General features: G+C 38.9%; 4 protein-coding genes across 10 annotated transcripts; 3 read left to right on the top strand and 1 right to left on the bottom strand.

Moving 5' to 3' along the window:
• Positions 1-5,142: 5,142 nt before the first annotated feature.
• Positions 5,143-17,015, bottom strand: golm1 (golgi membrane protein 1). 2 transcript variants are annotated; one of them, XM_061729269.1, is made up of 11 exons: positions 16,777-17,015; positions 15,702-15,843; positions 13,639-13,818; positions 13,373-13,427; positions 13,143-13,245; positions 12,836-12,959; positions 11,480-11,642; positions 11,076-11,315; positions 7,684-7,839; positions 7,350-7,448; positions 5,143-6,541 (listed from the first exon to the last, which is right to left on the bottom strand). In XM_061729269.1, the coding sequence occupies exons 2-10, from the start codon at positions 15,828-15,830 to the stop codon at positions 7,351-7,353; spliced, it is 1,248 nt and encodes a 415-aa protein (XP_061585253.1). In that variant the 5' UTR covers positions 15,831-15,843; positions 16,777-17,015; the 3' UTR covers positions 5,143-6,541; position 7,350. The 2 variants fall into 2 exon arrangements, with proteins under 2 accessions (XP_061585253.1, XP_061585252.1); XM_061729268.1 differs by having other exon boundaries at positions 16,781-17,015.
• A 13,833-nt stretch (positions 17,016-30,848) lies between these two features.
• Positions 30,849-43,193, top strand: LOC133450555 (excitatory amino acid transporter 1-like). 2 transcript variants are annotated; one of them, XM_061729267.1, is made up of 10 exons: positions 30,849-30,988; positions 31,442-31,772; positions 32,734-32,871; positions 37,683-37,887; positions 38,128-38,170; positions 39,473-39,741; positions 39,837-40,070; positions 40,600-40,794; positions 41,110-41,244; positions 41,427-43,193. In XM_061729267.1, the coding sequence occupies exons 2-10, from the start codon at positions 31,589-31,591 to the stop codon at positions 41,632-41,634; spliced, it is 1,611 nt and encodes a 536-aa protein (XP_061585251.1). In that variant the 5' UTR covers positions 30,849-30,988; positions 31,442-31,588; the 3' UTR covers positions 41,635-43,193. The 2 variants fall into 2 exon arrangements, with proteins under 2 accessions (XP_061585251.1, XP_061585250.1); XM_061729266.1 differs by having other exon boundaries at positions 31,439-31,772.
• A 4,911-nt stretch (positions 43,194-48,104) lies between these two features.
• nipbla (NIPBL cohesin loading factor a) lies at positions 48,105-91,829 on the top strand. Of its 4 annotated transcripts, none has more exons than XM_061729264.1 (49): positions 48,105-48,461; positions 50,118-50,188; positions 56,102-56,250; positions 56,509-56,674; positions 60,397-60,509; positions 60,626-60,755; positions 60,944-61,104; positions 67,492-67,640; positions 67,834-67,924; positions 68,150-68,371; positions 68,546-68,788; positions 68,969-69,714; positions 71,123-71,336; positions 71,479-71,655; positions 72,301-72,474; positions 72,629-72,790; positions 72,901-73,004; positions 73,091-73,177; positions 73,329-73,560; positions 74,176-74,327; positions 74,430-74,510; positions 74,706-74,806; positions 75,016-75,145; positions 75,265-75,347; positions 75,749-75,881; positions 76,086-76,229; positions 77,906-77,992; positions 78,361-78,581; positions 78,711-78,813; positions 79,006-79,104; positions 79,378-79,524; positions 80,927-81,061; positions 81,188-81,286; positions 81,435-81,488; positions 81,570-81,678; positions 81,915-82,045; positions 82,599-82,739; positions 82,824-82,917; positions 83,137-83,291; positions 86,106-86,196; positions 86,482-86,655; positions 86,868-87,058; positions 87,159-87,266; positions 87,651-87,851; positions 88,230-88,376; positions 88,941-89,326; positions 89,822-89,996; positions 90,083-90,280; positions 90,387-91,829. In XM_061729264.1, the coding sequence occupies exons 3-49, from the start codon at positions 56,187-56,189 to the stop codon at positions 90,747-90,749; spliced, it is 7,668 nt and encodes a 2,555-aa protein (XP_061585248.1). In that variant the 5' UTR covers positions 48,105-48,461; positions 50,118-50,188; positions 56,102-56,186; the 3' UTR covers positions 90,750-91,829. The 4 variants fall into 4 exon arrangements, with proteins under 4 accessions (XP_061585248.1, XP_061585249.1, XP_061585246.1 ...); XM_061729265.1 differs by having other exon boundaries at positions 60,941-61,104; positions 68,969-69,144; XM_061729262.1 differs by having other exon boundaries at positions 60,941-61,104.
• A 1,102-nt stretch (positions 91,830-92,931) lies between these two features.
• ndc80 (NDC80 kinetochore complex component) lies at positions 92,932-101,361 on the top strand. Of its 2 annotated transcripts, none has more exons than XM_061730020.1 (17): positions 92,932-93,018; positions 93,543-93,641; positions 94,783-94,863; positions 95,285-95,411; positions 95,694-95,866; positions 96,191-96,293; positions 96,388-96,477; positions 97,131-97,224; positions 97,413-97,513; positions 97,764-97,908; positions 98,053-98,258; positions 98,448-98,597; positions 98,825-98,914; positions 99,017-99,109; positions 99,190-99,320; positions 100,474-100,576; positions 100,745-101,361. In XM_061730020.1, exons 1-17 carry the CDS (start codon positions 93,011-93,013, stop codon positions 100,865-100,867), a joined length of 1,917 nt encoding a protein of 638 aa, XP_061586004.1. In that variant the 5' UTR covers positions 92,932-93,010; the 3' UTR covers positions 100,868-101,361. The 2 variants fall into 2 exon arrangements, with proteins under 2 accessions (XP_061586004.1, XP_061586003.1); XM_061730019.1 differs by having other exon boundaries at positions 95,282-95,411.
• Positions 101,362-105,562: the final 4,201 nt, after the last annotated feature.

The following is a 105,562-nucleotide window of genomic DNA, read 5'->3' as shown; positions in this document are numbered from 1 at the left end:
CCTTATTTTTTTTAAACTTCTCAACATTTTACTCTCTTCGTAGAGATATTAGAACTTTTCTCCATAAATGGTATAACTTGACTTATAGGGCTTCTCTTTTTCTCCATCCATATATTTCATCCAATCAGTCCAATCACCTCCTGACCCTCTCTCTCCACCAGCAGCAGGCAGGTTGATCATGCCATTGACCATGCCACAGAACAAGAAGTGAAGAATAGCATTAGAATTAATGGTGGTACTGATATTATGCTATACAAATCTTTGGCAACATCCAATGCAACATCCAATATTGTCTTACCTTATAATGCGCTATTTGTAAAACGAAAACACCCGAATTATGACTTACTAGATGCACCGGGCATATGTCTACAAAAGGACACTGTCACTTGAACTAGTTTGACCATAAGGGAGTGTATTTGTAAAAAAAATACACAAGTATGGCTTACTGTGGCATATGTCTATAAAAGGTTCCTCAGTCACTTGCACTAGTTTTACCACACAGGGGCATATGATCATATATGGGATCACCTTTATTCATGCTAACTATTTCACTGATTTCACTAATTCTGCACAAACAACACTTATCTCATCAGTTAGCACCATCATATAAACACATACTGTGTGAGTGTCATCAACTAAGCATGGTTAGTTTCAGCTTTCTGAACTTTTGTGTGGAAGAAGGTAGGAGCAAAAATGTGAATTTTCCACTTCTTGAAAATCAATGAAGTTCCTGCTCCTCCAGGGCACTGCTGATTGGTCAGATGCCATGATGACACTGTCTGTGACAAAGCATGATCTGTGCTGATTGGCAGGATTAAGGGCCAATCCCAATTCTCCTTCACTCGCCCTTCTTTTCTCCACTCGCACTTCTTTTCTTCCCTAACCCCTAAAAAAGAAGGGGGAGATTTTAGGGCACTTGAGATCTAGGGCACTTGGCCCAGGTGCCTGTCCCATTTCTCCTACTCCCCCTCGTTTTCATCCCTAACCTGATCAGGAAGCTGAGAGCCAAAAGCTGTTTTAATTTCAGCTGTAGCGCTGTTAATATGGCACTTTATTAAGTTTTAATATTTTTTCAGGCATAAAGGTAACCTTAAGATCCGCAACCTGGGCTCAGTTTATCCAAATAACGCCTGTTAAGAAATTTGACCCGATGTTTTTGGAGATGAGAAGAGCCGCCGCCCCCGGGGAGCAGCCTCAGCTCACAGCCCGAGAAGAGACGTGTCCGCCGGGTCAAGCTGCTCCGTCGCCCCGGGAGAGAAACTCTCTTCCGGGACGCAGCTCTGTTGAGAATTACGCCGGCTGAAATAAATCATTTAGGAAGATGTTGGTTTAATAGATGAAATCTAACAGTTGTAGCTACGCCTGTTAAGAAATTTGCTCCGAAATTTAGAGATTTCTGTTTGCCGGCTCCGGAGTTTGGGTCCGCGTTAAATCGACGCAGACCTTACGGCGTAGGTTACGTAACCTACGCCGTAGGCTCTGCGTTGGTGTAACGCGGAACCATAAATCCCTTTATTCTGCCGTGATCTTCTACAACTTTATCTGAAAGTGTGTAAATTACCCAGATAACAGCTGGATTACTTTGTGGTTTCTGAAGACTATTATATCAGAAACATCCAAAACAAATCTGACGAGTCACAGGATTATTTCTCTCTATTTCTCTGAGACCAGTCTGCCTGTTTGCCTTCGGTGGGCGAGTCAAATCGACGCAGAGCCTACGGCAAAAGCATTCTGGGAAATTTTCATACCCCCTCGCTCGCCAAGTCAGCATCTGAAATCCCTCGATTTGAAGGGGCTATTCTCAGCCCCTAACCCTCGTTATGCCACCTCCCCCTAGGTGAAAAGAGGAATTGGGACACCACCACGGTAACGCTTTTGACTGAGAAAAGTGATGTGCATCGTCGCAGGATGTATAACACACCTGGGTGCACGTTACGGTTCGGGCCGCATTAACGGCCGAAGAAATGGCATAAATTGCGCCAAAATTACATGATTAATTCAAAATGGCCGACTTCCTGTTCGGTTTCGGCCATGGCGCCAAGAGACTTTTCGAAGTTGCAACATGATACAGGTGTGTACCGATTTTCGTGCATGTACGTCAAACCGTATTTTGGGGCTTGAGGCACGAAGTTTTCAAGGGGGCGCTGTTGAGCCATTAGGCCACGCCCATTAATGCAAACCATTAAATATCACATTTTTCGCCAGACCTGGCTTGCGTGCAAAATTTGGTGACTTTTGGGGTACGTTTAGGGGGGCACAAAGGCCCTCATTTCGTCCGAAAAATTTAAATAAAAAAAAAAACAAGGAAAAAAAAATTCCTACAGATACAATAGGGCCTTCACACTGTAAGTGCTCGGGCCCTAATAACACAATCCTCATGTACAGGAAGGTGCAGACCAGGCTGTACTTCCTCAGGAGACTGGCTTCATTTAAAGTCTGCAAAAAAAAAATGCTAGAGAAGTTTTACCAGTTGCTGGTGGCTAGTGGACTTTTCTACGGTGTGGTGTAATGAAGGGGTAGTGCCAAACAAAGGGACACACAGAGACTGCACAAACTGATAAAGAAGGCCTACTATGTCATTGGCACAGAGCAGGACTCTGTGGTGTCTGTGGCAGACAAGAAAGCGCTGCATAAACTGCACTCCATCATGGACACAAGCAGCCACCCATTGCATGAGCTGGTGATGGGGCAGAGGAGCTGCTGCAGTGAACTGCTCCACTGACAGACTACAGTACAGTGGGGAAAAAAAGAAAAAAGTATTTAGTCAGACACCAGTTGTGCAAGTTCTCCCACTTAAAAAGATTTTCTATGGGGTTGAGATCTGGAGACTGGCTAGGCCACTCCAGGACCATGAAATGTTTCTTACGAAGCCACTCCTTCGTTGCCCGGGCGGTGTGTTTGGGATCATTGTCATGCTGAAAGACCCAGCCACGTTTCATCTTCAATGCCCTTGCTGATGGAAGGTTTTCACTCAAAATCTCACGATACATGGCCCCATTCATTCTTTCCCTTACACGGATCAGTCGTCCTGGTTCCTTTACAGAAAAACCTCCCCAAAGCATGATGTTTCCACCCCCATGCTTCACAGTAGGGTTGGTGTTATTTGGATGTAACTCAGCTTTCTTTCTCCTCCAAACACGACACGTTGCGTTTCTACCAAAAAGTTCTATTTTGGTTTCATCTGACCATATAACATTCTTCCAATCCTCTTCTGCATCATCCAAATGCTCTCTAGCAAACTTTAGACGGGCCTGGACATGTACTGGCTTCAGCAGGAGGACACGCCTGGCACTAGAGGATCTGAGTCCCTGGCGGCGTAGTGTGTTACTGATGGTTCCTTTGTTACTTTGGTCCCAGCTCTCTGCAGGTCGTTCACTAGGTCCCTGTGTGGTTCTGGGATTTTTACTCACCGTTCTTGTGATCATTTTTACCCACGGGGTGAGATCTTGCGTGGAGCCCCAGATCGAGGGAGGTTATCAGTGTCTTGTGTGTCTTCCATTTTCTAATAATTGCTCCCACAGTTGATTTCTTCACACCAAGCTGCTTACCTATTGCAGATTCAGTCTTCCCAGCCTGGTGCAGGTCTACAATTTTGTTTCTCACGTCCTTTGACATCTCTTTGGTCTTGGCCATAGTGGAGTTTGGAGTGTGACTGTTTGAGGTTGTGGACAGGTGTCTTTTATACTGATAATGAGTTAAAACAGGTGCCATTAATACAGGTAACGAGTGGAGGACAGAGGAGCCTCTTAAAGAAGTTACAGGTCTGTGAAAGACAGAAATCTTGCTAGTTTGTAGGTGACCAAATACGTATTTTACAGAGGAATTTACCAATTAATACAGTAAAAATTCTACAATGGGATTTCCTGGATTCTTTCCCCTCATTCTGTCTCTCATAGTTGAAGTGTACCTATGATGAAAATTACAGGCCTCTCTCATCTTATTAAGTGGGAGAACTTGCACAATTGGTGTCTGACTAAATACTTTTTTGCCCCACTGTGTATATGTATGTATATATATATATATATATATATATATATATATATATATATATATATATATATATATATATATATATAGTATAGTACTTTATCTCACTGCACTTTCTCACTTCCCTCTGGGAATAATAAAATATCTATCTATCCATCTCTCACATCCAGCACATGTCCTTTTGAAGGTTCATTCAAGATTTTTTTTAAATACATTAATTAATCCCTCTGGTTTCAACTAGAATCTGTCTGGGATCTTTTCAGACGCATCTTTAAGCTCTAAGTCAAATAACACGCACCTGCATTGATATTTTGTCATTTGTGTGGATGTACCATGTTGTGTTAATTGTTCAAGTTTGAACAAACCAATAAACACAAAACTAGACATCATATTATTATAAAACATTTTATCTTTTTTTTTTTAAATAATCAACAAAGGCTTTGATTATTTAAATTATCCAGTCCAGAAATAATAAAATTCACCATCTAACAATTCAATATTTAAAAAAAGAAATCACATTGATAAAAATCATAGAAACAATTAATTTACACTATCTGGCAGACAAAGCATTGTAACACTACACAGAAGTCGCCAGGGCATCGCAGTTACGAACAATGACTATTAAAAAATTCTCAATAAATCCGTCAACAAAAAATAAAATAGATGGGAGAAGCAGGCAAAACATGTTTTGGTTAATATGCATTATGTTTAAGTGCTGCTGTAGGACTAATGTGGATTTTCCGCTTTTTTAGCTCATGTTCAGATGAAAATAATATGTCGTCTATCCAGTTACGGTTTCCCTCGCCTCTGTTTTGGTAGTTACAGTCCTGGTAAGTGTTGGCAGCTGAATGTTAATCCTGTTCAGTATCTCAGCACTTTTGAACTCAAGAGCACAGGCCAACGTTTACAGTGAAACTGTAAATATGAAAATAAATTAATTTGTTAATGAAAACATCAAAACATCCATCCAGTTTTTCTCAGAGTCTCTACAATTCGGTTGAACAAACAAACAAACAAAAAAAACAAATCTAAAAATCTCTTAGCAAACAAACTTCTGTAGATATTGTTACATGCACACTTCTCTGATTAAGCGATTTAAGATCATTTGAACTTACACAGCCCTTTAAAAAAATACAAAATAATATATTTCAAAACAAAACAGCTTCTGGTGGACTAAAAAAATGTAGGGTTTGCAGAACAGCAACTATACAATACACAAGAATCTTTTTTTTTGTTGAGTTTGAAACAGTGAGACTACAGCTCTGTGACAATAAATGAAAACGAGAGTAGGAGTTTTAGCCACCTGTCTTTGAACCAGACAGCAGGATATCAGATGAAGCTAAAATAATGTGAGTCCCAACGGATAATCAAATAAGAGCCTCGTAGTAAACCAACTTCCCCATCCCGTTAGGCCATAAAAAATGATGGCCTATGGCTGATAATCAAAATATATGGGAATGAAATGCTAAGTACCTGGATGTCTCCACTTTCATCATGGAACATGAAACATTACCTGGAAAGTAAGGGACATGATCTATGCAAATTAGTGCAGTTAATGTTTGACTAAATGAATACTAGCAGTACACCTAAACGGCTGATATTACCTGACTGGAAAGAGTCATCGAGGTCAAGGCGTTCTTCATGCTTTGTGCAAATATCCTTCATTATGTTACAGCAACTGTCAGAAATCGACATTCTCAGCTACATGTAGTCCATTTCATTCAGCAGATCAGCGACAGAATCCACAAAGTAAAATCATTTACATTTAATTTTTAGCTGCAGTAGCTAATTACAGAACAAATAATTAAAACAGCACTGATAAGGCAAACAGCAACATGTCACCCAGAATTAAGTGTTTCTACCTGTTCCTTTGTTTTGATTTAGAAATATTTGCAAACATTCAACCTTAGGACGTTACACCCCGCTCAGAATAAGAGTCTTAAATTATCACAGAAAGGCAACAACAATTCAAAAATGACTGTATTTCATTTATAAAAAGGAGGGTATTAACTGCAAACGTCTGCTACTTTGTGCAGAAAGCCTCAGATGACTGATATTTAAGAGACCCCATAACATGCACTTAAACCACAAAAACATTTCTACAAGACTGTAGGAAACATGAAGGATTGTTCAAGGAACTCTTATATCCCAGAGAGGCAGGGCTTGTGTTGCTGTGCCCTCTGCTGGCGGACTTGTACCACTGGAATTACTCAGATCTTTCAAACTCTTCACAGCATTTCACACCCTGTAACCCTACAGGGGTCTCCGCATAACTTAAGTCCCAGCTGTTATGGGGTGAACATAACACATGTCAACACATCGTCAAAATCCCCAGATTTTCAAAAATGTTGAGGGGTACTATTTTTAAGTCTTAGTTTATCAGTCAAATTTGCTATACTCCCAGACAACTGAACCATTGGTGAGAAAATAGGAAAATCACCCAGAAGACTTTTGTGAAGAAAATGTTGGTGCATGGTGCCAGCATGATGCTGTTGGATTGTGTTGAACAGGTGCTGTTCTCTGATGTGATGTGCAGGATCCTTTACCTCCTGCTCTGCAAAAAGATAGAAACCTTTCAATTATTCAACCTAAATGACAATTAGTTACAGCGGAGTTATTGGACGTGTCAACAATTTCTCGGCTGATCTTTTATGGTAGCATATTTTGTACAAGTGCAAGTTAAACAATGTCCAAATGTTTAGAGCTTCTAACTGCAGACTAAGCAACAACTGATCGATCAAAGACAGCCTAAGATTTTGTTCCACTGCTGACTGAACTAAAACGTTCCAGAGAAAAACTCCAAAACATACCCACACTGAATGAATGACAGACGTTATCATAACTACTTGTATTATGTCCCACCCGGACAGCTATGTGTTACTGATTGATAACTCTTCCCTTTCTAGTGTTGCTATCCCTTGGAAGAAAGAAAAAAGGGAAAAGAGGAAAAAATAAAACCACCACACAAACCAGCAATGGTGTACTTTCAGCTGTAGTGATGTGTAAAATTTTGACTGTAAAAACAACCTAAATAATATCCAAACGTGTGACAGCACGTCCGGTTATTTGAACTCGATCATAAATGTTAATGCTCATCCACTGGGTGTCCCTGAGGAGCTTCATCTGGCACTGCCATCTCTTTCCATAAGGCCGCACCAATCTAAACTGGTTTTATTCATTGATCCATGATGTTGGAACAACATGCGCCATCATGAGTTGGAAAAGAGATTTCCCATTCAGATATTTAGATAACACATTCTCTCCAAACATCCTAACACATTTTTATTTGTAGCCCAATTGAGATATAAATCACACAAAGTGATAACCAGTTGGAAAGCATTAGTGTGTATTTCAGTGTATACCTCAGATTTGAGCAAGTGCAGCTTGTTTGTCTGCTTCAAATTCTCCTTCATTCTCATCATCCCCGTTGTAGTCAGCCAGTTCCTCCTCCAGCTCCTTGTCTATCAAACAGTATAAGGAGGTAATAAACATGACATACATGTATACTTCTGCTGGATAGCATTTCCTTATTTTTTACAAGTAAATGATGCTCGTTTACACAAACACTACTGCTAACCTTCAAATGGTTAACTGCATTCAGTACAAATAAACATAAATGTATAGAAAAGAATGTCTCAACTTATTCAGGCTCCTTCACCATATGCTTTAGCATTTACCAAATATCAACACACATACCAACATTTTCTTCAGCCTGTTTATTCTCCTGTTGAGGGATTCCACCTAGTACTGGCTCATCTACATCATATTCCTCTGGCTCGTCAACTTTCTGACCAGGAGTGTCATCCATCTTCCCTTGACCAATGAGTAGACCCTCCATCCCGGGGTCAACATCTGAAAGAATAAAGCAATGTTTACTTTAATGAAAATCAGGGCTCTGCCTGCAAACAAATGCCTGCATTTTATTTTGTTTTACTTGCATGTGTCTGCATGAAGGAACATTACCTTCAACTTAGCTTGTGAACTAAACCCCTGCTTATCCTTGTCCATCATTTGATCGATATAAATAAATATATAGTCGTCACCTCTATTACTGTTCCTACCAAGGTTGCAAAAAACTTCATGTCAGACTGATGACCAGTTATCTTTCTCTGACCATACTGCCTCTGTCTCCCAGTCGTGCAGTTTTGCACTTTATAACATAGGCAAAAATCTTAACTGCAGTTATCCTAATATATTATGTTTACTGATTTCTGTTGTATCTTTTAATGTTGTGTTTTTGTTGGTATAAATGTCATATGTTGTCTACTTTGTCTGCTGATGTCTGATTCTGTGTCTGGCATTAATTTGCCGCGGGGACGAATGGTGGAAATTAGCCTCTGGCTACAACCATACATATTTACAGATTTTACAGATTAGCTCTGGTGTCACAATAACCTGTTTAACAGAATCGTAATGTTTATTCATCATTTTGTGGTGTTCAAAATTATTATGTATAGCTTGTTCTGTGTCGTTCCTGCATCAAGACGCTTGATGTTTGTTCTGACCCGATTGCAGGCAACTGATTACCTAAATCTACTCAAGTCTTTATTCATGATAATCTAATACACTCAGTTTCAGTCCAGATAGTCACCAAGTGGTTTAAAACATATTATACAGAACCAATCTGTGAGAGGGAAGATAAAAGACCTTGAATTACACTCAGCCCCAAACAAGAGGCAGAAAATGAAGTGCCTTACCCTGAGAGCACCGGGGGGACAGCACTGCAAAGTGTTCTGAGAACATTTGGCATCAAAGGCTGTTGGAAATCACAAAACTGAACACAACAGGTTTTTTTATCTGTTGCATTTCACCATAAAAGGTGGTATCATTTAATCTGATGCAATTTACATCACCTAATGCTTTTTTAACTTTAGGTTACCTATCTGACATTTTCCAATGCGACTTGACTGTGAACCGTCAGGTCACATGTCATCCTTCTTTGACCTCACCGTTATGCAAGTGATGTCCCAATTCTGCGATTTCTTTTGGATGAAAATCTGTTTCAGTGAAGCCGGTCATGTGACAGTCACTCCACTGCTGGCTCTGATCCCCCATTCACACACATCTCTGTACAGATGTTGGAGCCATGGCGAATGGTCAAAATCATGCTCTCCTTTTCCTCAGGCTTCTTCTTGTTATATTCAGTTTATGAATTTGTCATCTTAAAAATGAATTAAATAAATAAATAATCCTACACGCTCACTGTAGTTGCATCTATATCTACTCCAGTACAGTTGATGTACTGTGTTTGACATCATTTCACTGCGTGGTCACTTCAAAGCAGAATCTGTTCACAATGGACAGTTATATAAGACTAACCACTAATGTGAACAAGTATTGCAATAAAAAGAAAATCCGAACCGAGCATCATCAGTGTGAATGCAGCCTTGAGGTGCTCTGCATGTTTAAAAATAATAATACTCTCCATTATCTTAAAAACCTTCAAAGCCTTGTTCTCCTGAAATACAAAGCAAATATATCCTTGGCCACACATTTTCAATTTAGTATCAAGCATGTATTTTTAGGAATGTGAAATAAAGACACAGCTCTGAAACACCTACGAATGTGCACTTGGCTACAGAAATCTATTTTCTATGTATCAACAAAGAATGATTTGCTTACTTGGACTCTACATTTTTACGCTTTGGTCTATTCACATTAGGGCTGGGCGATATATCGAGATTTTAATATATATCGATATATTTTCAAACGCTATATGGTACAAGACAATATCGTTTATATCGATTATAAAAAAAAAAAAAATGTTTTTATGATTTTGATATAGCTTATTTTGTGACAAATTGACTTGAATGTTTTATTTGAGATTTGCACAAAAGTTTTGTTATTTGCACAACTGTCAACCTCAGTGGAAAAGTCTGCCTGTTACTGTGTACATTGTATTAATTGCACAGGGTATTTTAATTTAATTGTTATGCAGGAAAGGGATATTTGTTTTATTTTATTCAAGAAGCATTTTTATTCTATATATGCAGGAAGTTTATTTTTACTTCATTTGTTTTATACATTTTGATATTGTGCAGACCTCTGTTAATAAAGGTACCTGTGTGACATTTGGCACGAGGCTTTGTATTAAAACTGACTGTTTTTTTAAGGGTTTGCCTCAGAAAAAAATGAAGCTAACAGAGATGCTATGCTATAATGCTTTGGGGGAAACCCCAATTATGGCACAGAAAAAATATCGATATATATCGAGTATCGTCATTCAGCTAGAAAATATCGAGATATGACTTTTGGTCCATATCGCCCAGCCTTAATTCACATTAACTGTTCTGTTCACCAGCCATGGAGGGATTTTGCAGTAAATCAATTATTTTGTTAACGTGGACATAGAAATAACCCGTGAAAGAGTGAGCGGGTTATTTTGAACGCAGTGTTGCTCAAAATAATAAAGTGTGAGATGATAAAGAGAGAGAAATATTACAACAAATGTACAAATAAAAAAGCTGCCAGAGTGATGAGGAAAAAGAGCAATAATTAAATAAATGTACTGTTTCAGTGGAACGTTCACAAGTGGTGACCACATCTGTATTGAACTGGTTTTGTTGTGGTCACAAGAGACAAATGACTGGTGTCACCTGAGATGGTATGTTAGCACATTAAAATCAATGCTAAACTTGCTAAGCGAACACACAGTACATGGGGCAGCCATGGCGCATTTGCATACATATTATAAAGTGTAAGATAAATGTTTTCACAGCCACCAACAACTTAAAATGTGGTATTTTTACATTATAAATATCATGTCATATTTTCAGCGGGACCAAGGATCATATTAACTTTGTGCAGATGACTACAGTTGCATGTTTTGTCTTTTACAGTTAAAATGGAAAAGAAAATTGACATTGATTTAAATTGATGAAATACGATCCAACCGTATTGTCAGTCTGATGATTTTATTTTGAGTTTAGTATTTCCATGCAGTTCTTATCGCCTTATTCTAATTATTTCTTTCCTCTTTAATTCTACTTCATGGCCAAGAGAAAAGACCTGTACAGAACCTGTTCAGTGACAAAGCGCAAATCCTGGTGTTTACTCTTGTGTTTAAAGCTCTGACTTTTATTGCTTACCTTCCGTCTGAGCATCTTCTTCATGAGTATCCATCACCTCCATTTCTTTATCCTCAGTCAGATTATCCATCAAGTGTTTACTGGTCTCGGTTTCAGTCTCATCTGTTTTGACATCATCTGTTTTTACATCTCCCTCTTTCGGCTGCAAAGCATCCTCCTTGACAACAGCTGAAGGCGCAGACTGGAGCTCCAGCGTGGACAGGTCCTTGTTGGGAGGCTGTCCCACTGAGACATCAGAACCTGGATAAATAAGGTACAAACCAAATGCTACATGAAGTTGCACATGATTAATTATGAGCAGTAAGTGCATATATGAGCACAACACAGTCAATGTTATTTATGTTTTACATTTCAGTCAAGCAGCCAGAACAAGATTATATTTATGCATTTTTTTCTTTTTTAACCTCTGCTCATGATGATATCGTTGGTCAGCATTTCAGGGGGTTCCTTTTCTTTGGGCTGAGAAGGGCTTGGTGTGTGGCTTAAAACAGTGGCTGTTTGAATTCCGTCAAGCACAGCCTTGACCGTTGTATCTTCTTCCAGTATTCCATTCTCGTTGTTTTTGTGCTGTGGGGGTAAAGATCACCATCATGTTCAATAAAGTCACAGCAGAAGCAACAAAGAAGCAAGCAGAATCAAACTCCCTCACATCAAAAACAACAAGACTTCCCATTTAATGTGGCTTCTATATTTAGTGTTATAAATTGCAACTCAGTTTCAATATTGGAATAATGTACCAAGGATAAGTGACCAAGAAAAGGGGGTCCAAGTAATGCTGATCAGTTTGGTCTTGGTTTATTTTGGTCAACAATAAAATCACCCATCCATCCTCTGTGTTTGTTTAATCCTGTTCAGGGCCACGGGGTCTGCTGGAGTCTGTCCCAGCTCTCTCTGCAAAGGCAGGGGTTCACCCTGGACAGGTCGCCTGTCCATTGCAGGACAAAGAAATTATTCTGATTTTGAAACAATTATTCACTGACTTTGGAAGCATATTGCATTTATCAAAGTTGACATAAATTGTTGATAATTGAATTCAATTTTAATTTGCAGACTGACGCGAATTTTGCATATAGCTGATCCAATACTATTTTTTTTTCTTTCAACAATTAAAAATGAGAACAACAATAATAATAATAATTAAAATGAATTTAGGTTTTGACATCTGGACCCATCGGGAGCCTATATGTCTGTTGTAAAGCCTATTGCCTGAACTTTTTTAAGCCGACATGAAATATGATCAGTCAGTCTCATATTGTTTGGAGGGAGAACTTTCAGAGATATCCATCAGACTTGAAAAAAACACAACGTGGTTAGAAACACCAGCTTGACCTTGATGCTACTTGCAGACGCTACTGCCTGAAGTATGTGCGTCATTCATATTACAAGCCAGAATATGTGGCAAAAAATAAAAAATAATAATAAATCGTCCTAAATTACATTATTTTGTGATATGTGAGAGTTGATATTTTAAAATTTTATTAATTCTGCCCAATGCCAGTGAAGTTTTACAACATGTTGTAAAACAGTTACTGATTCCAACTGAGCATACTGACAGATCTATAGGCTGCAGTGCATCAATATGCGGCGATTAGTCTGGATTTAGCATATACAGACAACCTTTGCCTTTTCTTAAATGGCTTGACTGATTGTGCCCTCTGTCCTGATCTCAGTGCAAAAGAAAGACTCATGTCACATCCCATGAAGAGGGATAGTTTAAATCTTGCACTTATTTTTGCTATCAAAGACGAAATCCATCTTACCTGTGATAGGACACTCGGAGGTGGGATAAGCTTCTCCATTTTTTTCTGAACCTCAAGTTTAGCTGCGACCACTCTTTCATCACACAACTCCTTCTGGGACAGGACTTGGGAGTGACAGTGTGTCCTGCACAGGTGCACAAACCAAAGCATTCATGTTAACCTGGACAGACAAAACTGTCACACCGTTCGCCTGAAATAGCAATGCCTAACAGCGAGTTAAGAATCATTTATAGTTTGTGCCAATTATACATAATAAATAAAGCTGTAGGTAATCATATTAAAGCAGAAACAGAAATCTTTCCCTTACATGTCATAAGTGAGTTTGTCGTTGAGGGTATTGATGTTGTCCTGACAACTCCACAGCTTCTTCTGAAGCTTTCCCAAATCCTCATTGAGCTGATTCAGCTGACCTGCAGTACACAGAAATAAAGGTGCCATGGCACACATACAAACAGAAGCATTTTGTTTTCAGTTCTGTGGTTTGATACGGCAATTCAGTTTTTGAAAAGTAGAAATTTAATTTTGACATAAGTGTACCTTTAAGTTCTTGTATGGTTGCAGAACTGGAGGAAATGTTCTGCTGCAGTACAACCTGGAAGCAAATATACAACGTGTATCAATATTTTTGTTGCTAAACAGTTTGTATCAAAACTTCCCTTAAAGACGTTTGTTTGTGAATCACACTGAAGAATCTCCAAATTCCTTTGTGGTTCCACTTCGGATACAACAGGTAAATGAGCACTTTTAACCAACTGGCACCTTGTTCTGTAAAAATGTCAACTGTGAGTGGTGTTGGTGTTCACCTTCTCCTCGCTCCAGGTGCTCTGGGCTTCCTCCAGCTGTGTCTTGTAAAACCTTTCTATTTGACTAATCTGCTCCTTCTGTCTCTGGATCTCCCCCTGGAACTCATTCTTCTTACTTTCTGCAGCACCTCGCTCCGCTACTCCACGTCGCACCTGGCCTTCCAACTCGTACACCTTGGTCTGTGTGACACATGTAATTTAGTTGAATACATTTTAATGATCATCTCTTGCCCTTAAAGACATTTTAACATGGCATAATTGTACCATATTGTCTGTGTGTGTCGTTGCCATTCACTAACTGCGCTGTCTCAGCTGCATATGGTAAATTCCTGTATAGCTGCACCTTTTTAGAAATCTTATCAGTACATGTGCCCGTCCAACGATCCGGCTTCATAACAGTTTCATGTGTGATGTTGGTGATTAACTTGTTGGACAAGTTTTCCCCGAAATTCCCTGGGAATACCATTGCTGTTGGAAAGACTTTTTCTTTTACAACTAGAGTTCACTCACTGTGTTTGATGTGTATAATTTTCTAGAAAAAAATTACACAACACTGAATACAGTGCAGCAGAGTTCCTTATATGGGCTTAAAAAAACACAACACACTGAACAATGCTGATGACGCTTGTCTAACTCATGTACCGGTGTTGCAATACTACACCAACGAAGCAATAAGTGCATCTTTTGTAATGACTGCATTGAATATGATTTGGTATCGTAAAGACACTGGGTTTGGGTTGATGCTGGAACCCTTCATGTTCATCTTCTTCTTCAACTTCCCTTCAGGGATCGCCACAGCAAATCATCTAACTCTATCCTCTGCATCCTCTTCTCACACACCAATGCCATGCTCTCTTTCAATACATAAATATATCTCTTCTTTGATCTTCTCCTAGGTCTCTTTCTTGGCAATTCCAGCCTCATCAGCCTTCTACGAATGCAGTCACTATCCCTCCTCTGCACATGTCCAAGCCATCTCAGTCTGGCCCACTCTCTGACTTTCTCACCAAAACATCTAACACACCCTGTCCCTCTGATGTACTCATTCCTGATCGTATCCATCCTTGTCACTCCCAAAAAGAACCCCACATCTTAACGTCTGCTACTTCCAAGCACTGCCTCCTGTCTTTTTTTTCCAGTGCCGGCCTCTAAACTTGGGGTTGGAAATATTGGTCCTCAAGAGTCAACGTTTCAGATGTTTCCCTGGTTCCACATACCCTGATGCAAATGACATTAACAGTGTTTAACAGAGTTGTGGAGACCTTGATGACAGGCTGATGATGACCATTAATTGTTTTTTTTCCTTGTCTGCATACATATTAATGATTGATAACAAGTTTGGTAAAAACCTAAAGGATATACAGTATATGCAGGAGCAGGGAAAACTTCTAAAACATGCTGGATGGGGTCTCTCGAGGACCAGGGTTGCCCACCCCTGGCATAAACCATACAGTATCGTGGGTCTCACCATAGTCTTGTACACCTTTCCTTTGATTCTTGCTGATAGTCTTATCACACATCCCACCTGACACTTTTAACCACCTGTTCCAACCTGCTTGTACTCACTTCTTCACCTCTCTTCCACACTCTTCTTGCTCTGGACTATTGAGCAGATGTTTTTACAATTCTCCACCTTTTGTGTTTAATCACTGCACCCTGTAGTCCCACCATTCAGTACTCTTTCCATCGCCCCATCACACTTCTGGCACCTGTCAATACATTTCCATCTCTTACCCATCTCCCTGATCACATTAGCAGTAGTTGTCCAGTCATCTGGACGCACCACCTGACCACCCAGAGCCTGTCTCAACTCTTCTCTGGAAACCACACAACACTCTTCCTTTTTCAGTTTCCACCACTTTGTCCACTGATGGTGAAGAAGATGAGGAGGACACAGTCTGGGCAAAATCATCCCAAACACCAGAATCATATCCTCAAGAGTCTCAAAAGTCTGCTCAAATTTATTAATTGACTCACAAGGAATGAAACTAAAATGCACAAGAAACATGTGTATTTAACAGATAACTAACCTTCAGTTTTAAAACGTATGTAGACTAACCTACCTGTAGCTCCAGGTTGCGGGAACTAGACACCCAGTAGTTGAAGCCCAAAACCAAAATGCAGGCAATCAGGGCAGCAATTATTAGAGGGGGGGATCTTCCTCCGCGACGCCCGTTCCCCAGCCCACCCATAATTTTCTAGAAACTAAATACATACACAGACACATACAAAAAAAAAAAACATCACTGGTTAGAAGACTTCTTTCCCATTCAGTCTCAAACTAAATGTTTAAATAAGGCATGTCTGTATGGATAACAGCATACAGAAACTGTGTTTACATTATAAGATACATATTGTTGTAGTTTCATCTTGATAACGTTGTTGAGAAAAGGTTTTGTTAAAATATTACAAAAGATGCTTGAAAATACTACTCACATTTTCACTAATACTTCCTTAAAGTGCTACTGAGCCAATAAACATGCTGTATGAAAAAAGTACAAGCTTGAAAAACATTTTTAGTCTTGCAAAGATGATATACTGCAACATCCAAACCGAGATCCACCTTCTGCTTTTTAATTTCGTTGTACATAGTTGTAATAACAATAAAGATCTATCTATCTAACTGCAGATGACATACATAAAACACTATAATTTTCCTGTCCAAATTTAACCTGGACTAAAATACAAACCATACGCAATAGTCTGCTCATAAAACTGAATAATGTTTTTACTTATTTAAAGCACAGCATGTCATAGCTACTATTAACATAAATTTTACTTGGATGCAAAGCAGCAAACTATTGTAATCGGCAAAGGGATGCTTTCCTGTCCCTCAGCAACAGTACCTGCATGGCAAAAGCTGGTCAGCCTACACAGACAATAATAACAGAATAGTCAAAACCGTGCTAAGCATTGCCTAAATCATTAGAGAAATCTGAATAAATGACCCAAGTGTCAACACAGGGCTAGCGACGCAGCCACTGTTGTCATCAGCGTTAAGCCTGATTTATGGTTCCGCGTTACACCAACGCAGAGCCTACGGTGCGCGTTGCCGCGTAAGGTACGGCGTACTCTGCGTCGATTTAACGCAGAACCATAATTCAGGCTTTAGCCAGCGTGAGCAGCTAAAGCACATACCTACCAGACCTATCCGGGTCAAAAAAACGGGGAAAAAAATCCGGAACAAATTCTTGGTCCGGTGGACCGACGTGTATTTGACAATCCGCTCGAGTTCCTCTCACAAATAATGATGAAATAAACCTTGCTGCCCTGCGTATGGCATTTGCTGCCAGCCCAAACCCTGGAAGGAAAGAGAATGTGAGGCTAAACGAGCTAAAGCAGCTAAACTACCCCATCTGAGTGCGCGCTCCCGCGACTACGCTTCCTGGCAGGGCCGCGGGCACGAGCACCGCAAGATCAACGGCTCCCTTGTACAGTCAGGGAACGACGCTAAAGGTGATGAAATGATTTATGGTCCCGCGTTACACCAACGCAGAGCCTACGCCGTAGGGTACGCGGCGACACGCACCGTACGTCGCGTCGCCGCGTACCCTACGCCGTAAACTGCGTCGATTTAACGCAGAACAATAATTCAGGCTTGAAGCACTATTTCATTCACAACCAGGCGAATAAATAAATAATGAAATTAATTAATGTTCAGTAAAATAAATAAATATGACACTGTAAGTACAAAATTAATAAATAAAATGTATATGTTTCAAATCATAACACTTTTATTTCATAATGGTACGTTTATCATGATGCCTTTATTTCATAATACTACCTTTTTCATATTTCATGACACCTTTCATAATGGTATTTTTTTATTAGTGGGACTTTTATTTTGTAATGCCATATCAGAATCAGAATCAGAAAGAAGTTTATTGTCAAGTAGTTTAACACACACAAGAAATTTGTTGTGGTGATTGGTGCAACTATATTCACCTATTTCAGGATACATTATTTGCAATACCACTTTTATGTCAGGGCCTCTTTTGGATTTGTATTTGGCAAATGAACTGCATTGAATCTGCACAAGGAACAGGAAAGCCAGGGGAATACAGAAAACTGCTTTAAAAACAGAGGCGGAACAAAATGCAGACATTTTTTGGGGGGGACTCTGGCTTTCCTGGATGTTACAGATTTGCCTGCTGTAAAATGTCTAAGACTAAAATGATCTCTGACTTACTGAAAGAGGCTGACAACAACTTGGTGGATGGCAGCGTGACACCGACCTGCACTAATGCTGAATTAGACATTAAACATTAGACATTAAACAGTGCTGTGAAAATACCTTTTCACAGGATTGTTTGTGTGAGCCATGACTGCTCCAACTCATCTGAACCACAACAACATGGAGAAAATATGTTTACAACTTATCTGCTGATGTCAAACCTGTATGCTATTTTTTTATTTTGTTTTTAGTTTTCAGTAACACTGTAACAGAAGTACTCTTAATTCTTAGCTTAAAGCTTAACAACTTGTGGTCAGAATTTCCTAACAATCAACATTTAATAACCAGCATTTCATAGACCCTTTGTATCTTGCTCCCTGTCTGTCCAGGGTGTCCCCCTACGTATGGCCTGGAGGGAGCTGGAATAGGCTCCAGCAGAACCCATGACCCTGAACTGGAAAAAAACAGGTATAGATAATGGATGCATGGGTTTTTATTCTTTTTCCACTTTTAAAAAATCTGAAAAAGTGAATTTAATATTTCAAACAAAAATTCTGATTTGACTATTTCTTTTTTAGCATTTTCACAGGCTGAATAAAGGTATTATAGCACATTGAGTCCATTCTTGTGTGAAATGTGCTTTATAAATAAATTTGTCTTGCCTATACCGAATGTCAAGAGATCTCAGACATTCGTGTTAACCTCACAAATATACTTAATTAAATACTGTGCACAACATTCTGTTAAATTTAAAACTTTAAATTTAAATGCCTCCCCCAATGTGATAATTGTGTACATGCCATTGAACTGCAAGCTGTTAGTATCAGTATGGTGATCTGGCACCAGATGATAGTAGTTGAAAACTGGGACCTGAACACCGTGGAGTACACGCACCCACACATAAAGAGAATACTGACAAAGCACGACATCTAGTGGAGATAAACAAACGGGCAGGTGGAGAAAGGACAAAGGTGAGATTTCATGCGGGTTTATTCTAAAAAGAACCAGAATAGCGCTCACATATATATATATATATATATATATATATATATATATATATATATATATATATATATATATAATATACATACCGGTATATATATATGACAATGTTCAACAATAGATGCAAAAGAAAACATGATGCAAAACATGAGTCAAATAAATATCTAAACAGAATAATTGCAAATTGCAAAAAAACATTTGTCAAGAATGTTAGCAACTCTGAAATTAAAAATTAAGTCTTTCACAGTCTTGATCTGGGAATATCCAGGAGCAACTGGATTGTAGAACTCAGTGCTGTAGTTCAGTGATTTTCAACCAGGGTGCTGTGGCACACTAAAGTGCCATGGGGCATCATCAGGTGTAACATTATGCAATGTCACTTAAATAGTTCAAAATATGCCATTGTTGAGTCTGAGCCTGAAGAGTTGTGGCTAACAGAATAATTAAATAATCTTCAATGTCAGTGGTGGTAGTAAGTAGTATTTTAGTGGCTTTATTAAGGCAATAAAGATGTGGTGGTGACAAAATGTGCAGGATTGCAACATCCAGATTATAAGAAATACTTTTGGATTTAGAAGTAAATTTGGCTAATCTCTATAGAGTTTATGAAAATGCATTCTCTTTCAAATTCTTCACCTCCATAACATCTGGAAGATTCTCCTCTGCTGCTGCCTTCTCAGTAACCGCTTTGCTGCCTTAAGTCTTGGCCAGCAAGTAATTATGGGACGATGAGAGTCAATAAGAACGTGGGATCTCAATCAGCCCATCGCCTAGCAACAGCACCAAAAGGAAGAGGCCCCATGTAGTAGCAGCTGAAATACTGATGGTCTGGAGATATATCCTGCATGAATTTTTAACATTGTGCAACATAGGAAACAGGTGATAGCTTTACTCGTCTTATTTCTAAAGGAAATATGGTACTCTTGCCATACCATGTTAAGATCCACGTAAATCAGCAAGGAGATGAAGATAAGGAGGTACGTTCCATAATAAATTACATTTTCAGTGATAGTAGTTTTAATCTTTTCAACCACAGAGAAAGCTCCCGAGCTTTTGTAAGACTTCCTACAGGGTAACAGGAGCCTGTCCTCTCACACATGAAGTAGAGGGAGACTCAGTGGGAAAAACATATTCATCTTTTGAACCAAAAGCTGGAAAATGAGTGAAAGAGGGATATGATCTCACCATGTAAGAAACTTGGAAATACAGTACACAACTCTCCAAAACACTGGCAGGACACCATCTTGGACATAACTCCCAGGCTTTTCACACACCTTTGTTACACTGCAGGATACACACAGACACATACACTCGTCAAGCAAAGAGTTGTTTTACATGTTTAACATTGCATATTTGCATTACTTCACATTAGTAGATGTGGTTTGTTCTTCAATTACACGACTTACTGCATCACACGTTTCAAAACAGCTTCAATGCAATAAAACACAAGGTTATAGCAATGTCCACTGCAAGGTAGTACTGAAACCACATTTTGGCATAATGAAATGAAATCTCACTTGAAGAACTCATTTTATACCTGTGTGGAAGTTTGGCATGTAAGGAAAAGGTTTTGCATTCATGTGGCTTACAAAGTTCTTCCATCTCAACAAGTTGGAGAATGCACAAGTGCTTTCCCCTTATCTCCAGCAGAGTTCATGGATATACTGACCATATAAAGGAGTATGCTGGGACACATAGATTTGTTTGCAGACCGTATGTGTGGAATACCTCATTCTGAATTATCATTTTCCTGCAGATGAAATTCGGTTTTCCATCCAGAATTTATGTCAGTAGCTGCTGTGCAAGAAAACCTTTCATTTCTGTAATAAAGTATAGTCTGAAAATGTCCATATTCATTCACATTCACACTCTAGTCCATCCTCTGGTGATGATATTCTGCCAGACTCATGCTCATTAACATGCAGTGTGACATCCGAGTAACTTGAATAAATTATACAATTTATTTAACAAATATTTGAATGTAGTATGTTCTAAATATAGACTTTCACAAGCAAATAATCTACTGTTAAAGCTGTGACCTCACTATTAGGCTATTATACTACTGAACAATTGAGGTCAATCAGGGAAATCTTTTGTATGCAGCCATCGAAAAAGGGAAAATTAAAGGTCAACTTGATAGTAAATAATACATACAGATAAGACAACAGACCTTTGGTTCTTCATGTGTCCTCAGTGAATCAATGAAAATCTAATCACTCTTGAAACCTCCAAAACAACAGAAGAAAACTTAGTTAAAAGATAACAAGATAAAAATTAGTGCATCATTTGGATTACAGTCTGGATGAACTCAGGGGTCAACAAGTAAACTGTGTGATCATATATCTGATAAAAACATTTTTAATTTACCTTAGAAGTGGGGATGACACTGAGATGGCCTTGGTCTGATCAGAGTGTGTTGCCTAAGCTGAGGGAGCGGGGTTTAAATGGTCATGAACACTCTGGTTGTAAATAGTCTAAGAGATAAGTAACGTCGAAGTCAAACACATGTACACAACCTTTGAAACATTTATACACTATATTTGGGAATAGATCTAGAGCTAGATAGTCTCGATTTATAAACTTTGCTATGTTACAGGCAAAGCATCTGACAACTAGGATTTGGAGACCATTCGATTCAATTTCGGGGGGGGGGGGGGTCAGGGGATAAAAGAAAAAAACAATGGCAGGAAAAAACTCCCCTAGTGGTGAAAAACCTGAAGCCAAACAACTGCACGGAAAAAACTCCCCTTTAGGACGAAGAAACCTCGAGGCGGGCCAGGCTCATAAGAAGGGACCCTCCTGCCGGAGGCCAGCTGGGCAGAACAGGGAAAGAGAAAACAGACAGAGAGAATGATAGAGAGAATGAGGAGTTGGTAAGCTGACTTAAGAGCCCGAGAAGGTCTATCGACATTTCAAAGACCTAAGATATAAGAAGGTGCAAAACCATGTAAAGATTTAAAAACAAATACAAGAATTTTAGAATTGATCGGACAGAAATGCGTGGACAGGCATGGTGATACAACCAACACAAACATTTCAGTTTATTAAAGTGAAATGTAACACAACACAATAGTGCTTTTCTGGTTAAATCAAATGGGATTCACAAGCACATTTTAAGATACAGAAACATGAATAAATTGAAGTCCCTGGTTCATGTTACACATAGTTTTTTTGGGGGAACAAAATACAAGTTGCTCATTATTTATCACATACACTTTTTCTATGAAATGCATGATACACATTCACGTTGACAATATTCAGACCATTGCCTGCATATGCAAAAAAGAAATTGCAGCACAAATTTGAACATTAGCAAACTATTGTTTATTACAATTGACTTAAAAAAAAATCAACCCATAAATGCAATATGCAAATCCATACAAGAGTTCTACAAGATTTCCATCGGCATCCTCGAATGGATTTGTTTCCTTTTATTTTGAAAAAAAAGAAGGTGCAAAGGTTAACATGCCACTGTTAACCTCAGGGTTAACATTGTTTCTTGGCAGCAAAGTCCAAAAAAGAGAAATCTTAAAAAAAAAGAAAGACAAGAAAATAAATTGAACTCCAAATCATTTCAGTTTTGAAGGAGAAGCCACACATATGGATCCTCAGCATACAGCGGGCCGAGTATGTTGAAGCACACTGCTCGGTGCTCCAGCAAGAAATCCATGTGACCCAGCAGATCCACACACAGACGTTCCACAAGATTCAGACAAATTGTCCAGTCTTCCAATACTCCGTGAACACCCAGTGCATCCATCCAAACTGACCCAAATATGTCCAGAGTCTGTGGCCAGTCCTCCAGAAGATTGTCCAGTAGTTCCATCTGGTCGATAAAGCTGTGTCACACCTAAGCCTTAATAGGCTGCTGTATTTACTCACACAAGGACTAATCCATAGCTTCTGTGTTTAGTTTTTCCATTTGGCTTTGATTTCTAAGGCATGTGTCTCATCTTTGTTCGTCTCCCGAGTCACCTTTCTTCATGCTCTGCTCTTTCCTGCTCTTTCAGGAATCCGTATCTGATTGGCCTGATTTGAACAGTTACGGTATAGATAAAACCCATTGACAGGTGCTTAGTGAGGCCATCTGTCAGCCTACAATCTTACTTTATCCACTCCTGTGGCTTGGATTAAGGAAAGTAGGTGTATGGCCATGCAAGCATGTATTGTGTGTCTGCGTAGTATGTTCTTTGTGTTGTCATTGATAACCGTGTGTGCTTTTTAAATCTTTTTATGTAAAGGACTTTTAATTGTCTTGTACAGGAAATGTTCGATACAAATAAATGTGCCTTGCCTGAAAGAAGATTTCTTCACTTATTTCGTGTTCTATACAAATTTACCTTTATTTTTTTTTACCTTGTCTGCACACATATTTATGGTTAATACCATGCTGGTAAGTAAGAACCTAAAGCATATATATGTGAAATGTTGATATAAAATATATATGATATATTTTTTAATATATATATATATATATATATATATATATATATATATATACATATCCCTTTTTCTTTTTCAAATTGATCATTTTCTGATTACAGAATTTCACTCGGCAATGAGGGATTTCTCTAACAATCATTGTCACAGTCATTTTCTGCCTTGTGAAAAATGCAGGTGCTTTAACAAAACACACTCTTAAAATGATAAACTAAGGCTGAATTATCACTGACCTTTCTTGCAGATAGATACATTTGTCTATACGTTAAATCAAAGACATGGAAGAACAAAGTTTCTATCATAATTATCAACCGCTCTGTTTTAAATGATTGTCAAAATACTGTTTATTTGCAGTTGCCACCAGGTGGAGTTAGTGATTCTGTTCTTAAACTTGTTTTGCACCTGATGTCTTGAAAAGTAAAAGTATTGCAGTTTTTCCCCCCCAACAAGAAATATGCAGTTGAAAAGGATATGGTGATCATTTAAGACAATTTTAAAATTTATATTGCTCATAAGTCATAATATGATATCAGTTTGCTAATGGAGAACGTGACTAAGGTGAATAGTATGTGGATTCTGTCCTGATTAAGTTATTTTAACAAACTCAAATTAAGGTGAACTTATTAAGGTGAAAGGGAGTTCAGAACTACTGAAATTAAGGTATAATAATGTGAAATGCTAGTCATGTCTTTATGCTCCGGCCAGCTCCAGTTCATACTATTGTCACTTTTATCTTTTGTGGAACAGGGCTGTATTGGTTGTTTATAACAGAAGATGATATTTAAATCTTTGAGAACCTCAAACCTCAGTCTTTAATAAAACCAGATTGGGTTTCTGGTTCCTCCTCTTGGCACAGGAAGTCAACTACTGTTTCATTTGGGAAACTTAAACCTCAACAGTGAATCACTTTTATGTGAAACAGATTTATTATTCTTGTTTATAAGCAGTGATGTTTTTTAATTTGTGGTTCTTTTTTAATCAGAGAGAATCATCATCATAACTGCAGCATTTGCAAAATTATACTTTTCTCTTTACAAGACATGATCAGTTCTGTTTTTTGTCTTTTTATGAAGCTGAATTGCTCATGCTGTGATTCAGCATGTAAACTGAGTTAAATCAGGACTTCAGGATGTAATTGGGTTAGTGTGACAGCTTTCTCACTAGTGTTTTGTAAAAGAGTAACTTAAAGAGATTTTTTTTTTTCATTTTCTTGTGTTTTCTTCTTAATCTCATAACATAATTAGTGTATTTTCTTATGTGTGTATGAGCTTTGTGAAATTTTTGCTGCACTCCCAAGAAAATCTTAACACCAAATTGGAGTGGACTGAAGAAGAATGATGCGTGAATGACCTGAAAGAGATGGAAGTGTGTAACTATACTTGAAAGATATTGTCATAGGGCTTGACATTATCAGCTCTGCTCTTATTACACTTTCTGTATTTTTAATCTTAACTTAAATGATGTCACAGATGATAACAAACAGAAAGTGACTCAAAGATACATCAGAAGTTCAGAGTTCAGAAGTTATGACTTTCATCTCCTCGGTAGATGACTGATAAACACACACAAATGTTCAAATTATTCTTAAAGTTATCATGGGTCCCAATCAGGTGAAGTTTGTATCCTGATTTCCAGGATGTTTAATCAATAGAAAAATAAATGATGAGCTCATCATTGCATGTCGTTATTTTATCATATGATCACAGAAAATTAAAATGGGACGACTTCTTTCTGAGAAATACAAATTTCACAGCTTTTAAAATGATGTATTCTTTCTTCCCTGCTCACCATCTTCCCTAAGCTCCCTCTCCAGACGTTGAGCCACTGGGACCTTGTCCAGCAGGGTCTCATTCGGTTCAGAGAAGCTGTGTGTGAACCGCCTTGTCTCCCATCGCGCCCATTGAACAGCTATGAGTGCACCGAGACCCCTGGGTTTGGAGCCTGTAACATTTGATCCATGGGAAACCCTTTTGCACAATGATGCTGGGGAACAATGTGGCTCCAGTTCTGTAACCCTCCAGAGGGCCACTGTACACTGCAGATCTTATGACCTGCCCTGGATACATCGCTCCGCTGGGACCGGACCACTCCCATCTGAAACTACTGGCTGGGTACAGCCACCAGAGTTCAGGTAGAGTTACATGCACTAACTGATACTGAGATGGAGGGCTTAACTTGTGTATATTTGTTTACAAAATGTGCTTGAGACCAAAAAACAGACTAAAAGACAGAGAGAGAGATTATGTGCACAGGGTGTTTTATAACAAACCTCTAATTGGCGGATGATACACTAATTGTTCCTTTAATCTTTCAAACCAAGGACTTTCTAAAACCTCATTCTGCAGTGATTATGCAATATGTTAAAGTACAATTACTGTTTCCTCTTTTTAGGCTAAAAATAAACATTAAAAAAAAAGTATTTACCATCACTGTATGACGCTTTCTTATTCCAGTAGAGCATGTGACATTATCAAAAAGATACATTTCAACAGTCAACAATAAATCAGCAAATTGTTACATTTACCCAGCATAAAACCTTGTTTTTTCTACATCCCACCTTAATCAATTTAACTGATTATATTTCTCAAAGCCATACAGTCCTCTTTTGAATACTTTCAGATAGAAAAAAAACACACAATTTGGTTATATAGAATGGTTACTCTTATGAGGATTCAGGCCAGATGTTTCCAGCTGTTTTTTCATTTGATGTGCTAAGCTTTCATAAGATTGACAAGCTAGGATAAAATAAGATAAGATGCAATAAATAAATCAATGTTTTTCATCTACTGTGAAAAAAAAGCAAAGAGTAGAAGGTTTTTATCTGGTGTTCTTATGAGATATACCCAACAAAATACTACCTTGGCTCTGGAGTTTTTGAAAAACCATTTAAGAAGGCAAGACAATAGGTAAAAAGGTTTACTTTACAGGATATAGGTTAGTTTCTGAGCATAACACTTCCGTAACACTCAGTGAGCGTCTCATCACAACCCTCTCCCTCTCTGTCTCTAACACTATAAAAATAGCTTTTTTGAATCACAGTGGACCTATAAAATGACAGGGATGTTCTGTCAATTCATTCAAATGTAAACGATTATGCCTCCCCATCAAGCGTATTTAGGAAAATTTTGTGAATATGATATCTTGTCTGAACGCAAGCTCTGAGTCCCTTTCCTTTTTCAATTAAATTAAATTCATTTCAAAAGTCTTTATTTCAGACATGATATTGTAAGTGACAGACGAGCTTGAACATACTTAAACAATGAATGCAAGAGGGACTTTCTTATGGTAGCAGCAGCAGTCTTGACATGTTCGAAAAGGAATAGGAAGAAGTAAAAAACGTATGAACTCCTACCCTTTGAACTCAATATTATGTTTTCAGATGGACCCTCATTATTAGATATAAGAAATCTTGACGTATTTAGAAATTACATGAATTAATAGTAGAATTTTACACAGTATAAATATATATTGTGGTATACCTGGGTATAAATTAGCAAATAACCGAGTGAGTATTGCCTTGTGCAGTTATATGTCACTGTATATAAACACTATTTACCCTGAGTCGCCGTATTCATCTATTCATAAAAGCATACATTATTTACGATGTGAATTTATATACACCTTTGTACAATCTTATTCATTACAAGCATTCTTGCTCATAGATATTTCATGCATTAAAGCATACATATACACATATACTTATTACCATCCATATATGTAGAGATGCTCACATTTCCTCATACATATATACCGTATACACATATATATATATATACCTACAACCATACAAGAACAGGACCAGGAAGTCCCCCTTCCTGATTGGCCGGCACAAGAGACCGCACCAACACCAGTACCAGTTCATCTAGTTTTCTGTCATTCAGCATGTAAATCCATGTTTTTTTCTTCTATTTGTTCAGGCATCCTACCAGTCGAGGCAAATGGCCCTCTCTGAGTCTGTTTTTACTCTGAAAGTTTTTTTTTAACCTTGTTAATTAGGCTTTTTGCTCTGCTGTTGCCTCATGCTTGCTCAGGATGGGAGAATTGCACCTTAGTGGAGATTTGATGCAATTTGTTAGGTGCCTTTGTTATTATTATTTTATTTTATGAACTGCCATTATATGAACTTTGAAATGGATTTCCTGAAGTACAGTGAATTGGATTGAACTGGCACATAACAGAACTGAACTGAACTGAACTGGATTTCCCTTTACATATTGAGCTTGTTCTCTGTGCCAAGTGGCTTGAGATTACTGCCATTGTGAAGTGGCGCTCTACAAATAAAAGTGAACTGAATTGAATTTAGATGTTCACTTCTTCAGTTGACCCCATCACCCCATCCCTCGCTTTTGCCTTTGAAGGACAAAGGAGTCTGTTGTGTTCTTGCCTGTTGAGATCGCTGTGTGAGAGATACCATGTGGTTTGCTGTGGTGAGGGTGAAGAATGGTGACGACTGATTTAAATCATTCCAGATGTGTTATAGATGAGAAAGCCAGGCTTTTGAGCCTGTCATGTTTTGTGTCGCACACACAATGTTCAGGGGGGATTTTGCAACATTAACTATGAAAATAGCCTGTGCTCATTGTAAATGGAATGGTGTGTTGTAAATAGTGATGAAAGACTCCCTGGTCTGGAAGTTGTGGTGAAACCATAAATTGAGGGCTGCACTACCAACCTTCTTTGGAAGAATGTTCCATAGACCTGAAAATGATCATATTACTTCCACAAATATTTAGTTAACATGCAGTTACATAATATATTAACATTGCATTCATTCTTTTTACATAAATAACTGCTGACCACATGGTCTTCTGTTGACAAGTAAACCATGTTGTAATTCACTGAAAAACACCAGGGAAGTACAGCTCAAATATAGAGTTCAGGGGGGATGGGAATCAACAATGGTTAAAAGAATTTTTATCTATAGATAGACATAACATGCTGAAGTAAAATGAGAAAAAAAATTAAAAGAGGATTGCAAACATATAGTCAGCATATTCTTACATCAGTGCTGCCATTCACTCACAGTTTGCTAAGTTGGGGCTTGAATTCAAAGTGTAGCTGCTCATATGACTATTATTAGTCACAAGGAACTCCCTTTGCAGCATATAGCAGTATTTGTTTGTAGCAACAGATCAAAAGACGTCTTTATTCAACCATTCAGTGAAGAGAAAACCTTGTGGCAGTATAAGTAAAATGGATGTGGAGGAGTATTTACTGTGCTGCATTTCTGTATAGCATCAACATATTTTTAAGAGTTTATAGATCAGAGTAATACTTTTACAGTATAGAAACTCATGGCATAATGTGAGAAAAATGATGATGCAGTACTTTTTGTTCAACTGACCTCATAGTGAATTCTCTTTAGAAACTGACCTGTGCTTTCACTAGTAATATTTCACAAACCTTTCTAGTGGTTAGTATCAAAGTTCTTTTTTTTTTTTTATAAGCACAAAAGAAGGACCACAAAAAAGTATTTCTCATAACCCCTGACACTCGGCTTTCCTGGCTTGTCTCGCTCCCCTCCGCTCTGAATTACATGTGTGGCTCCAGGTTTTTTCTGCAGTCAGGTCCCACCTGCTTGTCTTCTCACAAAAGAGCATGTAAAAACTATTTTGATTTACAGTGTAAATGTTGCAGTTTCACAATACAGCCTCAAAAATTGTACTATACTGTTACTGTTTCCGTGCACAATGCCTACAGAAAAATACAATGTCTTTCTATATGGTGGCATAAAATGTCAGCTTTTTGTTATGTCCATCATTATGTTTTCTTGTAGCTACGTGGTGATTTGTGTGTTAAACATTGTTCATCTGGCCACAAATGGTTATAAAATGGAAGTGGGGGCTGGAGAGATACAGGTCTGCTGACACATTCCACTTAATGTTTTCCACTGTCCTTTCACCTCTGAGCCAAATAGTTACCAGATGAAAATCCATGAATAGGTTTAGAGAAATACACATGGTTGAGACTTACACATTTCACTTCTTATGGGATAGCATTGCAGTGATGTCTTATGCAGACCGGGCTCAGACACCAGACTCATACAGATCCTAGACGCGGCTGCCTAGTTAACATGTTGGAGTTGTTCTCATTTTCCACCTACAAAGAGTTTCTCTCTGTCTTTACCCAACAATCCAGACCCGACCTCTGCCACCTCCCACTTTTGAACCAATGGAGGAAGAAAGCCTGATGCTGACTCTTGACTCTGGCAGAGGGACAAACCCTGTGAAAATTGGACTCTGACGCAAGAACCAAGGATTTTCTGAATTTAGTTCCTGCATCCGTTCCTTGCCCATTATTAAATAATCCTGTTAAATCAGTGCATACATCCCAGTCTGTTTCTGCTTAGCGGTGAGAGTTGTTTCTGAATGTTAAATATATCACTGCTGAATTTGGCAACCTGAATACTCAAACAAAATACTGAAAAAAATGTAATCCTACTCTTTTTTTTGAACATATCCAAATTATTTAGATAAGAATACGAAAGACGACAAATGGTTGCTAATGTGAGTGAACTCTGACTTTCATTTATTCAAGTATGGTTGTTTGTGTTCAAAACTGCCAATGTTGTTCTTGATTCCCAGACACATAAAGAGCAAGAGAGATTATAAAAGACTCACTCAGATCAAATCAAACACAAGACGCAGCGTGAGTGTGTTTGGACTCATGACTGAAACTGCTCATAATATCTCCCTCCCTACAGAAGTCCCCTACTGAGAGTCAGATCTACTTTATCTTTTAGACTTATACAAAAATGTGCACACATTTAATGTAAATTTCACCACGCACGCCAAACTCAGAATTGCTGGCTTTTGCTGCCAAAACAAATTCCAGCTCATTACTTTTTTAACAGCTGCAGCTCCTGTGGTAAAGTCAGAGCAAGTCATTTGTTTAACGACATACTGCAAAGTCACTGTACGACATAAGTCAGATACATTACTAAAAACTGAAAGAACAAACACATGAGGAGAGTTTTGCTTTCGTAAGCAGATGTTGTGCACCCATTGCCCTGCTGGCAGCTGGTAAATATTTACCCTCTAGGTTTAGATTAACAAACTAAATTCCCCCCCAGTTTTTATTTTAAGCAGAAACCAGAGCCAAGTGGATTCTACCTGGTACAAGAATGCTTTGTAATAAAATAGAGCAAAAGACACTCAAACAAGAGTGACTTGAATGTGTCTGTATAGGATATGTGCTAATGCCAAATGTATGGATTAGTCCTTGATAGAAGGGCCACTTGTGTTTCTCAGGAATCTTCCGTCAGGCTGAACTTATCAAGCGTGAAAAATCATTTCAAAGGATGGCCCGAGAGGGACACATGAAAACAACAAGGTCTTTTTTCCTTTCCTGCTTGGAAATCTCATTATTCCTCAAGTTCCCCTCCTTCTGAAAAGCTACCCCCTCCTCTACCTTATTTCAGTTGTTTAGTCCCCGCCTCGCTACACCACAAGCCCACTCTGGATGACTCAAGGACTACTTTCTCATCTATAGCGCCGCCTCTTTTCTCTCACTGGCCCTGTCGCTCACTCGCCCCTGTGCCTGCTCCCTCCTCTCTTTTCTCCTCCCATCCTCTCTTTCACAGCCGTTCCTCTTCATTGCTGGTTGTTCACACCAACCAGCTCAAAGCCAAAGAGCCCCTCTGTCCCTCTCACACGGATCCATCTTTAAACCTGAACCTTCCCCTGAAACAAACTGAGATATTGCTCCAAAGGAAGTTATTGCTCAAGGCTAAAGGTATAGAAAAATAACTTTTTCCTTAATATGTTATCATTAAATATGTTTGCAAATGCATTTAATCATTTGACCAGTGGCTGAGTTTGTACAGTATGAGCGTGGCTTGATCCGGGTGTCTGAGTTTGAAGCAAACTGTACACGTGTGTATTATACTGTAGCACGTAAAGGGAAGTTTGCAGTCTTTCACAGCTGTGAGTGAAACATTTGTATAGAGTGCAGCATTTCTTGACAAAAACGTTCAAAGGATGTTTTGTAGATGATGTCATTATATTTTGTTTTTGTATGTAAGGACAGTTTCTGCCAGATAGGTTGCAACAAAATATTAATAACTCAAATTTTATTTGCTGCGCACAAACTAAAGAAACCCTCTTTTATCTGACATGACATTGTGGTTTTCTACCTGTATTCAATCATCTACAGACCTCTTACAATATGTCCCTTTCACTCAAGCAGGCAATTTCAATCTTGAACCAAGGAACTGCGGAAAAGAAGAGCAACAGCAAACAGAAAAGTCATCAGTACCTTTATGGTGTTACTGCTACGGTCAAGTGAAGTTTCTGGACGCCTGAAGTTGATCTGAAAATCTTTCAAGCTGCAGAAATGACTCAAAGCAACGGGGAGGACTCACACAGAACCCGGAGCGGCCTCCACCAAATCCGTGCTGGCTTCCAGTCCCGATCGATGCTGGCAAAAAAGAGAGTGGAGAACATCTCAAGGGGGGACATGAAGGGATTTTTCATCAGAAATGCTTTTGTGATTCTAACCATTGCTGCTGTCATTATTGGTAAGTTACTTTTAGGTAACAATGCCTCATACACTTGAGGCATTGTTTACACCAAACTCTCTCATGACAGAGATTATTCCTCCTCGTCTTGTGTAATTTACAGCTTCATTGCAGGACAGAAGACGTAAACAACTAGAAATAAACTCACCGGATGAGCAAACAGTGGAAGCTCTGATGATCTTAACAGACTGCTCTTAACTTGACCCTGTAGCTGACCTTCGACCTGTCGCCTTTAAACTCTGAATTCTACACAGGATGAAGTAAAACAGGCCCACCCACTGCCTGCTCATCTGCAGTCTGGCTGGAATGAAACTATTTCATGACATATTTGACCGACAGGCACATTCAGGATACTCCTTGTGATGGGGGGCAGGGTCAGCCACCTGGGCTTGTCAATAGTGTAGTGCTAAAATCAGCAAACGGTTCAGAAATATAAGCAGACCTGACTGACAGTGAAGAAAAGAACTTGCAAACGTTGGATGAAGAACATGTTTTTTAAAATCAATTGAAAAGGGAGTGACACTTCTTTGAAAAGGGCAGAAACTGTTAACATTTACTTCACTCTGCATTTCACATTTCCCTCCTGTTTCTTTTCTAGCAGTGTAGCTGTCTTTCTTCTATGATGCGTATTGTTTTGAAATTAACCAGATTTGGATTGAGATTTATCAATCCCAATGGGCAATTCAGAGACTGTTAGAATAATTCAGTGGGGCAGTAAATAAATAAGATAAGAATAAAACAATGGTGTTATATCATTGATGAGTTCTATGGATCTCTCAGCAACAATAATCTAAAGAGAGTATTGTCTGTGTTAAGCAGCCTAATAGTAGGGAGAATGAAAGAATTGGATTTCGAGTCTTTCTCATCCAAGGCATTAGAGACGAGTCCTTTGATAAATTGTGGTCTGGTTGACTGATCATTTTTTTCATCTGTGTTAAAGCTGTTTTGATTCTCACTGCAGGTATAATCCTGGGATTCGCCCTGCGTCCATATAAGATGTCTTATCGTGAAGTGAAATTCTTCTCTTTCCCGGGAGAACTGTTGATGAGAATGCTCCAAATGCTGGTAATGCCCCTTTTGGTCTCCAGTCTCATCACAGGTATGAATGTTTGTGCAAACAATTTGTCTCTTTTTCTTTTTGCCAGCTTTCCATTTCATTATTATTATTATCAGTAACTGACAAACACACTTAAACATGGCCATGGATTTGCAGTCTGAGTCAATAACTATGTCACACTGTTACTGTCACAACTTTATGCAACAATGCTGTACACACCCAAGGCTGATATTATAATCCCATGTTACTACTACTCCTTACTTACATCTGACCCAAGCCCACCTCTGTAGCCACTAGACTAAAAAAGAAATATCCTTGTGGTGTCCACCAGTGTGTCATCTACAGCATTTATCCGTGACTTCTTTTGAAACTCCAGACATGAGAGATGACAGCGACTATGTTATTTGTTGTCCTGCTGCTCCACCGATCAACATGTACCTCATGATCTGTGGCGGGAGCCTGCTGTTTGCTCTGTTGATACTATTAGTTTCGAAGCTGACGCATTAAACTAAAGCAGTGAAACTTCTACTGAGCATTTGAAGTAATTCAGAATTCCTGGAAAGGCTTATGTTACCACTTTCTTGCATCAGCTGCTGCTTATATGAATATGAGTCAGTATTACTGAAAAACAAAAGCACATGACATGCCTGTGAGCTCATGGATCAGAGTCTTTATCTGTTTTGTAACTCATATTTGAATAGACATATAGTTTGTAAAACCACAAGCCAGCAGTGGCATAACAGTTTGTTTGACTCTGACTGACAAATGTCAGTTGGGAAAAACAAATGTCCAACATGTACAGTGATTGACAGGGACAAAGGCCAGTCTCCTCCGGGGAACGACAGAGACACGTTGTTCAATAATAGTGAGCTTTGTGTTGCAGTGGGGCGTAACATCAACATCCTTTGACATCTGTCATGTGACCATAGTTACGGCATATGGAAATCAGTCTTGTCATCTGTGTACAACCACAAATTAGAAAAAGCCCACCAAGATTCATGTTTTTCTGAATCCAGAGATGTCAGTGTTTGGCCCATCATCCTTTTTTTTTTTTAGTATACATCCAGTCCTGTAATTTGTGCCAGGAGCACATTTCCATAAAATGTAGGACGAAGGATAGTGCCACTTTGTAATTATTCCTTCTCACAACACTTAAAAGATGTTCTGCCTCTGAAAAAAAAAATGCTTTGTCTGACTCCTTCTCATATAAGTCACTGTCTTATTTTTAGTTTCACAATAGTCAACACATTGTCTGCTAGGGGGTGATCAGAACTGCAGACAGGCCAGTCTGTACCCTCTTCTTCCTCAGCCAAGTCTTTGCAATACGTGCAGAATGCATTTTTGCAAATTCACGGATGTCAATGGAAATGATGTGATTTTGAAGGCATCATATGTAGCTCTATAATCTTTGTGTTTTCTCCTGGTTTAATACTGTTATCGTCCAACGGTACTGATATGACTCCATCATAGTCTGGCTATTGCATACGTTGCTGACAACAGTCATTATGGACCTGCTCATCTTTGGTTCATGGGGCCCATATATATACATATATATATATATATATATATATATATATATATATATATATATATATATATATATATATATATATATATATATATATATATATATATATATATATATATATATATATAAACAGTAGCATATATAGTAGCTGTATAGTAGCTGTATAGTTAAATTGTTTTATAGAAGTAAATATTGTGGGACATAGTATTTGTATTTCATTGATACCAAATCATAAAATACAAAAACTAATATAACTGTGGGTTATTATTACTTTTTTATTATTATTTTCTTTAATATACCTTTGTGTAAAAGTACTCTTATGTATATGCATGGATACACACTGTACACTTTTAACAGTGTGTGAGCATGGCAGAGCTCTGAGATCCTCCACCCAACGTTTGTTGGAAGTGTCCAGGTCGAAGCAGAAGCACTGGGGTGACCGAGCCTTTTCAGTAGCCGGTCCCAGGCTCTGGAATAAGCTCCCGTGTAACTTACGTGCGATCTCTGACCAGGGCCTTTTAAAATCTAAACTGAAAACGTATTTATTCAGGGTGGCTTTTAATACCCAGTAGTGTGGCGACAATTTTTTATACTTTGGTCTTGATGGTATGTTTTATTCTTGTTTTATTCTGCAAGCACTTTTTGTCTTGATTGTATGTTTATTCTTTGAATCACTTTGGTTCACCTGTAGGTCGATGTAAGGTACTATATAAATAAAGTACATTTACATTTACATTTACATTTACTACTCTTTACCTGTGTATAGTAGCATACTAAAGCTAGAAGAACAATGACCCAAAGAACTGGTGACTTGTTAGATTCACTGTAGCTTGTGAGAAAATAGCTACTTTTTTTTTTCCTTTTTGAGTTATCCCTCCTGTACAATTGCACTCTTTTCATTGAAAAGCAGTCCTCACATTCTCTTTGATCTGGAAGGGTATTGTGACCACACCATAAGCTGGGATCACTAGTTACAACTAATGTGCTGCAGGTTCACTATCACTGCACTGCAACTGGTCCTTTACATACATAACCAAGAGCAAGACGTGGAAAATAAGATATTTTAAGAAAAAAGCACCACAGCTCCTGCTGACATGTGGCTCCTGCAGAAAATGACTGTCATGCTCCCGAGACAAAATAGCGCTTCCGTGTGAAATGGGTTGCCTCTGAATTGATCTGATCTGAAAAGTAAGGCTAAGTTGAGAACCCGAAAGATTGAGCAGACTTCAGAGGGGCCCTGAAAGGTAAACTGAGTAAATGCAGAGGGGCCCTTAGGGGTAGTTTGAGATGAATGCAGACGCCCCGGAAGGAAAGAAGTGAAGAGAACTAAAGCTAGAGAACAGAGGCCGAGCAGGAGAACTAAAGATCAAGGCTTACGAGAAAATGGGTCGCAGTTCATGATGTACATAACCACATTTCTATTTTTCTCAGTTTTTTTAGCTCACTCGCTCGCCAAATTAGTAATAAAAAACTCCTTAGACTAGAAACTTGATACATGTTTGCAATTCAATTAACATTGTCTCCAGACATTTCACTGTTAGGGTCCATGAAAGTGCATTTATTGACCTGAGAAGGTAGACAGAGACAACAGAGGATGCAATGAACAGAGAAAACTGAGATTACTACAGAAAACAAGCTTGCATTATTTATTATAAAACAAGTATAGGACAGAATAATTTCTTGTTCATTAGACTAAACTTTAAATATTAAAATTTTAGCAAATGACTTACAGATATGTTTTGAAACATAGTCAGTCAGTCGTCACCCAGCATTAGCAAATGCCAAATATCTTTTGGAAAAACCTCTACTTGTCCCTCACTACCTCAAAGTGAGACTACTTTTTTGTCTGATGAACATTCACCCCAAATAACAAAGAAAGTCATTTTACTTGCTCCCCCTTCAATCGTAGTTATTTCGTTCTTTTGAAGAGATTGAATTGTTGAGGCTGTATCCTTTGTTGCCCAGACAACAGGCCGGAGATCATTGTGTATAAGCATGGGGCTGAGTGAGTCAAAGTGTTTTCCCATGGCTCTAGGACAGAGGATGGGTGAAAAGAAAGAGCAGGAAAGGAGGTGGGCAAGAGGGAAATGGTTGATAATTAAAGAGAACTCAAGCAATAAGTTCAGAATGTACGGAAATAAAAGAAAGGGGCAAGATTTCACAAAGATCAGTCGAGGGGTACAAGGGAGACAAGAGATTGTGATGGAGAGGCTGTGTAGAAAGGATGTTGGGGATTCTGGAGAGTTAAATGAAGAGGGAAGGGGAGTAGGGAAAGAAGAATATCAGCAAGAACAGGACAAAAGCCCAAGTCCTGGGCATGTTGAGACAAGAGGAGCAGAGAGGGTCAGCGCTGGGGCAGGAGCTACACCTATACATATTTGTACCTCATGTTATCCATTCTCATCAATATAACCTGTTCCATAGCTCCTTACCCAGACCTACACCTTAAAAAATGAAATGCCTTATACCATCCAATACCGTCCATAACCCTTCCTAGACCCTACTGTGAACTTGATTTGAACCCGAGCTTATGAATCAAGTCAAAACAACACAATTTCTCTTTTGCACAAACATTTGTTAATCTATAACTGACATCTTTAGACACTGTGTTCATAACAAACAGCAACATCAGGGATGTGCAGGACTTTCCAGACACAGAGAGACAGAATGTGCACTGATTTGCAGTCTAACAAACTGTAGGCAACCAAAGTACAAAATTGCAATTCAAAAATCCAATTACCGGTTGTTTATCTCTTCAGCTGTAGGCTATATGAATATACAACATTGAAGAGATTTCACTGGCTTTGCTTTTGTACAGTAGGTGTTGTTTTTCCACCTGGAAAGGTCAGTCAGATTGTGTTTCTTGCCGCTCTTTGTTGTCAGAGATAGGGATTTGGATAATCCAGATGGCTGTATTCCACCCGTAATTACAGCACCTTTTCACAGGGTAACTTTATTCACAATGGGACTTAAATTAGTGACACATCAATGCAAACTCAGATGACATGGGACAACATGACCAAAGATGATAGAGATACTTTCCTAGTCTTTGTGGAAACATCATCAATAGAAACAATTCACTTTATTCTGACAATCCCATTCTTGTTAATCTGTTAAATAACATTGTAGCAGTAAAAGCTAACAGTGTGTCTTTATTAAGAAAATGTATACATGTATATAAATACCCATGAAATTAAATGCACTTGTTGAGTGATTGCTAATTGCATGTATGTGATGCTTTAATAATACAGTGAGGTAGAGAGCAGACACTTTTATTTCACTAATTGAAATAATACTGTTTATTGAAATAGTTTTCTTTTTTCAGGTATGGCATCTCTGGACGGCCGTGCCTCTGGTAAAATGGGTATGAGGGCAGTGATTTACTACACCACCACCACGGTGATCGCTGTGTTCATCGGGATTGTCATGGTGCTCATCATTCACCCTGGGAAAGGAGTAAAGGATGAATTCACCAAGCCTCAGCATATGGAGCAGATCAGCACTGCTGATGCCTTTCTGGACCTTATGAGGTACCTGTGCACGCTTCTGCTTCTTGAACATGGGGGAAAATATTTCCTTCTGATGTAGAGGTGCTGTTTAATCTATTTGATTTAGCTTTAAAATCCCCAAAAAGTAAAATAAATAAACAATGCAAATTAGAAGCATTTAATAGCTTTTACAACAGTTCACTTTTTCTCTTTCTGCTTTTCTTCCTTCATAAGTGTTACATTCAATTTATTTTTTTAAAGGACCTGTATTGTCTTTTCCAGAAACATGTTTCCCCCCAACCTGGTGGAAGCTTGCACCCAGCAGGTACATTTCCCACCACAGCCTCTTTTTCTTGATCTGTAGCTGCATAGTTTTTTCTTACTTGATTGTGTCACTCGGTGAGTCCGTATTTCCATTTTAAATATTAATTTTGTATTAGCGGTTTAGAAAATTTTTATTTTTTTATATCCTTATTGAAATAAAACGTTTAAAAAAAAGTTAATTGTAATTTTGTTCTGACCTTTTAGCTCTATCAATGAGAGCTTAATAGGATGGTAGGATGATTAAATGATCATTGTATCCCAAAGTTTATTTTTTTGGATTAACAGAACTCTAACAAAACCTCCTCTTCATGTATCATGACAACAAATATCTGTCCTACTGTCCTAAAGTTGATAAGTTATAGTAAAACAGAGACAAGTATCAAACCCAAAACAAATTAAAATTTGCAGGGACAATGTTGTTTGTTTCAATGACATCAACGTCCCACGCACGCGGGAATATTTCTGTGTGGAGTCTGCATGTTCCCTCTGGGTACTCTGACTTCCTCCCACAGCCCAAAAACATGCATGCTGGGTTGATTGATCGTTCTTAATTGCCTGTAAGTGTGAGTGCCAGCATGTGTGGTTGTTTGTCTATATATGTGGCCCTGTGATAGACTGGCGACCTGTCCAGGGTGAACTCCTGCCTCTCGCCTGTGATGAGCTGGGATAGGCTCCAGTGACCCTGCAAAGGATAAGACGGTATTGAAAATGGATGGATGGATGGACATCAACATCTTGGGATTTTGAAATATCTAGAATTTTATTTTATGGTGAAAATATTTCTCAGAATTCAGAGCTGATAATATGATACGAATTAATTCATTCTTTTTTCTGTGAATCTATATGAATGCTCTGTGCCGTGTCCTCTCATAGCATCCACTTCAAGAAGGAATTTTTATTTTAACCATTTTGGAATGAGATAAGATTTTTTTGGCCTTACCTTAGACATTTTTTTTATTGCTTCACACCACTTCCATTTCTTTATTCCAATACATTCAGGCACATGGAGGTGCTCTAGTGACACTGTATCATTTTGCTCACCAGATGATTATATTAAATGGACAACACAAAAAATGCATCTTGAAAGGCTTCCTTGTCCATTTTTTATACTGTTCATTCAAACTTGAAGGATAGCATCAATCTTTGTTCCTCCATATTTACAAGCTGCTTGCCATAATTAAATAGTTAGTTATCTTAAATGACAAATGTTTTTCTAAGAAAAATAAATAAAACTCTTTTATGAAATGATATTTAACAAGTAATTAATCACTATTGAACACATTTGTCTCTCTTTAAAATCCAGTATAAGACGCAGTATGCCAAGAGAATAGTCCGTGTGACAATGACGGTGAATGACACAATATTCACACTGAATGGTAGCCAGCAGATTACCCATGAGGAGACGATCCCAGTGCCAGGAACTGTGAAGGGGATCAATGCACTCGGCCTGGTTGTGTTCTCCATGTTCTTCGGTCTAATCATGGGCAAGATGAAGGAGGAGGGAAAGCCACTAAAAGACTTTTTTAACTGCCTCAATGAAATCATCATGAGGCTGGTTGCCATAATAATGTGGTGAGTGGCAGGATTATTATCTTCTCAGATGGATGACTGAATAGAAACAAGTACAATATATTAATCAAAACTGGTCAAAACACATCGATCCTCAGGTACGCCCCCATCGGTATCTTGTTCCTGATTGCTGGTAAGATCGTGGAGATGGAGGACATTACAGCCATGGGTGGCCAGTTGGCAATGTATACAGTGACAGTCATCAGTGGCCTGCTCATCCACGCTGTCTTTGTCCTGCCAACACTTTATTTCGTCATTACCAGGAAGAACCCCTTTGTGTTCATTGCAGGTCTGCTGCAGGCACTCATCACTGCCCTGGGAACATCTTCTAGGTATGTAACTGGACTGAGAATGAAAACATCAGACAGAGAAACAAGAAAAGCCCAACCTACAAAATTTAGACTAACAAATGAGCATTACTTTTGTGTTTGATAGTCGGATTTGTTGCATATGTTTTTATATTGTATGTATTCAGCATTGTTGCAGTGACAGACAGATCAGTGGCTCGCTTGGTAGAGTTGGCTGTCCTGTAATTGGTCCCATTATGTATCAAAGTGTCTTAGGGCAAGGCATGGACCAACATTGCCTCCCAGTGTACAATATGAGCATAGGGATCAAAGTACTGCTGGATATAGTGTAACTATGTAATAAAAGTGTGTGTTTGTATGAATGAGTAAGTGAGAAAACACAATGAAAAGCATTTTGTAGAATCTTGCAAAGATAAAAGAGTTGCTGTTAGAGTACTAAGACATGTATTTAGTAAAAGGTTTATCTTGAATGTCAACAGATGAGGAGTGTTTTTTCTTCGTTTTTTCTCCAGTCTCTTATTGTTCCCCTCCTGCTCTTTACGTCCTCGCTCAGTTCTGCCACATTGCCCATTACTTTTAAATGCTTGGAGGAAAACAACAAAGTGGATAAGCGTGTGACCCGTTTTGTGCTCCCTGTCGGTGCAACAATAAACATGGATGGCACTGCTCTTTACGAAGCCCTGGCAGCCATCTTTATTGCCCAGGTCAATGATTATGACCTTAACTTTGGACAAATTCTCACGATCAGGTATGTGATATATATGTAACCCTCACAGTTCAGCTTTTGCTCTAAAAACATCATTCTATTTGTGGTGCTGATGCAGTTATTGTCACCACAGCACATTCAATTCAACATCTTTTTTTGTGCAGCTGATATGGACTCTCGGGGACACCAGATAGTGAACCTTGTCTGATGGGAGACTTGAATAAGTTTAGGATGCACATAAATATTTCTATTGCAATTGCTTTTCAGTCATCTGAAGCATTCCAGAAATCAGTGCATACCATTTTACCATATTTTACAATAGCTAAAGTGTCAATAATTGCACTGCTTCCCCCTCAGCATTACAGCCACTGCAGCCAGTATTGGAGCAGCTGGAATACCTCAGGCAGGACTGGTCACCATGATGATAGTGTTGACGTCTGTGGGCCTGCCAACGGATGATATTTCACTCATCATTGCTGTTGATTGGTTCCTGTAAGTATCAACGACATGGCTATTTAGAAATCATACTTTTTTATAATAAAGTCCATTCAAGAAACTAACATTTAAAGTGGCATGAATCCTATAACATGTGACCAGAATCTTGTCGGATCACCTTGCTGTATTCTCTCTCCACTCTCTGACCTCACCAAATCTCTGTCTGTCCTCAAAATCAGAGACCGCTTGCGCACCACCACCAATGTCCTCGGAGACTCCATCGGTGCAGGTATTGTTGAACACCTGTCCCGTCATGAACTGCAGAAAAAGGACCCTGAGGTGGGAAACTCAGTGGTGGAGGAGGCTGACAAGAAGGCGTACAAGCTCATCTCACATGAGAATCAATATGAGAATGAGAGGCCCATTGACAGTGAGACCAAGATGTAGGGGCAATATTTTTGTTCATGGCAGAAACACATTATTGCGAAAACCGTTGCACTGTACTGAAACCCATTCTTAGTTAAACCCGTTTGGATTTTCAAATATCCATCTTGCTAGACATTTGAATTAAATTAAATCTATAGTTAGAACATATAGCAGCCAAGTGAGTGGCACTCATGCATGTGGCGTCTCTCAAACACCAGGGTGTATATGGAATGGTTTGTGCATTGTTTTTCTAAGCGGTGGCATTATGATGCATAACTGCTATAAGGTGTTTACCATTAAGAATGACTTACAGAGCTCTGTGGTCCTTGGCTTACATTCCAGATCCAAATTCTCTCTTGATTGTGATGCCAGATATCACCCACTAGAGGCCAGTATTGGCCAGTCTACTGTAGAGTCTAGACTCCCTAGTCTAGACACACAGCACGCTACAGCTCATGGGTGCACAAGTTTGTTTTTTTTTCCTGTTTTTAGACCTGTTCCCTGTGTATTGTTTTGCTAGTGTTGTATGTAAAAGATAAACTGTAGCTGTAGTATAAATCTCTCTGGAGACTTATTGAAATGTTGTGTTTATATCATGCAGATATCATGCACATAATCTGGTGTACCAAAATCTTGGGGGAAAAGGGCTTTTTCAAACCTCTGTACAGATATTTGTGGCTTTGTTTCACATAGTTGGGTGTACATATTACAGTTTAATTAAGAAAAAAATAGAAAGAAAAATATTTTCTGCCTTTAGGCACATGTAGTTTTACCCCTTAACTTTTCAAAGCAATAAGTGCCATTATTAAGGGTAATATTTTCTCAGCCAACTTTGTTTTTGTTACATATGTTCCTCAAACCAATCACTACATTTGTAAAGAATGACACACCAAAATTACTCAGCCATGTTGTTGCATTTCAATTTAATTTGTTCATGAATTTTGAAATATAAGCCGCAAACTTCAACCAAATATGTGAACCGAATTTTCACCCAAGAAGTGATATACTAGTATCCAAATTTATACCTGAATAATTTTGCCAAAGTGTTGCGTGTACATTTTATTAGTTGAAAATCTGACCGTTCAGTCTGAAATTCAACCCACTAAGTTTCAACCAAAAATAAAAACAAGGTTTTCTACAAAATTTGACATACTTGTACTTTAATTTATAGCCTGACCAAACAAATGCTAACAGGCACTTGGCAGTTTCAGTTGGAGAATGATAATATGGTAGGCTTTAAATGTAACTTTGAGCCAGTCCTTCACACTGGCCATGTAAGCATTACATTAAAAAACATTTTGTTTAAAAATAAACATGTTATTACAAACTGTTTGATATAACTCCAGTGTTTTTCAATCCAGCTCCTCGGGACTTGCTGCCCTGTGTTTTTGGATGTTTCTCTGCTCCAACAGACCTAATTCAAATGGATCATAGGATCATTGACAGACTTGTACAGACCTTGATGACAAGGTGGTGAATTTCTTTAAGTGATGTGTGTCTGAGCAGAGCAGCATCTAAAACATCCAACAAAACATATGGGTCCTGAGGATCTAGATCTAGATTGCAGAATGGCACCATTGCAGAAAAATCTGTTCAGATTAAAGGCTTCATTAGAAAACCAAGTCTTAAGACTACTAGATTTTCAAGGAAATCTTGAAACTGTCAATTAAAACATTTTCTTTCTCTGCCTCTAAATAAGCTAAAAGCTAGAAACAATAAAAACTATTTCACAGTTTTGTTTTGATTACAATAAATGCAGCCGACTGCATTTATTGTAAATTATCGACTGTCACGTCATGTTCATCTTAATTAAAGCCACTCTAAGTAGCAATACCACTTCTGACCACACAACGGCAGCAAAGCACAAGAAAGTCCCTGGCTTCATACACAACACAGCTCACCTCCAGTGGAACAAAGTGGCATTACCAGGTGTGCAGATCTACCTCCACTCATCATCGGCATAGAATTGGCAGTGGCTTTTTTTTTTTCAATGCAGCAGATCTATTATCCCCGCGTTGTAGGAAAGGAATTGCAACCTAGAGTGGCTTTAAAACTATTGCATTATGTCTCTTTTCTGAGTTTTGGTTGTGAATGCTGTATAATCGTTTGCTTGGAACTGATGACATGGACCTCATATTGCATCAGGTTTGAAAGACAAAAGCAGGCATATATTGCAACTGGGTTTATAGATTAAATTAGCAAAGTACAAGCCTGAATGTATCATTTACATACTTTTCTAAATTACATTTGGGCACTAGATTCTTTCAAGTCATTTTGCTCTTAAGAAAATGAAACAAGTATTTCTATTGGTTCACACAAAGTAATAGATTTAATTGCAACCTAATTGTTTATATAAGACAGCTTGATGATTTGTATGTTTCTTATTCATTATAAAGCACAGATATTGTGTTTGCATAGCTATTGTTTTGTATAGAAGTCTAATCATAATGTAATGTGTTTGTATAGAGAAATGTAGATAAATGTGTATATTGATTGTAGATTGAAATTGCAATGAAAATAGTTAAACATTGTATGGTAACAGATGATATAATAACACTTTTACTAAACCTAATGATCAAACTAACAGTTTCTGTAGTCCTAACAAAGGCAAAAGCAACCTGGTTAAAAAAGACCAACTAGTTTCCTTCACACTCAGTTCCTTTATTTACAGTTATTGGTGCCTTGATATCAGTACATCTCTCATAGATTCACATCCATATTATTAGACTAAACTTGAATATATATTTTTTTCAATAAAAAGATATCATTACTGGTTGTGTATATATGATTTTACCATAAACATCAAAAATACCTTTTTTTTTTTTTATTCCTGTTTAGGCCTGTAAGATATTTTAATGAGTAAAATTAAATCTTGTAAAGTCTTTGTAACTTTGATATACTGGAGCTTCTTGAGCATTCGGTTTATTGTTCAGATGCTAGTAATGTTTGTGAGTTCAGGAGTCAGTTGACCTCCTGACCTCCAGTTGACCTCCTGAGCTGCAGCTGCCCTAAAGCACATGCTGAGATCCTTTTTTTTAACCAGCTAAGATGCTGATCCGTTCATCCATCCATTGTCTAAAGCCAGATTGTTGAGAGAATGATCTAAGTACTCCTTCCTCTCCCCTGCTGCCTCTCTGCTGGATGGACTGTTCCCCTTCCAAGCTGTGAGACATCATCTCTCCAGCAAGTCCAAGTGGTGCACCAATGCACCCCTTGGCACAGTTTGTACAAAGATTAATGACCGAGGAGAAGGGCAAGTGTTTTCTCACAATGGCATTTGTATTTTAGATGTTGAACAGGTCTGGGTTTCATTTGTCTCATCTCTTAATCCCCAAATTTTTTCAGAGATGAACCAGATAAGCATCACATCAAATGCTCTTCTCATATGTGTGGAGTTTGTAAATGTCCGCTAAATGATGGTTAATGTTGCTCCAAAACCTGTATGTCAGTTACCGTAATTGATGGTTTCACAGATGTCCATGCAGTGAGCTGTAAGCCATCAGTTTACTATCAATAACATTGGCTCTTGAGCTGTGTGTTAATGGCAACCCAAACAGTACCTTTACTCTGAAGACCAAAATATGAGGTATACATAACTTCAAAACATAATTTAAAAACTGAATTTAATAGACCACACTTAAACATCACCTAAACCAATCTGATTAAACATTGTACTCAGAAAAGACAGAACAATATCTGTATCTTTGATGTAATTTTTGTTCTACTTTGCATGTTAGAATTTTATCATGATGATTGTGTTCATGAGTCCATGTGATGAATTCCACTATAGAATAAAGTCTGTTTTAAAAGCAGTACCCGCATATTGCAAATATTTAATTGTGTTTTTCTATCTTGTTTCCAAGTTGAACTTTTAAATAAAATTGTTTCCTGTATTGGATGAAATTCTCAAATACTTTATAACAATCTTTTCTCTCTCCTTGTACTTAAAAGATTATATACATGTATAGATAGATATAGATGTATAGATATTCATTAATTGACCATAGTTGTAAGAATATTTTGTGTGGTGTCTTTGTTTTAAATAATGTGCTGCTTTATTGATTAGAATCCTTTTTTCATGTTTTTTTTTTTATATTACACCATATCTCAACTTTTGGGGAAAATGGGTTGTAAAGTCTTTATAATGCCTATTGTTACATAGTAACAACAAAAGCTTCACTTTTTTAACCCTATAAAGCCGTATGTGAAAAGATACATTGAAAACCGTATTTTTTGTCATTTGAAGTGCTTACATAGAAATGAAAAAACATTAAAAATTTTATATTCAGCAGTTTTTAAACAATTTTGTATGAGAATTTTGTAGGGTGACCACACTTGAAGTGCCCCCCTCCTCACACATTTTACGGTAAAAACGGGAAATTTACTATGGTTATAAAGACCATAGATCTACATGAACATATTGCTGAAGTACATGCTCAACATACTACAAATAAATGTAAGACAAGCAACCAACATAAGAGTAACACCAAAGATAGACATGAGTCTACAAACGCCATACTACACTGATGCTCCAGTCAGAATGAACTCACATGCCAGTGTAACACCACATGTTAACTATCATCATTTCCATCATATATGGCTTGTCTGAGGACTACATGCAAAACTATTACAGCATATGACTAAACAATCAAACAGGCCTACTGAATGAGCTGATGTGAAGGTAGGGAACAGCACATTCACTCAAACGCAATTCTTTTTATTATTATTATTATTTTCATGTATTTTTATTATATCAATGGTTACTGCTGTACCCGTTCGCTCCTCTTCCAGCAAATATATAGAGAAAATAACTATCAATAAATATGACATATATGATCCAGTTAGGTCATTTGATTTGGTGCCCCCCCATTGGCTGGTTCCCCTGGGCGCTGGCCCGGTTCAGTATATGGATAATCCCGCCTAGGGTCTGAGAAATTAAATTAAAAAAAAAAAAATTTTTAACCTCTTTATTGATTTTACAAATAAACAAGGCACATTATACATTCCAGAGGAACATTTGCACCAAAGAACACTGAGCGACCAATGAGTAAAACAAAACAAAGAAGATACCGAGCGAAAAAGAAAGAAAAAGAAAAGGAATAAACAAAAAAAAAAAAAACGCAAGTGATCAGTCAGGAATTAGGGTAGCCTACAAAGATACTTCTGAAGAAACTGGGTTTTTTGAATCATGCAAGATTTTAAATATTTTTTGTACTGAATTATTTTGTTTAGATATGCAATAAAAATTGGATTAATTTTCAAAAAGCGACATTTATGAATAAAAAATTTAGCCAATATAATTCAATTATTGATTCCAAAGTCTATTTTTTTGTCCTCCACTTGTAAACCAAATGTAATACTTTCAAATGTAAGGTTTGATCATTATAGGTTATCCAGTATTGGAAAGCATCCCAAAAGGTCTTAGTTAGGCTACAAGAGAAAAAAAAGGTTTTGACGTCTGCGTTACAAAAAGTACAAATATTCAAATCTAAATTAAACCTTTTATGTAAAAAAATCATTACATGGATAGACCTCTGTAGTGGCCACTCACGAGCGGGACACTGTTTAACTGTTTAACTGTTTAGGTTAGAATTCACCAGAATCTAGCCGTTATTAATGATGACGATGTTTTTTCTTTTAGTGTTCTGTTACCGTTGCCAACGGACCGCGGTTGAATTGGTTTGATATTGGATATTGGATATTGGACATTAACACCCATAAAACTTGTGATACATACCACTGATTTTGGTCATATTGCTTGTGATGTGTTCATGGTCATCTAGACTATATATCACAAGAGAGTAATTATTATAAAATCATATTATGGGCTGATTTAATGAGGTTTAATGAATTCAACACCCATAAAACTTGTGATACATAACACCAATTGTTTTATGGGTATTGAATTCATTAAACCTCATTAAATCAGCCCATATGATTTTTTAATACGATTTTTTTTAATAATTACTGTTTTGTGATAGTCTAGATGACCATGAACACATCACAAGCAATATGACCAAAATCAGTGGTATGTATCACAAGTTTTATGGGTGTTAATGTCGAATATCCAATATCCAATATCAAACCAATTCAACCGCGGTTGCCAACGGTCCGTTGGTAACGGTCCGTTGGTAACGGTCCGTTGGTAACGGTCCGTTGGTAACGGTCAGTTAAAAACGAGAGACTGGATTACAAACAACCCAAGTTTTTTCTTCGTCCACAAAAAGCGTTTCTCTGCTCTTTTGTTCCCAAACTCCTACACCTCATTCATTATTTTTAACTTCTTTAGCCTTAGGTGGAAGTGGAAAGGACTAAGGAGAGGTAACTGGTTCTCATCTTGTGTGAGAAATGAAAGTATCCTTGCATTATGAGTGAATATCAACAGGTCTTGCAGCGCCCCCCAGCGGGCGGCGCGGGTACCGCCGCATGGCGTTTCGCTCGGCGCCGATGGAGGGAGTCACTCCGGAGATCTCCGGTCAGTCCGACGACAGCACTTCCGGTCGGCATTTTGTTCTCCGAGAGGAGCCCCTCTCGATGATCGCAACAATCGTCATATTTCTCATTTACTGTCGAAATTGGCTCAAAACGTCGTCTATGGCGACACGGACCGAGTGAAACCCCGAAGAACGAATGTTCGCCCGCGAATATACGTCGGGAACTGGGCCCCTCGAGTGACGGAAGAAGAGCGAAACAGCCCGACCCGGATTATTGTTGATAGCTACGGGGCTAGCTCGTCGCTAGCTGGCGAGCCAGTCGAGCTCCTTCTGGAGGAGCCGAGAGGGAAGAAAGGGGGAGCTAGAGACGCGGACACGGGCTCCAGCCAGCCCCCAGCGGCCCCGCACCGGAGGGTAAATACACTCCCGCGGCTGCCTGTGTTTGACCCGCCCTTTTGAGCCGCCGTGCTGGCCGCGGCCGCGGCTCCGCTCCGCTAGCCTAGCCTAGCTGGCCGGGTAGCGGCTAGGAGGCTAAGTGTGTGTGTTTTTGCTCCGCCTCGGCTCGGCCTCCGCTGGATGTCACTTGTCGAGCCCGAGGATTGCAGACCGTGTCGCTGCCCGCACATGCACCTACAAACGCACCACTTTTTATTTATTTTTCATAATTTTTTTTACATTCCCCCCAACAGCTAATCGTAAAGGGACTACCGTTCATTTACCCCGACCAGCCAGCGCTTCCTCGTCTCACTAGAACAGGGTTCCCTTTTTATTTAAAACACAAGTCTGCTCCAACTGTCAGCTCCTTTAGATCAGGGTTAAAAACATTACTGTTTACTCCTAAATTAAACTTACCTGCTGGACTCTACTGCCCTTATTTTAACAGCTTGTGCTTTTTATTATTTTACTTCTTTTCTTATCATCTTATTCTTGTTTGTTATTTACTGTCTAATTATGTCTTGCCGCTTTTAATGTCAATGCAAAGCACTTTGAATCACCTTCTGTTGAATTGTGCTATATAAATAAATTTGCCTTGCCTAAGTAATAACTGTTACAGCTAGTTAGCGCCACTAGCCGTCTATTAATGCAGGACTATTGTTGTTGTGGAGCGATTGGCTGCCATCGAGTCATTTTTAGTTTTTTTTTTTTTTTTTTTTTTTTTTCCGACTGGTCCAAGCAGTCGTCAACTTATCGGTGTTTGTAACAGCGATGGTTTTGTTTGTTTGAAGTGAGCTGCAACACGTTGACATGGATGCTAATGTCATCTGTACATCTGTATCTGTTTTCAACATTTTGGATTATTACGTATTTTACGTTGTATTTGGGTTTACTGGAGTGAGTCCCGTGCCCTTGCTTTGGATGCGAGCTCTCATCGGAAACATTTTGACAGCACACATCCTACTTTTCCCTCAGTTTTAGACACTTTGCTGTTCTGGTTTGGTGGATATGTCATTGCTGTGACTTAATAAGTGGGAAGTTTGTTTGTTTAGCAGATTCCGTGTGGTAGGTGTTTGCTTGTGGAGGATGCAGCCCCGGCTACCACTGCCACCATCAGGGTGCATCTGTTCCTTTGTGCTGCCTCCTGCCTGTCAGTCTCACAGCTGTCAGCCAGAAGCCAAGCCCCTGCGTACAGAGCAAAACCACACACAGACCGAGCGTGCAAGCATTATCCCTTTTGCTCAAATACTGTTTACAGCATCTATGTTTATTGTGCAGAATAAGTTTCACTACGGAGTAAATGAGCGTGTGACCTCAGTAGTTGCTTGCTCTGTGGTCTGATTGAGTTGAAACATTGTATTTACAGATTTACACGGAATTGGTAAAATGCAGAAGTTGCTCAGAAAACACTGTCGCTATCATAGAACGGTGAAGCACTTTTCCCCTCAATCCCCTGTTGATAGTGTACCAGAAAGCATGGAGTCATTGCAAATTTGAATTGCACGTGCATTATGTTACCATGTCCTGCATTATTTTGCTGTTATTAGTGTTAGCTTCTTGTGAGCATGAAATTGTCACAGAGAATGAATGATTATGCTACAGAGTTTGATGCAAAGCCATGTTCTCTTTCAGCAGATTGAAGGTGTAGGACTTTAATCTGAAATGTCAGTGAGTCCACCAGAGACTGCACAGAATTCTTCAAAAAGGTATTATTATTATTATGGTTGAGAATGTCATAATGTTACTGGCATGTTCTTGGTTGTTGGAAGAGTTTGAATGTAGTTTTTGTGGTTTTTTTTTTTCATGATTTTGTTGTCTAAAATATAAGCCAATATTTTATGTAATGCATACAGCATGGGGATCTGTGAAATATTTAAGTATTAGTACATTGAAGCAGAGTTTAACTCTACTTTAATTTAGTTTCTTGTGCAACTACCAAGCAAAGGTTTTAAGATACGTTTATCCAAGAGTCCCTCTTTGTCCAGAAATATCATTGTTAAATATCCAGAGGGTCTTATAACTTGAAATTAATGAAGGTTGACAGAGTTTTGGTAGGTGCATATAGATTCATACAGTTGGTCTTTGTGTTACTGTCATAAATCTAATGTAGCTGTGTATGCTACAAAAAAGGAGCTGTGTATGCAACTGCACCATCTTCTGTTACACAGATCCTACAGCTTATATTATATGAAAACAAACAAAAACTATATGAAAACAAACACAAAAAAAAAAAAAAAATCTATACACCCTCAAATTGCACGAAATCAACCCTATGAGCAGAAAGTTGAGTCTTGTTTATTAGAGCATAATATCGCACAGCCTTATTCACTTTGTGTCCTGTTAATTCCACATGAGTATATGCACATTTTAAATGAGCATGATAAGCCAAATCTAAGAAACATTGTACCATGCATTTGTACTTACCTGTTTTGTCATTTATTTGCATTATTGTTATTATACATTTTTATTCATGTATTTTATGATAACCATTAAAATATGTGTACACTGTACACATGCTATCATGGGATAGCTCATGTTATTTATAAAATACCAATAATCAGCTGGGATCAATCTATTTTTTGATTCATTCTGGAAATTTTAGCAAAAATGCCAAATGTATATTAGAATAGAGCTATGGGGCTATTGAGCTTTGCATTTGGATTGTAGTTTGTTCTGCAATCACAAAGCCAATGTCTATTTATTATGATTGTTGTTAATATTATTGTCATTATTATTGTTATAATTAATCTCCTATTTATCATTTAGACATTTTACCAACAGCATATGACTATACACACACATTATATATATATATATATATATATATATATATATATATATATATATATATATATATATATATATATATATATATGTATGTGTGTGTGTGTATTTAGTCAGACACCAGTTGTGCAAGTTCTCCCACTTAAAAAGATAAGAGAGGCCTTTCCTTTTCATCACAGGTATATCTCAACTATGAGAGACAAAATGAGGGGAAAAAAAATCCAGAAAATCACATTGTCTGATTTTTAAAGAATTTATTTGCAAATGATAGTGGAAAATAAGTATTTGGTCAATAACAAAAGTTCATCTCAATACTTTGTTGGCAATGACAGAGGTCAAACGTTTTCTGTAAGTCTTCACAAGGTTTTCACACACCTTTTGCTGGTATTTTGACCCGTTCCTCCATGCAGATCTCCTCTAGAGCAGTGATGTTTTGGGGCTGTCGCTGGGCAACACAGACTTTCAAATCCCTCCAAAGATTTTCTATGGGGTTGAGATCTGGAGACTGGCTAGGCCACTCCAGGACCTTGAAATGTTTCTTACGAAGCCACTCCTTCGTTGGCCGGGCGGTGTGTTTGGGATCATTGTCATGTTGAAAGACCCAGCCACGTTTCATCTTCAATGACCTTGCTGATGGAAGGAGGTTTTCACTCAAAATCTCACGATACATGGCCCCATTCATTCTTTCCCTTACACTGATCAGTCGTCCTGGTCCCTTTGCAGAAAAACATCCCCAAAGCATGATGTTTCCACCCTCATGCTTCACAGTAGGTTTGGTGTTCTTTGGATGCAACTCAGCTTTCTTTCTCCTCCAAACACGACAAGTTGTGTTTCTACCAAAAAGTTCTATTTTGGTTTCATATAACATTATCCCAATCCTCTTATGCATCATCCAAATGCTCTCTAGCAAACTTCAGACGGGCCTGGAGATGTACTGGTTTAAGCAGGGAGACACGTCTGTCCCTTGTGTGGTTCTGGGATCTTTCCTCACCGTTCTTGTGATTATTTCTACCCCACGGGGTGAGATCTTGCGTGGAGCCCCAGATCGAGGGCGATTATCAGTGTCTTGTATGTCTTCCATTTTCTAATAATCGCTCCCACAGTTGATTTCTTCACACCAAGCTGCTTACCTATTGCAGATTCAGTCTTCCCAGCCTGGTGCAAGTTTACAATTTTAGTTCTCACGTCCTTTGTCAGCTCTTTGGTCTTGGGCCATAGTGGAGTTTGGAGTGTGACTGTTTGAGGTTGTGGACAGGGGTCTTTTATACTGCAGGGCTCCAGACTGCGGCCAAATGCTCGCATTTTGCGACCAAAATTTGAGTATGTGCGACTGAATTTCATGTCCACTCGCACGTGCGACCAGTAAATTTGCCAGTGTTTTTTTTTTTTTTTTTTTTTTTTTTACACACGTTAAACGTGGAAGGGGTGTGTCAATTAACCCGCATATTTGCAGGCCAATGAGTGTGAAAGGGAATGAGTCGGGGGATCTATTTATTTATTTATTTTTTTCGTTTAATTTCACCAGCTCAAAGCAGGTATTATGCCCGGACCACATTTAATGCGACACAACGCGCTGCCGCCGCGCCGCGCACATAAAGTTAGAAGAAAGAGATGGCGGGTATGTTTGGTTTTAGTAACATCATGCTCAGGCAATGAGTCTGCAATGGCCCAGACGGGAGACACATGTAGCTCAGTGCTTAACTTTTATTTTTAATCCACTCTATATTCTTCTGGTTGTTCTCCGATATGTTCCCCTAAAGCCTGAATTATGGTTCCGCCTTAAATCGACGCAGAGCCTACGGCGTAGCCTACGGCGTAGGCTCTGCGTTGTTGTAACGCGGAACCATAAATCAGCCTTCACCCGATACAGTTTTAAATAAAAGAAAATGTGCTCCAATACAGCAGGTCTCATAATTTTATTTTGAATACTGCCAAAACTCTAACTTAAAACGTAACTAGAACTTAAAATTAGCTTGACACAAATGAAAGTTAAATTTTAACACGTGGGAAAAACACCTAACCTTTTAAGTGATGTGTGTTATCAGGTGTAATGGCATTTTTAGGTTAGAAATAAGAATATTTCTTGGTAAGATCCTCCGTTATTTGAGTGAAGGCAGTGAATTTGGTCAACTGGTGTAAGTTCAGGGTTTTAGTAAAGACACGAGTAGGGAAATGTTATTGGCCAGTACCCCCAATATTTGTACATTTGTTAAGTACTGTGTTTAACAGTTAAATTCATGGCTGAAAGGTTACTAAGCACTTTGTTACCAAGCACTTTTTTATCATGTGAATGTATGTTTTTTTTATATAATGACAGCAATGGTGCTGTCAGTTTACTTTATGTTGCGGCATCTTTAAAAGTGCACAATAAAATGTAACACTGCATTTGAAACAGCACATTGTGGTAATTCATTAATCTATTATGAAATACGTATTACTAATACACTGAAATGTAGTAGAAATGTAAAAATTTGGTTAGCGTGTCGATAAACGATGTGCGCTCCTAAAATTTCTGATTGTGCCCCTAAAAATTTTCAGTTAGGGGCTACTGTGCTCCTAGTGAAAAAAGTTAGTCTGGAGACCTGTACTGATAACCAGTTAAAACAGGTGCCATTAATACAGGTAACGAGTTCGAGGACAGAGAAGCCTCTTAAAGAAGAAGTTTTAGGTCTGTGAAAGCCAAAAATCTTGCTTGTTTGTAGGTGACCAAATACTTACTTGACCGAGGAATTTACCAAATTGATTCGGTAAAAATCCTACAATGTGATTTCCTGGATTCTTTCCCTCCATTCTGTCTCTCTTAGTTGAAGTGTACCTATGATGAAAATTACAGGCCTCTCATCTTTTTAAGTGGGAGAACTTGCACAATTGGTGTCTGACTAAATACTATATATATATTAGGGCTGTTCGATTAATCGATTTTAAATCGTAATCGCGATTATGTAATTAGAACGATGTTAAAACGTGAAAATCGTAAAATCGATTTTTCACTTTTTTTTAAATTTTATTTTATTTTATTTTATTTTTTTATTTTATTTTATTTTATATTTTTTTTCACACATATTACCGTATTGGCCCGAATATAAGACGGTGTTTTTCGCATTGAAATAAGACTGAAAAAGTGGGGGTCGTCTTACATTCGGGGTCTAGACATTATACCCATTCACAACGCTAGATGGCGCCAGATATCTTTAAAGCGAATGCTGAACTTAATTCCCCAGGCCAAAGCGAACCCCTGTCACGAAGAATAAAAATAAAAATAGCCGTAACACGAAGAAGAAAAATAAAAAATAGCGCTAAGAAAGAAAAGAGAAGAAAATAAGAGAAGAGATAACAGAAAAAGGAGAAACATAGCGACAGTCTGGAGAAAAGTGGGTGGAAGTTCGGCAGGTTAACCGGCAGCTGAGGAGAAGTTATGACGCAAACTTCAAGATGATGACGCAAAATTACATGCTTTTTATCTCGAATATATTTTTATAATCATTTGTTTCAGATGTATTGTAATTATTTTCTGAATAAAAATTGAATTTGGTGTTCAAAAAGTCTTTTTTTTAAACTTGAGTCTTCAAAAAGAGGGTGTCGTCTTATAATCAGGGTCGTCTTATATTCGGATCAATACGGTAATGATTGATACCATAATAATGATTGGTGGAAATACCTCTCAATACCTGCGACAAGTGCCCCATCGGAGAGGCTCTTTAGTGTAGGAGGGGGCGTTGGAACATGCCACTGGGCATCCCTCAAGCCAGATGCCGTAGACCGGCTCGTGTTCCTTGCAAAAAACTTGCAAATGTAGTGACTGACATTACACACCTCTACCTCCTTCATGGGTTGCATTATTATTTAGCATGCAAAGACCCAGTTTAGTTTAATTAGAAAATGTCTTGTTTTATTTAATTGGAAATATAACTTACTGTATGTTTGCAAGTGCTGATTTGCTGATTTTTATTTTTCAGAGATAAAACTTTTTATTTTATTATATTTTTTAAAACTTTTTTTTAACTTATTTTACAGAGTTTTGCACTTAATTCATTCATTTTTGGTTTAATAAGAGCAAAGTTTGCACTTAAAGCCAAATGGGGCAAATGTTCAATAAAAAAACAGCATATTTGAAATAATTTCTTTGCCTTTTGTCAATTCACAAAATAATCGTAATCGAAAATCGGATTTTGAGAGAAAAAAATCGAGATTTTATTTTTGGGCAAAATCGAACAGCCCTAATATATATATATATATATATATATATATATATATATATATATATATATATATATATATGTGTGTGTGTGTGTGTGTATACAGTACAGACCAAAAGTTTGGACACACCTTCTCATTCAAAAAAATGGGAAGTGTGTTGAGGTCACGGTTCGGTTAATTTTCGGTACAGTAAGGGAAAAAAACTCAAAACATAAAAATTGCTTTTTGTTTAATTTTCAACTTTTGCAAACAACAGTTTATACATTTTCTCATAAAAATGAAACAATAAAAAATGAAAATGCATATATAACAAGATTTTTAACTAGCTATTGTTAAACATTTTATTCGGGTCCGTACACATCTGCACCGACAGCCCTATACTGAAACACTTCTGTACGAACGTGTACTGTTACACCACTACTCTTTAACCTAAAAAAAAAAAAAATAATAATTAAAATAAAATCAATAATAGATAAAAAATAGATGATGCCAAAATGATAAATGGAAAAGTATGAATAATGGTCACACAAAAATATGCACAATTAAAACACCTTTCTCTGTCTGTCTTTGTCACCCTGATATCCATAACTCAACATGTATTTGTCTTTCTCTCTTTCATTAACCATCTTCTTTTGAAGGTGCCAGGAGATGTGAGGACGGGTGTCGTCCATCGGCCCCCTAATCTACCTGTGTATCAACACACTCCCCACCCTCACCTTCAGCATGAATGGGGATATGCCTCATGTTCCCATCACCACTCTTGCTGGGATCGCTAGCCTCACAGACTGTAAGTGTCATAGAACTGTGTTCTAATTATATTGTCAGATATTGTTTTTATTCCATCTTCTCTCCCAGTATGGTATGGGAGTAGAAATATTAGTTTTGAACAAATGTACATTTTATATTTTGCTTCAATGGTGTATATTGGATTGTTCTCCACTGCTTTTCTTTCTTGCAACCAAGTCAGTTTTTCTCAATTTTTCTATCTCCCACCATTATTTTTTTTTACTTATCTAAATCCTCTGGAAATTTTTTCTCATCATAGTGTTGAACCAGCTGCCCCTCCCTTCCCCTCTACCTGCTACCACCACTAAGAGCCTCTTATTTAATGGGAGGATTGCAGAGGAAGTCACCTGCTTACTGGGCTGTCGAGATGAGAATCTGGCCTCCCAGCTAGCTCATGGCCTCAACCAGGTGTCCACAGAGCACATGTGAGTATAAAAATAAATGCACCTGTTTTGTGAAGAAATCAATTTGAGGAAGTGTGATGTGATGAACAGAGTGACAAGCCAGGATAACATTGTGGGACTGTCTACAGTGCAGTTTGAAGTTTAACATTAGGTACGGCTTTAGCACAACAAAGTAGTAAGGTGGTTAGCATCATTGACACTCAGGAGATTCTGGTTCAAATCCTTGCAGTGGCCAGTCTGTTTGGAGTTGACATGCTGTTCATGCCTGGGTGGATTTTGTTCGGTTACTTAGGTTTTCCTCCACAATTGGGAAAGAAAAATGCACTTAAGATTGAGCAGTGATTTGTCAATTGACATTTGGTTTTGAAATAAGGATATGTTTGGGACAACGTTACATGTAATCTTAAATCTTCTTGTAATCTTTAAATCTGACAACAATTAAATTGAAACATTTAATATCGTCCTCTTATTTCTCTTTTCTTGTAGCCTATACTTTTTGATTTGACAGAATAAGACTGAATGAATGTTGCAGTTGTTGTTCCATTTACATTCAGAAGGATGGAAATGTACAAAAGAACAATGTCACCATCAGAATAAGTGAGCAGCATATAAGAAACACCCGAAACGTATATGTTTGAAGAAGTATAATTATTAGCTTTACTTTATTGGATTGGATTAGATTGAATTTATATTACTTGTGATTTTCTCCACGCTCCACAGCAACTTAACTCTAGCATGCACTTAAACGCATGTACTGATACCTTTCTGAATAAGTGGTCACAGTATAGTTATCAGATGTGTTTGGTTTGTGGTGTGAAAGCTCTGCAACCTTGATTCGTATCAACTATGTATTTTACCACACAAGTTTTAGCTAAAAAGGTTTCCGTAGATAGCTGGGTTGTGACTTATGGTTTTTGAAAGAGCATATAAACAATTGCGACAAAAGAGAGTAAGGCATGAAGTCATGTACATGACTTCTAGCTTCAGTCTGGTTTCATTTACTAAGGCCGCGTTCAGACTGCAGGCAAATTGATTCATATCTGATTCCTTCTCATATCCGTATATATCCGTATCCATATTTTCATGGCTGACTGTCCACACTGTTTTTAGCAAGTGTCCAAATCGCATCTGGCTCTGTTCAGACTGGGCCACATCATTGACTGATCTGACGGGTTGCCGTAGCAACGGCGTCGGCGGGGGCATCACCCAGCGCGTGTATTAATAATAATAATAATGGATTTAACTTGTAACGCACTTTCCATTCAATGAATCTCAAAGTGCTACACTTAGATCATTATTCATTCATACACATTCTCACTGGTGGTGGTAAGCTACAATTTGTAGCCACAGCTGCCCTGGGGCAGACTAACAGAAGCGTGGCTGCCATTCCGCGCCAAACGGCCCCTCCGACCACCACCAACATTCATACACATTCATACACATTCACACGGGGCAAGCTGTGTATTGTGTGACGTCATGTAATTGTGACAACAAAAACTCTTCTTTCTTCCTCTGTCCAAGGACTGCTGTTTTCGGCATCTTACGACTGCTCCATACCTGTAACGTAGCTCCACAACTCGAAATGGGCGGGTGGTTTGGCGCATGGGTCTGGTCTGGTGTCGCGTAGAGTGACGTCACGGACAGTCAAAACCGATCTGAGTGTTTGGAGATGTTCAGAATGAGACGCATCTGCCCAAATGCGATATGAAACTACCTCCCGGAGGTGGTTTCGATCTGGTTTGCAAAAATCGGATCTCATGCGGTTTGGGACTGTTCAGACTTCAAAAGAGTCATCCAGTTTCAATCTGGATGGGCTAAAAATCGGATATTGGCTGGCAGTCTGAACGCGGCCAAACTGTATAGCTTCCCTAGACCACTAGGAACAAACGATATAGAAAACAAATTGTCCAACTCAAGATCAAAGTGTATATTGGTTGGGTTGTCATCCTTTACAGCTCTTTGCTTCAGGCCAGTTGTCATGGAAACATGATGCTCCACGTAGACTGATATTGACCAATGACAGCACTGACCATTGTCATTTCGCCTGTGGTGTGGTATTTGGGAAATAATTAAAACAACACTTCTAAACATGAACTGAACTGAGAACTTAATGTGACAAAAATGCAATCTGGTATGCACTATGGATGTGTACCAACATAGGTGAAAACAGACCCAGAATGCTTTAAAGTACTGCTTAATTACTTCATTATTAGCTAAATGTTTTTAAACCCCTCATTGCAATTTTGTTGTAGTTCGCACAGATTTGCACATTTGCTTTTAAAGAACTAATACAGGGAGATCTTAAAACTCCCAACTGAGAGTTATGGGTTATGCATCCGGAAAAAACAGTCACATTTTAAGAATCTGAATACAATGTATGTTTGCATTTAGGGCTGGGCGATATATCGAGTATAGGCGATGTGTCTCGGCTTCTACTCTGTGCGATGTACAAAATGACTCTATCGTGAATATTCGAATATACATTTGCTTTTAGCCGCGGGCATTAAATTACAGGCTTTTCTCACTCTCTCATCTCGTCTCTCCTTCTCTGAGACATAAAACAAGCGCACCCTGTTAGATACGTCAGTCACATGCTGTCGTGTGTGCATTATCATTGGCCCCCGACCAGCTGCCGGTGTAGGCGCTGCTGTCCGGGACCGCTGCTCACTTCCACCCCGCTTTAACTTAACTCTAACTTTCCTAAACTCTGCCTGTTTGCGCCGTGAGCTCATCTGCGCGGTTGCTACGCGCGATGGACTCTTTTCAAAGCAAACTGGTTTAGTAAAGACGGGAGGGGATGTTTTCCCCTCGCACGGCTCTCCGGAGAGCCGAGGAGCCGCTCAACGCGACACGCGCAGCCGAGCCTTTAGGCTGGTTTATGGTTCCGCGTTACACCAACGCAGAGCCTACGCCGTACCCTACGCCGTACCCTACGGCGTAGGTGCTGCGTCGATTTAACGCGGAACCATAATTCAGGCTTTTCTCTTCCAGAGCTGAGAAACGTCACCTAGTGTTGCTTAAATGTGGCCTCATGAAATCAATCACTATCATTGAAACAAAGTCAAACAAGACTATATGACATCATATTTCTAAAAGTAAGTGAAAGTGATGCAAATTAAAGGAGGAGAGGATGAAACATTGCAGTCCCACCTACATTAGTCTGAATATAAAGGTGCTCTAAAGGCCCTCCTGCTCAGAGCAGCTCATCCTGGTAAAACCAGGTAAAACCAGCTCATCCTGGTAAAACCAGGACCAGAACATGTTCTTAGCAGATGTTCTTCAGACGGGGAGTCAGAGAGATGCAACGTGCACTTTCTGTTTTGAAATAACACTTTTTATGTTTATGCCACTCGCTGCTTAGTAACTGTTTAATAAATACAGTTTTGGTAAATTTGACATATTTGAAAGTTTAAAATGAGCATATATTAATGCAGTATGAACAAGAATGTTTTAATGTAGACGTATAGAATCATCATACTGGTCTGATTGTATGCATCAAAGTGTTAATTCAAGGCTAAGGCAAGATATCGAGATATATATCGTGTATCGTGACATGGCCTAAAAATATCGAGATATTAATAAAATATCGCCCAGCCCTATTTGCATTTGTCATGAAATATTGTTAAATGCGTATATATCTCTGATTTTAGCTATTCATTTTGACACCCGTCTTTTGTTAAATATTTCATGATGTCGCAATGTTTTTTTTTTCCCCTCTTTTGTTTTTTTTAATGTATTTTAAGAGAGCTGAAGGACAACCTGGGTAGCGATGAGCCAGAGGGAGATGCACCACTGTTGCTGCAGACAATGCTGGCCAGGAACCCTGGCATCTTCAGGGAGAAAAGTATGAATACAGGTACTAATCCAACTTTATAAAGCCTGTTATTGCTATTTTTGATAGTTATAAAAAGTAATATAATCATAAAGACACAATTTATGTTGATTTTTAAATTAAAAAAATGTGTTGAACAGATGTTATGCAGCAGCCAATGGTACCACCATTCAAGATTACCCAAAACTCCATGCATAGCCCTGCCCAGTCTGCAAACTTCCAGCCAGCTGCAATTTCCCAGCCAGCTGCAATTTCCCCCAATCCATCAAGGTGAGTTTTGCTACAAAAGTTGAGTATGAGGCTGTGTATGATGTGACAGATTATGAAGTTGTTTAAACATGGCACAAATATACTATTTAATAAGTTGAAAAATGTTACACATATCACTTTTGTTGCTGACATTTTTCTTCATGTTCTTGATTTGCCTTCCCCGTTTTCTTCTTTTCTTTATCCAGCAGGTTTGTCACCCCGCAAACCGGTTCTATTAGTTGTTATATGGGCCAACAGAACAGTCCAGTACCCAGCCCCTACACTCCTCAGAGCCCTGCGCCAGGTTACATACAGCAGTATCCCCACCAACAACCTCCCAGCTACAACCAACACCAACAGATTCAACAAGGTGAGACTATATGTGTGAGTGCATTGTGAGTTGAATTTTATGCATGAATAGATGAGTCTTGGAATTTGGATCAGTGCATCCTTGGTGTTGTGTGCATACACTGCATTTGTCTGTCATTGAAAGAACAACATTTCATTCTTATGACTCTCTTATGTCACTGGATAAGAAGAGTATGTTTACAAAGGGTTTCTTTTTTCTTAAATGTCTAAATAGTTGAGAATTTTTTGTGCACTCTATGAGGATTCCCCTATCTCTGAAAAGCAAGCCGTTGATATGCTTTCATTGGTTCTAATTTTAAACTTGTGTGGTCTCTGACATAATGACGTCTCTGGTCAGTTGATCAACTAACCAGCAATTGCAATTAAACATTTGATGTTACAACATCACAACATCATTAGGCAGCACGGTGGCTTAGTGGTTAGCACTGTTGCCTCACAGCAAGAAGGTCCCCGGTTCGACTCCCAGGCCCGGCAGGGGCCTTTCTGTGTGGAGTTTGCATGTTCTCCCCGTGCTTGCGTGGGTTTTCTCCGGGTACTCCGGCTTCCTCCCACAGTCCAAAAACATGCAGGTTAGGTTAATTGGTGATTCTAAATTGCCCGTAGGTGTGAGCGTGAGTGTGGTTGTGAGCATGCTGTTGTGAGCATGGTTTGTGTGTTTATATGAGTCCCTGTGAGGGACTGGTGACCTGTCCAGGGTGTAACCCCTGCCTCTCACCTGAAATGAGCTGGGATAGGCTCCAGCAGATAAAGCGGGTATAGATAATGGCGGGTATAGATGATGGATGGATGGATGTTACAACATATTTCAAAAATACATTCTTGGTTATATTCTTAGTATACATTCTTAGTATAACTTTTCTTGCTTCTGCAAGTGATACACTCCTCATTTTGTGGAAACTACAATTAATTTAAAATTGAAACCTTATTCAGTTAGGCTACGTTCACACTGCAGGTCCCAAGTGACCCAAATCCGATTTTTTGCTCATATGTGACTCAGATCAGATTTTTTTATGACAGTGTGAACAGCACAAGTCACATGGAATCTGATCTTTTCAAATCAGATTCAGGTCGCTTCCATATGTGGTTCTAAATCGGATACAGGTCTGATGTTTTGCAATGCGACCTCAGTGTGAACAGGCAGGTCGGAATTAATGCGACTTTGACGTCACACGCAGAGCCCCGAGCCGCGGGGGAGACACGGGAGACGGCGGGGGTCCCTCCGGGCCGCCTCCGCCTCTCCTCCTCCCCTCCCCACCGCTCACCTCTTTTTCGCCTACGACCTCAGAGCAGACGAGAGACAACCTGCTGAATTCAAGCATATTACTAAATAAAGAAGCTAAGGATTCAAATCAGCGAAGCGGTCGTGGTCGCATAACCTGCCCGTTTTACAGCGAGCTGGACCGTGTGTTAGGTGATAAACCCAGCTGAACGCCGGAGAGCAGAGCTGACACTCCGGGGAGCGGAGCTAGAGCCCTGCTATAGCGGGACTGTTTTCTTCATCCCGCTCCCGCTGCATTTCTGACCATTACCGCCCGCACCCGCAACTTGTGTGTTCCACTCCTGCCCGCGCCCGCAGTGTTTACATCCGCTCCCGCCCGCTCCCGCAAAACTCTGAGAATTCATGCCCGCACAATAATAGAGATGCAAGAGAAACGTCCTTGACAAATCTATCTGATTTAATGTTAACATGATAATTGTGGAGCTTGATGGATAATTGGCAGTTCATAGGCACCTGTTGGATGCAAATCCATCATTGTCATCATCCCACGCCTCTGCGCATGCGGGTCAGTTCAGGGCCGCGATGCGTTCACACTCGAGTCGGATATAGGACACATTTTAAAAGATACCGTATTTTCGCGACCATATGGCGCACTGTGTGGAAAGGCGCACCCTCAGTTTTGTGTGTCATTTTTGGTTTTAAAACACACATACGGCGCACCGACCCAAAAGGCGCCGTCTACGGAGACGGAGCTGCACAGACACGCGTTGCAAAACACACGCGCTAAAAATACAGCAGAAGCAAAACTTAGTTTGATATTTTATTTCACTTTTCACATCAATCAAACCCTTCAAAGGTTCATATTCTGTTTCTGCATTAAAGAATTTAAAAAAACCACCGGGTTGCTGCACATAAACCTGTCTCAGCCACTGATCATCTCCTCATCCATCCAGCCCTTTTCATTTCACTCTGGCTGGAAAAGTCTCTTTAGGGAACGCTTTTCTTTTAAAAATCCCGACCGCGGCGGTCCCGGGTCCCGCTCCCCGTTTGCTCCCTCGCGCTGGACCGGGTCCCGGGTCCCGGTCCGCCCCCCCCCCCCGCGCTGGTCCCGCGGCGGACCGGGTCCCGGTCCCGGTCCGCCCCCCCCCCCCCGCGCTGGTCCCGCGGCGGTCCCGGGTCCCGCGTCCCGGGACCCTCGCGCTGGACCCGCTCACACACACGCGCTGTCGGGGAGCCGGTACCGGGGTTTGTATCCGACAGGAGCTCCGTTAATTCATCTGCGCCAGTCCGAATTTCCAGACCTGTCTCAGCTTCTTGATCATCATCATCCCTTCATCCAGCCCCCTCTTTTCATTCACCCTTATAATGACTCCGGCTGGAAACCTCTTATGCAAAGTTTTTCTTTTAAAAATCACCATAAGTTTCTGTCCATCAGCTGCGCCAGTCCAGCACCACATAGGCTACATGAGAATCTGTGTGTCGCGCCGCGAATACACACACGCGCATGTCGGGATCCGGTACCGGGTTTGTAACCGACAGATTTGGCTGCAAATCTCGGAAAGTGAAGCTGATCTGACCTGAGACAGACCCCAGAAATCTCTGCTCTTAAAGCGGCCGGGAACCAGGTCATCGGACCCGCTTGGGGAACCAGGAAGTCGGCTGCAGCAGCGACCATCACCGCGCTGCTGCAGCCGCTGCTTTAACCGGGGAATGTGGACGGTTCCGACCGGCCGGCGCTGCAGAACACTCACACACAAGTGTGCTTATTTAAATAGAGCGGAGCAAAACTTAGTTTGATTGTATTTTATTTCACTTTACACATCAAGCAAATCCTTAAAAGTCTTCATCATCTGTTTCGCATTAAACAGCTCAGTGGATGGTCTCATTCAGCTTCACCCGCCCCCTTCTCTTTTTACAGTTCTCATGGTGGCCGGCCTTACATTACCGTAATTCAGGTATAAGACACGGCGCACCGTTTCTTAAGGCGCCCGGCACATTTAAAAAAAAAAAAAAAAAAAAAAAAGTTGTGCCTTATGGTCGCGAAAATACGGTAATGTGAACAGCCACACAAAAAAATCGGATATGGGAAAAAATCGGAATTGAGCATTAAGGCCTGCAGTGTGAACGTAGTCTTAGTCGGTCGGGGAAATCTTTTGATCATCAACATTTCTCTGCCCTTTGGATCAACTGTTTAAATAGAAATTACTGAAGTGTGTTCTAAAGACACTGGTATTATTAGACTTACAAATTGATAAATACTTAAATGTTGTATAAGAAACAGTTTATTTGATTGAATAGGACAATGTGTGCATCTCAGATTTGTGACCCTGCAAAGGATAAAGCAGCTATAAAAAATGGATGGATTATTTATACGTATAAACATATGTATATATAGAGTAACTTTTTATATAGTAAGATTTTGGCTTGTACCTTTTTAATTTAAGTGCTTGAAATGTTTATGCCAACTTGGGGGTATTAAATTACACAGTGCGTTTACATGCAGTAATTCAATCTGGTTGCAGATCGGGTTAGACATCGTTCAGACTTTTAAACTGCATGTAAACACCTCAACCTGATCTAGTTGGGACCTATGTGGGACTGACTAACCGGATGCATTAACCAGGTTGGAGCACCAAGATAACCCAGTTGCAATCAGGTTGTTAACGCCATGTATACGGGGACATAGATATTGCAGTCTGCGCATGCTCGAGAATTTCCCCCGGGTGGGGTTTTCCCCCGGGGGGGGGGGAGATTCACCTGGAAGTGAAAGGAGACGGCGCGTGCTCAGTAGTAGCACCCTGGGGTGTCGTCTGACTGCTTCAGGGGTGTTGTCAAAAAATGACCTATTCTGACATTTCATATATAAATACCGTATTTTCGCGACCATACGGGCGCCGTGTGGAAAGGCCTCAGTCTTGTGTCATTTCTGTATTTAAAACACACACGGCGCACAGACCGAAAAGGAGCCGTCTACACACACACACACGCGCGCCGCAAAACACACACACAAGCACACAAGTGTGCGTATTTAAAATTAGAGCAGGAGCAAAACTTTGTTTGATTGTAGGCTACTTTATTTCAGTTTTTACATTAATCAAACCCATCAAAGTCCTCATCCTCTGTTTCTGCATTAAAGAGCTCCGCTAAATCAGCTGTGCCAGTCTGAAATTCCTCGCTGTCAGAGTCACTTTCCGTGCCGTGCGGCGCCTCGGAAATGCACGCTTTTGCAAAAGCTCGCAAAATAATCCCAGCAGACACGTTAGCCCACGCATCAACAATCCATCTGCAAACTGTGGCATAACTTGCCCGGCGCTGCCTTCCACTCCTGGAGAAACTCTTCTCCCTCAGTCATCCGTCGCTCACACGCCGCTCGCTGCCTTAAGGCTGATTTATGGTTCCACGTTAACCAACGCAGAGTTACGCCGTAGGTTACGCGGCGACGCGCAGGTACGGTGCGCTTCGCCGTGTACGTTACGGCGTAGGCTCTGCGTCGATTTAACTCGGAGCCATAAATCAGGCTTCACTTTGAACGGCCGGTGTAAAAAGCTGGAAAAGCCGTCTGGAAAAGTCTCTTTAGGCAGTCTTTCTTTTAAAAATCACCATAGTTTCTGTCCATCAGCGTGGCAACCAATCACAACAGTGAACGATGACTTCTACTCTGGTGCAGTTATCGTGTTCAAGTTATTGATACAAAATAAACTGGATTTATGCATTTACAGTCAGAGCGACGCAGTGCGGTTTTTAATTATATTTTACTCTGGGGTGTCGTGAGATTTTATTCACTTTTGAAAGGTGTCATGACTGAAAAAAGGTTGAGAAAGGCTGTTTTAGACAGATTATTAATAGGAAAGCAGTGAGAATGCACTTTTTCTTTTCCTTGTTGTTAAGCGGAGGTCAACCGGAAGTGGCTCTTTGTTGAAATGGTTACCTTGGGTACAGCGCCACCTAGCGTCACGGAGTCAGCCGTGCTCTGGTTACAGTGGGTTATTCAATCTGATTCAGTCTGATCTCTGAACAGCATGTATACTCAGACAAGTGATCCAATCTTCTGCATGTCATTATCTGATCAGATCTGCAACCAGATTGAATTGCTGCATGTAAACGCACTGAGTGTAACTTTCAAAAGTTATCAGTAATAAAAGTAGCAAGTTTATTTGTTGAAACCAAACAATGATTGATGGATGTCTGCAGCATACACCAATTTATGGATAAGAGATTCAATATGTTTGCAGTTTATATAAGAGTGATTGTCATTTGTACTCCTTAAGTTACATGTACTGACATTTGTTGCAAACGATAACTGTTCACTTTAGGCTTTTTTGAGAGCAATAGCCGGTTTGGAAGTAAGCACCCACCAAATGTGAGTTTATTGTGTGTAGTGGCTGGTCAGTTTTGCTCAAACTACCAGCCATTGTAGTGGTTCAATAAAAACAAATAATAGAATAAGATAAGATAATCCTTTATTATTCCCCTAAATGATAACTATGCATTTCTAGACGTCTCACAATGGAGATTGTATCTTGAGTCGTTTGACATGAGACATGAGAGGTCGCCACTAGCCTGCCATGGCAACACAGTGATGCCAGAACTACTTTTGTGCAATTTACCAGATGAAAAAACACTATGAGAAGGAGCTAAACGATGTGTAGAGCTAGACAAAACCCCCTCAAGGAAAATTAAAAAACATTTTATGCATTTTTTTTTATCAAGGAACAATAGAGTGGTGGTGCATCCCACATTTGGTTGGTGTATGATGAGACAAGCTGGACTCTCTTGAATTTGGTGTTTTGATTGCATCCTTTGCAGTCAAATAAAACAAACAGCCTATTGTGGTGACATAAAAAACAGTTTAGAGATGCACTGATTTAAAATTTTCTTGGTTGATTCTGATTACTGATTTAATTTTTTTTTTCTTTTAAGCATGTAGTTGATTAAACAAAGTGTTATTTGGCTAAATAATTGCGCTTGAATGTGAGCGTATGTATTAAATTGGTTTCTGTCAAACCAAAATAACTATTGCAGCAGCAGGAATTTTTTTCCTTTTTTTTTTGTTACTTTTTTTTTTTTTTAGCAGTGAGGATTTGTTTTCTTTTAAAACAATCTTTGCATCACATTACTGAGGAATGATTTAAAAAAAAATAAATGCATTTTTGATCTTTGCTCTTTCAGTGTCTGTGGCAAGCCCATTGGTGCCTGGTGGGATAAGAAATATCCATGAGGGCAAAGTCTCGGGGCAGATGGCTAACGCTCCCAACCACCACTCAGACAGACATGGTACTGAAGACTACCTGAATATTGTGCAACGACTGGGTAATGAGGTATGAATAACAAGCTATATTAAAAATGTTATGCCTTTTCTACCTAAGCAAAGGAAAATGGGTGGTGGGGGCTGTGTTAAGAATAAAGGAAATAATAAATAGAAAATGTAATTCCAAGTAGTTATATTATTACATTGTAATCCCAGATTCAGAGGCCAGTGTGTTGTATGATGTTAATGTCTGTGTTGATCAGGAGGGTGACTCCACCATGAGGAATACTTCTTTTCCTCTGAGGTCTCCGCAGTCAGGCTGCTCTCCAGCTTCAAGTGACGGAACACCCAAACGTAAGGACACCAGAAGAGTCAAAGTTTATTACAGAACATACACATTGTCCTATTTTCCCAAGAGGCTATAAAATATTGATAATAATTTACTGCTTAGTTTGAGATCATTATCCTTTAGTAACAGCATAACGGTACCTGGGTGTTTCCCCTTTTTTTTTGTCTACCTTATGGAATGACTGTTTCTTGTGGGTTTGATCTCATCCACCTGATGTTGCTACCTTTCAGCGGGTTCTCGGCCACCACTGATTCTACAGTCACCTCCTCCTTATACACCTTCACCAAGGGATGGAGGACCTGACCAGAAGCAGCAGTTCCAACAAAGGAAGAAAACCCCGACAGTAAAAGAAGAAAAAGATTCGTATGACATTGTTACATCTCCAAACAAAGACTCTACAAAACTCACCCTTAAGCTGTCCAGGGTCAAGTCAAATGAATCTGATCCTTCAGGTAAGAAACTCAGCTTTTTTAGTCACAGTTTTACAGTTGTTGTTTTTTTTTTTTTGTTTTTTTTTCATATATAATTGTTTTCTGAAAGGAATATTATGTATGGGAGATATCTTTGGAACAAATATTAATTGTCCCCTTTAAATCCAACCTTGTACTGCTGTGTTTATTTGTTAGGCGATGTTGTGCCTGGTATGGATCAGAGCTCGGACAATATTGAAGCAGACTTGGGCTTTCAACACGTTCCTGTTCTCCAGCCAACCCGGCTTCAACAGCAGCAGGTCTCCCAGCTGGCAAGTGGTGCTAGTGGTCTTCAGCATCCCAGTCCCCCTAATGATGATGTTGACCTTGATGCCCTTGCTGAAATTGAAAGGATAGAATCTGCTAGTGAGAAATGTTCCAAGGAAGTGCAAGATAAAGGTATTCCATCTCTTAATATAGATTAAAGAAGCCATATCTTTATGATTATGCTACTATGGAAATATTTAATGAAAGGGCATAAATGTTGGTGAATGTTGATGCAGAAATGTTATAATATGTTTTTCCTTGTCTTTTATTTATTTATTTATTTGTTTGTTTGTTTGTTTGTTTGTTATATAGACAAGCCACTGAAGAAGAGAAAACAGGACTCTTTTCCGCTGGAGCCAGGAGCAGGGGGACCCGGTGGCCCTACAGGTGCTCCAGGCAGTGGATCAACAGGAGGGGGCAATGCTGGAAAATTGACTCCACAAGAGGCCACCGCAGCTGGAAATGGTGCCAGCCGCCCTCCCCTCATGGTGAGCATCGACCTCCAGCAAGCAGGCCGAGCTGATGGCCAGCTCGACCCCTGTTTGGCTGCCCCTGTTCCTGCACTTGAGGCCCAACGCTGGCCTGAAGAACCAGCTGGTGGGCCGGCTGCAGTGGAGGGTTCTGACACAGCTTTGCGGCTGAAACCAGACGGACGACCAGAAGTCATCAAGAACAGGGTTGATAAACATGACAACAGAAGAGAGGGTCGGGAGTCATCAAAGCACCGTCATGATGAGAAGTCCTCAGACAGACGAGGAGAGATGGCCAAGTCATCAAATCGAGGGGAGCATGGACGAGACAGGGACCGCGAATCTGACAGGGATAGAAGGCATCGGAATGAGACTAGCAGTCGAGACAGACCAGACTCTCGCTCCCGAAGTGATCGAGATAGGTCTGGCTTCCAGGCCTCTTCCGCAGGAGAGCCTGGTCGGAGTGGCAGTAGGCAAGATGGTTCCAAACCGGCGTCATCTGCTGCTGGTCCTAAAATTCCAGATTCTTTTCCCGCTCAGCTCCTGGGAGGGCATAGTGGAGCACTGAAGAACTTCCAGATCCCTAAGGTGATCTGGGCTGACTAAACCAAATACCTACCCACCTACCAATCATTCAGCTGTCACTGCCTGCAATCTTACAAAACCAAATCACTCCACTGTTGTATCCTGATTTTGTTTTCCCATTTTATGTATTTTATTTATATATATATATATATATATATATATATATATATATATATATATATATATATATTATATAATATATGGTTTTGGCACATTAACCATCATCTAACCATTTGTTAAAAGTGGTAATGATTACTTTTCTTTTTTTTTTTACCCAAGCAAATGCCTTGAAGATATATTCCACTGTGGACAGATTTATACCGAATGCCACATGAAATGATGCACAGCTGAAGCCTTGTTCATGCTTCTGTTAACTTGATGCAAATGGAATACCGTGCTTTATGAAGTTTGCGTTTCAATGACAGAAAAAAAAACAATAGTGGAGTGGGAGCGGACAAATTAGGAACAGTAAAGGCATGAGCGGAGGTGGTCTGTGTGCCGTGTGAACAAGTCTAGTAGTAGGGACAAAGCAGAAAAGTGAAATGATGCAGTGCAGCGGACCAACCACAGCTATTGCAGTCTGCATTGTGTGGACACAGTCAAAGAAATTTGTAGGTGCATGTTGGGCAATGCAGAGCTCTTTGGGGGTGGGTTTGCATCAACACAGAGGCTCTGCGTAGCAATGCTATCGATATGTCAGCCTTAAGTGCGTTGTGGCCCCATCACTTAGTATTCTGACCTAGTAATTAGACTATTTTGCCCAAATACACTTGCCTCATAGAAAGTACATTTCTTTCAGGCAGTAAGAAATAATTACTTATCATACTATACATCACTTTTCTGGTTAAAACTTCAATATGAAAACCAGTAACAGCACTCAGCATTATTAAAACATCAAATCGATTCAATATTCAATAGAATACTATATTTTTATGCTGCACCGCTGATTAGTCTTGTTATTGTCAAGCTCCCCTCCCTCTTTAATCAATGTTTCATCAAGTGTTAAAGAAAGCCATGTCAGTTGACAGAAGATGGATATTACCTCCATTGCAGTTGAAACTATTATTTCACTGTGCTTTGTATGTGTTGTGTGGAAATTTGGCCCAAATTGCTTGTGGCAGGGTTTTTTTTTTTGCGGCTTTTGTAGTGTTGACAATATATCATGGATTGACTACCGTATTTTAATTTAAGTCATGGAATTACTGGCAAATGGTGGAATATATCTTTCTTTGATTTTGGGTCAGTGGAAACAAAATCACTAATATCATGTCAGTTCCAATCATCTTTTACTTAATCCTACATTGATTATTTTGTTCTGTTAACAAAATCCTATTTTTAAAATTGTGACACATGAATGTCATAGATGTTTGAACCTAACCCCTTTGTCTCCATCTCCTCTTCATTGTTACAGATAAATCGGGATAAGGATGGCAGTGGTTCAGTTGAAGGTCAACTTTGGGGCCAACCTAAGGTTAAACTAGAAAGGCTGGGTTTGGTTAAGGATTTTGAAAAGCGACCCAAACCTGTTGTGGTTTTAAAAAAGCTGTCAGTTGACCAGATTCAGAGAATCATTCGACACAGCAAGTCTGGAAAGAACAGGTTCTCATCAGGAAGATCTGGAAAAAGTAAGAACATAAAGCTGTGGAATTGCAAGCAATATTACTTAACTTTCAAATATCTTTACAGTGTGTTTTTATTAATTTTTTTAATACTTGTCCATGTTTGTCACGCACTACTCAAAAAAGTAATTGTCTGTTTAAATATTAGGTGGTATGGACCCAGCAGTTCTGAAGGAGCTTCCCCCTGAGTTGCTGGCAGAGATCGAATCTACCATGCCCTTGTGTGAAAGAGTAAAGATGAACAAAAGGAAACGAAGCACTGTAAATGAGAAGCCAAAATATGCTGAGGTCAGCTCAGATGACGACTTTGATGCAAACGGAGAATGTAAGTTAATTCATTTTCATGTCATTTCTCTTTACTAATTTTGTTTTGAAAATACTAATTTGTACGAGATGTTCGATAAACTAAAGCCTTGTTTCCCGCATCGGTCCAGGCTTGTCCGGCCGGTTACGCTATTATGTGTGTTTCATTATAAAAGGGTGCTATTGGCGTCACACGATACAATATGTCCATTGGTGGACAGAAAATCCTGACTGCCCACAAAAAAGCAAGTGTGAAACGAACACCAAATTGCTGTTCAGTTGACGCCAGACATTTTCTTGTGTTTTTTCGGCTGCGTTTCTCTTCACCACCCCCAACCTTCTCTCATACAATGCGGCATGTATTGTACATACAAAGATGTAGCCGGGCAGAAAAAAAACGACCTGCTGGATGACTTGTTTGTAGCGCCACGTTTGTTGTCGTCACACTAGTATGGCGCCATGCTAGGCATTTGGTCTAAACCCTGCAGTGGCGGTCCACCTTGCAGTAGGAATGCTCATCTGAACTGACTGGACCATTCTAACCCTTCCAAACCATACTGGCCCAGACCAAACTACTGAGTGGAAACAGGGCTTTATATTCATTTTTAATGTTGTATGTTGCTTTTGCACATTTTTTAGTTTGTATTTCTTGGTGGTTTTTCTACAGCTGCAAGAAAAAGGCATCGCAGAGACAAAGACAGAAGCTGGGAGTTTGATGAAAGGGAGAGACGGGGTTCAGGGGATCACCGGAAAAGTGGGAACCGAGACAGTCGACGAGGTTCAGGAAGCCGCTACCGTGACTCTTCCGAAGAAGATTCACCACCACCTAGCATGAGTGAAAGTATGTATTTAAGCATTTCAAATTATGTTTTATCTGTTGTGACACAGACTTTTATATGCGTCTTGGCCTTTTACCTTAAAATAACAAATCTAGACCTTCAAGACTAATGCACAATAAGAAACTGAGATATTTAAAAGTATATTATTTTATTCAGTTGCAAGAAAACTGAAGATGAAGGAGAAGCAGAAGAAACGGAAAGCTTATGAACCCAAACTGACGCAAGAAGAGCTTATGGACTCATCTACATTCAAGAGGTTCTTGAACAGCATTGACAACATACTAGAAAATCTTGAGGATGTGGATTTCACTACCATGGGTAAATATCAGTGATTTGAAGTACAATAATTGCATTTACATTAACAACTGATTTTACAGTGAATTTGTATAATGTATTTTGTGTGTGTGTGTGTGTGTGTGTGTAAGCAGCAGATGATGATGAAATGCCTCAGGAACTATTGCTTGGCAAACACCAGTTGAATGAGCTGGGTAGTGAATCTGCCAAAATTAAGGCCATGGGCATCTCCAGCAGGGTATAGTATACATTGATATAAAAACATTATTTAAGCTATTAATGTGGACATAAAGAAAAAAACATGTCCTCTGGTCTGTTTTACAGATCCCATCAGACAAGTTGGTAAAGCTCCTGAACATATTGGAAAAGAATATCCAGGATGGTTCCAAGCTCACCACCATGATGAACCATGTGAGATCCTTTTCTCTTTACCCCACCCCATTAATTAATTAATTTTTTATTATTTACACCATATTGTTTCTGTTGACAGCGCTATTAATGATTTGGATGGTGGTTCATTATTGCTGGGGAAAATATTTAGTCCTTTTCTGTCTAACCTCAGGACCATGATGCTGAAGATGAGGAACGACTTTGGAGAGACTTGATAATGGAGCGAGTCACAAAGTCTGCAGACGCCTGTCTGACAGCTCTTAACATAATGACCTCATCGCATATGCCAAAGGCTGTCTACATAGAAGATGTCATCGAGCGAGTTCTACAATACACCAAGTTCCATCTTCAGAACACACTGTATCCACAGTATGATCCAGTCTACAGGGTGGACCCACATGGAGGTGATCACTATTATACTACATTATTATTCCATCATTTTTCTTATAATGAACAAGGCTTTTACATGGTTGGGATTGAAAATAGATTAAGCTAATGAGTTACCATTTTTGATGACTTACAGTGACCATAATAAACACTAGTGCAGATTTCTGTTGAACGTATGATTGTGTCCAATTTGTTGAAATGCATCAAATTGTACGAAAGAAACTTAGAGAGCTCTTGTAATACACCTGATAACCATATTAAAGCCACCTGCTTTTTTGTGCACCAAGTCATTTGGGCCCTGTGGCTTGGGAGCTTTCAGATGTAGTTTGTTCTCAGACTTGAATATAGGGTGTTTATTGGGGTGGTCCATCACTTTGAACTTGTTATTGCTTTACTCCAGTGATCTTTGTTGTGTCATAGGATCAGTTGTCTTGCTGGATGAAGCTTTTACCATTGGATAGTCTCTCGGTCATAAAGTGGTTTTAATATGCTAATCCCTGCAAACCAAATCATTTAAAAGTTGATTGATTTTAAAATAGATGATACACAAAGAAATGTTTTAACTATATATGAGCTGTTGATGATCAAAAGAACTGGAGTATTTTTTTAACAAGGCTGCTTTATTTGTCTAGGTGGCATGTTGAGCTCCAAGGCAAAGCGTGCAAAATGCTCAACACACAAGCAACGTGTCATTGTGATGTTGTACAACAAAGTTTGTGACATTGTCAGCAACATTTCTGAGCTCCTAGAGATCCAATTACTTACAGACACCACCATTCTCCAGGTAAAAAATAACTTTACTTAAAACAAAACTGCATTTGGTTCAACATTTCAGAAATTGCATTGCAAACCAGATGAGGACTTGTGACCTTTTTTTTTTTTTTAGGTTTCTTCCATGGGAATCACTCCATTTTTTGTGGAGAATGTCAGTGAGCTTCAGTTGTGTGCCATTAAACTTGTCACAGCGGTGAGTCTTTGAGTAGAGCAGTTCAATGTTTATCTAAAAATACTTTAAGGGACCATTGTGATTGTTTGGTCGAAATTATTTAAGTCACTTTTTTGTTCTTTAATGTCTCCCCTTCAGCTGTATATACTTGTTGTGTTTTTACTATTTTACAGAAATGAAAAGTGAAAGAACATGTATTATTTCCCTTTTCTCCAGGTATTCTCCCGATATGAGAAGCACCGGCAGCTGATCTTGGAGGAGATCTTTACCTCTTTGGCCAGACTGCCCACCAGCAAACGCTCACTCAGGAATTTCAGGTATCTTGTTGAACATCCATTCACATAGATTTATGGCTATGTAGTGTTGTGAGGCATGAATAAGGTGAGGGTAGTTTAATACTGAAAAATATAAAGTAGAATGACTATATCCCAGTATAACAATGACATAACAAATTCCAAAATCATTGTTTTTCTAAATGTCACCCTTGATAGTAGCCAACCAGTTATTTTAACCCCATATCTCTTAGGCTGAACAGCTCGGACCAGGATGGAGAGCCGATGTACATTCAAATGGTAACTGCTCTGGTGCTTCAGCTGATCCAGTGTGTCGTCCATCTCCCCAGTGATAAAGATTTCTTTGACGAGTATGAATCCAAGGTAACTAGCCAATCTGGCACACAGAGGTTATCACACGAGCAATTATCACCTGTTTGACAATGCAAACACTATATTTAGAATACTTTTAAGCAATAATATTATTATTTTTTTTTTTCTAGGTGGATCAAGATGTGTTGATAACCAACTCTTATGAGACAGCAATGAGAACAGCTCAAAACTTCCTTTCAGTCTTCCTCAAAAAGTAATTACTGTTTCATTTGGCACATGGTAGTGATAACGTTGTATGATTATGAAACTGTATTTGTCTGTTTTAACTATAGAGTTTGTGAAAAGATGATTTGTAAGCTAAAGGAAAGATAGACCCCTTTTTTCCTTTCTTATAATTGAGGGCTTTGGCTTATTCTCACGTTCTCTTCTCCATCAGAAATAGTAACAAAATCAGCATTATCTTGATGGTGCGGTACTGGGCTGCCTGGTACTGCAATAGATACAAACAATACATTAAACCATCTATTTGGCATATTACAATTCCTGCCATTCATTCATTCTCATTATGCCTTCTTTTATGTATTTATTTATTTTTTTTACCACAATGACCCGCTTCCATTTTTTGTTGCTTACTTTCACTTTTCTCGGCCTCAGGTGTGGCAGCAAACAGGGAGAAGAAGATTATCGGCCATTGTTCGAGAACTTTGTGCAGGACTTGCTCTCAACAGTAAACAAACCAGAATGGCCTGCTGCAGAGCTGTTGCTCAGTCTACTTGGTAGACTGCTGGTTAGTGTTTATTTCTTTAATCCAAGAAAACAAACTCTCTATGCAAAGGTTTCCTGAGATTGGATTATTCTAATTGTGTTTTTAAGAAAATAAATATCCTTACATGAATAGGTCTAGAATAACATTTGCTTAGCTTTGTTGTGTAATTTTTGAGTCTGAAGTACTGATAAATGTCTTGTCTTTTTCTGGTTTTGCTCTAATCAGGTACATCAGTTCAGTAATAAACAGACAGAGATGGCTCTGAGAGTGGCATCTCTAGACTACCTGGGGACAGTGGCTGCCCGTTTAAGGAAGGATTCAGTCACAAGTAAAATGGACCAGAGATCAATTGATCGTATCCTTCAACAGGTACAAGTTCTTTTTAGTTACAACCAGCCTCAACATTAGGTGACTGTTAAGACTGAATGCTGTAATTTCTATTTGTGGTGACTTTGACCCATAACCCATAAGGACCCCAACCCATTTCTACTTGAAGAAAAAAATGTGGGGTGTATTACAGACGTAGAAGTAAGGAGGAAATTTCCAGGACATTTAAAGGCAGTGTAACAACTGTCCCATCTGTGATACCTGTGGGTTATAAGTAGGAGTGCAACAGATCCAAAAACATGCACATCAGATCGTTTCTCAGATCAGAGTCACGGAGCAGATAAAAAAAAAAAAAAGTTTTTTCTTTTCGTTTATTAACCCTTTTAAATTATTAAATTGAAATATATAAATCAAGTAAAGTGCACAAGGCATAATATCTTCTTTTCAACATAATGAATGCAACTTAAGAAGGCAAGTCAGCTTCCTTGAAACATGGATAGTGAAATAAAGCTAATGTCCATGTCATCAAAGAAGAATAAAAGAAAGAAAGCAAAGCATACCTGAGCCTATATTTTACAATTCTTTTTCAAAAAGACATGGATGTCTACATTGTCTGGGGAAAGTGTGGACCTCTTTGCAGTTACTATAGGCACATTTCCAGTAGCAGGAGTTCAAATCTGCTAGACACACCGACGTGACGGCCGACCATCGGCAGAAAAGCAGTTGGACTGAAAGTCAGCTCCCGTTTACCTGAGTAGGTTAAAAAAAGATACTTCCGAATACAGAAGTATTGAAGAAAACAAAAACAACCGAAAATGATGGATCACTCTAGTCTAGAGTTCTAAACAGAGCCCGCTGTCATCAGTCAGTGTTATCATTTTTGATATTGATATTTTTGATTTGAAGTCAAGAAGGATCAAATAGCTAATAATGAAAATATAGTGGCATTCACAACACAATAAAACACAATCCAAACCGATGCGATAATAGTGTAGTGTCTGTTATTTTATTTTTTTTAAACATACACTGCGGTCGTAGCAATTGAGACCAGCAGGTAGTCTCTTTCTGCCGAAAAATGTCCCTCTCCTACTACAGGGCCTTTTTCTTTTATTTTCCACGTAAAGGTTCCTGAAGGCCAGGTTACAGGGCTGTTCCAGGTAATGGAAACGCGCAAATGGCCCAGCTCTGAGAAGTCTACCCAGAACTCCCATTAGTTGAAACATGCCTTATGTACTCTGTCTGCACACCAGTAGCATTTGAGATGGCTTTATTCCAGTCGGATTGTGCAACACAGGGCTGCATAAATGCCGCGAATGTTGAGCAGCCTTCGTTTTCACTCCTGTCAGTGAAACACCAGGGTGATGTCGCTTCAAATGCGTGGCCATCCTTGATGTGTTTCCACTTTCATACGGCTTTCTTGAGCCACAGTGCCTACACACTGTCATGCTTTAATCCACCAACCTCTTGCCTTCATCTTTATATTTGACAGGGAAGCCAAAATGCTCCCATACAGGGGATTTAAATGACGCAGGGCGTTCAAGCTCCGCTGTTCCTCCGCTTGCCATGACATAAATCATGGCAATTCATAAATCAATTCGATCTGGACGGATCGCGGATCAATGATGATCTGTTGCACTACTAGTTAAAAGTAAAAATTGTTTTATCCATCAGTTTAGTAAATTTGGATGTGTGTATAATATATATCTCTGATTCTAAAGTCTACAGGCAATGATGACACCCAGCAGCTGCAAAAAGCTTTACTGGACTATCTGGAAGAAAATGCTGAGACGGATGCTTCTCTGGTGGTGGGTTTATGAAAGACTGAATGTGCCAGTGTAGATATCCAAAACTAGTTTGCATGTTCTGTCCTTCTTTTCATTTTATTTTCAAATGTTTTGATAGTTTTATAATTTTGGTATTTGGATGTACCCAAATACTTTTCAAGCATGACCATGAAAATCCTTTGAAAATGGATATTGGATACATTTCTTTCTATACTCTGCTCATTGTGTTTTACTTTTGCATTAAAGTAAAATTGCTAAAAAATACATAAGATTTTCTCCGCATTGAAATAATTTTCAGTTCAGTTATTACATATAATTCATTTTTAAAGTGTTGAGAAATACTGTTTTCATCACCATAATCTGTTACTAATTAATTCTTTGTCTTCTAGTTTGCTAGAAAGTTTTACGTTGCCCAGTGGTTCCGTGATGCTACGACGGAGGCTGAAAAGTCTATGCGGAGCCAGAATCAGAAAGATGAGGACTCATCAGATGGACCACAACATGCAAAGGAGATGGAAACAACTGGTGAAATCATGCAGCGTGCAGAGAAGCGCAAGAAGTTCTTGCGCAACATCATTAAGACAACACCGTCTCATTTCACCACACTGAAGTAAGGATTGTTTCAGCATTGTGCCTTTTTTTTCTTTCCACTGTGCACTTATTTTGTCGGATTTGTACTAATAGACATACCTTAGTCTTACTAACCTGTAACTTTCTGCTTCTTCGTTTTTCCTTAAAGAATGAACTCTGACACTGTGGACTATGATGACTCCTGTCTCATCGTGCGTTATTTGGCCTCCATGAGGCCGTTTTCCCAGAGCTTTGATATTTATTTAACACAGGTAAGATTAATCTATCTATCCAGCTTGCTGTTTAGCTAGCTATCCATCTCATTATCTCATTATCTAATGGAAGCACAGCAGCTGGGAAATTATTTCATATTTCACACATGGTATTAGTAATAACGCTGACTGGTTTGTCTTATCAGGATAGAAAGAAGGCAAATTTCTTTATAAGCTGTTTGTTCTTGATAGATATTACGAGTTCTTGGGGAAAGTGCCATCGCTGTGAGGACAAAAGCCATGAAATGTCTGTCAGAGGTTGTGGCTGTGGATCCCAGCATTCTGGCAAGGGTATGTCTGAATTTATGTTTACAAGAAGGACATATACCTGAATGATCCTGCCTCATATTCTATAAAATATGCATACTGTCCTTACTGAGGTGCTCATATTTGTGTACTGTGGAAAATATGCTTTTACTTCGCTTTCTGCGGGACCGTATGTCTTTTTTTTTTTTTTTTTTTTTTTTTGCCTGTAGCTCTGGTGTGATAGAGCTTGATGAAAAATAATGGAAACATTGTCGCGTTGTTGTTGTTAATGTTATATAATTCCCTCTACGTCCGTAGTCGGACATGCAGCGTGGTGTCCATGGTCGGTTAATGGACAACTCCACCAGTGTGAGAGAGGCAGCTGTAGAACTATTGGGCAAATTTGTGCTCAGCAGACCACAACTCACTGAGCAGTACTATGACATGCTCATAGAAAGGATACTGGTAAGTTTTCCACCCTCTTTTTTTGCAGTGATCTTATTGTGTGTTAAGTTTTAAAAATATTAATAATTAGATATGACATATATTCACATTTGTTCAGTAAACTTATGCGCAAGTCCACCAAGCTACAGTCATTTGCATGCCTTTCTCTTATGAGGAAATATTGCACAAGCCATCTCATGTCTCAGTAGGCGTTTTTAGATTAGACCCAGTTTTTATCCCTGGATGATGAACCCGTTTTTTTAATGTGCATAGGGAAATGTAAACGCAAGGCCTGTTATTGCCTCCTCGGTGCCTGAAGCTGAGTTGAGGGAAGGAAGACTAGTTGGGAGGCGTTATTGACTGGTACTATGGGGCTGATGCAGGAGATGGAGCGGGTGGTGGATCCATGCAGAATAAGAGTGGGATTTGCTTAGCAACTTCCCCCAAATCGTGATGCACAAATCTGACCAGCAGTCTCCCTCTGTCCTTCTGTTGTTAGTTGAATTCAAATAACTTCTGATGCTCATCAAGTTTAGTTACCCGAGTTTCGTGCCTTGCAAAGTCGCAGTCCTCCATTTTAGTAGGCAGTTGCAGATTATGGTTCTGTAATTAACTGATTTAAGACATCCACGGTTCTGAGGATGAGGAGCTTGCAGACATCCTCTATTCGTCATCAAAGAAATCCCACCCACGACCCGCCACCCCACGTCTGTTTTGTTTATATTAATCCTGACCTGCAATTAAGTCTACCCATGGAGGCGAGCTATTTGCGGGGCCAGTTCGACACGCCATAAGTCAATGTAAAAAGGGACAGGCGACGCACTAGATTTACGCGTTAAAAGCGGGGTATTTGCCGATATGAAAAGGGCTAGCGATAAGTTATGTAGTGCCTCCATCAGACTGATTTGATGTAGATATTCTGTTGTTATTCCATTTTGCACTATGACATTGTTTGCTTCAGAATGATGGCATGGTTTAATTGGGGGATGAAAAACTTCTAGAATTGAGAAACAAGGGGTATCAGAAGAAAAGCTTTTAATTATTTCTCTCTATTAGTAGTGGCCCCAAGCATTGGAAATAAGAATGGAGCCAGATTGAAAGCAAGTTCGATGTGAATGGGTTAACACATTCACCTGTTCTGAAATGCAGTCACAAACTGATGGTTCTGTCAACTTAGCATTTGGGAAGTGAATGTATTTACATTGTTGTACTTGTTGTCATGGAAATATTAAGAAGGGTTCATGTGAAGTTCACTTCACAAGTCTTTACTGCCACCTGGTGGCAAACAAATGCTGTTGCATTTCATAAATGAATGTCTTCTGGAAATGAAAATAAGAGTTGTTTTAGTTGTAATGCTTCACAGCGTGATAGATTGTCATGCCCTTTATGATTTAAAAATGTTAATATTGTTTTCCATGTGCAGGACACTGGGATCAGTGTCAGAAAGCGCGTCATTAAGATCCTCAGAGACATCTGTCTGGAGCAACCAACCTTCAGTAAGATCACTGAGATGTGTGTGAAGATGATTCGGAGGGTTAATGACGAAGAAGGTATCAAGGTATGGATACGCTTCAGACTGTACTGCAAAATATGTGTCACATAAGCTAGAATTAGAACGATTTTTTTAAATAGATTTACATTTATTGTATTTGACTTGTTTTTTTTGTTTTCTCTTCTTTTACAGAAACTGGTGAATGAGACATTCCAGAAGTTGTGGTTCACTCCAACTCCAGCGCATGACAAAGAGACCATGACCAGAAAGATTCTCAACATCACAGATGTGGTAAGTAAGATTGATGCATTCGTAATAGTGTTACTCTACTTTCATTATACCATCAGATTCCCAGATGTTGACATCAATGATTAAGCTCTAATTGTTTTTGTGAACTTTGGTGGGTATTGTTCATCTACCTGTGTCGTTACTACTTCAGGTTGCAGCATGTCGAGACACTGGCTATGACTGGTTTGAACAACTTCTTCAAAATGTAAGTATTTCATTTCCCAGTTAAGCTTGGGTAATTAAGACTCAAGGCAATATTGTACTAATAAATTCTTTCCTGATCCAGCTTCTCAAATCTGAAGAGGATGCATCGTATAAGCCAGCCAAAAAGGCCTGTGTTCAGCTAGTGGACAATCTGGTTGAGCACATCCTCAAATACGAAGAGTCCCTTTCAGGTATGCTTGTTTATACGTGTGTGTGTGTGTGTGTGTGTGTGTGTGTGTGTGTGTGTGTGTGTGTGTGTGTGTGTGTGTGTGTGTGTGTGTATATATATACACGTGCACACACACACTGGGATTAGTTGTGTGTTTAAGTTTAATCAAATTAGATTGCAAGTTTGATACCTTAACATGGATCTTCTGTAAAAGTAAGTAATGTTACCTTGTATATTCATTTCCTTTTTTTGTCATAGAAAACAAAGGGGTCAACTCAACACGGCTAGTGGCGTGTATCACCACCTTGTACTTGTTCAGCAAGATCAGAGCCCAGCTGATGGTCAAACATGCCATGACTATGCAACCCTACCTAACTACAAAGTGTAACGTAAGTTGTTGTTACTCTAATCTTCTTCCTTTTTTCCATTTATTTTAAACAAGTACAAGGCACATGAACAAACAAAGCCATGTAATAATGTGTTCCTTTGTTACCCTTTTTTGTTTAACCAGTTGCTGGCACTGGTTAGTCAGTTCAGAACTGGTTCAGCCTCAGAACCTTGTATAATAGGTTTGATTTCCTTCCACAGCCAGGGGGCTACCATAAAGCCACCTCATTATATCAAACATCTCATCTCTATCCCATTCTATTCTACTATATTCTTTCCTGATTTCTTCATATCATTTTTTTCTGCTGCAGTTAATAGACTTATGCAAATTGATGAATAATCTTAAACTACAAATTTGTCTTGTTTATACTGAGAGAGATTGATGGAGTGTTGAAAACGGCAACTAACATTTTACTTTTTGTTTTGGTTGCGCTTGATTTGGACTGAATTACTGATGCTCAGAAACAGCACCCAACAGTTTCCTTAGATCTATATAAACACTTACTTCACTGTGCTACTCCAGTACTGATTGCTGAATTTCTGTTTTCCCTGCAGACTGCCAATGACTTCATGGTTATCTGTAATGTGGCAAAGATCTTGGAGCTTGTGGTGCCGCTAATGGAGCACCCCAGTGAAACCTTCCTCGCCACAATAGAGGAAGACCTCATGAAGCTCATCATCAAATACGGCATGACGGTCAGTGACAGTGGCTTTTTGATATTTTTGGGATATTTACTGAGTAATTAGTTTTCTTAAATTTGCGTTCCCGACTTTTTTCAGGTTGTCCAGCACTGTGTGAGCTGTCTTGGAGCTGTTGTAAACAAAGTCACACACAATTACAAGTTTGTGTGGGCTTGTTTCAACAAATTCTATGGTGAGATATACACTTAACAACTTGATACTGTTTTTGATGCGTCACCCTAATCGAGATGAGGAACATCTTCCTAAGTAGTATATTCCCATATCCCTTTACAAGTGTGGCTGTAGAGTTTGACCTAGACGTAAGTGGTACAAAAAGCAGGATTAAAAGAAACAAGACTTACTTCTTATCAAAGTTATAGTCTTATAGTCTTAAACCTTTATTTTTCCTCAGGTGCACTTAACAAGCTCAAGATTCAGCATCAGGAGGATCCTAACAGCACAACGTTGGTAGCAAACAAACCCTTTCTGCTGCGTTCACTCTTCACCGTGGGTGCCCTAGCCCGCCACTTTGATTTTGATCTGGAAGAGTTTAAGGGCACCAACAAGGTAATTTAAAGCGTGATTTACTCTCCTGCTTCATAACTATGCAGAGTTGCTATGAATAATAACTAAGCAGTACTAATAATTTATCCTTGTGCATTGTTTGTGTCATTCTGTATTTCACCATCAAATGTTAGTTGGCAGTGGAGGCCTTTGTGCAGCACTTTACTTTGCACTGTTGAGCTTTTCGTTTACTTTCTTCATGTACCTCAAGCATAGTGACTGAAAGCAGCAGCTATTGTGTCAGATGGTTCTGATTAATGTTGAACAAGAGTTGCTTAAACTGAAATCATATTTATCTATTCTGTTTGAAAATGGCAGAAAAGCAGTAGCCAGAAATGTGTAGAATGAAATGCACATTGCTACATATTAGGGATTTGGTTTACTTGCGCTATAGCAATGGTATTGATATGACCCAGTAGTATAAACTAGAAAAGGCTGCAGTTCTTTTTGAAAATGCAGGGTTGAATGCTGAGATGCTGAATGAGAGCTGAACTTTGCTGAACAAAAAGCTGAACTGATGAAAATCAAAGATTTTGCTAAAGTCAGGTAAAAAAAGTGAAAAAATGGCAAAACTGAGCTCCAAAATTTGAAAACTCTTGAGATAATAGAAGAAGAGGAGTTGAAAACAGCAAGAGGCACTGAAAAAAAGGAATATTTGCTAAAGAGAAGAAGATGGGTTTAAGACAAGAAGGCAAGCTGATGAGAACACAATGAAACTGACCTGAACTGACCTTAAAAGAGGAATATCAGCTGAAGAGGAGAATGAGAGCTGAAGAAAGAAGAATAACATTAACACAGGAAAATCTATTGAAAACAAGTAGATGAAGAGAGGAGGATGAGTTGAAGAATTTAACCAAAACTCTAGCAGAATGATCAAATTTAGCAGGTGGCTGAAAGCCACAAAGTGAGGCATTGGTAGTTGGAAGTTCAGTGAAATGGTTGGCATGTTTGAAGAAGGTGAGAACCCTTTTCAGTTGTTAAAGAACTTGAGATTCATCAAAATAAAGATTTAGAGGGGGAAGAAAGGAAGGAGAAGATGATTTAAAATGGAGCTAAGTAGAAAGAAGAAGAAGTGATGGTAGTTCTGGTTTTGTCTGAGGTAGTTCTGGTTCTGTTTGGGTCTGGTTTCGGTCCGGTTTTAGTCTGGTTTGAGATGGTTTTGTTTGATTGGTACTGGTTGTGTTCAAGGTGGTTCTGGTTCTGTTTGGGTTGGCTCTGATTGTATTCAGGGTGGTTCTGGTTCAGTCTGAGGTTGTCCTGTTTGTGTGTGGAATGTTTCTGCTTGCCCGAGGTGGTTCTGGTTCCATTTGCAGTGGTGCTGGTTCTGTCTGGGATGGTTCTGGTTATATTTGTGGTGTTGGACAGCAAAAGTTTCTCAAGGATGTCTGAATCCAATATAATTGCTGAATTGTGCATAAGATTTAAAAGTTAATATTTCAAAAACTACAAAACAATTTAAAAATCTGAATTAAATGGAAATAGTTTAACGTCTTATGACTTGTTGACAGCTGGAATGGTGTCTCTAGCTAAAGTATGTTGAAGTAGTAAGGTCTGAAAGAGGTGCAAGTTTTTCAAGGATTTGAAGATTTCCCCATTATAATTCAAAGGGCCTGAAGTTTTGGAAATCCTTTAATATATTTAAAAGGTCAATGATTTGAAGGACCTAAAGTCATTCCCTTCTATTCCTGAATGAGCTAAACATTATAAATAATAATAAAGAAAGATAAACAGGATCACAATAGGTTGAATGCTTTATAGCAGTGGTCCCCAACCCCCGGGCCGCGGCCCGGTACCGGGCCGTGGGTCATTTGGTACCGGGCCGCACAGAGAGAAAAAAAAAAAAAAAAAAATAATAATTTTTTAATTAAAAAATAATTTCTGTAGAATCCCCGACTGATGATGGATGACTCTCAAACTGATGGTTCACAATGTTTTTATTCCTTGGACGTAAATGCACTGCAAACACACCGTAAGGGCTATAAAGGAATAAAATAAAATAAAATAGTTAGTCTTTCTACATTCATATAAGTTTAACTTAAATACAGACCGACGCAGCTGCTCGCTCGGTTGGCAATAAAGCTACCACAATACATGATCGACCAAACTCAAGCTGGACATAAATACGGTATACAATTTGCACAAATCCTCATCAGCAGGTGCTTTTTGTGTCAGTTAGGCTCCACTTAAGCATTCCTGACACTAGTTTAGTCTTTCAGACACACTTTCTACTGCCGTTAAACTTTTACCATTAAAGTCTGAAGCGCCGGATGTTTACGAGGTCTCGGTGAGACGCCTTCAAAATAAAAGCACTAAATATCGGTCTACTGAATATATAACAATAAAATAAAAGCCTGGCTTTAAATAACGTTAATGAGAAAACAAACATAAAAACACATTTATAGAAACACTGATATTATAGGTAATTTACAATTTCCATTATTTCATTTTATTTCTTCAAAAATGATGTTTTTTTTTTATTATTATTATTATTATTATTATTATTATTACTACTACTATAGCGAAAATACCACAGTTTTTAATGCCGGTCATTTTATTTAGTTTTTATCAGCTACACCTTTAGATTGGGCCGTGAAAATATTGTCAGACATTAAACCGGTCCGCGGTACAGAAAAGGTTGGGGACCACTGCTTTATAGCATTCAACCAATTAGGCTTAAGAGTTGAAATATTTAAGTATAATTAGAAGACTTCTTTTGTGGATTTTGAAAGGAGGTAGATTTTTTTTTTTCCTCCGGAGAAGATAAGTTATTACATTTCAATACTTGTGCATCATCTCATATCTCTTTTTTTTGTGCAGGTTGTTATCAAGGAGAAAGTTCTTGAACTGCTGCTATACTTTACTAAACATGAGGATGAGGAGGTCAAAACCAAAGCAATCATTGGCTTAGGTAAGAAGACTACAAACGTGTGACGAGTTCTGCAGCTTTGTTTTTGGGTTGTCCTTAACACAGAGTATGTAAAGGTTAAAACATAGTTGCTGAGTGGGCAGAACAATAAATCTTAACAACATTTGTATGTTGCTGATCTAGAGAGACATGTTGCAAACTATAGACATAAGTCTAGCTAAAGGAAGCTTCTTTTTTTTTAAAGATTTGTATTGTTCCATATTTTATATGAAAGGTGTCTGCGTTGTTTACTTCTGTACATGTAAAAGCCTAATTCTTTTTCCTCAGGTTTCCTTGTGATCATGCATCCCAGCCAGATGTTTGTACCTGATGTGAAGAACTTGTACAATGGCATTCTGGCTGACAGGTCCTCCTCAATCAACCTCAAAATCCAGATCCTCAAAAACCTGCAGACATACCTTCAAGAAGAAGACACACGAATGCAGGAAGCAGACCGAGAATGTAAGTAAAGCGGGTGTTGCTCTTGCAGTAAAACAGCATTTTTGTTCTTAGTACCACGTTGCAAGCACAAATCTGCAGTGATTGATGAAATGCTTATTTGTAATATTTGCCCGCTGAGTTGGTGCACTAAGACTGTTGTGCTGCGTTAGTTGGATATTAAAATATATTGTAACAAAGGGATAGTAATCCTCTTCTATTTTGTCTATTTGCAGGGAAGAAACTGTCCAAGCAGGAGGATCTGAAGGAGATGGGAGACATTTCTTCAGGGATGAGCAGCTCCATTATGCAGCTTTATCTAAAACAGGTGTTGGAGGCGTTCTTCCACTCCCAGTCCAGCGTACGGCACTTCGCTCTCAACGTTATCGCTCTCACACTTAACCAGGGTCTCATCCATCCTGTACAGGTAAGAGGAGGAACTCCCAATGAATTTTAGTCTATGTATAATTATAATATGATATATAATTCAATATATGCACTTTATTTCTTTTATTCCGTCTTTGCAGTGTGTACCCTACCTCATTGCCATGGGAACAGACCCAGAGCCCAGCATGAGGAACAAAGCTGACACGCAGCTGGTGGAGATTGACAAAAAGTACACCGGATTCATTCATGTGAGTGGATTGTCATGGTTGTGAATTTTTTAAATTACAGCTTAATGAACAGAAATGTAGCTTGATAAGTATATTCAGTTCAAATGTTTCCCCCCAACAGCATCCGTGAGGCTCAGATAATGGTGTACCTCATTGTAGGCAATTACTCTACCTCTCGGGGCCATTTGAGCAATAACAGATTAGTGCATTTCAAATGCTTAACAATGATTTTTATATAGTTTTATTTTATTTTTGTTAATATGGAATGTAACTTTTATAGTGCTGGAAAAAAAATATGAAATATGAATTATAATTCTTTTTATTTCTATTTCTGGGCAAATTCCCATGAAGGCCGTTGTCTGAAATGATTAATATGTAAAACTTTTGTATTATCTAATGTCACAGATGAAGGCAGTTGCTGGGATGAAGATGTCATACAGTTTGCAGCAGGCCATCCATTCATCTCGCAAAACCATAATAAGAGGCTTCAGACATGACGAGACGCACTCAGCTCTCTGTGCCCATCTATACTCTATGATCCGGTCAAACAGGCAGCACCGGAGGGCGTTTCTCATCTCTCTGCTGAACCTCTTTGATGACAGTGCTGTGAGTGAACCTGCATTTACCTTTACTCCTCTCAGCTTTGCATGATGTAAATTGATATTTCCTGATACTCCACATGCCAAGTCGAAATTGAACTTCTTAATAATTTTCTGTTTGTGTATCATTATTATATATTAATTAATTATATATAATTTACATCTCAGTGATGATGCTAAATATTGTTATTTATTAATTTTAAGATATAAATGAACACTGTGGGTTTCAAATCATAGCTTCTCTTTCAAATTTAACAAGAGCAATCTATTTTCCCCCACATATCTTAATGTGTAAAGTTTTATTGCATAAGTAATATCAATACAATTTGAGTTTGAACCAGGCACTGACTTTTGTTCATCCTCCTCCCTTATTTTTGACCTGCAGAAAACCGAAGTAAACATGCTGCTATTTATCGCAGACGACTTGGCTTGCTTTCCATACCAGAGCCAAGAAGAGCCTCTGTTCATCATGCACCACATAGACATCACGCTGTCTGTTTCAGGCAGCAACCTTTTGCAAACCTTTAAAGAGGTAGGATAGCGTGTCACTTCTAAGAAACGGCTTCCAACTGTCAGCTTTAAGCTGGTTGTGTGCCTTTCACCTTACTGGGGTTAAAGGAAATCTTAAAGAAACATGTGATTTTTAGTTTTGATGCTTTTTCTATTTTTACTTTCTCAACTCTGTCACTTGTTTGCTTTTCTTTTTTCCCCATTCCTCCTTCTGCCTCGTTTCTTCCCTCATTACTTTCTGCATTCCAGCTCTGTGACCAAACATCGTCGTGTAGCCATCATTAACCATCTTTGTTGATTTGCAACGTAGTGCTGTGAACCGATACACATTTGTTGTGAAAGAGAAATGACATGACTCCAAAATTACTTGTGGTTTTTGCCTTTAGTAGTGACTGGAGACCACAGAAGCTACACAATGTATTTTAAAAATAGTAAGATATTTCTTCAAATGAAATTAAAACTGATATTTCAACTAATTTTAAAATGAACAGCATACAGAACTCAGTATAGGGAAAATATACAGCCATCAATGCAAGTATAAGTTATTGTTGTTTTTTTTTTTTTCAATGTATTCTCTTCCATGCAGCTTCTTCTGAAGGAGCCAAAGCGTAAGGAGAAGAAGTCAAAAAAGGACTGGGGACATGCATCTGATGGGGAGGACAAAGTGGAAAAAATGAACTGCGATTTTCCCAGAAGTGATGAGGGAGAAAACGGCAGCAGCGAAGACGAACAAAACGATGACGGCGGTGTGGTGAGGCGGCCAAAGAAGACCAGAAGACGTGCTGCAAACTCTGAAAGCTCAGAATCTGAATCTGATTTTGAAGATTTGGATGTGGAGGACGTGGACAAAGTCATGTCGCTCCTCCCTGATAATCCCACTGGTCTCATGGACTTCGCCAATGCTGTTCAGGGCATCCTGCTCTTGCTGGTGCTGAAACAGCACCTGAAGAATCTATATGGATTCTCTGACAGGTGAGATCTCCCTAACTCAATGTTATGGACTGATAAATGTGCCAAACAAACTAAATGAAAAAAAGAGAAACTGTATGATAAGATGTGGAAAAATAGACAAAATATTACAAGAGAAGGCATTATTTATTTTTACCTTTTATTTTTTTTATAATCTATTAATATTCAAATTAATAGCTTTACAAATTCCTTTCACATCTGTACTTTTTTTAAACATATTTTCAGTAGAACTATCTTATAAGAAAGGACAAAAAATAATTTATTTGAAATAAAAATGTATTTAACGTGTTGAAAAATTGAACAAATGTAAAAATGATAATTTAACATGTTAGTTTTTTTATTTATTTCTGTTGCTGATTTTTTTTTGTTTTGTGGCAGTCCTATCAATCTATGCTATACGGGTTTTATATACATTTGCATTATATTAATTTGACCAATATAGAGTTGAGCAGTTTATTCTATAACTTTGTAAATATTTTTTTTTTTGTTCTCCAACAGTAAAATTCAGAAGTATTCACCAACCGAGTCAGCCAAGGTGTACGATAAGGCAGTGAACAGAAAAAACAATGTTCACTTCAACCCTCGACAAACTATGGATTTCATCTCCAACAACATTGCTCGTGCCACACTGACAGAGGATGTAAAAAGACGGATAGTTAAACAGTACCTCGATGTAAGTAAGACAAGCTTAGTCAGACAAAACAATTATTGTAAGACAAAACACTCATTTGGAACCTTGCTTTTTTTTAATGCCCCTAGTTCAAGGTTCTGATGGAACATCTGGATCCAGATGAGGAGGATGAGGAAGGAGAAGCATCTGCCAGTGCAAACATCAGAAACAAAGCCATAAACGCTCTACTGGGAAGCTCTGGCACCATTTCAGGACCCAGTCCACGCAACCAGGCGGGGCCAGAGACAGATGATGACGATAGTGAGACTGACGATAGGACCCCAGGGGTAAGATGAATAGTCATACACTATCTATGAAAAGCATTTTTGAAGAATGTGAAGGAAACTAATGCACCTTTTTTTTTTTTTTTTTATAATAATCTCTTCTCCAAAGTCTTCACGAAGGTCAAGGCGAGTGGGTGACCCATCGGATCCCGGCCGTATGAGTGAGACAGTGGACGCAATGGATGTGATCGCCCTCTGGTGCCCCAAATACAAAGACCGACCGCAAATAGCTCGAGTCACCCAGAAGACGTCAAGTGGATTCAGCATCCACTGGATGGCAGGTTCTTACTCTGGACCCTGGGCAGAGGCCAAGAAACGTGATGGCCGCAAAACGGTGCCTTGGGTGGACACTATTAAAGAGTCGGACATCATTTGTAAGAAGATTGCCTTGACCAGCAACCACAAACTGAGCAACAAAGTAGTACAGACTTTACGCTCGCTATATGCAGCACGGGAAGGAGGGGCCAGCTAATGGCTCCTTTTATTTTTATTTTTATGTTTTTTGTTTTGTTTTGTTTTGGAGGGGAGTGGGGGGTGGTCTCCTTATTCCATTTCTACTTTATTGAAATCCTCTTCCTTGCTCCTGCTTCTCCTCCTCAACCTGCCACCTCCAACAGCCAAACTTCACTGGATTCCTACCATGCCCTTCTCCTTCCTCATTTTTGTAAGAGAACATAAAAGGGCAAGAATATTTGACACTACATACTTTTACATGGGTTATTCTTGCAAAAATGACACAAAACACAAGACTTATATTAGAGGGACTTCTCATGTTTTGTTCGTGTACATGTTAAGAGGATTGAATCCTGAAGGCATTAAAGGAATAATTCACCCAAATTATCCCTTAAAAGGCTATCAGTTAAGAAATCTGGAGGAAATGTTTTGTCAACATTGTTGTGGGAGCTCCTTCGCTGTTGTGCAGCAGATTCTAGTCGCTCATTTTTACTCCCACTGTATAATAGTTTAACACAACAAAAAAACTAAAATGTTTATATCTCTGAATACAAAAAAGCTGTAAAAAAAAAAAAAAAAGAATAAAACCTTAAGTGAATGTTGGAAATTAGTCTTTTTGATGTTCTTATTAAAGTGTTTTTGGAGTTTATTATACTACTTGCACCCTGATGGTTTTTCCTTTTAGCTTTTAGATATTTGAAAAAAAGGAAGAAAAATTAAAAAAAAATAATAATAAAAAATAAATTTTTATTTTTGTTCACGTTTATTTGTCCATGCTGTACAATGGCAGAGTCATCTGAATATAATTTATTCTATTTCAAACTACGCATGCAGTATATGTGGCCTATCGGAGGAGGATATTTTGTAAATGTAGATTTTGTTGTATTAGGTCACCCTAGTAATAAGCAGAAAAGGGATTCATACCCTTTTTGGTGGAACAAATACTGCAATAAATTTTCTACTTCTCTTTGTCACTTGTGTGCTCACAGTGTTAATCTGAAGCTCTCATTTTACAAATGCAAAAAGAGCCTTTGATACCACAACAGATGATCATGTGAAAGATATAGCCAACAAATGATAAACATGAGTACAAAAATGAGTGATCATATGCCTATCTAATTCTAACAATGTTTAATTTTTTTAATTTTGAAAAATGTATATAGACTATAAACCTTGTTTAATAATTTAAAGATAGATGTGGTAATCTGATTGAAAATACATTACTTTGCCAAAACTGGTATTCAATTTATATATTTTCTGGATGTTCACATTTTTTTTTTTTATGCCTATAGCTTTTTAGATCATTCCCTTACACATGGAAGGGAACAGACGTACACAATTACTATAACTTTACCCCAAGGGGTAGGGAACCCTGGTCCTAGAGAGCCGTAGTCCTACGTGTTTTAGATGTTTCCCTGCTTTTTCACACCCTGATACAAAGAAGTGTGTTATTAACACACTTGTGCACATTGATATATACACGTAGATGCCTCACTGAGTGCTGAGTCAACGCCATCTTCGATGTGGCAAAAAGTGGACTCATTCATGTTCTTCCTGGAATTGTACCAACCGTGTGTGTGTTATGTTCATAAATGTGCCCTGTATAGGTGTGTGTGTGTGTGTGTGTGTGTGTGTGTGTGTGTGTGTGTGTGTGTGTGTGTGTGTGTGTGTGTGTGTGTGTGTGTGTGTGTTTTCATACGTTCAAATTCTTAATGTTCATCAATGTCAATATAAAAACAATTAATCAGAATCAATTGTATTATATGTAAATAGTTGTGCTCTTTATTCAGAAAACCCCAAAACAATTATAATACATTAAAAAGTTAGAAATGTTGTCTTTTTGATGATGTATAATTTTTATTATACATCATAGTACAAGATCCACAGCAACGGTACATTACATTAGTGAGATGAAAAAAAATATACTGTGGTTTAATGAATGAATATTAATGAACGTGCGTGTGATACAAGTGGCTGTGTCATCAACAGAATTGTGCAGACCTTGGTGACAAGCTAATTAGGAATATTAATTAGAATCAGGTGTGATGATGAAGGGAAACATAAAACATGCAGGACTGTGCCTCGAGGACCAGGGTTGGGAAACACTGGCCTCCCCCACAGAAGCAACGCTCATGTCTGTGATGCTGTGATCCCGTTGACAAGAGAAAGCGAAGTGTTTTGAGCCTCGGCGCTCGCCGTACTGCGTTTTGGCGGGTTTGTTTAAACCGACCAGACTGTCAGTTTGGTTCGTAAACATTAGCTGCATCAACTCTGCGGAATATGGAGCGGTATGTGTAAACCTCTCCTAAAAAGCACTTATACTTGTTAAGCACCTTTTGAATAATTTTCAGCAAACTAGTGATTTTATTCTGCAAATTGTTGTTAAATGTTGCCGGCGCTTTGTTTTTATTGTGTACTGGCGCTAGTGTCCGTTTATTTCGGGAAAGTCGGCCAGCATTGCTGCTGCATTGCTTTTTTTTTTCTTTTGGTAACAAGTAGTTAAACCTCAACACTTTGGTTATGTTGAGCTGTTTATTATTTAAAGTATTTGTTCACTTGGAGTTCACAGTAGCCGCAGTGCTAATGAGTTATGCCTGATTTATGGTTCCGCGTTAAGTCTACGGCGTAGCCCACGGCGTAGGGTACGCGTTGGTGTAACGCAGAACCAAAAATCACCCTGTAGCTGAGCTGCTTTTATACGTGTAGCCATCGTTATTGTGGTATTAACTGCTTTTATGTCATATATGTAACAAAGCCATGAGTGGAATGACATGTCCAAACGGTGTGTGTTGTTGTGTTTGGTGTGATCCAGCGGGAGGCTGAGCCGGGCTGCGGTCAGCAGACAGTCGGACCTGCCCATGCGAGTGCAGGACAGTAACAGGACCAGCATGGTGTACACCACTCCCCAGAGGTGATGGACTCACTACACAGATATTAACACATCACGGGTGGACAAAAACAAACTTAATCTTTGAAGCCGTATGATTGCTTTGATTTATTTTATATTTGTACATGTAAAAAAAAACCACTTCATGAGAAGTTTAAGAAAACAAAGAATTTCATCCTTTTAACACTTGCTATCTTAATTTACATGTGCCAAAAAAAGGAGTAGGAAGAAGTGTAAACTTATTTAGTCCTAGCCCATTCACTGATCATTTAACCTGTATTTATAAATACTCACACTGCTAAATAACATTATTATTATATACTGTAATTATGTAATTATACTCACACACACATACTTATACATACATACACATAGTTGAATTATTATATATATTTACACTATACTGTCTCTATTAACTGTATCTGCTCTATATCTATGTATCTACATCTACTTACACACACAATCACATACATACATACATACATACGTACACACACACACACACACACACATATATATATATATATATATATATATATATATATATATATATATATCTCTATCACATTTGCTGCCCATTTCTGTACATAAATATACACAAATCTACCCATTCCCCCAATAGTGCTATCTGCAGGCCCCTAAAAGCTGCTAAACCCCTTCCTCTTTGTACCTTGTGAAAATCATATTTTTATATTTGTTTTTAAACTGGTTAATGTTTGGGCATTGTTTTAATTCTGAATCCATTCTGTTCCATAGTTTAACTCCACTGACTGATCTCTTCATAGTTGTTCGTGTTCTACGAGTCTGAAAATTTAGAGTACCCCTTTAAATTCTAAATTTTAAGACTCGTAGAACACGAACAACTATGAAAAGATTTTCTATATCAGTCAGTGGAGTTAAACTATTGGCATTTTGTAATTGCTAACCACGCCCTCATAACGTACTTTGTGAGTATTTTTCTTAAGAGTGTACATCACATACTTAAACTATGAAGTAGTCCTAATAATGAATGGGACATTGATACTTTAGCCCTGTTTTTGACAAAGCGTTATTGGTGGATTGGATTTTGTGTAATAGCAACAGAAGCTTGTGCCCAATGCAACTTGGTAGAGGGTTGTCATTAATTTGTTTACAATATGCCTTTTTTTTTTTTTTCTTTTTGCAGTAAACATTCCTTTGGAAAGCTCAACGTGCCGAAACCGCCCTCTGTGACCTCCGAGAGGCGGACCAGCTTCTTTGGTGCTCGGTATGTGATGAATATTTCTGAAATACAAGGCAGCAAGGTATTACCCCTGCAGAATCTTAACACTGAAAAATATATGCTGCATAGTGTACATTCATAAAATGACTCTTGCATGGGGGGCAGTGATGATGTAACATCTTATCCTTTGGATATGTTCATTGCATCTTTTTTAAAGCCTTAATTTCATTATTTATTTCTGTGTAACAGTTAATTATCAAAAATGTTGCAAAACATGGTAGGAAAGAGAGGACACAAAAATTTGCAGAGCTGATCACTGAACTTAGGTGAAAATGTATCTAATTTATTGCAAATTACAAGCAGTGTTACAATGCTATTCTGTTAATCACATTTTCTTACAGTGCAAAAACCAAAATAAAAAAAAAAGTGACATTAACCTTTTCATGTTTTGTAATATTGACAGCAGGACTAGCGGGGCCAGCATGCCTCGTAACAGCACCATGTCAGGGTTTGGAGGAACTGAAAAGATCAAAGATGCCAGACCTCTGCATGACAAATCATTTGTTCAGCAGTGTATAAGACAGTTGCATGAGGTAAGACATTTTTCTTTTTTTGAGTAATGTAACTGTATATACATAAAAAGAAAAAGCTTGTTTGTTTACCGGTTTGGGCCTTGATGCTCTTTTACAAACTGCAGTATAAATGTAATTATTGTGAACTTTGAAGCAGGTAAGTTTTCATTATATTCTTCTACTGATGTCTCATTGTGAGGGACACTGTAAAGCTTCATCTTCATTATAACTCACACTATTCACACTTTTAAAAAACAAGTCTGTATGCATTTTGTATAGTTTATTTTCTGTATATTTCTTTAGTTCTTGTCGGAGCAGGGTTACCCAGGCACTTTGTCATCCAAGACTCTTCAGTCACCTTCAACAAAGGAGTTTGTAAAGATGTTTGAGTTCATTTATCGCCAGCTTGATCCAACCTTTGAGATGCCAAACTCCAAAGTAGAGGAAGAAGTTCCAGCTATGCTAAAGGCAATAAGGTAAGAAGTCTGGATTTTAGTGTTAACAGGTATTATGTGTATTTTATTACCTGTTTGATTCTAGAAACCATGCATATTTTGATTATAAATAAACTTTTGGAACCTTAACTATGCCCATTAGCTGACAATCAAAGATCACTCATGTTTAAGAGTATGTAAATTGTGTACAAAAATGCATTTGGAATTTTCTTTTTTTCCAGTGCACACAAAGAAAAAGTGTAAAAGAATTAGGAAATAAAAGTTCTAACGAATGTAATGAAGATCTTGAAGCCTTTACAGTTTCTTACTAAATGTATTTATTTCTCTCAATGTTTCTTGTTAAAGGTATCCATTTGTTCTCTCCAAATGTTCAATGTATTCTGTTGGAGCGCCTCATACCTGGCCCCAGGCCCTGGGTGCTCTCATGTGGCTAATTGATAATGTAAAGGTAAGAAGCAGATGCAATATCACTGGACCGTTACATTCAGAAATCTGATTGCTGGAGTGTGACTTCTGACTATTTCCCTTATTTTATGTTTCAGATCTACTGGAGTTTGAATAAGCAGGAGCTGCTGTTCAGTGATTTCTGTGAGGAAAGCGACAACATTGAGGAAGGTGTTGAGTATAACAAGGTACTCGTTTTACATACGTTTTATGCTTCCTCAACAAAGTGTCTGCTCTGCACCTTCTATTAGAGCATCTCAGTGTTTAATTTCTAGTGATTTGATCAGGTGAATAGCCTGGTGTCTGTAGTCCTGCACCAAATTGATCTTATCTCTAAGGGTTGACGGTGTTCAGCTTAAACAAGCCCCTCCTAAAATCCAGTCATCTCCTATAAATGTTGAAGATGAAGTGATTGTTCTCACACAATGTCACAAAGGAATCCATCTGTTGTCTGTACTCAGCCTTCGGTCTTAACTTAACTGGCACACCCCACAACTTTTGAACCACTAGAGTATTTCTGGAGATGATAGGACACTGACTTTTAGTGAAAGTCTGGCATGCACAGAGTGGAGAGATATGATGTACCCTGCGGGGGCGGGCGGTATGCTAAGACTTACCGTATATGATGTGGGATATTATGGCAGCTTGTCTGTAGTTGTTGTGGGCAAGTGGACTGGACTGGTTGTACGATATACATGACTGTTGTTAAAAAGATCATGTTACAGTAAATGTTGTCAGAGAAACCTTTTTCACTTTTTTTCTTTAATGTTTTACCCTTTTCACTTTTTTTGTAATGTTTTTCCTTTTATCAATGACTATTTATTTTTTTGTTATTGTGCAGCTCTTTCTGGACTACACAGCTGGATCATACTCAAAGTTCATGCAGGGGGAAGATTCCTTTGAGGATGAAGATGAAACATTTCTCACCAAACTAAGTAAGGACAACCAAATTAATTTTCTTTATTAGTAAAAAAAAATGTATATAGACGTGGTCATGCTTTTTCATGTTTTAAATTCTTAACATATTTTTAATAAATAAAATCAATGTTTTAAGGAAAGAAAAAAAAATCTTTAAAAAAACCCCCCCAACAAATCAAGTAAAAATATTTTGTTTTCTCCATAGAGAAACTTTACAACGTTGATGAAGCGTTGCTGGCCTCGATGGAAGAAAAACACCAAATACTCAGTTCAGAGGTTGAACGTCTGGAGAAAGAGAGTCATACAGTAAGACTTTTATGGTGACGCCTTTGCTAGTGCACGATGATATCTCAACATTAGAATATTATTAGAAAGAAAACATGAGTTTACTAAAACCTAATTATTTCTCTCCTCAAAAATATTGCACAAAATTCAAGGTAATTAATTGATTTGAAGGTCCAAAGAGTTTAAGGATTTTTACAGTAGCGTTGTCTGACTTTGGGCTTTTCATAGGCCCCATGATGATATTTTTGTGTTTCTGTCTCTTCCTGGCTAGGACCGCCTAATGACCAAGAGGATGGAAAAGGTGAAATTGCAGGCAGACTTAAAAAAACTCCAGAGCTATCGCAGCAGCTTGGAGACTTTTAAAGCCAATCTGGAGAATAAGGCCTCTGAACTGGCAGATGAATTGGAGACCACCGGTAAATATAAGCCATACATTGTTAGTGGAGATGGGGACTAAGAGGGGATCACCATAGCGTCTTCATAGCTCCATCACTGTGTGAAAGTGGCTATTGGCTCTTATACAGTTGTACATTAATCTACGTTTTCTCTTCACTTTTCAGTCGGTCATCTGGAATCTCTGAAACATGAGAGTGATGAACTGCAACAGCTCCTGAAGAACCAGAAGTTTACTCCAGCTGACGTTGAGAGGATCAACAGAGAGAAGAGGGAACTCCAGCAGACCATCGCCCGTCTCAGCAAGTCTCTGGAGGATGCTGAGCAGCACAAGTGGAATGAGGAGATTGCTCTGGCCAAAGTGAAAGAGAAGGTACTGGATGCACATTTTGTATGTACACTATGTCAAAAAAAACTTGGTTTTGAACTTAAATGACTGTATCAAATCTTTCTCATCTGGTCGCACATATTTGACCTGTGCTTTTCTCTCACTTCATTATTTATTTATTTCCTCTTGTCACTTTTAAAAATGTCTTCTGTGTGTTGTGTCCCACAATTTCAGGCAGAGCTGAAGGTGGCAGAATACCACAAGCTGGCACGTAAACTGAAGATGATACCGCAGTCTGCAGAAAACGCCTGTGGCCACGATTTTGAAATAAGGCCATTTGAATGTGGATCCGGCAGCATGGTTCAGCATAAAACACAGACACAGGTACCGCCAGCTAATCGTCCACTTTACACAATCGTTTGTCACAAGAACATAAATGATTTTTGTTAATTATCTTCAGCTCAGACGAGCTTACACCTCCTTGGTATTTTCATAATTTGCTGAGGGTAACATTTGTGATTAAATTATATGTAGATGTTAATTTTATCCACACTAAATTTGTTTTGTGTTTATTGTGGTTAACAGAAGTTTTATGCATTCTTGTGTTGCAGATTCTTCTGAGAAAACTTATCAGTGACGTGGAGGAGGAAAACAGTCGTTTAGCCAACTCGAAGCTCAGCCTAGACGAGTCTTGTGAGCAGGTGACAAAACCTTTATATCGCTGTATTTTGTTTGATAGCAGTATTTCCAGATATGTTTTGCTTTTTCTGCAGTTTTATATTCATTGTCTTTATTTCTTTTAGGTAAATTCGAACATCATGGATAAGTCCAACGATCTGAAGCAACTTCGAGAGCAGATCCGGAAGCTGGATGAACACCTGGACGGTGGCATGCAGGTATAGTTGACAAACAAAAAGCAAATGAAATATTACTTTGTACATGTATCTCTTCTTACAGTATGCATGTGTCTTTCTAGGAGCTAGCCCGAGAGGAACAGGAATGGGCCGTAGAGGTGGATACAGCGGAAAACCACCTCAAACTTCTTGAGAAGAAAGTAAATTGCGGTTATGATGAGGCTGTGCAGCAACTAAAGGCAGCGCAGCAACAGTAAGCAACAACTATAGATTTACCAGCAGTATTTACTGTGCGTTTTAAGGATTTCTTGCACTGCTGGATATATATTGTCGCTTAAAAAAAAAAAAGACAAATGATGCTGGAAATACAGTTTTCATTCTATTCAATTTATTATCTGACTTTTGTCAGTGCCACGGATCGGATTGCTGATCGGATCAGCAGAAAAAAAAGATAAATAAACATAAGTTTTGTCTTTTCGTTAACACTTTTAAATGATTAAATTGTAATGTATAAAATCAAAGTGCAAAAGGCATAATATCTTCTTTTTGACATAATTAATGACAAACAACTTGTAGTGCAACTTAAAAAGACAAGTCAGCAACAAACAAGGATGTCTACATTGTCTGGGGAGAGTGTGGACCCCTTTGCAGTCACTGTCTGCACCTATAAACACACCGATAGCCTTTGATGGCGTTAGCTTGTTGGGATTGTGCAACATGGAGCGGCATAAACGCCATGGTGATGTACGGTTGTTGAGGAGCCTTCCTTTTTTACTCCCGTCAATGAAACACCAGTGTGATGTCTCTTCAAATGCGTGGCCATGCTTGATGTGATTCCACTGATGTGGCTTTCTTGTGCCACAGTGCCTACACACCGTCATGCTTTTATCCACCAACCTCTTTCCTTCATCATATTTGACAGGGAAGCCAAAATGCTCCCATACAGGGGATTTAAATGATGCGGGCCATACAAGCTGCGCCGTTCCTCCGCTCGCCATGACAACGCTGTGTGTAGACTGAACATGCGCAAACTTTTTTTTTTTCCCCATAAATCATCATGCTGAACCGAAAATATGGATCGAACGGATCAATTATGGTCCGTTGCACCACTACTTTTGTAGTGGGGCTTTGTGTGAGAGCGTTGTCATCAAGGTCTTATTGTCTGCTGTGTGTCACACAGCAGTTGTCTTGTAGGTTCAAATGTAAAAAAAAATTCTGGACCACCAAATCCCTGTTCCAGTCAATAATATCTTAAAAATATACTTTTTTTTTTTTTTAATGCGTCTGTTTTAGAAATCTACAACTGTTGATGATTGCAGTTCTTGATACTTCATACGGTGCTAATGTGATTGAAACAGTGTGGGGCAGTGTAGATTGTTGTTTAAGACTTGTCTCCTCATCTCAAGGTACCACCTTGTGCTGCAAGAGACCAACGAGGAGAGGCGAATTGTTGCCAACAACCTGGCGTCTGCTTTTACCACAGCTGCAAACCATTTAGCTGTTTCTGAGGTAAGGTTATCTTTTCCAGTCTAAATAAATACCCTTCTTTCAGCGCAATCATGTTATTAGAACGCTAACAGACTAATGCCCTGTGAAATAGATTTTAGAGGATAATTGTGGTAAAGCAGTATCTTCTCTCTTCCTCTCCACTCATGTCCTGTTATCCTTTTCCAACAGAAAGCCCAGGAGGATCTGCACGCCAGGGTGCAGCGCATCTGTTCAAAGGCAGTTGAAGAGGATGAATCGACCATACAGAAGATGCGGGAAATCCTGAAGTCCATGGCTCATAAAGATTCATAAAGTTCATTCAAAGATGAATCACAGGATGATTTGAAGGACAATGGAAGCACTTGGATTTCCACCTCTGCTTTTTGTTTTCCATTTTGGATAAAGTAATTTTAATTCTTAACCGGTCTCAGAAATATATCACTTATTTGTATGTATCTCAGATTGTTTATATTCACAATAACTAATTTTTACACACTCGTATTTCTATTTTTCATCTTATGAATATGTTTGTGTTCATCTTTTTTTCCCAGAATAAAGTTAAACGAAACGTGTAAATCTACTGATTTAATTGCATATTAAAAGAAAAATGGTCTGTATTATCTGTAAACTCTTTGATCATCATCAGTTCTTCCTTCGTGGCAGTGATGTCATATAGTAACCACTAGATGGTAGCATGCATTAACTGACTTGAAACCAATTTACTTGGTTGACTGAAACAAATCTTTTGTAGTGTAAATTATTGATACAATAGCAGTTTAATGATTACCAATAAATTCAAAAGTGAAGAGATGTTTTCTGCTTGTGTGGGTGTTTGGGATTCAACAGCGGCCCCTGTCTAGTTGGTCAAAAGTAAATGATATCTAGCTGTAGACAATGTTACCGCTGCACTACAGTCAGTCCAAGTCATTTATTTGTATTAGAAGAAATTGTTAAGTCTGAGGTACATTTTGCTTAGAAAAGAAATATGCATAGTTTCCATTTGTGGCAGTGTCATTTACAGTATGCTATTTTTCACAAAGCAAAAACCTTGACTACTCATTTAGTAAATTATGCCTTTTTTTTTTTTTTTGGAAGGATGAATGTTTTCTTAACTTCTGGGGGAAATGTCTACTGAAAAACTTTTCAGGCACGGATGGCAGTGACATGAACAGGAAGTGGTACAAACATGATATCCACCAGAGAGCCATTTTCTCCAATGAACTGCATACTTGGCCCTTCAAACCAGTCTTTTTCAATTTATACACTCAGATGCTCAGTTTCACATTGTTTCAATATTTTTCATTTTTATGAAGTTCAATAAATGGAGGATTATTTATACAGAGCTCAAGTGATCAGGCAACTGATTAGTCCTATTTTTAATACTGATAAAATTGACAAAAATTTTAAACTGGTGACAGAACATTCACACATTTAAACCATAATCTAGAAACTAATTGGTAAATGTACCAGTTATTAATTAAGAAAAATATAAAAAAAACTTGGGTGCAATCAACACAAAAACACACTGGACATAGAAGACTGAAGTGTCACCCTAAAACTTAAGATTCAGCATCATGTCAGTAGTAATGCACAAGACTTCAAAAAGTGAGTGTGCAAGGACGGATGAGGTGACTGAGGGGATACACAAAGAGGGGGAATGAAAATGTGATGGATAACTTCCACTACCAGCAGAAAACTGTGCGTCAAAGACAGAGCTGGGTGGAGAGAGGAGGGACTGTGCCATAGTTAAAGGACAAGAAGAAGGGTGGTACTGTATGCTAACAGCTACAAGACTTCGATGAACTAAGCTGGCCAAAGTGTTTACGACATCCCACATGGACAGGTGGCAACCATAAAAGCCATTTAAGAAGTCCTGTCTTTGCATGTGGGAATAAGTTAATGTCATGATTTGTGTACAGTACTCCACACATGTGGAATTTGAGCTACTTTTCTTGTTACCCTTCCTTGCCTGTGGTCCTCTGTTTGGGTCACTGAATTCATGCTTCATGAATTCTGTATACACTGCATGTCCCTGCTCTCATGCAGGTGAAGTCAGTGTGACCAGGCTGCGGGCAGAAGCTTAACTCTTTCAGGGGCTTTGGGCCCTCTTGTACACCATGTAAGGAGGAGGACATAAGCAGTAACTCAGGTTATCTCGGTCTGTGCTCTGTATCCAGAGACTGACAAAGAGTAGCTCTGAGGTGTAAATGTGCAGTTTATGAGTTAGACTCACCCAAACACGGCTGGAATAATCTGCTCTACAGATGTGAAAACAGTGAGCAGAGAGATAAAAGAGAATAATAAGCTCTAGTGTACTTTCTGTCTCACTGTTCCCTGTCAGAGAACCACTGTTTACATTAAATCTGTCCTCCTTGAAACCTACGTTTGGACTAACTCTGGCATTTTCATTTTTTGTTCCAGCAACTAATTGTCTCCAGATTCAGAAGACGGTTCGACTTTTGCTAAAGATCTGTGGCAAACACGCACAGAAATGACAGAGCTGCTCTAACAGGATTCAAACTAACAAAAAAAAAAACAACTTTATACCATCTGCAGCACAGTCTAATAACAAAAATCCTTATGCAAGTAATTTGGTTTCTTTTACTGGCTGTCAAATATTCTTTGTCAGACTTAAATGTTTTTTAGGGCTGTCAATCACCACATTAACTGAATTTATAGAAAGCAATAATTTTTTTATGAGGTTGGTCAGCTGACGGAGCTGCAGCCACAGCTAACTTTGACTGACATACGGTGGGCGGGCTACCGTCGACAAAAGCCCCACGCTGTTTGAGAAAGATGTAGCTCTTCTCCCTATGCCTACCATTAGCCATAACTAGGCGGTTGCCTAGGGGCCTAGGGCCCTCCAATTCCGGTCCTCGTGGGCCGGTGTCCTGCATGTTTTAGATGTTTTGTTGCTTCAGCACGCCGTGATAAAAATGACTGTCATTATCAGATTTGTGCAGACCTTGATGACGTGCTGATGTCGATTAATTAGAATAATGTGTTAAAGCAGAGAAACATCTGAAACGTGCAGGAACCCAGCCCACAAGGATGGGAATTGAAGACCAGGGGTTTACCTCCCCATGTTCCTGAGGGGCCCTCATACACTTATGGTTAATAGTTATTACTTATTTGCGCATATTTGTTGTATTTATGATTAAAATTATCTTGCTAAAATGTATCAAATTATGTGTGTGTCAGGGACCCCACTTCAGTGTCCACTACATTGGATCAGTCCATCTTACTGCACATATGCAGAACGGATCCAAGAAAACGGTGGCAAAACAAAAACAAACGGTGCGAGTACCATAATCGAGAAGAGAAAACACAACACAAAGATGAAAAGAAGCTACCCCAGCAGTGCTGAAAAGAGCAGGAAGAAAAAACATTAACGTCGATTACTATCGTTATCTAATGAAATCAGTGGGCAGCAGTGGCTCAGGAAGTGGAGCGGTCGTCCGATAATCAATGGTTTGGCGAATCCTGCTCTCTCTCTTTGTAGTGTCCTGGGGCAAAAAATCATTTAATTTTATGTATGTGATCCATCCTAAGTATTATATCAGAGAACCTGCTAGTAAAAAATAAATGTGTATATTTGTATGCTGTTACCTGTTGCTTTGTTTGTTTTTTCATTTCAGAGGGCCCCATGCCTGCCTGCGTTTGTCTTGGGCCCCAAATTTCTTAAATCCGCCACTGGTGATGGCTGCCACCGGCACAATATGGTTGTACTATTAAAACCCCACCCGTGATTGCGGGCTGTTGCCCGTCTTGGGAAGGGAAACCAAAAAAAACAAAACAACCGGAACCAACGCCTGCAACCCAATTCTAAAAGACTGCTTCACAAATTATCTAGAAGAAATTCAGCATGGCAACCACCATCCTCTCCCAGCACCGCTACCAGCCAGAATCCAGGATAAAATAAAAAGTTAAAAAATAAAAAAAAACCAGGCAAAAACAGCAATGGCAACTCTGTTGATAGATATTTAAAAATAAAATAAGTCAACTTCAGGCAAAATATGGGAGATTTAATCTATATTGATAGGGTTTTACCTTAAGGGGCCAAAACTCAGCCCTTCCCATACACGCTGCACCTGGTTTCTGATCCTGTTCAATATATTAAAAAACCATACCATTAAACTAAAGGATTAAAACACTGACATTAAATATGAGTAGCTTCTTTGTCGTTTAACCAATGCCTCGATGGCAGAAAAAGAGCCATAAAAACACTCCTACGGTCCGTGCCACAGGAGCCGACGACTGCCAAGCTACTTTTAGATGTTCTGGGGCCTCATTTATAAAGCTCGCTTGTGCACAAAACAGGGCTTGAAAGATGCGCAAGCCACCTTCTACGCAAAGGTTGGGATTTAAAAAGAAAAAACTAACCGAAAAATGTGTGTATCTCTACGCCAACCCTGACCCTCGCGCACGAAAAGTCTGAAGATATGGGGAACTGGCGACGCAGGCGGTGAGGTGGTGAAATGAAGCCATATTCATGTCATACTTTTAATGTCATCACATATCAGACTTGTAATATAATAGCGCTGATCGTGTCCCTCTGTGTTTGAAGCACAGCGTCAGTCAGGACTCTGGTGCTGCTGCTGCTGCAGCTGCAGCCGCGGTGCAGGACACGCCGGGAACCTCCTCTTCACCCACCGCTTCCAACTGTAGAGTGACTAAGGACAGAACAAATGAGTGTCGGGCCACTCTACGGAGCTCCTAAAGGGACTCAGATTTTTTTTTTTTTTATATATAATGAGTTTTACGTGCGCGCGTAAGCCTAAATTATGGTTCCGTGTTAAAACGACGCAGAGCCTACGCCGTAGGGTACGCGGCGACGCGCACCTACGCCGTAGGCTCTGCGTTGGTGTAATGCGGAACCATAAATCAGCCTTAAAGGTTTCACGCGCGCATTATATATATAAAAAAATCTGTGTCCCTTTAGGTGCTGCCACTCACTCACTTTATTTTATACTATTTATATACTTTTTCTACTTTTACTGTGACCAC

This window comes from Cololabis saira, chromosome 9 (assembly GCF_033807715.1).
Source record: "Cololabis saira isolate AMF1-May2022 chromosome 9, fColSai1.1, whole genome shotgun sequence".
NCBI classification, from domain to species: domain Eukaryota; kingdom Metazoa; phylum Chordata; class Actinopteri; order Beloniformes; family Belonidae; genus Cololabis; species Cololabis saira.
Note: the sequence above shows the minus strand (reverse complement) of the source record. Positions and strands in the feature narration are given on the sequence as shown.

What these genes read in the sequence shown, in the direction of transcription:
- ndc80 (XM_061730019.1), top strand. An exon ending in AGCATAAAACACAGACACAG is followed by an intron (nt 98,598 to 98,824) that starts GTACCGCCAGCT and finishes CTTGTGTTGCAG; the next exon opens with ATTCTTCTGAGAAAACTTAT. An exon ending in ACCATTTAGCTGTTTCTGAG is followed by an intron (nt 100,577 to 100,744) that starts GTAAGGTTATCT and finishes CTTTTCCAACAG; the next exon opens with AAAGCCCAGGAGGATCTGCA.
- nipbla (XM_061729262.1), top strand. Translation starts at nt 56,187, where the DNA reads ATGAATGGGGATATGCCTCATGTTCCCATCACCACTCTTGCTGGGATC. An exon ending in GTCTACTTGGTAGACTGCTG is followed by an intron (nt 75,882 to 76,085) that starts GTTAGTGTTTAT and finishes TGCTCTAATCAG; the next exon opens with GTACATCAGTTCAGTAATAA. An exon ending in TGCTCATAGAAAGGATACTG is followed by an intron (nt 79,525 to 80,926) that starts GTAAGTTTTCCA and finishes TTCCATGTGCAG; the next exon opens with GACACTGGGATCAGTGTCAG.
- golm1 (XM_061729269.1), bottom strand. Translation starts at nt 15,830, where the DNA reads ATGGGTGGGCTGGGGAACGGGCGTCGCGGAGGAAGATCCCCCCCTCTA. An exon ending in CTCCGAGTGTCCTATCACAG is followed by an intron (nt 11,643 to 12,835) that starts GTAAGATGGATT and finishes TTACCCCCACAG; the next exon opens with CACAAAAACAACGAGAATGG. An exon ending in CGATATCATCATGAGCAGAG is followed by an intron (nt 11,316 to 11,479) that starts GTTAAAAAAGAA and finishes TTATTTATCCAG; the next exon opens with GTTCTGATGTCTCAGTGGGA.
- LOC133450555 (XM_061729267.1), top strand. Translation starts at nt 31,589, where the DNA reads ATGACTCAAAGCAACGGGGAGGACTCACACAGAACCCGGAGCGGCCTC. An exon ending in TGGAAGCTTGCACCCAGCAG is followed by an intron (nt 38,171 to 39,472) that starts GTACATTTCCCA and finishes TTTAAAATCCAG; the next exon opens with TATAAGACGCAGTATGCCAA. An exon ending in CTGGTTGCCATAATAATGTG is followed by an intron (nt 39,742 to 39,836) that starts GTGAGTGGCAGG and finishes ATCGATCCTCAG; the next exon opens with GTACGCCCCCATCGGTATCT.